General features: G+C 41.6%; 2 protein-coding genes, 1 long non-coding RNA gene and 1 pseudogene across 3 annotated transcripts; 1 reads left to right on the top strand and 3 right to left on the bottom strand.

Annotated features, from left to right (window-relative positions):
- Nucleotides 1–2,353: 2,353 nt before the first annotated feature.
- Nucleotides 2,354–14,931, bottom strand: NEK2 (NIMA related kinase 2). The gene is made up of 8 exons (XM_041762991.1): nucleotides 14,758–14,931; nucleotides 13,300–13,517; nucleotides 12,765–13,005; nucleotides 10,534–10,616; nucleotides 9,733–9,859; nucleotides 8,624–8,840; nucleotides 6,524–6,649; nucleotides 2,354–3,196 (listed from the first exon to the last, which is right to left on the bottom strand). Exons 1-8 carry the CDS (start codon nucleotides 14,851–14,853, stop codon nucleotides 2,970–2,972), a joined length of 1,335 nt encoding a protein of 444 aa, XP_041618925.1. The 5' UTR covers nucleotides 14,854–14,931; the 3' UTR covers nucleotides 2,354–2,969.
- A 15,576-nt stretch (nucleotides 14,932–30,507) lies between these two features.
- On the top strand, nucleotides 30,508–35,044 carry LOC121485375. The gene is made up of 3 exons (XR_005986266.1): nucleotides 30,508–30,669; nucleotides 33,831–34,014; nucleotides 34,995–35,044. It is a non-coding gene; the product is annotated as an uncharacterized LOC121485375 (long non-coding RNA).
- A 20,547-nt stretch (nucleotides 35,045–55,591) lies between these two features.
- On the bottom strand, nucleotides 55,592–142,584 carry LPGAT1 (lysophosphatidylglycerol acyltransferase 1). Its single transcript, XM_041757555.1, is given in 9 exon segments — nucleotides 55,592–61,797; nucleotides 64,140–64,246; nucleotides 94,992–95,118; nucleotides 99,217–99,490; nucleotides 102,635–102,730; nucleotides 107,201–107,319; nucleotides 141,252–141,516; nucleotides 142,276–142,301; nucleotides 142,304–142,584. Coding segments are annotated over 9 exon segments (1,197 nt in total). The 5' UTR covers nucleotides 142,335–142,584; the 3' UTR covers nucleotides 55,592–61,645.
- On the bottom strand, nucleotides 115,508–115,679 carry LOC121475545 (annotated as a pseudogene).
- Nucleotides 142,585–144,179: the final 1,595 nt, after the last annotated feature.

Here is a 144,179-nt window from a genome sequence, read left to right as displayed (position 1 = left end):
CCCCAGCCCCTACCTACTGTCAGCCTCCTCCTTACCTACCCCTGAAGGCTACCTCTCCTACAATAGCACCCCAGTTCCCTCTGCTCCCCGTTTCCACCTAACTCTGCTCCTTAAACACTAGCACACCCTGCATGGGCTCGTTTGCTCCCTGTTTTGCCCCGTTCCAATGGAATCTCCACTGGGGCAGGGACATCAGGATTTCTGCATGACCCTGTCCTCGGCACCTGACCCTGTGCCTGGCTCACAGTAGGTGCCCAAGTGTTTGTTGCTTGGATGAAGGAGGAACGAAAATGAAGGTGGAGTCTGAGGTGGGGAAAACTCATCACTGATTTAAAAATGAAAAGAAAAGATCTTAAAAGGGGACTTGGTACCTGGGTGGCTCAGCGGTCCAGTGTCCATTTTCAGCCTAGGGCATGATCCCGGGGTCCTGGGATCCAGTCCCGCATTGGGCTCTCCATGGGGAGCCTGCTTCTCCCTCTGACTTCTCACAATAAATATATAAAGTCTTTAAAAAAAAAAGAAAGAAAGAAAAATGTTTCCTAAGGTATGAAGGGAGTTTCCTAAAGAAAGGGCTGGTCTCCTGTGTAACCAGGGCAGACACCCAGGCCTCACACATAGGACTCTGCTCTCCAAGGGCTAGGCACCTGGCATTTAAAGCTCTGTGCCTGCAGCATTGGAATTCTTAATAATTGGATCTCTGAGTGTGTGTTTTGTAAGTCAAGTCTGATGGGAAAATGGCACAAAAACAGGGGCCTAGGCCACAGTTCATGCAAGGTCCTGCCTCCCACCACCAGGTCCTCCACCCCTCGGTGTACCTGGCTGTCTCCAGCTTTCCCTCCCTGCCCGGGCCCCAGGACCACTGCCACCCTCTGCTCCCAAAAGGGGCCTCCTGTGCCACCGGGGTGGGGGAGAGGTAGGATTGGGGGCCTGTGGCCTGAGACAGCTGCCCCCCAATGCCCTTCTCCCCTCCTGAGCCAGCAGCCCCATGGCATGGCCAGTGCACGACCAGCTGGAGGCCTTATCTTGACAGGAGCGATCCAGGAACCCTTATCCAGCACAAAGAAAATCCCAGCTTGGAGATAAAAGTACGGATCCTTAGGTGTGCTCTACCTTAGGTTGCGGCAGTGGGCCTGAGGGGCAGATGCCGGGCTGGACTGCTCCAGCCTGACAGTAGGTAGGTCTGGAGGCTGGAGGGACGAGGAAGTGGGCAGGCACCAGTCAGGGGTCCCCAGATGCCAGGCACAGGGATCTGTGTGCCTCTCTTATGCTCAGCTTCAGGCACCCTCCCGGATGAGCCACTAAATGCAGACTTAAGGTCTGTGATCCTACACAAGTGCTAAATGTGCTATTTGCATTTAAAACTGCCATGGCGGAAAAAATAATAATTAAAAAAAATAAAAATAATAAATAAAACTGCCATGGTACAATATAAAAGAGGAACACTAAAGTTCGTGCTAATAATTTGACATTTTTTTCCTTATTTAGAACATTAAATAGCAAACCACACAATAAGCAGAGATCTTGGAAGAAAGGACGAGGCTTTTCAAGTACTTTTAATGGTACTTGTTTTCTGCTTTTAAAACAAAGAGCCCTACATTTTTGTTTTCCACTAGGCCCTGCGAATTATATCCAACATTTATCAAAGTGGTCCTGTTAGGATTAATCTGTTGGGTATACCCTTCAAGGCCTGGAAATCAGTTTGTTTTGATAATATTTGTTTTTAATGGAACTACATTATAACTGTGTAATAAACCAGCAACAAAATAGCGAATAAAGGCATTTCTTCCCATTTGTTATTAACCCTTCACAATTCGGTCTTATTTCATTAAGCCGAAAAGATTAGCATTCCCAGGAAAACATCACACGCAACACGTGACGGACACGGCAACCCCTGCTAATTCATACCAGAAGTCAGACACGTAAAAAAAAGAATCCCTCAAAACTACAGTAAGTTTCCTTCAAGGGTGGGGTGGGGTATGTTCCATCAAGTTTTAGCCTAGATCAGATTTCTCAGGATGGCACTATTAAAAAAACAGGAGTGGCACTGTAAGACATTTCGGGGTGGACGCAGTCCTGTGCGTGGCGGGCTATTCAGCAGCGCCCCTGGCCCCTGCCCACTAGATGCAAGTAGCACCCTCCCCGCCGGCATTACAACTGCTGTCTCCAAAGATTCCAAAATGTCCCCTGGGATGCAAAGTGGCCCCTAGTTAAGGACCACTGGCTTAGACAGGTTGATGAGATAGAGAGTGAAATACCATCACAGCTCTCATGAGCACCAGACTGCTATTCTCTATGAACCACAGACACCGACACCCTCACCGAAGTGACCAACAAATGCAGGAGACGATAAACATAGGAAAACTAAAGAATATTTATTTAGTGAGAAACAGGGGGTAAATGACAGCCAGCTCAGACTCTTAAATAGAGTAAAAAGGGAAGAATACAGACATCACAGTGATGGATTTCACGCAAGGTGACAGATTTCCACTGCAGACCAGAGGGCTATTTCTAAGCAGGATGTCACAGTATTAGTGGCCAATTTGCATCCCATCAGGTTTTCTAAGCTCAAGAACATTTAAAACCTTAAATCTAGGCACAACAATTATAAGAACACCACTCAGTCGTTTCAACTAAGTGCTACATTTTTCCCCTAACATTATTTCCGCCGCCCCCCGCCCCCCAACATTTAGAAGGTAATGTTTCATGTTCCAGTAGTAATCACACGCAGGATTCAGAAAGCCCAACCAACCATGAAAATGTCATTCTTTCTATAAAGAAAGAAAAATTAAACGTGTGGACATTTGGTACAAGTGTTGCAGAAGAACAACCAAAGCAATCCCAAAATATCTCACTCGCTATACAAAAAGGCGTGGCTCACGGAACCAAGTATGGTGAAGCTACAGCAGTTGAAGATCAATCTTTAAAGGGTAGGTGATATACTGCACACGGCTCTGTGTCTCTCTGCTAGGCTAGCGCATGCCCAGAATCTGTCTGCTTTTCAGCTGGTAATTTTTTTCGATATCTGACAAGGCTTGAGCGCGGAGCTGAGCAGCGTGAAGCCTTTTCTTCAGGTCTTTGCACTTGGATTTGGAGGTGAGCAGACTCTCAGAATTCTTACTCCTCATGACGTTCTCTTTGCTTTCCCCACTGAAATGAACCTTCTTCTTAATTATCGAGGATGGAAGGTCAAAAAGTTCTTGAGAAAGAGAAAGAGAAAGAGTTTTAAGTTCAACTCCTCCATACTTACCCGACTCCTCAAAAACACGTAATCTTTCAGTTCACATTAGTCATCTGGGGGTACCTGCGTTATTTTCTTTGGGACAGGAGGCTAGGGGCATGATGCTGGCCAGGAGCAATCCATCTTTTAACCCACAGCACTGAAAAAAATCAGTCCTGGAATAGGCCAAGGGTCGTATTCTCTTAGCAATCAACTCTTCTTTAAAGGTTAAGTTCATTGGTGATTATGGGCCACAATGTAAAACTGCTGGAAATCTGGGTGACTTATCTCTGTTCTTGAAAACAATTGCTATTCTACCTAGAGTTACTTCCACAACAGTAAGGAAGCACAAGCTCTTTTTTACAGAGAGCACCTATAATCTCGGTTAAATATTCAAGAACACTTATTTCACTGCAGCTTAATGGACCGGAAACTTGTTTCAGAAAGAACCTAAGCAAATTCGGCATGGAAAAGGTAATTCAAGTTAATGGTGTAGTGAAAAAACGTTTTTTACGTGAAGAAAAATGTCCATGAAGTGGCTACACTATTAGCTACTGACAGAACCATCCGGGAGTTGGGGACGTGCAGTTTTGAATTCCAGAAACTTTTTATTTTTCCTTTGTGTTCATTTAAAGGAAATATGTTCCAATATTTACTGAGCTCATTGTACGTGCCACTGTGGACCAAACAAAGGTCCCATTCTACATTCTAGTAGGAGGAGCCAGACCAGAAACAAGTAAATGAGTACACATGCGGGAATATCTGAGGTATATTGGGGGGAAATAACACTGAGAAAGGGAGACTGGGTGGTGTTTGCAGGGCTGAAAGCTGCATTAAGGGGACTTTTGAGCAGAGACTTTATGCAAGTGAAAAAGTGAGAAGTCACATACATGGCTCTCTGGAGGAGATGCTCTAGGCCAAGGAAATGGAAAGGCCCTGGGGTAGGGGCAGGCTACACAGAGAAACTGCCTTCCAGTTGTCCTGGGACTTCCTATATCATACATTGGTCCTGTTCCTACTACAAAGCAAACTTGACTGCTTTTAGACCTTAACTCTACTCTTTTTGAAGATAACCACCTTTAACATCACAAATACCTCTGTATTTATACACGGACTATGTAAATTGTAAATCTTACAAATGGGGTGGTTTTATAAGAAAGAAGGGTTTAGAAAAAGAATTACTATTTTACTAAGTAGAAAATGAGTTTAACATTTCATTAAATAGATTAGGAGCATTTACAAAGATGCTGCTGCTTACTATGATGATTTTGATATATTATACTTTCCTCTGATCTGAATTGTATAGCCCGAGGGCGGGGAGAGGATATTTCCAACTGTCCTAGGTGCACAAGGGCACCCACTCACCCCTGCTATGTTGCTTATGATTGACATGCTCAGAGTAGGTGCCATAAAATATCTCCTGGCCCCGGGGGATACTTGATTCCTGGTGCTCATCTTAAGTGTTTGTCATGATTCCCATCGACACAGATCCCTATACCTATTTTTTTTTTAAAAGATTTTATTTATTCATGAGAGACACAGAGAGAGAGAGAGGCAGAGGCAGAGGCAGAGGGAGAAGCAGGCTCCATGCAAGGAGCCTGACATGGGTCTTGATCCTGGGTCTCCAGGATCATGCCCTGGGCTTGAAGGCAGAGCTAAACCGCTGAGCCACCCGGGCTGCCCCCTATACCTATTTATATATCCTATATTGAAACACATCATCCTGCTCCGGCTCTTTTCAGCCTTTGTTCAAAGACTCTCAGGGCAAGATGTAAATAAGCTCATTCCCTGGAGGAGCAGACCTAGCAGGACCTTTGATGATTCTGGACAACAGGTTTGATGAGTGAAACTCACCCAGATCAAAACTTCTCCTTGCTCTACCACAGTGATCATAATTTCAGCCTATTTTGTCTTTATGGGTGGCAGAAGAAGATACTGTCTCAATTTATTCCAGATGGAAATGACAGCAGCCTTCACAAATGCTGCCCTACACAGTAGACTGCCCAAGTTTCACTGGAAAATTCACTCAATTTTTTTTTTAAACTGTCACTATTTGCCAAAGACATGATACTCTTTTTTTTTAAGACTATTTATTTATTAGAGACACACACACAGAGAGAGAGGCAGACACAGGCAGAGGGAGAAGCAGGCTCCATGCAGGGAGCCCGATGTGGGACTCAATCCCGGAACTCTGGGATCATGCCCTGGGCAGAAGGCAGCGCTAAACTGCTGAGCCACCCGGGCTGCCCAGACACTCAATATTTAAAACCCACAGAAACACTGTAAAAAATAAGTTGTGTCACAAAGAAATTTAGAGAAAAGAGGTTTAACACATCACATTTTCTATAAGCTTAAAGAGTCGATTAGGTTGGATGTGGGCATTCGGTGAAATGGAGAAGGCCCGTTAGAGCTGGCTCACTGGTTTATGCACCCACCACGTCTTGGAGAGCAGAGCGAGGGCACAAGGCACACAAAGACAGGGCCCTGGGAAGGCTGACTGTCCACAAATGACACTCCGAGTAACGAGGATGCACAGAGTGTTCGTAGATATCAACCAACTGAAATTTGATAAATACATGTTTCAGTTTGAAGGGTCTTAGCAAAGATCCAAAAGTGATGCCTTATTCTACGGTCAGTTTATCATACCTCTTAAGTTGTACTTTCTATAAAGGAGGTGGCACTTACTACTCTTGCTCCTGTGGCAAGAATAAAATGCTGGGATTTCTGCTTGAAAATGGAGATAAATGTAAAGTTTTGATAATGAAGCCAGAGGAAAATCTTTAAAAAGGACCTCGGGTAGCCCGGGTGGCTCAGAGGTTTAGCGATGCCTTCAGTCCAGGGCTTGATCCTGAGGACCCGGGATCAAGTCCCACGTCAGGCTCCCTGCATGGAGCCTGCTTCTCCCTCTGCCCATGTCTCTGCCTCTCTCTCTCTCTCTCTCTCTCTCTCTCACTCTGTGTCTCTCATGAATAAATAAATTAAATCTTTAAATAAAAAAATTAAAAAATAAAAATTTAAAAAGGCCTAACTTGTAAAAACAAGTATCAAAAACTAAATAGGTAGTTCAATGAGGTAAATAAAATTGAAGACGAACTCATTAGGACTCATTGCCTTGGGTCTATGAACCCATTAAGTAAATCACTGCTATCAAAGAATAATTATTTCCATTGAAATGCATATATTTCATTAACTCCATCTTAAAATGCTAGACTTGGGAGACTTAGGGCTACCAGGGCCCCATGGCAGCAACAGGGATGCCACTTCATCTATGGCGGCAGCTTCTGTCTACGGAGCTGATTCTCATACCTGGATCACTTGCCAGACACAGGAACTTCTGCTCCTTCAGCAGGCTGTAATTCTTCAACAGATTTTCTGCCCTAGCCAGCTTGTCCTCTGCCAGTCTCTCACGAACACAAAGCTCCCGTTCCTTCTCTTTAAAAAAGGCAAGGAAAAAAAAATAAAAAGGCAAGGGATAAGAAAGATGTCAACGAGGGGCTACAGGTATAAGACCTTTCACATCTGGTAATCTTTCCACCTTTCCTAATCACGAAGACCAGCACGCCTCACTGGTACCGTGAAAGTTTTCTTACCATAAACCCTGGTCAACCTATTGTGTTAGGTTTTAATCCAGCACTTCAGTATGTGGCATGTTGTCTTAGGTTTTCTCATAAGGACTGGTTTAAGCACAAACACAAAGTTAGCGTCAACCTTTGGTCATGCTGTCTGAGTGGAACCCATTTGGGAAAATAAACAACTAAAGCCATCTCTGCTTTCCACTGAAAACGGGCAACAGTCCATTTTCCGGGCATGACCTGACCTCACAGAGCAAACGCTCTTTCTGGGTGAGTGACAGCACCCAAATGGAGGGGGAAAAAAACCACAGCTAGGTTAGGAGGTACTTCTTTAGATCAGTAACAAAGGTCATTTTTAAATTCATGGCTCAGAATTCAGAAAGTTCAGGTTTCAGTTGCTATATGAAACTACAGAACACTGGGGTAAGTTTTAATAAAAGGGTTGTTTGTTTTACAAATTCTTTTGACAGAAGCATCCAGAAAAGATTTCTGGGTAAGCATAGGTCATCCTTCTGCAGAAAGCCTATCTCACAGCACGCTATGCAACCACCATCAGGAAGTAATAAACAGTCATGTATGCACTGGATGCTTTCTAAGTTCATTTAAACAGAAACATGCCTATAGTCCACATTGTGCATGAAGCTGCAGAAGCAAAATCAGGTGAGCCACGGGGATGGCAGGAGATGGTTGTAACTCTCTTTCTTTCTCTTCTCTCTTCCCTTAATGTTTTTTTTTTTTTTTTTTAGATTTTATTTATTTGAGAGAGAGAGAGCAAGCGAGAGCAGCTGTGGGGAGAGGCAGAGGGAAAAGTAGACTTCCGGGGGAGCCCAATGCAGGACTTGATCCCAGGACCCTGGGATCATGACCTGAACCGAAGGCAGATGCTCAGCCACTGAGCCACCCAGGCCCCTAACGCTATCTTTTTGTAGTGGAAGAAACTGAGGCCCAGAGAGGGTCATCTCTTGACCAAGGTCACATAGCTTATAAGCACTAAAACTGAGATTAAAAAAGAAAAAAAAATAGTTCTCTGTGCTACATGAAGCTGCCTCTTCTTCACCTACCTGTACACAAGGCTCCCACAGGGACGGCACAGGCCACTTCCCCAGTGTGATGTCCAAGAACCTGGACCACCTAGTATTTCTTCACATCTGCTGAGGGGGCCTCAATCTGTCCTGTCATGGCTTCTCTTCCACTGGACCATCACTCTTTACTGTAGTGCTCCTGCTCTTGCTACCCTGCATCATGCAAAAACCTGGGTAGTGGCTCATGCTTTAGTAGGGTAGACAGACTTTCAACATCAAGAACTAATTAGTATCTAATCAGTTAATACTCATCAGAGTGTTGATGGGCCTAAAACACCTGGCACCCACATACTCTTCTGAGTTGCCTGAACATGTTGAGTTCTGCATGCTACAGTATTTTACACCTGCACTGTGCTGGATCAGCCATTTCAGAAAATGAAAGTGATGGTTTTTATTATGGAAGGCAGCCAATGCTAAAACCCTCTTTTACAATGGAAAAAAAAATTTAGGGTATAAACACATTAAGGAAGGGAAAGAAAAAGAGGCTCCGCAGTAAAGTATAATGGCTACTGCATTAGGGACATCACAGCTAGTAACAACAGTAAGAGCGACCAATCTCAGAAAAAGAGGCTCTATATGAAGGTGGCCAGCATGCTTCATATACTATTTTACAACCCATATTCTGGTTTCTCAAGCATTTATAGTATGTTCCAGCAGAACATACGAATATCAAATATTCCATTCCAATAGATTTCATGCACATCAAAAGAACCTCCATAGCTCTCCCGTGTTTTGCCCCCACTTGGACTTACGCTCCAGCCTTTCTTCACGAGCTTTGAGGGCTCGCTCTCTCTCCTGTAGCTGCAGTTCCTTTAGTTTCAGCTCTCCTAAGACAGGGCTGGAATCCTGCAACTTCTCTGGTTCTAATCGCCGCCCTCTCCTCTCGGGATTTCTTCTTTGCTCTTCTGCAACCAAGTTTGCTATCAAAGGATTGTCAAGAATTTCTTCCACAGAAGGTCGGTGGTAATCCTGGGGGAAAGAAATGCTCAGTGTTATAATCAGATTTCATAACACAATGCTCGTCCTAACAGAGCAGGTACACTAAAAAACGGCATATGTTTCCAAGACAAAAGAAAGGCCTCCTTTATGGATGGGTCTTAATTCAACACCTGGAAAGGTTAAGTTCACTAGTGGCTTTAACCCATGAGGTTCTGGGTCCACAGTAATGTAGATGTTCACTTAACCTCCGTTCCCCCTTAACCTTTCTAAAAAAGTTTAATCCCTGAGCTGGTGGTTGGAAGCACTGCTCAGGTCTGTTTTAGGGAAAGTACTCTAATACTACTTTACTACTACTTTAAGCAAAATCCTCTCTCATTGACCTTCAGTCCTGTCAGGTCACCATTATCCTTCTTTGTAATTCCACAGCATTTCAACCTGACCCTAGGACATCTCCATCCCCATCCCACAGCCATATTTTTTTCCACCTCATCTTTATTTATTTCCCCTGGATTTTTTTTTTTTTTTTTTTTAAGCCAGCCCTCCCTTGCCCCATCTCTGATCTCTCAACTGGAGCAAGAGGCAGGGTAATGAAGTCTTATTTGTGACTCCTTCCCTTACCACCTGCCATGCTGAGGTAAGCAAAGGGAACTGCGGATTTGGAGGTTTTCTGCAATCTTGCTTTGCTAATCAACCATCTGTTAGCATGGCAGAGAGAGAGAGGAGACCTAAAGAGAGCACAGAACGTAGGCTAGCAAGAACACACAATTTGCCAAATTTACATGTTTTCACTTGCATTAACAGAGTAGATTTACCTAAGGAAATACAGCTAGTGCTTCTTCAGTCTTATTGCTCCAAGAGAGAAAATATACTCCACGATGTAATTGAGAGATAGACACAGACAATATAATCTTACACTCTTTACCTTTAAATTTAACATCCTTGTAATAATATCATTCAATTCATCAGAGTAACGGTATGGAATTCGCCTGAATTTGCCTTCTCTAATCTTCCCTGCTAGTTCTTTCTGGTTGAAAGCTGTAAATGGAGGCCTGAGGGAGAAATGTTTTTAATGTAAAAATGAAAATATAGAATAGGAACCAAATCAAAAGCATAGTTTAAGCTCCAGTTTGTATTTATGTCTCTTCTGGGATTGTCTTCCACAGCTAAGTAGCCCAATCTTGGCATTAGACATTTAGAGTTATGTAATGTTTGTTAGGGGAGGCTAACCTGTGCATTGTAGTACATTTTGCAGCATTGCTGTCCTGTCTAATCATGAGACGCCAGTAGCTATCTCTAGCTGTGACATCCAAAAATGTCTCCAGACATTGTTAAATGTCCCTTAGAGGGTAATATTATTTCCCACTCCAGGGCTGAGAACTGCTGCTCTACAGAAAGGCTTAGAAGGAAAAGAATGGGAACACTTTCTTGTTCTCCAGACCCCAGACCTCTCCCCTAGACTTTCGTTTCATGTCTTCCATAGGCCTGACCTCTGTGCTCTCCCCCTGAGCTAAGTATCAGTCTAGCAAGGGATGAATCTAACCAGGTTAAAAGTGTGAACCAGCCTCAGGGGTTACATTATTAATTTGCAAATAATTTTTTAATCTGTATGAGTCTTTCAGATTTGAATATGCATGGATGCTCAAAAAGTTGAACCCAGTGAAAGGTGACAAGCCTCTATGACTGTATAAACTTCAGACCAGAAATCTGACTTCATCATACTTACATTAATGCACACAATTCATACAGCAAACAACCTAGTGACCAGATATCCGATTTTTCATTGTAGGACATCCGATTCATTTGTTCCTAAAGGAACAAGGTAAAGGGGGTAATCAGGGTAAAAATGTAGGAGGAATCAAAAGTTTATCTTGTTTTAAAACTTACAAAATAACCCAAGACAAAAGTGGAATCTCTTTAAGTTTGGTAATACTGACTCAGAGAGAAAAAAAAAAAGGGAAAACATTTTATGTTACATTTTATATCTGTAACAAAAATATCAAATACAAAAGGCTCATTCAGCTTATGTCAATCTTGTATCATAATAACAAAAGATGGCACTTTGTATTTTATCTTCAAATTTATAATGGAAAAAAGGTAATCATTCTAATATATTTTGTCCCATATAATTCATGCACCTTTTTTTCTTGCACAAATGTTATTGTGTTACAAAAGATCAGGTGCTGATAATTCAAACCTCTACCCACAAGGCATTCATAATCTAAAAATTCCATTTTAAAAGAACTTGAGGGGAAAAAAAAGAACCAGAGAAATTTCAGAATAACCAAAACATTTATCTAGCCTACATTTAAGTGGATATAGACATAAATGGCTATCCATTTTAATGAATTATCCATTTATATATCTTTCCCTTAGTCCACAGTATAAGTCACAGTATGAATTATTCTCATTTTCTAGTTTAATCATTTGCCTTTCTCCCACACGTACAGTAATAGTCTACCACAGTTCTTATTCTCAACAAAGGGCACTGAAGCAAGTACCAAAGCCTTCAGGAAGCTTCTTGGTGTTTTAATCTCCCAACAGGTGAGTTTGATACCACTTCCTGACAATCAATGCCTTAGGGAAGACCGAACTGATCTAATTACAAGAGCAGGAGGGAAAAGGAACAAAAGAATTACACAGGTTTCAAATTTTCCAAGAACCACTTCTGGATAATTTTCCTTTATGTTTAAGGCTTTCTATTTGGAATCTGATCCAGTGAGAAAATGGCTTGGTTCTGACAGTGTCTAAGCTTAGTCAAAAACAAAACTGTTAATTTACAAAGTTTTATACTATAGTCAGATTGGGGAAAATAACTAAAAAAGATTTGGAAAATCCTGGAAATGTTTGTGAATTGCTTAAAAAAAAAAGAATAAATCTCCATCTGTATCTGCTCAGATTTCATATACAACACATTGGTGATAGCATACTGCTTCAAGCTTATCAAGAGCCATCAGGTAATATCTAGAGAGTCATAAACAGTTCATATTCTTTGACCTAGCAATTTCATTCTGAGAGCTACAGGCCAAGAAATAACCAAAAAGGAAGACAGAACAATTCACACAAAGGTATGCAGAGCCTGGCTCCTTAGAAGGGTAAGAAATTTTGGAAACAAAATATCCAGGAACAGAGGGAAAGGATACATAATGTGAGTGGGCTGCAGCTCCCTGCAGGAAAAAGTAACAAAAAAAGAGCAAGTACAAGAAGCTAACACCATAAAAACATGTTATCTGGAGTGAATCTCCACCAAGAAGAATCATCTAGAGAGTGTGTTAAAAGGCAGAGTCCAAAATGAAAAGTGGAAGGGGGGTGGGGGTAAAAGCAGAGTACAAGAACTGGTCCAGAGATCCAGACTCACTGGATTTGGGTTTGGGGTCCAGGACTCTGCATTTTAAACAAACACTCCAAAGAAGTCCAAGCTGAAGTACAGGACCCATGGCACTTTGGGAGATGTTGCTCTTGAGGCCAGAGACCAAACCTATTTCATCTTTGTAATCCTGGCACTTGCCACAGGGCAGTCATTCAATAAAAGCTTCTCTTTAGGGATGCCTGGGTAGCTCAGTTGGGTAACTGTCCGACTCTTTTGCTTTTGGCTCAGGTCATGATCCCAGGGTCTGGGGATCCAGCCCCGAGTTGAGATCCACACTCAGCGGGGAGTCTGCTTGAGATTCTCTCCCTCACCCTCTGCTTCTCCCTCCACTCTTGCTCATGCTCTCTCTCTCAAATATATAAATAAATCTTAAAAAAAAAAAAAAAAAAGCTTCACTTTAATTGCTGATATAGAGGAATTAAATAGTCTGGTGGTTCATTTGAAAAAAATATAAATTTAAAATGAATGTTATAATTCTTGGCTATTGTGTATTACTAAGCAAACAAGTAAACAAAACCTCAATTTCCCTGCATTTGAACGCTTAGCATTAGGATGTTTAAAAAGTATTTAAATTCTGAAGTACTTACAGGAGACATGTAATAGGGTGTGCCAACAAATGTTTTTGCAAAACTTGTATCATGGTTTAATATCCTCGCTAGCCCAAAGTCCCCAAGCTTAACGTTTTGCTTGCCATCCAGGAAAACATTGGCTGGTTTCAGATCACGATGCAGCACAGTATGACCACCATCGCTTCGTCTGTGACATTCCTTTAGGGCCAGAGTCAGCTGAGTCATCACTCGAAGAACAAACTCTTCCTCTAAATATTGTCTGAAACCAAAGCAGTTATACAGCATATAACTTATGAACAAAGCCATTTAAAAAATGGGATAACGTGAAGTCTCTAGTTTTCAGAATGTACAAATAGGGAAATAAACTCTTATTTTCAAAATGAGATATGAGTGTTGATTCACCAGAGATTTTTCTAAAGTGCTGTCAACCCATCAAACAAATACAAGAAGTCTTTCCCATTACTAAGTACTTCATCCCCAATCCTAAAACAGGATGCTTAACAGAAAAGAAAACTTGGCCTGTTTTTAGCTTAAGTTAAAAAGACGGATTTACCTTTCCTTTGTTCCCTTTGTAATTAGACTAGCCAGGTCCCCTCCTTCACAATATTCCATTACAATGTACAGTGTTGTGTTGGTTCGGTCAATAATTCGATCATAGTAACGGACAATGTTTGGATGTTTCAGTTCACGGAGCAAATTCACTTCAGAAACAAGCATCTGTTTCTCGGCTTCTGTCATGGAGCCATAGTCAAGTTCTTTCCAAACTAATACCTGAAGTAAGAATTTCCAAGGTATGAATGAACTCATTATACTCAAAGAACGAACATTCTAAAATTAAAAAAAAAATTTTTTTAAGATTTATTTATTTATTTATTTTTAAGATTTTATTTATTTATTCATGGGAGACAGAGAGAGAGGCAGAAACACAGGCAGAGGGAGAAGCAGGCAGGGAGCCTGATGTGGGGCTGGATCTCAGGATCCTGGGATCACGCTCTGAGTCAAAGGCAGATGCTCAACCACTGAGCCATCCAGGCGCCCCTAAAATTTAAAAATTTTAAAAGTCACTTCTTTATTAAATAGATCACACATTTGTTATCATCTAGTTTACTTTAATAAACTTAAGAACCCCTGCATTTATTTCTGTAACTTTGCCCTCAATTTCAAGCAGTAAATGATGCAATGGGAGACAGGGGCATGAGGCACATATTCGGCCTCCCCCCAAACCGCTGCCTTCAGGTGCTTTGTGGTAGGTCGGGGAAAGGTACTTTGGTCAAAGCTGGAGCAGAGGTAATAGGGACACCTGGGTGGCTCAGTGGTTGAGCATCTGCCTTTCACTCGGGGTGTGATCCCGGAGTCTGGGATCGAGTCCCACATCAGGCTCCCCACAGAGAGCCTGCTTCTCCCTCTGCCTGTGTCTCTGCCTCTGTGTGTGTCTCTCATGAATAAATAAATAAAATTTTTTTTTTTTTTTTAAAAAGAGGTAATCAAAGCCCCTCATCATTCCAACCGGGCCCACTTTTCCAGGGTGAGAGTCCTTGGGAAGAAAGATCCCTCCAGCCCCAGACAGGCAGGCAGTTTCCTCTCCATTGTTTCTTCCCGTACTAAGATCTACCTGCACACCCTGGGAAAGAAGAATCCAATAATCCGAAGAACGGGTATTTTTAAACGAGCTCTGACTGCAAGACAAAAAGCTCCAGGTCCCGGTGGTCCCTGCCTCTTTCCTATGTCCGAGGGGGCCACTCTATTCTGGAAAGAGCTCGACACTCGAGCTACCTACCTGTCACTAATGGGAGGCCCTTAGCAAGTCAAAGCAGGAAAAAGGAGGGAAGGGAAAAAAAAAAAATACAGATAGGTAGATCTCAAAAGATGCAGGCTGGATCCCCAGCCCCGGAGCAAGCCCGGAGAGACGGGCCCCTCGCTCCCCCGCCAGCCACCCCAGGGGCCGAGGGCGCTCGCCGCCGGCGGGAGAAAGCGCTGCAGCGGCGGAGACGGGGAGGCGGCCCGCGCTCACCTTGCCGTCGCTCTTCCTCCGGATCTTCTGGCAGCGGCCATAGGAGCCGGTGCCAATGGTGTGCAGCACCTCGTAGTCCTCCGCCCGCGTCGGCATGGCCCGGCCGCCGCAGGCCTCCCGCAGGTCGCTCCGCCGGCTCCGAGACCGCTCCGGGCCACCGCGCAGCCGCTCGGGTCTCCAGCCCGGTTTAACCGACGCGGGCCCCGGCCCGGCAGCCTATTGGCCCGCGGGGAGGCCGCCTCGCCTCTCTGATTGGCTAAGAGAACACAACACCCCAGGCATCCTGGGAAAGGTGTGTTGCTAGGCAACCGCGTCGGCGTCGGCGTCCGCTTCCCCGCCTAGCGCCCCCGAAGGGAGAAAGGGGCGGAGCTAAGCCGCAGGGAGGCGGGGGCATTGGAAGCGGGTGTAGGCGGGTCTCCGCAGCTCGGGAACCTCCGCCCAGGCCTCCTGGGTGCTCGAAGTCCTGAGACCTCCCCTCGGGCTTCTTTGCACGCTGCCGCCGCCCCCCCACCCACCCAAAGGGCTGCCTGCTGCCCTCGGCACCCTGACCCCTCGCACTACCCACTCTCGTCTACACAGCGCCCTCCTCTTAGGTTCCTGAACCCCCGAGCCTGGGAGGCGTCGCACTGAAGTCGTGGCGGAAGCGGAGGGCGGAGAAGCGGGGCTGCGCCGTACACAACCTCGCCGACCGGTGCCCCAACCGGGGCACGCCCGGCGGGGACTGCGCAGAGCGCTGTACCTGTGCCGGCTCCCTTGTTCCTCAACGCCAGACGGTAATGCAGGAACTAGTATTCTTGCCCAGGACGAAGCCGAAGCACAGAAAAGTTAGATTATTTATTTAGGTCCAACGGCCAGGAAGAGAAGAATCAATTTGCAAACAGTGGATCCTCCTAGAAAGGATTTAAAGCTTACGCATGACTTTTGGGTGCAATCATCATAGAGTGTACATCATAGAGTGTAGAGAGAGAGAAAGAGAGAATATATATATGTATATATATATATGTATATAAAGATTTTATTTATTTATTCATGGTAGATACAGAGAGAGAGGCAGAGACACAGGCAGAGGGAGAAGCAGGCCCCATGCAGGGAGCCCGACGTGGGACTCGATCCCCGGTCTCCAGGATCACATCCTGGGCCGAAGTCGGCGCTAAACCACTGAGCCACCCGGGGATCCCGAGAGACTATATTTTTGAACACTAAACGTACAGTCCTGTTTAACATGCACAGGATGTGTGCAAAACCGCAGTGTAGAATATGCAAGTCCTTGATATTTTGGAATACCCAGGAGAATATGGTGGCTCTAAGGCAGAGATAGTCTTTTATCTTTTAGACTCCTACAATTTTTTTTTTTATTAGAAAAGACTACCACATAGGTTATCTGGGGTGCCAGACATAATTAATTGGCAGTGCTTCATAAGATATAGCCTCTTCGGGTGCCCAGCTCAGGTAGTCAGATGGAGCAGTCCCATTTTTACCTGGGAGAGGGGGCCAGCCCTGGAAGAGTCCATTACCAGGAGACTAATCATTTGGCAGTACATAAATAGGTCAATTTTCTTTAAATATCTGTTCAGCATAGAGTTGAGAGGAACTGGATTTTCTATTAATAAGAATTACAAACCTCTTTACGTTAAAAATAAGGAATTTCTTACATGCACTGAATATATAATTGGAATTGCCAGCCGGGAGAATTTTTAAAGTAACATGCAAGGACACGGTCTTACCTCAAGGGAATAGGGCCAATTTAGGTTTCAAAAGTTATGTAAGGAGCCACAAGTGTCTGAGTTAATTAGCATTGTATTTTTTTTTTTAATTTTAGACCTGTTAAAGATTGACACATATGGGGCTCTTTGGCTGGACGGCCCTAAATCCAATCCTGCATCTTCTCTCTGGCCACCCACTGGCTCTCATGCTTTGCCCCAATTCCCCAAACCTGGCACACTTTCTCATCTCTCACCACCACCACCACCACTACCACCATCACCTGTGTACCCCTTATTCCGTTTGCCTGGAATACTATCCACCCTACTCCCCAAACCACTCCTCACCCCCCATGTCTGTCCAGAGGACACAACTTGTCTTACAATATTCAGTGCCGACTTTCTATCCTATACCCTAGGAAGCTTCTTCTAGCATGCTAAAACAAGCAGGTTTTCCATCTACACAGGTGTTCACAGACCACCTTGTACATAAACCAACACTTGCCTTGTTATTTATCATTATTTGTTGACACGGGTCTGACAGTAGCTCAGCTCCAAGCTCCTGGCAGCCAAGATAAGTCCTGTGAAAGGAGGCATGAATACATTTTTGTTAAAGTATGAGAAAGTAGCTTATAATCGTGCAAGGGTCTGGAGTGAGCCCCAAAGTACTCTTGTTTCAAATGCCCCAACCCTATGGCAGAGAATATTGGGGAAAGGCCATCCTAGGAGTATGGAGAGTGGCTTCTAGATATATATGTTCACTCAACAAATATTTATTGAGCATTTACAGTGTGCCAGGGGTAATGATAGGCATTGGTATGCCAGGTGTTCATTAGAGAAGAGACAGCGGAGTCATGTTCACGAGGACAAAGAAAAAAGCGACATAGAAAAAAGCATGAGAAACCCTAACGCCCGGCCAGAGTTAGTCCATACCATTGAGTGAGAGTAAGGGGCAGGACAGCCCAGCAGAGCTCCCTAGACGCTAGAGCAGAGACACTGGAGGCCGAGAAGCATGTGGAAGCCAATCAGGAGCCCCTTACATGAAACACCTCATCCCCTGTCACTTCCTCTCTCTTTTCTCCATTTTCCACTAATTTTTTAAGATGCGATTGCACTCAGTTTCTTCCCTGAAAATTTCCTGGACTACCTGCAACCCACTGTGGTTGCCTAAATGAGGAATTAACTGTGTTTTTTACTCATTCAGAATATGCCATACACTGGTCTACATCACTAGCTTCTCATGTATATTGTCTTACCTGACCCATTACAACAAAAACTCATCCTTCAACAGATAGAAATCGAGACCCTGCCTGGTGCCAGAGATACCACAGGGAGTAGGACTCACTCGCAGCCCTGGGGGTGGAGGCGGCAGATGTACTCATGGGTCTTGTGTACAGAGAAATTCAGCCATTACACATTGTGGTAGGAATCAAGAAAACAGAACCGAGACAGAAACTGAGATAACATTTAAACAGAGAGCTCAGAGCCGAGCAGTTTCATGAGAGTGTGGCCAAGGCGAGAGCTTCTCTCTCACACCCAGGGCCTAATTCACTGTCTTCACAGTCTTCTTGCTCATGTGGTCAGTTTTAACTTAAATGTGGTGAAATCCCAAATAGAGATTATCTGCATTATGTGTGTGTGTGTGTGTGTGTTTGTGTGCATGTGTGTGTGTTCTGCACACAAGTGCTCTACAGGTGTTCTCAGAGACACCAACTAAGTTTGAAGGGAAACTAGTTGGAAGACTTAGTGGGTATCTCTAACTTAGCATCTTCAAAATCAAGCTCCTGATTTTTGCCCCAAATGTGTCCTACTCGCTGTCTTCTTTGTCTTAAGTACCTAATACATAGGATTTTGTTGTTGTTTATTTTGTTCACTGCAGTATCTCCAGTACTTAAAATGTGCCTGGAACCTATGTGGGTACTCCACTCGCATTTGTACATTGAATGAATGAATGAATGATTTAATTAATGAGTGAAGGAAGGAACAAATGAAGGGACAAACAAAAGAACAAAGCCATAAGTCAATACCCTCAGCGTCCCTTTTAATGTTCCTTTGAAGACCCACTAGAGGGCTGTAAATCACTACGTAAGAAATGAGGAGTCCAGCCAGCCAGTCCACCTGCAGGGGCCTGTCCTTACAGGAAACTCTGAGATTTGCATATTGAACATTTCAAATCGTAACCAAAATTGCTTTGTGTGTTTTCTTTCCACAATTCCCAGGAGCAATCTGAAGTCAGGGATTATGGAAATTCTTTGAAGTTCTTGATAAAGATGTCTAGAAAGAAAAAAAAAAAAAGACTCTTTTTTTTTTATAAAAATCAAAAGCCAAAATACAGAAAAAAACATGCATGACATAGTATGTGCTAAGTAAATAACCAAGTTCTAGAAAAAAAGAATGAGGTATGATGGAGGCTGGCCCTAATATCGACACACCATTGGATATGAACAGAAGGGCAAGGATGCGAGAACAGCTTTGGATAATGTCAGGCAGCTGCTGGAAGAATACGATGAGAAGCAAGTTATCTTTGAAAATAGTGTTTAATTCTGAGCTCTACCACATGTTAAAGGGGGATAGTGTACCCAAGGCTGATCTGTGCTCAGTATAAGGCTAAGCTCTCGGACAAAGAGAGCCAGGCATAAAATTTACATGGTTTTTCATGATACTTGTAAATTAAGGATATTCGTTATCTCTAAGAATATTGAGATTATAAATTGGTAAAGAAGACTGTTAAAACTAATCACAGATGCTGAGGACATAATGTTTTTTGTTTTTGTTTTTGTTTTTGTTTTTCCACAATGGATTTCTAAGGGACTTTAGAGCTTCTAGAGAACATTCCCAATTTTCCCTTCAGGGGGCAGCAGAGTGAAAGTGTAAAAGCAGTGGGTTTGAGGTCTAGAGAGCCCATTCTGTTGTGCAAGCTGTGGCGCCCAGGGAATCCGGTTCACCTTTCTGGGCCCTGTCAAATGGAGTGTTAAATCAGATGGCCTTGAATGACTCTTCCAGCTTTACGTGCTATGATTCTATCTCGATTTCCAGAAAAGTCTCTGGAACGGCTGTCAGAGCCAGAACACTGCTCTGTTTAGCTCTTGGTTTGACCCCAGATGATGGTTTTTTTTTTTTTTTTAATTTTATTTATTTATGATAGTCCCAGAGAGATAGAGAGAGAGGCAGAGGAAGAAGCAAGCTCCATGCACCAGGAGCCCGACGTGGGATTCGATCCCGGGTCTCCAGGATCGCGCCCTGGGCCAAAGGCAGGCGCCAAACCACTGCGCCACCCAGGGATCCCAGATGATGGTTTTTATTAAGCAGCTGTGTCTGCATTAGGATTCTCAACATCCCTTCTCTTCATCCTTTACTTTTACCAGCAGCATTGGTTGAACAACAGACACAGTGAGAGGTCCCCCCACCCCCCCAGAAAGGTGGAGGTGGGTATAAATCAGCCAGCCCTATGCATTGTGATGATCACTCTCCAAGAGCTGTCCCTAAATGTTCAGGGAACCCAGAAGGAGGAGCCAGGATCTGATAAGGATGGCAGGGAGTGCCAGGCGGGGCAAGTGTTCCTAGTAGGGTGGCACAGGAACTACATGTAAAGGACGAGTGGGAATTAGGAGGAAAGGGACTGTGGGTGAAAGCTCGGAGGCGAGGGAGGGCCTGCAGGTTGAAGCAAAGGGTGCATGTGGTTACCTGGTGGAACAGGTGGTCCGACGAGTGAGCGGGATGACCCCAGAGCTGAGGCAATCTTCTGAGGGTGATGGGGTCCCAGTGGGGACTTTGAGCAGACGCTCATTACCGGACAAAGGTCACTCTGGTAACGGTGTAGAGATCGAACATGGGGTCGGGCATACCCGTGGGAGGCTACGGTAGTCAAACCCAGGGGATGATGATACAGAAGGAACTGAGGCAGTGGCTGTGGGAACGGAGAAGATGCAGGGAGGGAAACAGAGGCACAGCCATCCAGCCTGTATGTATGGAATGGGGCAGGGAGGACGACTCCCAGCTTGGGTGACCAGGCGGATGGTGGTGTCCTCACTGCAGGATGGAATGCCAGAGGAGGAGCAGGTTGGGGCGGGGGACACTGAGCTCATGTCCAGTGCTAACCCCCTTCCCCAACCTCTGGGGGAGCCGGTGATGGGCAGCGGACACAAAGTTTCCACAGAGTGGTCTGGGCTGGGGACAGAGAGCTGAAGTAGGCGGCGATAGAAGCCAGGTGTGGGCATGAATATGCCCGAGAGTGGCAGGATGAGAAGGGAGATGGGGAGGGAGCCTGGAGGGCACCCTGGGCACCAGGAGGCAGAGAAGCCAGCAACGGACACCAAGGAAAGTGACCGAAGAGATAGGAAGCAAGAGGGAAGTCACCTGTGGCCCAGCTTCCAACGCGGGAGGTGGTCTTAACGATGCAGGTGTGGTGCGCAGGGCTGGGTATGCTCCAAAGAGCAAAGAAAGGGCAGGGGGCAGCCCGGGGAGCTCAGCGGTTAGCGCCGCCTTCCGCCCAGGGCGTGATCCTGGGGCCCCGGGATCGAGTCCCACGTCGGGCTCCCTGCGTGGAGCCTGCCTCTCCCTCTGCCTGTGTTTCTGCCTCTCTCTCTCTCTCTCTGTGTCTCTTATGAATAAATTTTTAAAAATCTTTTAAAAAAAAGAAAAAGTAAGGGCAGAATTGAAAACGCTGGGTTTGGTAATTCGGAGATCCTAAGTGACCCACCTAGGAGCTTTTTCTTTTCTTTTTCTTTTTTTTATTATTAGAGAGAGTGGGGGGGCAAGCAGAGAGAGAGAGAGAGATACAGAATCTTAAGCAGACTCCATGCCCAGCACAGAGCCTGACTCGGGGCTCGATTTCATGACCCTGGGATCATGAGCAGAGCTGAAATCAAGAGTCAGAGGTGCCTGGGTGGCTCGGTGGGTTAAGCGTCTGCCTTGGGCTCAGGTCATGCATGATCCTGGAGTCCTGGGATCGAGTCCCACATGGGGCTCCCAGCTTAGAACCTGCTTCTCCCTCTCCCTCTGCCTGCTTGTGCTCTCTCTCTCTCTCTCTCTCTGCCAAATAAACAAAGTCTTAAAAAAAAGAACAAAACAAAATCAAGAGTCAGATACTCAACCCAGGTGCCCCCCTAGGAGCGTTTTCCAGCAGAGTGGTGGTGAAGCCAGCAGGCCCAGATGGTGTGGGCAGATAGTGTGTGTGTGCGTGCATGTGTGTGCGTGTGTGTGCGTGTGTCCTGCGGGGCCCTGTCCTTCTGCCTCGCCCTGTCCCCAGAACCAATGGCACGAGCTCTCTCGTGGGCCCGCTCCTGAGTCACAGGCCCCGAGGCTGCTGCAGGGTCCCCCCCCCCCGCCCCGCCATGAGTTGGATGAGACCCGGCGGTTAGCCAGGCACCCGCCCTGTAGACAGGGGCCCACGATGCCCCCTCGAAGGGTTCCACGGAGGGTTGGATGAGATACAGGCTGCAGCGTCTGACCTGCGTGCTGTCACCACGTGGTAGCCGCCGTGGCCTAGAGCACAAGTCTCTTGCCACGGAGGGAAACACCTCGCTGGACGTGTGCTGACGCTGAGGCTCCTTGGCAGGCCTCCTTAACCTCCAGCCGCCCGGCCAGCGTGCACACAGCAGACCCTGCCCCTGCCGCCCGGCCCGTCACCTGGCCTCTGCTCGCCTGCCCCCAAGTGCCATGGTGCCATCCTGCCCTGGGCGTTCTCTACGTGCCGTCCCAGGGCATTCAAGACAAGGGGACGCAGGGCTGTTTTCAAGTTGGTTTTAAGTTCACTTCCCCATCGATGAGCTCCCAGGTGCCACCCACCCTTCTTTGGCTGTGCTACTTTCTCTTGTTTTCTTCTCTCCCCGGTGCCCTCACTCCCTGTCCAGCGTGGACAGGCTGCCAAGGGGAGAGGAGAGGCCCTGGTCCGTGGCCCTGCAGAGCTAATTCCCTCCCTCACAGGCCTTACATTCCAGAACTGGCCTCCCTCCGCTCTGAGACACGATGAAGAGACCTCACACTTCCTCTCTTATTTTTCAGGAAACATCTGGAAACTCCTCTGGGGAGATCTGCCACATGGCCTCCAGTGAACTTTAGACGCCCGTATATTCTTTCGGAGATCTTCGTTTGTTGGATGTTGTGAGAAATGACGTATACGTCTTTCTCCCAGATACATAAGTGGAACCCAAAGCACAATGCTCTTAGTTAAATCCCTGCTTTACGAGAACCCCACCCATGAAATCAGAATTTACCGCACCGGTAATTTAGGGAAGGGGCTTATTTGTGACACAAACCACTTGCTTCTGTTTTAAAGGCCGGTGTTCTAGAGTATTCTTGAGGCACGGTTTTAATTTGAACCGTATTCTTTGCACTTTCGTTTTCCTGGAACAATCTTGTGGTGCACAGAGAGACGATGTAACTGGAGGACGTTTTGGTGACTGTCCCCGTATTACTCTTCAGGCCTGTGCCAGGCTGTTATGTCATCACGTTGCTATCCTCACACTGTCCTCCACCCTGGACAACAGCGGAGGGCAGCCCTGGAGCATCCGGTGACCGAGGCCCCAGTTGTACCTGGCATGACTGATGTGGCCTGTGGGGAGCCAGGAATGACAAATTAGGCCGCTCACCCGTGCCACACCCTGGGCTACTCACTCCTCTTTACCCTTCACCACATACTCGTAATTGAAATGGTGGTTTATTCCCATTTTTTCAGGAAAGAATATTGAGGCCCAGAAAGGTTGAGCCTGAGACCTCAGACCACCATACCAGGTCTCCTTTGGAGAGGAGAAAGCAGAAATGTGTCCACTCACCCTACAGATTCTTGGAGGTCTGGCTCCCTGATGTCTGAGGAAGCCCCCCATGCCTCCCCAGACCACTCAGAAATGCCGTGACTGCTGCCAGGAGTCTAGAACAAGGGCCTACAGGGAGGACAAAGCCAGGGGCAGGGTGAGCCTGGTCCAGACACGGGAGTGCCGTCACACTGGGCGGCCGCACGTGGGCAGGCATTTGTGTGCAGGTGTGTTTGCGTCACGGAGGCCAGGGTGCAGCTGGGGACGAGGCAGTTTCCTACAAATGGAAAAGCTGTAGCCTCCTCACAGCCTCGCCACAGAAAAAGGGAAGTTCAAAACCTGAACAACTGGGCCGCAGCAAGCCCTGCCCCATGGGCGAGCCGGGGGGACTCCCTGCGAGGGGTGAGCGGGGCCACCCCGGACAGGAGGCTGGGGCTGCAACGAGACAATCTGGCATCGCCCCTTTGCTTAGGGGCCCCGGCTGGAGGCAGCCCCCCGGTTCTGCGATCCCCTCTCTGCTCCCCCCTGCAGCCATCCTCGACGTGAGAGGCCTGGCAGTGGGGCTGGGGGGCCTGGGAGCTGGGGCTGGACTACAGGCTGACAGGAGCTGGTAACCACGTGGAAAGCGTGACACCCAGAAGCAGGTCAGGGGACCCAGGACACCAGGGAGGGAGACCCAGCGACTCCCCACAGTGATGTGTTAAAGCAGAACCTGGACCAAATACATAAATACACAGTATCACTGACTGTGGCATGAAAGGATAAAATTACTGCATTCCAGAACAAATTCAAGAATATTTATCACAGGGGCGCCTGGGTGGCTCAGCAGTTGAGCCTTTGCCTTCAGCTCAGGGTGTGATCCTGGAGACCGGGATCGAGTCCCACGTCGGGCTCCCTGCATGGAGCCTGCTTCTCCCCCTGCCTGTGTCTCTGCCTCTCTCTCTCTCTCTCTCTCTCTCTCTCTCTCTCTGTGACTCTCATGAATAAATAAATACAATCTTTTAAAAAAGAAAAACAAAAACCAGTGTTTTCTTTTGAAGAATTTTCATTTTATAGAAATTGAATTCCCATATACCCTATACCCGGGTTCCCCTACTGCTGACAGCTTCCATTATTAACTAAAGTCCATACTTGACCCTGATTGCTATAGGTTCGTTTCTTTGTGTGTTTTTTTACCTTATCATCCTTTTTCTGTTCCAAGATCTTTTCTGGGGTGATGCCCATGCCTTAGCAGCAAGTGGCAAAATTTTACCCCTGTGGGGTGCCCGGGTGGCTGGGGGGTTGATTGGCTGCCTTCGGCCCAGGGTGTAATCCTGGGGTCCCGGGATCGAGTCCTGCATGGGGCTCCCTGCACGAACCCTGCTTCTCCCTCTGCCTGTGTCTCTGCCTCTGTGTGTGTGTGTGTCTCTCATGAATAAATAAATAAAATCTTAAAAAAAAAAAAAAAGGAATTTTACCTCTGTGCTAATGGTAAGCAAAGGGTTTGCTGTGCACGTCATCAGAGCAAGAAGGTTATGGAGAAGTGGGTTTTATAATCCCCGTCAGCAGCTCTGCAACCTCCTAAGCTTGGTTTTTGCTTGGTGGGGAAAAAAAAAAAAAGGCCCACAGGACTTAAAATGGTCAAGGGCATCAAAAACAGGTCCTGTCTAAGAAATTTCCAGTCTAGAAGACCCGAAGGAGCCATGACAACTAAGGCATGTGGCATCATCCTGGAAAAGATCTTGAACAGAAAAAGGACGATAAGGTAAACAAACACACAAAGAAACGAACCTATAGCAATCAGGGTCAAGTATGGACTTTAGTTAATAATGGAAGCTGTCAACAGTAGGAGAACCCGGGTATAGGGTATATGGGAATTCAATTTCTATAAAATGAAAATTCTTCAAAAGAAAACATTTGTTTTTGTTTTAGATTTTATTTATTTATTCATGACAGACAGAGAGAGAGAGAAAGAGAGAGAGAGAGAGGCAGAGACACAGGCAGGGGGAGAAGCAGGCTCCATGCAGGGAGCCCGACGTGGGACTCGATCCCAGGACTCCAGGATCACGCCCTGGGCTGAAGGCAAAGGCTCAACTGCTGAGCCACCCAGGCGCCCCTGTGATAAATATTCTTGAATTTGTTCTGGAATGCAGTAATTTTATCCTTTCATGCCACAGTCAGTGATACTGTGCTTGTAACACAGTGACCAGAACGTAGCTGGGTGCCAGCTGAGGCACCCCAACCCTGAAGCCCAAGTATTATGATGATCTCTGCTTTACACATGAGGAAACTGAGGCTCTGGAAGTTAATTGGCCAAGGTCAGACTGCTAGAAAATGCCAGAGCCAGTCTTTTTTTTTTTTTTTTTTGTATTCATTCATGAGAGACAGAGAGAGAGGCAGAGACACAGGCAGAGGGAGAAGCAGGCTCCCTGCAGGGAGCCGGATGTGGGACTCGATCCTGGACCCTGGGATCATGACCTGGGCCAAGGGCAGACGCTCAACCGCTGATCCACTCGGGTGCCCCTGCCAGAGCCAGTCTTGCCCTCAGTTCCGCCCAGCTCTGAAGTTCACATCCTAACCACTGCTAGAAAAGTCGAGCTGCAGGGATCTGAACACCTTTGGTAATTAAGAAGCCTCTCTGTAACCAGCCAAGAGGGTGCCATCTCCAAACCCATGTACTCTGAGTTCTAGGAATCAAAACTCATAGGCCCAAGTATGACTGAGTTCCCCAAAATTCTGTCTGCAGTCCTTGTAGCCAGAGCCTTCGTGGAGCAGCAGCCTCAAAAGCCTTCCCAGGCTCCGCTAAATATTGGCGGGGCCCAGGTCTCCAGGGTGCCTTCAGGCCCCTCAAGCCTCTGCTGATGCTGTGAGGGGAAGAGGATCGGTGACACTGACCCCCTTCCTGCCCAAGTCACAGGGCCCAAGTCACATGGCAGGGTGGAGACAGGCCTGAGCCCACCAGCAATGGCTACAGCCACTAGACCAGTGACAGTGTGACAGTGTCCAGAAGCCACCTGGGCAGGGAGACCAGGGCAACTTATGTGCAGGACCTCATCATCTGCCATTGGCATGAGGGTAAGAAAGTGGCCTCTAAGACTTAGATACGGGCTTTTTGTACAAATATACCAGCACACACTTGAACGTGATTTTTTTTTTTAATTTAAAGAGTTCTTTTTCTAAAAGATTTTATTTATTTATTTGAGAGAAAGGGAGAGAGAGAGAGAGAGAGAGAGAGAGAGAGAGAGAGAGATTGAGCAGGAGCAGGGGGGAGGGACAGAGGGAGAAGCAAACTCCTCACTGAGCAAGGAGCCCGACTTGGGGCTCGATCCCAGGATCCCAGGATCATGACCTGAGCCAAAGGCAGACACTGAACCCACTGAGTCATGCAGGTGCCCCTTGAATGGGATTTTTAATGGTCTAGCCTCTGACAACCGAGACCAAATGACATCTTGTGCAATCAAGGCCAATCCCAGCTGGCTCCTGCAGGAACGGGAGCCCTTCCCTGCACCCCGGCCTCGGGTCATTCTCATCCCCGTCCCTTCCCTCTCACCCCCGCTTCACCGTGACCGGGAGTCTAAGCTGCCTGCCCTCAGTGCTCTACTGTGTTTTATCTGTGCTGAAATCCACGTCTAACATCTTGCTGGTTACTTCGGAAGCATCCTGGAGTCTTTCCCAGGCAGCTAAGCTACTGCACCGGGACACAGGCCGTGGGGCGGGCAGCCGGGCCTGCCTGGAGCTGACCTGGGTTGTCCCGCTGGAAGCCTCACGTCCCAGGACACCCCTTGGTCCCAGGCAAACTGGGACGGTCATCGTGGCCGTGGAGCCTCCTCTTTGCAAGCACGCCAACCTGCTCATAGCCAGAGCGCTGCTGTCTCTAAGCGGTACAGACCCTTGCATGTGTGTGGCCCTCGGACAGTGACAACGGCCTGTCCGGGAGCTTGTTAGAAATGCAGACTCTCAGGCTGCACCCCAGATCTGCCCTTTAGCCCAGAGCTCAGGTGACTCCCGAACAGGATCAAGCCAGGAACAGCAGCTCGAGAACAATGACTTCCAGGCTCGCTTTGCTCAAGGTGGACAGCATCTGCTTCTGAGGCACCCTTCCCTGGGAGCCCCCAGTTAGAACGGAGTCCAAGCTTTGGGAAGGCCAGGAAGGTGCTCGACCGATTTGAAAGCATCCCAGCGGCAAGCAGGTGGTCAGTGACATCTCTCAGGGAAGGTTCTGGTCGGGCCAGGAGCCTGCAGGACAGCACGGCCAGCCTTTCCTCCCTGAGAACAGGGAAAGCAGAGTCGGAGGACTGGCCTCGCATCTGCTCTGACTTACACAGGGAAAAAGATGAACACGTCAGAATGTTAGCACCTTAACCAGGTATGATTAGCAGGAAGATATTTTCGACTCCTCATGTCTGACCTCAATATCCTACGGCTCTCCACTTGAGTGTGGATCAGAAGCCCTATGGGGCCTGTTTTCTTAAAAATGAAAATGCCAGGACCACACCTGGGACCTCCTGCAGCAGGGTCTCTGGGGAGGGAGGGCCCCCCAGGTGGTGCTGAGGGGCATCCCTGGACCAGAACCACTAGGAGGAGAGCCTAGTGCTCAGCCCTGCCCTCTCTCTGCATCCTGCCTGTCACCTGACGAGGATGCCCTTCCCTCTCTCTAGAAGGCACTGAAGGGTGACAGGGACACCTGGCCCCTCACCTACATGGGCCAGCACTCTTTTGGGGGTAGGGGGTGGAGATGGGAAAGAAAGAGTGGATGGTGAGAGACTAGACTCTAGAGAACCCAAACCCTTGGGGTGCTCAGATGTACAGTGTCCGAATATAGAAACCTTGACCCCATTTCTGAAAGAGTAACAGCAAACTCCTGCTTTCTGGGGACAGACGGTTCCTGACCATGTCTCAGGACCCGATTGACCCTTCAGCTGGGTTTTGAAGGTCATGTAGGAGTTAGCCAGGGAGCTGAGGCCAGCGTGTGGGAACATAGGCATAGGGAACAGAAGGGCAGCCCTGAGGTGTGCAAAATGCTACTGTAGCAAGAGGCTGACGCAAGCCTTAAAAGTTCCTGAATCTTGGGAGGTTGTGCTCCTTCCTGACGGTGACAGGGAGCCCCCGAAGGGTTCTCAGCAGAAGGATGGGGAGCATAATCAGATGTGCATTGACATGGATCACCTCGGGTTGGAGAAAGATTTTACGCTCAGAGGCAGGGCATCCAAAGTAGAGGTTACGGTGGGATCCAGGGCATTTGAAGGCCCCTAAACCAAGGCAATGGCCATGGAGAGGAGAGGACACCATCTGGTCCCATTTAGAAGATAGAACAACTGAGACACCGTGACTCGAGTGTGTGCAGTAAATGGGAGGGAGGAGTGGAGACAGACAACCAGGTTCCTGGGTGAATGACGGTGCCGCGTGGACGTTGGCAGGAAGGAGGCACGGCCTGTGCAGGCGGAGGTCGGGCCCTCGCACTGGAGACTCCTTTGCGCAGAGGACAGACGGTCTGGGGAGGAGAGACATAGAGATGTGGAGTCCGCAGCAGGCATCTGACCGTGTGGAAGCCCGGGAGGGTGGAGCAGAAGGGGTGTCCTGGGCAGAGTGAGGTGAGCAGGGGCTCACAGGCAGGTGGACACCAGCTATGGGTGGGTGGGAAGGGCCTGGCTATTTTCATGACTTTGGATTCTGCTGAATCCCGAACTGGTTACATTTTGCCTTCAATCACTAAGTTAGGAACTAGGAACGATGCCTGGGATCAAAAGCAGTTCTCCACTAGATGATTTGTCTTCCGGAATTATTGGTGGCTGCGTTCCTTAGGAGCTGGTGGTAAAAGCGTTAAAAAGGCATTTACTGAGCCTGCTTGAACGAAAAAGGAAATTACAATACAGAAGCAAGTGAGAGGTGTCCCCTGTTCCCCGCGCCCTGTGCCATGATGGGTCTTTGCAGGAAGCAAAGGGTCTGGAATGAGGGCATGAGGAAAGGCCCAGAAGGGGTGGCACCGCAGGTGCTCAGCTGGCCCCCCTGGGTCCTTTCTTCCTGGGCCACACGAGGAAGGGGGGCAGGGAGGGGGGCAGTGTTGCAATTTGCACCCAGGACAGGAAGCGCCAGAGGGGAAGTCTGCAAGACCGGCAAGAGCTATTTGTTTCTGTGGCCACTTCGGCTCTGGCCAGGGGTGCGGGGGGCGGGCTCAGGAGGAGCCTGTGGGAGGAGAGTGTGTCCAGCACGCAGCACCTGCAAGCTGGGACCGGTGCCCCGGGCCCCCTGGGGCCCCCAGCCCTCAGCCCTTATCTATCCACCCCGGGGAGCAGGTGCAGCTACAAAAGACTTCACGCCCACTGCTGGGGGCCAAGCCCTGTGGGTCTTCCCACGGTCTCACTTTCACTTTTAATCTATTTTCCGCAGAGACTTAAAGGAGACACCAACTCTGCTGACACCCAGATCTTGGACCTGTGGCCTCCAGCACTCTTGGGACGGTTTCTTGATTCAGCCACCCAGTTTGTGCTATTTGTTTTTTTCTTTTTTCTTTCTTTCTTTCTTTTTCTTTCTTTCTTTCTTTCTTTCTTTCTTTCTTTCTTTCTTTCTTTCTCCTTTCTTTCTTTCTTTCTTTCTTTCTTTCTTCTTTCTCTCTCTCTCTTTTTTTAAAGATTTCATTTATTTGTTCATGAGACACACAGAGACAGGCAGAGACACAGGCAGAGACATAGGCAGAGGGAGAAGCAGGCTCCACACAGGGAGCCCGATGTGGGACTCAATCCCAGGACCCCAGGATCATGGGCCGGGCAGATGCTCAACGGCTGAGCCACCCAGGCCCCCAGTTTGTGCTGTCTGTACCGGCAGCCCCAGTGGACTACTACACCTCTGTCCGGATTCCTGTCCGGCCAGGCCGCGCCAGGCTATGCCTTTCAGCCCTGTGCAAAGGTGACCTCTTTCGAGAAGGTGGAAGGGGAGGCCGAGGGTCCCAGAACAGCTTTTCTTCTGCTTTATCTGTTTGGCCAAGTGGACATTCCAGCTTCTCAGCAAGTCGCAGGCATTCCTACTCCCCAGCCTGTCCACGATCTCTCAGTTTGTCCGGTCACTTATTCATGGGCTTGTCCACTGTCCATCTGTTTACTTGGACATTCGGTTCATTTTTCTTGTCCACATTCCATGAGCCAGTCACTGGGCACGCAGCGGGGAATGAGGCCGACAAAAGGCCTGTCTTCAGGGCATTTTGCTGCAGTGGGAGGCCAGGACACTCGTCACACACAGCACTGAGGTCAGCATCAGTGATGTGCCAGATGCTGCAATGACGGCAATGAGGTGTCCGTCCATCACAGCATTGGGGACAGGCGCCCCAAGCAGTTCAGAAAAGCCAAGGGAGACGTGCACACGCACACACACAGAGCTCATGACCAGTACGTGCATTGCCTGCCCTGTCCCACTCCTCCTGGTGTCCCAGTGAGCCCTGACCCTGACCCAGCTCCATCTGCTTCCATGTGAGCACGAAGACGGCTCAGGTATGTATAAACAGCCTTGTCAGCTGTCAAGTGTTTTGCTAGTCATGAAAAGTAGTGCATCTTGGGTATAGATGGGGACCTCGGTTTGTGCCTGGTCCCTCTGCAAGCCCTGTTTTTGGGAGAGGACGGAGGGACTCTCTGGCCCAGGTGGCATGGGTGTGTGATACCCACAGGGACTGCATTTTCTAGATAAAGACCACAAGGTGACAATACCAGAGGGTTTTGAGAGCCTCAGGGGGTCTCTGCAGGAGGTTGGGTGTCACAAGTGGAGTGCAGGGTAGTGCAGGTCAAAGAGTGCCTCCTGGGATCACCAGTGCCACCTTCGACCTTCTGAGAGATGCAAATTCAGGCCCCACCCCAGACCTACTGAATCAGGAACTCTGGGTTGGGGCTTCCTGGGAACTGAGAAACACTCATCCTGGGGACAAGCATCACTCTGGGGACGAGCAGGGTGCAGTTTGAGAACTGGCCTTCTGCTTACTGAGGTGTTGTCCTCTTATATTTAATAAGGGTATCTTTAAAAAGCACCTGGGGCACCTGGATGACTCAGTGTTGAGTCATGATCCGGGGTCCTGGGATTGACTTCCACATCAGGTTCCCGGCAGGGAGCCTGCTTCTCCCTCTGCCTGTGTCTCTGCCTCTCTCTGTCTCTCATGAATAAATAAAAAAAAGCTTTTTTTGTTTTGTTTTTGTTGTTGTTGTTGTTTTTTGTTTTGTTTTGTTTTAAAAAAGCACCTAATCTCTACCACTGACATCTAAAGTTGTGAATAGGATATTAGATCATGTGTGTGAGTGTGGGATCCGGTACAAAGACCGTAAACACTAGCTAGTTATTCTTTATTATAATTATTATTCTCCTATCTGGTTATGGAGGGCAGGCCTTCCTACCCGAAGCTTTGGAGCATCAGTAGCTTGTTAGAAACCCTCAGTGTGACCCATGCCTTCTCTCGAACTGGCTGCCTGGCTGGCTCGGTCTCTCTGTCACCCAGCAGAACTGGTGAGGCTGCCTTGCCCAGGGCTCTATAGGCCCGAGGGTTTGTAAGCCAAGAGTTGTCAGGAATCTGGGCCCCGACTTGCTCCAGGAAGTGTGGCCTAAGATAAGGTTATACACGCACACCTGTCATTACCCCATCAGACAGTGCAAACCCAGGGCCTCGGCAGGATCCAAACAAGGAAGCCTGGTGGCATTTTGGGGAGGAGAGGCTTTGGAGGGCAAGAGCAAGGTGACAAGTAGGTATGTGTATGAAGTCGGGGGAGCCATAAGGATTTCCTAGGCGGCCAGGCACTCCAGGGCTCCAGAGACCAGGGAGGGCCGGAGAACGATCCTCGGTGCTCCTGCTGCCGCACTGACTTCGTGATTATGTCGCTCCTTGAGCACCTCAACTTGTGACCCAGAGAGTAGGAGGTTGTATATAGCTCGGTGCTTGAACCAGCTTTACCACTGCTGGGGACAGGCACCCCAAGCAGTTCAGAAAAGCCAAGGGAGACATGCAAAAGCACAGAGCTCATGCCCAGTACGTGCCTTTCCTGCCCTGTCCCCCTCCTCCAACAGGAAGTTTTAGCTGGGTGATGCTGGACGTGGGGGTGGGGGTGGGGGCATGACATGAAGACTCCCAGGCCGGCTTACATGGTACAGCCGGGCCAGGGACAGCTCAGCCTCCTCTTGCACAGGGGCCGAGGTGGGGCCCACATGTCTCATTGGAGGACTGAGGCTTTTCCCTAGTTCCTTCCCAACATTCCCTGGGAGGTAATCCAATTGTTGGGCCAATATGTCAGGGTCATGAGGAGGCTGGGATAGAGTGGCCTCCCTGGGGGCCAAGGGCTTTGGCCTGGTCTGCACCAGTGACACCTCCCTGTTCTGCTTTCAACAGGTTTCCCGTCTGTGGTGGGCTCTGATCCCCTTCCCAGCTGTGATCCACCCCAAGCCCTATACAGAGATAACCAGCAAGATTCCCCTCCGGGGTTCACAAAATGGGGTGGGAGCACTCACACCCCAGACAAAAGTTATGCCCAGCCATGGACAAATCAGAGAGAGAAAATAAAAGGTTATATATGTTGCTGTCAACCTTACATTCAGATATATATTTTCCTCTGATCGTCCTTGTTTTTATTTTATTATTTCTATGTCTCTTTTATTATCTGGATTCTTAAAAACTGATCAAAAATTGTTTATGAAAAAGGCACTTTGAGGGATGCCTGGGTGGCTCAGTGGTTGAGCATCTGCCTTTGGCTCCGGTCGTCATCCCAGGGTCCTGGGATCGAGTTCCACTTCGGGTTCCCCAAAGGGAGCTGGCTTCTCCCTCTGCCTATGTCTCTGCCTCTCTCTGTGTTTCTCTTAAATAAATAAATAAGATCTAAAAAAAAAAAAAAAAAAAAGACACTTGGAGTGGTAATCTACTTCTTATCTCAAAGGGGGATGGAATGTGGGGAAGAACCCCCTCCCCCCCAAGTCAGGGCACAGTCATGGCTAAGACACCTGGAGAGGGATGGAGGGGTCTGTGCTGAGTGGACCATTGTGTGCACCCAGGTCCTTGACCCTCTCCCTCCCCGTGCCTGTCCCCTCTTCTTCTGTTCCCTCCCCGAGAAAGAGGGTCAGATGCCACTTGGGGAGACATGTCTCTCTGCTCCTCTGCTCCTCTGCTCCTCAGAGGTAAGGGAGGAGGTAAGGGCAGCAGGTGGCCGTCCTCCCCTAAGCCTCACCCAGGCCCCTCACTCAGTGTGGCTTCTTGGCACCCCCACCTTCACACAACCTCTCTCCCCAGCCTGTCCCCCTCATGGGTCACTTGGGGCCCCCCAGGCCTTCAGTTGTGAGCCCGCTAACCCTCCCCGCACACTGGCCTTCTGTCTTTTGTCTTCTGACTCCATTGCCCCCCAGCCTCTAATGCTGTCTCCCCCTGAAAGCCCAGGACGACTGCCCATTGCTGCTCCAGCCACCCTCGCATCTGGTTGTCCTGGGAGGACTCGGGGCCTCAGGCTTGGTCTGGGTGATGTCTCTTCCGAGAGAGAGTGCATGTAGAGCACGGTGCAAGGGCCCGGACGCAGGAGCTCGCCCCCCTGGGTTGGGACTGCCATCTCCTCATGCCCTTGGGCACCTCTACCTGTCACCGTTGCTATTGTGTTCTTTGTGGTAAAATACACACTTGCCATTTTAACTATTTCAGGGTATGTGGGTCAGTGGCGTGCAATACATTCATACCGCGGGGCAAGCCACCACCACCCAACTCCAGAACTAAGCTTGCAAAACGGAAACTCTGGAAAATTCTGACACCGTAGAACATGGACGAATCTTGAAGACTGGAAGTCTTCCACAGAAGGACAAATACCGGATGATTCCACTTACATGAGGTACTTAGAGTTGTCCAGTTCGGAGACACAGAGAGTGGAATGCTGGTGGCCAGGGGCTGGGCAGAGGGGGAAGTGAAGCGGAGGTGTTTAAGGGGGACAGAGTTTCAGCTTTGCAAGATGAAAAGAGTTTTGGAGGTTGGTGCCGAACAATGTGAACAGCACACTAGCACACTTAAAAACAGCTAAGGAGGTAAATTTCATGTTATATGTGATTTGCCAAAATTTTAAATGTAAAAAACTAACTAAATACATAAACTGGGAACTCTGTACCCTCACCCCAGCTCTATTTGCCTCAGTTTACTCTTTCATAATTCAGGAGTAACCATACTACCCATCCCAGGGGGACGTTGTAAGGATCTGCTGGGGGATGTACACAAAGGGTTCCCATGGGTGCCTGGCCACCCCAGTGCCCTGCATCAGCTCCTACTCTCATTAGTGTTTCACGCTGAACAGGGAGGGAAGGGCTGGGTTAGCAGATCTACTTTTCAGAGAAAGAGGACAGGGGTGATGGGAAGAGGGTGGGGAAGTGTAAGGCAGGGGAATCTTTCCAGGACCTTGGGAATCTACCCCCCAAGACAGAGGAATTCCTTAAGGCTTGTTGACCTGAACACCCGGGTCCCAGCAGAACTGCTGAAGTTTGCCAACCATGTGGACTCTGATCATTTTGAATTTGGAATCATTTATCCACAGCAGGCTGGACTTTCTGAGTCGTTTACGTAGCAGAAGGCTGAGCTGAACTCTGTTTTGATATAAACCAGATTGGTCTAGTGCAGGGGAATTTCTGAATTTCTTAACAGAAGAAACTACCTCCAAGCCCTGCAGTGAGGTTTCTGGGAATGTGATTGCAAAAGGCCTTATCTTCTAGTTAGGTAGCAATTTTCTTAAAAAAAAAAAAAAAAAAAGCCTTATGAAACTATAAATGTAATTACATGTAATAAGCAACCTAACAGAAAAATCGCATCCCCCCCCCTTTTTTTAAGGTTTTTATTTACTTATTCACGAGAGACACACAGAGAGAGGCAGAGACACAGGCAGAGGGAGAAGCAGGCTCCTGCAAGGATCCCCATGTGGGACTCGATCCCAGGAATCCGGGATCAGGCCCTGATCCAAAGGCAGACGCTCAACCGCTGGGCCCCCCAGGCGTCCCGCAAAATCGCATCCTTGAAAATCTGAGTATGGTCCAGTTATGTTGGGGTGTCATCAGAGTGAAGCCCGGGTCCCTGGACGCTCTCCTCCTCATAGCACCCCCTCCAGGACTGCAGGACGGCAACTGAGCAGAGCCCTCTCCCCGCATCCTGTGGAAAGATCCAGCTGCAGGTGGGCAGCAAACACTAATGAAACAAGAAAAAAAAAGGAGATTACTCCAAGGGGTTTTTACAGCATCTGTTGTACCAAATGTTTTCTGACGTTTGTACTAATTCTCTCAGGATCTTGCTCTAAGGACTCTAATGACCTCATTCCCGGCTAACTTGGCCCTCCGGCCAGACTGCAAGCAAGTGCAGACAGACTCCCGATGCAGGGGCTGAGGGGTGGGGACAGGGCGGCCTCCTGTCCCCAGGGTGTGTTATGGGTGTGGGTGGGTTCCTGGGACCCCTGTCCTGGGAGTGGGGCCTGTGGGACCCCTCAGCCTCTCGCCCCTTCTTCCCTCCATCCTCCATGGGGAGGCAGTGGCTGCAAGCACTAATGCTGGGAATGCAGGAAATAACAGTTTTTCTTTTCTGCTCCACAGCTTCATCGAGGTTTAATTGACATACAATATACTGCACTTTGACGTGTGCACTTTGAGAACTTCTGACATGTGTACACACCCATGACACCATTACCAGGAGATACATGTCCAGCCCCCTCCCCTCTGCACCCCTGTGCCCATCCCAGGCAACCACTGATCTGCTTTTTGCTGTTATACATTCATTTCATTTACTAGAATTTTATGTAAATGGAAGGGAACATTATGCCCTCTTTTGGTCCAGATTCGTTCGCTCTCCATAATTATTTTGAGATTCATCCATTGTCACGTGTATCACCTGTTCCTTTCCTTTTAATTCTGTAATTTGTGTATCCACTCAAGTGTGGATGGGCATTTGTGTGCAAGCCTTTGCGTGGACAGATGCTTTCATTTCTTCTGGGGAAGCACCTAGGCGTGGAATAGCAGGCTCACATGATACGTGCGTGTTTATTTAAGAAATTACCTCACCATTTTCCAAAGTGCTTGAGCCATTTTACATTCCCACCAGCAGCACGTGAGAATTCCAGTTGCTCCGCATTCTTGCCAGCATTTGCTACTGAAGCCCTTTAATTTTGTACATTCTAATAGATGTTCAGTAGTAGCTTGTGGTTTTGATTTGCGTTTCCCCGACTAATGATTTTGAGCATCTTTTCATGTTCCTATTTGCCATCTGTATACCTTCTTTGGTGGCTTGTCGATTTGCATCTTTGTCTATTTTTAAGATTGAGTTGGTTTTTTTTTAAATTATTGAGTTTTGAGAGTTTTATTTTTTTATTTTTATTTTTTTTAAATTTTATTTATTTATGATAGGCACACAGTGAGAGAGAGAGAGAGGCAGAAACATAGGCAGAGGGAGAAGCAGGCTCCATGCACCGGGAGCCCGACGTGGGATTCAATCCCGGGTCTCCAGGATCGCGCCCTGGGCCAAAGGCAGGCGCCAAACCGCTGCGCCACCCAGGGATCCCTGAGTTTTGAGAGTTTTAAAACATATAACTAAATCCTTTATCAGATATACACGCCACAGTCTGTGACTTGTCTTTTCATTCTCTTAACAGGGTCTAAGGAAGAGCACAGGATTTCTTTCTAAGAAGTTTATTAATATTTAATTTTATAGAGTGTGCTAAGAAATCTTTGCTTGCAAGAAGGTCACAAAGGTTTTCTCTTATGAATTCTTCCAGATATTTTACAGATTTGGTTTTACATTTAGATTGATGATCCATTTTGAGTTAATTTTTATATATGCCGAAAGGCATGAGTCCAAGTTTATTTATCTGCATATTTATATCCAACTGTTGCAGCACCATTTGTTGAAAAGACTCTTTTTTTCTTCACTGAATTACCTTTGCACCTTTGTAGAAAATCAGTTATATATTTATGTCCTAGGATTGCCTAATAAAATACCACAATCTGGGGTACTTAAAACAATAGAAATGAATTATCTTACAGTTCCGGAGGTCCAGAGTCTGGAATCAAGGTGTTGGCAGGCAGCCCTCTCACCCACAACCCCAAGACGGTAGAGTGGAGAACTCTCTCTTATCTTTTCCAGCTTCTAGTGGCACCAGACATTCCTTGGTTGGTGGAAGCATAACCCCAATCTCTGCCCCTGTCTTTACTGGCCTCCTCCTCAGTATCTCTCAGGGTTTTCCCATTTATTTATTTATTTATTTATTTATTTATTTATTTATTTATTTTTGGGTTTTCTCTTCTTATAAGCATACCACCTGTCATTGGATTTAGGGCCTATCCTAAACCCAGAACATTCTCATCTTAAGATCTTTAACTTAATTACATCTGCACAGACCCTTTTTCCAAATAAGATCACATTCATAGGTTCTGGGTGGACATATGCTCTAGGCAGAGGGGGGAACAGAAGTCAGCCCACTACATGCACCTATGTGTGGGTCTATTTGGCTACTACAGCTTTATAATAAGTTATGAAATCAAATAGCGTTAGTCTTCCAACTTTGTTCTTTTCCAAAGTTGTTTTGGCTATTCGAGTTCCTTTGTAATTCCACATGAATTGTATTTATTTATTTATGTATTTATTTATTTATTTATTTATAAAATCTTTTTGAGAGAGAAAGAAAGAGGGAAGGGAGTAGGGCAGAAGGAGAAAGAGGATCTTCAAGCAGGCTCCACGCCCAGCATGGAGCCTGATGTGGGGCTCGATCCCAGGACCCTGAGACCGTGACCTGAGTGGAAATCAAGAATTAGACACTTTACCAACTGAGCCACTCAGGCACCCCTCCATATGAATTTTAGAATTAGCATGTCAATTTCTACCAAAATGACTATTGGGATTTTTTTTTAAAGATTGTGTTGTATCTATTTGGGGAGTATTAACATCTTAACAATATTGTGTCTTCCAAACTATAAATGAGGTATGTTTCTCCATTTACCTAGATCTTTAATTTCTTTCATCGGTGTTTTGTAGTTTTCAACATATATGGTTTCATATCTATTGTCATGTTTATACCTTTTAGAGATATTTTGAAACTATTGAAAAGGGTATTGCCATTTTAATATCAATTCTGATTGTTCATTGCTAGCATATAGAAATGCAATTGCCTTGCAGATACTTACCTGTATCTTGCAATCTCATTAAACTCACTTGTTAGTTTAATGCTTTTTTGTCGAGTCAACAACCTGATTTTCTTCATGTCACCTGAGAATAAAAGACAGTTTTATTTTTTTCTTTCCAATAGGGATTTCTTTTCCTTGCCTTATGCATCTGCTGGAATCTCCAACACAATGAAAATGTTGAGAGTGGATGTTCTGGTATGCACCCAGCCTCAGGGAAAAGACATTCAGTCTTTCACCATGAAGTACGATTATGGTGTTAGTTGTAGGTGGAGTGACCAATCGTCCTAGTTTTCCTGGGACCTAGGGGGTTTCCTGGGCTGCACCACTCTCACTGCTAAAACCAGGATATTCCCTGGCAAACTAGGACAGTTGTCACCTGAATTGGGGGTTCTGGGCCAGTTTCAATGACTATTTTTCTTCTCATTTTCTTTCTTTTTTTTTTTTCTTCTCATTTTCTTATGGATTATATTTTCCTGCTTCTTTGCATGCCTGGTAATTTTTTATTGGATGCCAGGCATTGTAAGTTTTACTTTGTTGGGTGCTAGATACTTTTTGTATTGTGATAAATATTCTTTTTTTAATCTTTATTTTTTAAGATTTTATTTATATATTCATGAAAAAAACACACAGAGGCAGAGACATAGGCAGAGGGAGAAGCAGGCTCCATGCAAGAAGCCTGATGTGGGACTTGATCCTGAGACTCCAGGATCATGCCCTGAGCCAAAGGCAAAGACTCAACCGTTGAGCCACCCAGGCATCCCTGTGATAAATATTCTTGAATTTGTTCTGGGATGCAGTAATTTTATCCCTTCACGCCTTTAAGACTTGTTAGGTGAGATGAAAGCAGTATTTAGTCTAGGGCTAATTACGTTCCACTACTGAAGATCTTTCTGAGTACTCTACCCACAAATTATGAACATTTCCAGTCTGACTGGTGGGAATAGGGAGTATTCCTGGCCGTGGGTGAGCTCTGGGCATTCTTTCCTTCATCTGTTTGGATGGTTCTTTCCCCATCTGTGAGTAGATTCCTTACCCACCTATGCAGGTCAGCGCTCTGCTGAAAACTTGGAGATTTCCAGAGCTCTCTCTCCATGCAACTCTCTCCTCCTGGTGCTCTCTTGCGTACTGTAGCTGCCTGGGTCTCCCCAGACTTGCAGCTCCTTCTCCTCACTCACAAAATCTGCTGGTCTCATTCTCCATTTCCCTTTCCATGGCTTAGAAATTCTCTCTAGGCAGTAAACTGAGGCAAGTGTAGGGCTTGCTTTGTTTGCTTCCTGCCTCTCGGGTGTCTGTGACCTTTGTTGCCCGACGTCCAGTATCTTGGAAGCCATCATTTCCTCATGCCACCATTGGGCTAGGAGCTCCCAGAAGGAAGAGGTTATGCTTGCTCCATCAGGCTGGGTGCTCCTCGAGAGCGGGCAAGACCTGGGCTTCCACCTTCCTCTTGATCCTTCCCTCAAGGCATGTTCTAACAGATACTTAAGTCCATGGCATTTTGCTGCATGATTATTCCCTCAAATACCTGTTTGCTTTCATGTGACACAGATTAAGCTGCAGCCCCTTGAGATTGCCCTTTCTTCTCTCAACGGTTCCCAAGACCACACCTCTTCTAGGAAGTCTTCCTGGGTGAAGTGAGATAGATGACGTGTCTCCTCACCACACCATCTACCCATAAGTTTATGAATCCTTTCCCCCAGTTTGCTGCTCTCCTGGTGACTCCTAGAACTTCTATCCCTGATCCTGGGTTTCTCCAGGAAGGTTTTAACCAACCTTACCAGTCCTGTGGGAATATACGGGGGGACAATCGTTTAAATAAATCTTGCTAGCCATATCCCACTCATGGAGATTCACAGAGTATATTAAGATTTTCAAGGCGCTGATAACTATTGTAGTACAGGAAACTGTTTGCTTTGTTTACACATATTTTCTAGATGTATTTGATTCCAGGAACTTTTCTTTGATCTCAGAATCTCTAGACTGTTTATTGTTTTAGGAACATACTTAAAGAAACACAAACCCAAATCATCACGAACAAATGAGATTCTCCTCTTCGGTGCCTGTCTCTTCCTAGAGAACAGATGAATGTTTGCCAAGCAAGTGATTCAAAGAAAGAATCCGAAATCACTCTCAACGACCCATTCTGACTTTATCCTCACAGACCAGGTTGGTTTTCCAGAGGACTCTCCCAAGCCTCACTCATAGCATGTTCTCTTGTGTTCTTTGAACCCCACTTTAGGCATTCTCTCCTATTTGGAACTGGATTGGGGTAACATGAGTAAGGCTGGGGGCACAGACTGATGAAAACACAGATAAGAAGGGCGGGACCACACCACTGCACAACTTTCGGGGGTACCACTGTTCACACTGAATTCTATGTGATGGCACCCCCCTGGAGTCCTGCAACACCCTCGTCCTACAGAAGGCAGACACTGTGGGCTTTCTCACTTTTAGATCTCCGAACGTATCATCGCTCTGCGTAGAATGCTATTCGGCACATTCTCTTGTCAAAATTCTGCTCCAATCCTAGCTAAGTGCCAGCTCAATGAAACCATCCTGGGCTCCTCGGGGGGCATTAGTGTCTCCTTTCTCTGTGCTCCCACGATCTTATCAGAGTCTGCCTTTGAACATGATTAGTCGTGTCCAGGCCTTCCTCCCTGACTAGAGGGTGCGTTTCCTAAAAACGAGACTATGTCTTACTCATTTCTGTATCCCTGGCTCTTAACACAGGACCTGGCCTGGCAGCTCACAGATTGATTAAGGGGCTGCGATTCAGTGGAAGCTCCCAAGATCAGACACCCTCAGCCCTTCTGGGAAAGTCCTGGGTGTAGCATACAAGGGTCCTCTGGGGACTCAGGGCAGGCTGGGAAGGGAGGACGGGAGTCTGAGACATTATGGTACATGTATCAGGTCTGGACAAAGCCAGGGAAGTGGTGAAACAGCTCGACGTCCAGCCAGCTGTGTTGATGTTGTCATGTTGCTGGACATTAAAACCTGGTAGATGAGTGCTCAGTGTCCTCAGTGGGGATCCTCCAGCACGCACAACTGGACACATTCACGTGTGCATGGGGACAACTTAAGGCAAACACGGGAATTATCACACGCGGTCACATCCACACGGAGATGTGCAGATGCACACTTGGACAGCTGGGCAGACTGGTGCGGAGGCACACCCGAACATGCACCTGTACACAGGCTCGGCGATCTCTGCGATGCCCAGAAACATAGTGAGTGTGATAGCACGGAGTCAAGGGTGGGGAAGTGAGAGCCCTCAGCAAACAGATGGGCTGTCTCTTGATAACCAAAACCAAAGAAAGCTTGGAAAGACCGAACACTGAACTCCTCCCCACCTTCCCTTCCTCTTTTCCGGGGAGGAGTCTGGGACTTAAGGCAACAAGCCAGCAAGATCCTTTCCCCCTGCCCTCTCGTAAGGAACCACAGTGTCTGAAATGCGGCAGCTGGAACCAGCCAGCATCCAACTAGTTTGGACCCTTCCTGGCACAGCTCTGCACCAGAGGGCAGGGAGGCCTGTGGGAAGGGGGCAACTTCAGCTAATCCCCTCCCCTGGGCCACCCCCCTGCAGTGGGCCAGCTTGTTCCAGCCTCCAGAACAATGCTTACACCTCGCCCGTGTCCTCTGACAGTTGCTGTCATTACAGCCACAGTGTGTGTGTGAGTGGGTGTGTGCATGTGCCCCTGTGTGTCCTCTGTGTGGCCAGGAGCTCCCAAGGGCTTCCCTCTTGAGCGAAGGCCATGCCTCCCTGGGCTCCTCCAGGGGGAACAAGCAGTGCTTCCTCCCGACCGCACACGCGCCTAGGGCCCCCGATGAGTATGGTTTCTGAGTCGGGCTGTTGCACGGTGTCCCCTCCAGATCCTGACTGCAGGGGGCTTTTAACATGGGGCCCTGGTGAGCCTCCACACTTCAAGTTTCAATCTCTGGCAGGCTCGGAGGCCAAGGGCCAGGGAAGTGATCAAGGGCACAATCCCAGCTGCGGCACCCCAAGGGCACAGGCCTCTCGGGTTTCTTGGCATATCTGACTCGCCCGGGGACTTGTCGAGGACCTGAGGTTTCCTCAATAATTTACATCCATGCTCCTCCCGTGACAGGATCACATGGCCCCGGACAAAGTCAGCAAACACTACCCCGGGGAACCTGATCTCCTGGGTCCAGTAACAACAACAAAGGGAACAAGACCAAGGATGACCTGGAGCTCTGGCCAGCACCTGGGGGGTCTGGACCCAGCTGGTGGCCAGTGACCTGATACGGCCACTCGCGCTCAACAATGGCCTTCTGCTGGCTGGGAAGTGGAGGGTCATTGGAAAAAAGGCAGCCAAATGGTCTGGGAGCCTCAGCAAAGAGATGGAGGCTCTGTTTTGCCCAATTGCACAAGCCTGTGGGGCTACCCACTGAGGTTACTGAGCATGGCTGCTCCACCCCCTTCTTCTTCTCTGTCCTTGGCCCAATGGAGTGGAGTGTCTGCTGGGCATTATTGCTTCTGGTCCTCCCACCTGCCCTCCAGGCCTTTCCCACCCCCCGTCCCCCTTCACTCTCCCCACCCCCATTCCATGCCTTGGTTTTACTGTATCCTCATCCCTCTCTTCACTGGCTCCATTCTCTCAACATATAAACACTCAGAACTTTGGAATCTTTACACCACCTCCTTGCCCCTCCAGTCACCACCATCCTTTCCTCCTTGGATAAGCCCCGGGAGACAGACTGAGGGCCTTCCTCACTGCCTGTGGCCCACAGCCCATTGGCCTCCACCTGTTCCACTAAAGCAGTACCCCCCTGACCCCCCCGCCCATGACCAATATACCCACAAACACTCTTGGGCACCTGAAGTTTCCACAGACCAGCTCTGAACTTGTTATCTGTTCATCAAAAGCTTTTAAAATACCTTCTCTGTGCCAGGAATTGAGGTATAACGTGAAAACAATTAGGGCCAAGGAGCTTATAATTTGACAGTAAGCAGAAATATGAACCAACCAAACGTATCTGATTTCTAAGGGATACAATTGATGTACGCCCAGAATGTTATGGGAACCCAAGGGAAGCGCATGGAACCAGGAGAGGAGGAGCAACTGGTCAGAGGAAACTTTCTGGGGGAATTGGGTTAGAGCTGATTTTTGAAGAATGTGTAGGAAGTGGATAGAAGAAATTAGGATTTGGGCTACAGGAGTCTTGCACATTTTTTTTTTTTTTTTAGAAGGGGAGGCACAAAAGGAGAGGGAGAGAGAATTTTTTAATTTTTTTCCTGTTTTTATTTTTTTTAAAGATATTATTCATTAAAGACATAGATAAAGAGGCAGAGACACAGGCAGAGGGAGAAGCAGGCTCCATGCAGGGAGCCAGACGTGGGACTCGATCCCTGGACTCCAGGATCATGCCCTGGGCCAAAGGCAGACACTCAACTGCTGAGCCACCCAGGCGTCCCTGAGAGAGAGAATCTTAAGCAGGCTCCACGCTCTGCGTGAGCCCAATGCACGGCTCAATCTCATGACCTGAGCCAAAATCGAGAATCTGATGCTTGACTGACTGAGCCACCCAGGCACCCCTGAGTCTTTCAATTTTAAAAGTGACAGGACAAACTTAAGCCAATTAGGGACCATTGGGGGATGCTGGCCTCAGAACTCACAAAGCATTCAGACTTCCGCTTTCCTCACATCTCTGTTGTGTCTTCCTCTGTGTGGAACTCATTCCCTCATCAGTTAAGCTTCCTTCATGTTTCAGGGACAAGACAGCCATGGCCACAGGAAGTCCTAGGCTCATAGCACCTCGGTTGGCCCCAGAAGAAAGAAGAATGCTTCCAGCACTTATATATATTTAAAAAAAATCCCAGAGGAGGGCTCTGATTGGCCCAGCTTGAGTCATGTGCCCATCCTGGGCCAATCATGGAAGGATGGGATACTCTCTGCTTGACTAGGCCTGGCTCTCCTCCCACCCCTGGGGCCAGGGGGCAGGATGCTGTGATGGGCAGCTCCATCCAGGATCACATGGAATGAGACAGGAGAGGTAACCCCAAGGCGAGGCTACGGAGAACGCAAGCAACAGATGTTCATAACAGAGTACTTTCTTGCCAGAGAGAATCACATGAAACTATACAACAGCCACGGAACGTGTCTCGGAATAACTAGGAGTTTTATATAGCTGTAGCTAAGGATGAACTTAGGGGAGTAATGAGAAATAAGCCTAGAGAAGAAGAAAGAATTTGGAGGGCCATATGTGCTCAACAACGGAGTTTGAAGATTATCCTAAAAGCTATGGAAAGTCTTTGGAAAATGTTATGTCAGATATTTACACGATCCAATCCTTACATTTGAGAAGAAAAACCTTTTTGCCCATGGTCCTATTCTTTTCCTTTCTTCCCTATTTCTGTCAATGACATCCTCATTCCACTAAGCTCCATGAGCTAGAAATCTGAGGGCAAGCTGGGGTCATCTCCCTCAGCCAAGTCCTTCCCGGGGCCTCTCCCCATTAGCTAATCCTTTCCTTTCTGTGACACTCCCTTAGTTCGGGCCTGAGTGTGTCCTTACCAGGACTGCTGTGGTGGGTCATTCTGATGTAGAGAAAGGAGGGGGGTCCTGTGCCCCAGCCCAGCTTGGGTTAGACCTGGTTCTCTCTGCTTCCATGGCACTCACCACTCTCATTGGGCTCATCCCACCGCATTGTAACTGTGTGCCTCTGGCTCTGACCTCATGCCGTGAACATGTGCTCTGTGGAGGCCTCTGGAGCATGAGCCCTGCTTTTCATCCCTTACCCCAGCTGCGTGGATAGGGCCCCATACACTGAGATACTGGGTAAATGTTTGTTAATTAATGAAAAGACAAAAGGATCAATGAACCCCACTTCCTGCCACTAAGATAGGCAAACAGAGATGTACCAATAGCTGAAAAAAGACAGAGCTCTAAGGCCTTGGTGAAGCCCTCTGAAAAAAAGGATGTTTGTCTCATCAACTTGCAATGGTCTTATGTGTTTTTTCTCTCCCCATAAGCCCCTTTCCACATTCCCTCTCTCTATCCAGCTCTCTACTTCGTCCAGCCCTGCATGATATGAAGCTGAAATCTGTACTCTGCGTGTGTGTTTGTGTGTACAAAATGCTTTTTGTTATCTGTTTTATTTTTTTTGTTGTTATAAATTTTTCTTAAGTAGGCTCCACGTCCAGTGTGGTGCCCTGGGTAGGACTTGAACTCACAACCCTGAGATCAAGATCTGAGCTGAGATCAAGAGTTCAACCAACTGAGCCACTCCGGCACCCCTGAGTTTTGCTCAACCAGCTGAGCCACCTAGGTGGGGTGCTCAACCAACCGATGCTCAACCAGCTGAGCCACCCAGGTGTACCACCTGTTTTACCTTTTTTAAGTAAATAGTTTCCATTCCTTGGGACTTGAGGATTAATATCACTTCTTGCAACACATCCCACATCTGATCACGTGAAGAGTCTGAGTTTCCTCCTAGGAGCTCTTTGTCGAGGATTGAATTGAAACAGAGGAAGGGTTCCTCTGTGCACGCCCCAGCGAAGGACCCATGGCCAGCTAACACCAGGGTCAGGGACGCTCACAGAGCAGCCCTTCCCAGCCCTCCCTGAGGCTCTTTGGCTCCTTTGTCGAGGACTCACCTTCTCTGGAGAGCTTCTCAGACACAGCCTGCCCTGCTCCTGACACCCCTCCCTCTGGCCCCAGCCTCACCGCCCCATCTCTTCACTGCTGGATCCACACGTACTTGCCTGCGCACGAAGTCAGTTAGCCTCACGCTTTGGAAAGACTGCCAGTCCTTGCTTCACACTTTCCCATCTTTTCTTCCTTCCATCTAGGAACTTCCCGGGGGTGGTCAAGGAACATGCCACCTCCTTCCTCTGTCCACCTCTCCATTCCTGCACTGTCTGGGCTCAGCCACCCAACCTCACGGCTCACCGATGGTTGATGATCAGATTCTCCTTTATACCCTTCGGGATGGTGAGAGTAGGCTGCTGTCTGACCCTTCATTCGAGCTGTCTGGAGCATGTTTAGCTTCAATTTTGCTCTCTCCCAGGTGGAGTGGAAAGTGTGCTGTGACAAGAGTCAGAAACTCTGCTTACGCTATCAGACCTACCGCCAGTTAGCTCTGTGACCTTGGGAGGGGGGTCATTTACACCCTCTGGCTGGTTTCCTCATTTATTAGAAAAGAGGGCAAGATCGCTCGTCCTCTGGTCTTTTGTGACGACCAAGTAAGTCAAGTGCCTATAAAGGGCTGCGCAAACTGAGTTCCCTTCAGTGGCACATATCAACCGCTGTTATCTTACCCCTGGTTCTCTTGTCAGTGGAACATTAGATTACAAGTGGCATCAACCATGAAGACATGCTTGTCTCACATGTCAAGAAGCCTGGAGGGAATTCCAAGATTCAGCAGCTTGACAATGTCCAGGCTCTGGCTTAGCTTCTGTACCAGGCTCTCGGCTTTCTTCTTACTGGATGCTGCAGCTGCTCCCAGGCTCAGCCTCTCACTCCAATCAATGGAAGATGTAGGCAATGAGGGTGAAGGGGGTGGGAGCTGGTTAGAAATGTGAACCAGCTATTATCCAGCTCAGCTACTGGCAGGTGGGATCGGACAGGCTTTGGCGAGGCCTTGTTGATCAGGAGAAGGGAAGAGGTTCCCTTGTCTCTTTCTTTGTTTTTACCAGTGATGGAGACCTTTCCCAGAAGCCCCCAGTGGACTTTCCCTCAGATTCCACTGGCCAGGTCTGGGCCACACGAATAAGCTGACCAGTGGTATTGATTCTAAACCAACCATGGTTTGTCCATGGGGTTGGGACACACAAGAGAAGTTGGGGTGTAGCCAGCATGGCAGATGGGGGAGCCCCTGCTGCAGCCCTCCACCCTGTCCTTCCGGCCTCATTCTGGGCTCTGCAAGCTGGGCCCCGCCTTGCTCTCTTTCTGGTTCCTGCCGTCCTCCCAAAGACATCTTGCCATTTTTGTCTTCCTTTCCCAGGACTCAAAGTCCACTCTCTTTCCTCCTGATCCACAGTACCTTCATGCAACAGCCCCAACGCCGTAATGGGGACAGTGACCCGTGCCTCTGGCTGATTAGAAGCTGAATCTTTCTCTTCCTGCACCAATTTTCTTGGATGACCTGGAAAACATTTCAAGATTTTTTTTTTTTTTTTTAACATTTCAGGATCTTGACTGTGCCTACAAGTTCACACTAGCCCTGATGGCTGGATGTGAGTTGTGGAATCAAGAAAGCCTTTTCTTCAATAATAATCCCCTATGTTTGCTCGGCCCCCGAGCATTTAGCTCACCCTTGCACAGAACCACATAATCTGTCTTGACCCTTGAGAGCCCAGGAGGCAGACAGGCGGGGCCGGCATCATAACCACCACATGTCTGATAAACCACACAAGGCTCCAGGAAATCAAGGAGCTTGCCCAAGGCCGTGGGGCTCCTAGCAGTTGGGTCTGGAGTGGGGATTCCTGGCTCAGGCCCTGACTGAGGGCCTCTTCCATTGCCCTGCAACCTTGAGGCAACTCACAACTGGTCTCTTTAGATTCCAGACAAGCAGGAGTTTGCCAGGCTCACGAGTTCCAAGCAACAAAGCCCCTGTGTGTGCCAGGAAGAGAGCGTAGGAATTGGCTCTAGTGGGATGCCAGGCGCAGGGCAGCAAACAATGGTTATTATATGTTACATTGACATCAAACTCCGTTGGTTCAAAATTTCTCTCACAGACATTTCATCTGGTGTCTCAGCCACCCTGTGAGGTGGCTGTGGCAAGGCAGGTTACTGCTGCCCATGGGGAAACCTTGCTGGCTAGAGAGAGGCTGAGCTGTGACCTTAGTCTGAGATTTTCTATTTCCCAGGCCTGGATTTTCCCTGCTCGCAGGTGAGCAACTGTCATAAACCTGCCCCTCTGCTAGCAGGTTCAGGGGTTCTGGGATGGTCAACTTGTCAACTAGTTTCTCAGAACAATGCAGAAGCCAGCTAGGGCCTAGAAAGTGTTTCGGGGAAATGTGACCAAGAGGAGAGGGCCTTGGAGAGGAAGGAGCTGGCAGGAGGCTCAGGGTGGGCCTGCTGAGCCAGCAACCCTGGCAGAGCCCAGGCCAGCCTCAGGCAGGCAGCTGGTGCAGCTCCCGAGAGCCAACGGGCAGAGGGGGATTCAGGAGCTGGGTGGCGGGGTCTCCAGGCATCTCCAGCCAGCAGGGAAGCTTGACTTGGGATCCTTTCCTGGGCTTTGAGGCTCCTTGTCTAGAAGGCCTCTGGGGTTTAGTCTCTTCCCTGAAGCCCTTCGTGGAGTGGCAGCCAATCTCTGGGATGCCATCCTGGGTGCATCAACATGCTGCCCTGATGGGGACAGAGCCTGTGTCCTCCTGCCTGGGCCTACTGGCCCACCTCCTGTGCTCTGGGGCTCCCATATTTCACTGAGAGCTGGTCCCTAGCGAAATCTAGTGGCCCCTGTACAGACATATGGTTGTCCCCTCCCTTGGCCCGCTGTCCTCAGCTGCCCTGGCGGTAGATGGCTCTGGTTCTCAGGGTACTTACACTCACCTTGGGCACATCCTGCCTCCAGCCCACTCCCTGAGTCTTTTTGCTTTTGGCCTCGGGGTTTCTCCAGTACCAGGGGAGCCTCGGGGTTTCTCCAGTGCAGGGACAGCCCAGAAGTTTGGGGAAGTTAATAGCCACAGGAGCAGCCCCTAATCAGTGGGGCACAGGAGGTGGTGGGTAGGAATACCCAGCTTCCTGCAGAACTGAGCTTCCACTGCCCACACGGCAGAGTCAATAGTGTCCCTAATATTCACTTTTTTTTTCCTCTATAAGCTCTCTGATCCTGGATTCATTCTAGGAATCATGTCCCAAATAACCTATCTGCACCCAAAGCCTTATCTTAGGCTTTGCTTTAGAGGGAACCCAGACTGGGGTGCCTGTGTGGCTCGGTCAGGTAAGCATGCAAGTCTTGATTTGGGTTCAGGTCATGATCTCAGGGTCATGAGACAAAGCTCTGCATTGGGTTCTGCTACCGGGTGTGGAGTTTGCTTGGGATTCTCTCTCTCCCTCTCCTCCAGCCCCCCACCCCCACCCCAGCCCTTGCTTGTGAGTTTGCGCTCTCTCCCAAAAACAGGAAAAAAAGAGGAGATTCAAACTAAGACACCTCTCCCCACTTGGAGGTACATGATCACTTCTGCCTACCTGGGCTGCTGTAGCTCCCAGTGACCTTGCCCCCTCCTAGATGGCTTTGAGCAATGAAGGAGAGGAGCCTGGGCATCCTGTACCAATTTTCCCTGCTACCGTTCCCTTCTCTGAGCCATTGTACAGAAGCCCCCTGGAAAAGGAGTAAATCACAGTAGCTAAGAGGACAGACCCCTCAGACACCCTGCATCTGAATCCAGACTCTGCCATCATTCATGGGGTGATTTGGGGCAAGTCACCTAAACTCTAGGTGTCATTTCACACACCTGTAAAATAGTGATACTACCTGGCAGGGTTGTAGTAAAGGTGGTGAAGTGCTCAGAGTATCTCCTAGCACACTGGAGGTGGTATGTGTGTTTGCTATCCTTATCTCCTCTTCCTAGGAGTCCCTTGTGCAGTGCCTTGGGAGGCAGAACAGAGCGGGGACACTGAGGCCCCCCAGAGGCCTGGCTCCTTCCCATTCCTCATTTCCTCCTTGGTGGTCCTGGTGGCAGGAATGACTCCATAAACGTGTGACCTGCACCTGTTTTAATGCTCTGCAGTCACCATCTTGAAAGTCTTCAAACTTTTGAACCAGGGGCTCTGCATTTTCATTTTGCCCTGGGTCCTGCAAACTGGGTAGCTGGTCCTGCCTGGTGGCTTACATCTGGGAGAGAGGCCGCTATGAGTGATGAGAGCCAAATGAACCCTGTCCTCTGGCCAAGCTGGACTCATGGTTTCTCCTCTGAGCGCAGCAGAAGATGCAGGCACAGTGGAGCTTTTATCAGAGTCCTTGTGACTGACAATGGCTCATGGCGGGGAAGGCTCTAGGGGCCAGCTGGTGGCTCTCCCACCCACCCCTGGCACAGGCTTACCCAGCTTCTTTGTGAATTCTGTCAGGGACAAGAAAGGATCCATTTCATTGTTGAATCTAACTGTAATCGCCCCTCATTCTTGGTGAGTGTTTGACGTTCTCTGAACCTTTTCATAAGGATTATCTCACTGGGTTGTCACCAACCTTCTGTGTGACAGGCATTTTCTAAGGAGTAGAAATTGAGGAAACGAGAACTTCCAGATTGGCAGCCCTCACTGCCTCCACTCAGCCTCCCCCTTCCTTCGCTCAGGGATTGAAATCTGATGTCATCCAGGAAGTCCCTCAGCCCATCATAGGAGAAGGAAGAGCACCTTAATTCTTTGTACTAAATTATTTTTCCCCTGGGCTGTAGGGAATTTAACACCTTTTTTTCATATGTGCTTCATTTAGAATCACCGTCACAAGAAGGGCATGAACTAAGCAGCCTTTGGATGGATCGAATCTGGTTTTAAATGTGTCCAACTTCTGTTTAAAGATGGATAAAGCAGAATCATAGAATCTCCCTCCTCTAGTGCCCAAAGGAAGAATGCAGAAATTAAAAAATGAAACAAAAACACAACCACCTCAAATGAATCAATCACACAAGAACATTCACTTTTAAAAGTGCCAAAGGATGCTTCTAGAACCATGGAACCATGCCAAATGGAAGCTTCTAGAACTTTGTTCTTTGTTCTATCCCTGACTGTGGAACTATGTCCATCGAGATAATCCTGAGCACTTCACCGATGCCTTCCCATCCGGAGTGCAGCCACCTGAGGGAATGGTAGGGCAAGGAACTGAGAGTAGAGGTCCCCAGGACCTGGGACCTGAGTGGGCAGGAAGGGCTATCCTTGGCTCGCCGTCTTCCTGGTGAGGTTTGAGGTTGACCAGAAGAGCGGGAGCCCACAGGAGGAGCAGCCCAGGTGGAGAAAGCCTCACTACGAGGACCTTCCGATTGCTACCTGGAGTGTGCTAAGTGCACACACCTTGCTACCAGATGTCTGTGACTGCGTGTGTGACGGGTGCTCCTTGAAGGACACACTGTTGCCTCTCACTTGCCCAGTAGACCTAGAGCTTTCCTACTTCCCCAGATTCTAAAAAGGAGATTTTCCATTCATTTCCTTCTTGTCTGTAGTATTCAGATTCTTGTACCTATGTTCGGTAGTTGCCACTACCACTCCTCTGCACCCCATCCCAACAATAAATATCATTTAGATGGAAAACCCATGGGGCGCTCTGCGTGGGCTGGTGTCTCTGTGTTAGAATCCACCCCTGTGGTGAGACAGGTCACCACCAGTGGGGCTGGTAAGGTAGCCCTCTCGCTAATCCTCTCCTTCCTCTTTCAATGAGGAATCCGTCTGAATCAGCAGTCCTCCTGACACACCAGGTTTTCCCACCATTTAAACAGAACTCCAATCTCTTCCAATTACTATTCCTGATCTTACATGGAATAGACTCTGAAGGCTGAGTAATTGGCTCTTCCATTTCTCTGCCCCCAAGGAGAAAATGCTTTATAAATTCCACATTCATTAACTCGTCCAGTCCCTTGCCTTTTGTAGCAAACCTTTAGGAGGAAACCAAAGCCGGGTTACCTTCGCTATAGGCCTGCCTAGGACTGCTGTGAATTCTGACCTGTGTGGGCAGGCACAGGTGCCTCTCCATGAGTCATTGTCCATGCCAGGCTTCTCAGTGGAAGATAGGTTTGGGGTATTTCCAGATCTCCTCCAGGAGATCTGTTCCACAATCTCACCTTTGCCCTTCATCCTCTGTCTCATGGAATTGCTACTTCCTGGTGTGGATAACCTGAAGAACTTCTCTGAATGTTGGTCGGACAACCTGATGGGTATCTTTCTCTTAGAGAAAGATCAGGCCTTGAAACATCCCCTTCCTATGACCTCCCACCCCCAACTCCCATGGCTCAGACCCATGCCTGCTGTCCAAGCTCCACTCAGAGGTTCCTCTGTAGTCTACCACAATACCTCAATAACCAGAAGCAGCATTTGATTCGAATCTGCCCACTTCCTACTGGTACCTAAATTCTTAAGAACGGGGTATGTGGCACTTACAAATGGAAGAGAAAATGTCAGTTCTCAAGGTATAAATTTCAGAGTCTTCTGCAACTAGAAAGGAAAACATTTTCAAAATTGCTGTGGCTTCCTGAATCCTTAGGATGCCTTTAGTGCAGGCTTTTATATTTCGGGATCATATGAATTATACATAGAGAACGATGGGCTGGTGGCTAGCTTCCAACTACTAGAAATTATATTTCCCTCCCTTTTTGATAATTAGTTCAAGGTCTTCACCACAAGTGACATCATGTCTCCGAAGCAAAAATAGGTCTCGATGAAGACTGTGTAATGTCTTCTGTCTAGCAGATCCTATTTCCTCTTTATGCCCTACTCTCCTTACCTTCCTAATTGACTCTCTGGACCTCAAAGCTTTTTGTTGCTGCTGTCGGGAGCCTTAAATAATTAGGAATAGTCTGACTAGGTGAGGTTCAGAGCTTCTGCTGACTACATTTCAGTTTACCTTAGAAATCCAAATGATGGGCACCTGGGTGGCTCAGTGGTTGGGCATCCACATTTGGCTCAGGTTATGATGGACATTTGAGGGACAAGGAATCCTGGGATGGAGTCCCACATCGGGCTCCCTGCAGGGAGTCTGTTCCTCTCTCTGTGTGTTTCTCATGAGTAAATAAAATCGTAAAAAAAAAAAAAAGGAAAAAAAAAAGAAAGGAAAAGAAAAAGAAAAAGAGACCCAAATGACCTAGGTATCTGGAAAATGGGATGGTAGGCATTATAGTCTGGGGGATAGTGATACAATCCAGTATGAACCAAATGGGCCATTTGGGCCTTTAGACACAGGTAGGGGTGGGGATGATTCACACACTGTTAAACCGGACTGGAGCGAGCTAAAGCAGCCTCCCTTACTGAACATTCAATACAATGTGCTTCACAGGAAAGATCTCACGTGATACTAAAAAGATCTTAACACGAGAGTGAGGTTTAGAGGATAAGACGCTTTATGAAAGGGGTTAGGATTCCAGCTCCCAGGCTGAGTTCCTGGGTGTTGCTGCCCTTGTGCGGGCTCTTCTTGGACAGGCCCTGGGCCCCAGCAGCTGCTGTGATGGAGGGAGGCCGTGGTGGGTCTGAGGTTACTACCTGCTGTCTCATTCCCCTGGAATGCAGAAATGAAAGGAGCTGTGATGAGACTGACATCTCGACCCGCTGCAGTCTGTAGTGAGGCATTCTCTTTATCTTCTACTGTACGGGGCAAAGATGAAAACAAAACACATTTCACTCCCGTATTCCAAAAGATGAAAAGCATAGATTTCAAACTTTCTTTAGTGGTTAATTGCATCTCTCCAACAGCCAAAGGGAAGAGTTATTAAAAAGGAAATAGTAATAATCTAGGGCCTGGAACTACTGTGTTGACTTCAAAATTGAGGAAAAGGAAATTCTAGAAGCTTTTAAGTCCATCACCCCCTTAAGAAGTATTCTCAATCCTTTAGATCTAATTCTTAATTCAGTCAAAACAGAAACCCAAACAGAGGCAATCTGTTGTTTTGGGGAAAACATTTGAATGGGAATCAAGAGACCTGGTTCTGGTCTGTGCAGTTCTGTTAAGTAGTCATTTGATGCCACCAGCAAGGGACCAAAATTGTACCAGAATGAAATCCGCTGTCTCAAAACAAGGTGATTTCTAAAGTTCCTGCTGGCGAAGGGCCAATGAGTTATGCATCAGTGCGGAAAATAATATAAAGATTACTCCCCAACAAAACCTCCATTCTTTTAAATATGGGTCCTTTTGATCAATGTGATTTATATGAATGAGTGATGGGACCAACAGACAGACCTAACCATCTTATTCAGAAATTTAAAATATTTCCAACTATTGAAATTACGGTCAAACTTATAAAAGTGCAAGAATTTAGACCCATCTAATGTTGTTTGTTGCAATAACCAAGGAACCATTTACCTTGATAGGTGCTCTTCAAACATGTGTCCCCATGAGCCCTGCCTCCTGGCAGTATTAACACCCTCTTGTAGACCTCCCCACATTGAATCCAGACTGGCCCTGTGACTCACTTTCTCCAAAGTGGCATTGTGCCAGGACTGGGTGGGTCTAAAGCCAAAAGAAGTCTTGGTTGGCTTTTTTTGTGCTTTTTGGAGCCAAGTTGCCATTACTCTCACTGTCCCACACTGAATATATGAGAATTCAATGCATCCAATACAGACTGGCCCAGATGCCTCGTTTCCAATGCCATCCTTTGTCCTAATTGAAATGCGTACATTTCAAGGAAAGATAAAGCCCTATTGTGGGCCCTAGATGCCGTGATGAAAAGAGGCTCCTTGTCACCAATATTTTGAATTGTCCCTTTGTTTAGCATCCTGGAGATGCCCAATGGCCCAGGGGCAAGCTTTTCTTCTGCCAAGAGGGCAGAGTGTCTGAAATGGCAGGTGGGATCCTCCACAGGTGAGCCCTCAAGATGGCAGTCTTAGAACAGAGTTCTCACAGAAGTGGATTTCCTCAAGATTAGTGTTGGAATACCTGCCAGGCTCCTCATGTATCAGGGGTGCGTGCACCTGCTTAGAGAGCAGCCTTTGTGCCCCCTTTGTCTTCTATCCCTCATGGGTTTCTCTTCCTAGTACTCTAAGCTCTTCTGATTTCTCCATTTCTAGGTCCCTACTTCCTTCCTTGTCCCTCAAATGTCCATCAGCTGATCCTGACACAGTCTTAGGTAATTGATGAAAAACTGAAGATAAGACCCTTGTCAGGAAGTTTTGCATCAAAAATGAAACACAGGAATGAAGATGCAGCAATTGATAATTTGGGGAGGCATCCCAGCCCCATGATTTCTCAAAGACACCGTGAAGACACAGTTGCTATCATTACAAGGATGGCCCAGTGTTCTCTTGCCCATGGTGAGTGAGCAGTAAGAACGTTACCACCATCTCTAGAGCAAATCTCACACCCAAAAAGGCAGAAAGCACTCCAAGGACAAGCAACAGAAACCTTCCAGGAGGAAAATTCAGAAATGAGCTTTGTGATACACTCATGTCTTCTGGCCAAAAAATAACATTGTTCCAATTTCTTCCTTTGTAAAATGGGTTTGACCAGACCTAATTAAGAGGATTTTTCTGATTATGAAAAGGGCCTGGCTCATTTCTAGTGGTTAGCCAACTCTCCTCCCTTCCATTTGTGTGTCATTTATAGGTGATCTGGATTATTGATACCTAACGTTTCTCATGCCTCTAGGAGTTAAGAACAAGGTTATACAAGTCCTGAGAGGTAAAAATTTATTGATTTATATATCAGCATGTTATGATATGGTCACACCTGGTCATACAGCTGACTTTTTCTTATAGCCAAAAGAGGATTTTTTTTCCTTTTAAAAATACATTTTTTTTTTCCAGCAGGAAGAAACATTTTAAAAACAAACATTTTCATATTAAGTGGAAATTTAAAACAATGGCTTTTTTTCCCCCAACTCATGAGAAATAGGGCTGGTCAGCAATAGATCTCTGAGTGCTTCAGTGTTTTCAGTCTTCTGCCCCTGGTTTGCTCTTCGTCTTCGACAGAAACAATTCTAGGGGGAAACAATGATAACCTCAACTCAAGTCAGCAACCTGAATCCACATAGAAGAGGTAGACTGAACCGTAACGTTTTAACTTATTTGGTAGATTGTGTAAGATATTTTAATACATTTAATTTTTTTTCACTGGGATCAAACATTCTACAAACAATGGCCTAAATAATTAATGTTTTACATGCTCACAACAAAATCTTAGAGAGGTCTACAGTCTACTTAGCTTTGAGACCTGAAAGCGTAGAATTGGCTTAGAAATAGGCAAGCTTCCCATGCACTTCGGGAGAAGTTTGCTTTCGTCAGATTCTTCAAATGAAAAGCAAGCTCCGATGTTAATGCCTTCCCAACCTTTTAAAGCCCCCGAAAGGGTCAGTGATAGGAATTTCCTGAGAGCAGTGAGTAGTTTAACTGTGAGAAATTTATTCAGTACTAACAGGTAAACAGAAAAGACGGGGCAGTGGTATGCTGGAGAGAGCTCCGGCTGGCTCCTGACCCTAGGGCCAACTGTTAAATTTTAGAATTTTGCCAGCAGTTGTTAAACAGCTGTTCTTAAAATTACATAAGCTTATCATTAGTGCCAAAGCTAAAAGTGGTTCCCTTTAATGAGTATAATTTGTACAAGGATAAGAAACAGTTTAGCCACAGATCACGTTATTAGATTGAGGGTCAATAAATAAATTGGAGAAACACGGGAATTAGTATGTTATTTCATCTTTCAAATAATAGATTGGCTACAAGAGTTCAGCAAAGTCAATTAAAGCACCCTGGGAGAATCAGTTGGTCACATGGCATTTATAATATATTTTATTATTATCTATTAGTTGTGTTATATATCCTTGCTATCAGGAAAATTTATAGCAAACTTATGTACTTTGGCACACATAATTTTTTTTTCTAGGATAGCAGACTGTTGGAACATTTACCAGTATACAACCAGTATACCAGTATCTCCACCATACCATGGGGGAGAATGGGGAAGGAGCAGAGGAAAGAGAAACCAAAGAAGGAAGCACAGTGTTTTTTCATTTGGTTTTTCTGTTTGCCCTCAGCATCCAACCGCCATGGTGTGCTCTGAGTACATGTCCACAGAAGCTCATGCCAAAATATCTCCAAAAACACACAAACACCCCATCCCCACCACTAAGAAGTAAAAGCACTTTACTTGAAAAAAATCAACTTTATTTTTTCTAGGTTAAAAAAAAATAGAACCAGCTATTCATTTTGTTGTTGTTGTTGTTGAGAAAACGCTTCTTTTGGTGTTCACATCTAATTTCTGAAAAGGTGATCTGGTTACTAAAATAATCCCATATGCATTCCTAAACCAGATCCACGTGTGACCAGCCCTTTACAAAAATTAATTACAGTTGACACAGCCTTTACATTCATTCTGAGCATACATTACAACATGCAGATAACAAAGAAAGAAAAACAGGTCGACAGCTGAAGTAAACATATGGCATCCAGAAAACTGAAACCCATCTGTATAAAATAAATACAACTTTGTAATAACTGTAAAGAAAATGAGAGCACTTAATGTAACAATGGCAGGTCCATGTGTACCTGTTTCATCACCCAGTCAAGAGAGAAGTTACTGTAAAATGCAGACCCCTCACATGTAGAACTTGGGCATCAGTCTTGTATGTTTGAGTTTTACACAATAAAAATAAAGCCATTCAAAATATGTGTGCGTACTTTGCAACTAGAATACACTTAACATTTTTTTGCTCTTTCAATTGTTTTAAAAAATATTAACTGTAAAAATCCTCAAATGGAGATTTTTGTGGAAAAACCCCTATTTTATCTTCCACATGGCTAGTCACCCTCCCCAGCAGTTCAGCACCCTCAGCTGATTCCCAGGGTCCAGTTCCTAATTGTTGAGGATCAATGCAAAATGATTGCAATAAAGCACCATCCAGAGACTGCTCCAGAGAACACTCGGCCCCTTCGTGATCTAGAAATGTTCAATGTCGGTGGTTTTGGTCCCAAACATATTAGTCTCCATCCCCTCATAGAATAGAACCAGTACACCTGCTGCCCAGCACTGCTTTCAACTCGAACTTTCACGTTAACAGTTGTAAGGTTCACAGCACTATGTGGCAAAAAATAAGACTAACCATTTTTATTCATCCCTGTGGACCAGAGCGGACCTGCTCGTGATGGTAACTCTGGAGTGAAGTCCTGTGTAATGAAGAAAATAACTAACTCTTCCTATTCGGCAGTGCAAATAAAATTTCCTTAAATATAAAAAGAATCCAATAAGACTGTCCATGATTAAAGACAACTATCTATGATTATAACCAGGTCCCGCTAGTTCAGAAGAGTCTTTAGGGAAGTGATTGTCAAAACGTCACTAAAGACAAATCCACAAGAAGTGAGTAACATGAACAAAGAATGAAGAGGCATTCTTAACAGTAATCCACATGATATTAACATGAAAGCGATGTTGTGAGGTTTGCATTAGGTGATTTCACATCTCATTTTCATTAAAGGCTTGAGTATAACTACTATACTGCCAACTTCTTGATTATTCAGGGATTTCTTTTCTAGCTCATGGATTATATTTAGGCTTTTGTGTTCCCTCTTTCTGAAGTCGTGTCTTCCCAAATCTTTTCACTACTCATTAATACAGTCATAAGTACATAAGAGGACCTAATAAACAGTTGAAATCATTGTTTTAAAATCAGCCAACATCGCTAGAAGAACAAAAACATTTGATGGGAAAAAAAACCCTTAAACTCATAATAAATACACATTAGATTTTTGGCTAAACTATGACTTATTACTGGATATATTACCCAATAATCCCTAGTTCCTTTACTGTGGAAAATTAATGGTTGATTGCAATATTAAATACGACAGATCTGAATTCAGAGCTATCTTTTAAAAAAAAGTCTACTTATACTCTCCATTAACTTGTTTGCCCACCCAAAATGTCATTTTCCATTCTGTAATTTTTCTTTACCTTCCACTGGTGTATAGGTTTCTCCATCCTATCTGTATATTTCAACACCAATAACAGTTTCTGAAGTTAAGGGTGAACTGCCAGTGTGGTCCCTTCTGTATTCACTGCACCTGCCCTTGGCCTCTGGTGGAGCTGGTGCTCCATCACCCTTCTCTGCTGTGGGAATCCAGGCAGATCAGCTGAGACCAACAACTGCTGAGATTCTCACGCTTCTGGTATAAAACTGGCACAGTTTTAAGAAATGTATATTCTCTAAATCTCCTTTCATCTCACTTTGCAAAGAAAGTACAAACTAGGAATTTTTACGCAGTCCCGTACGGTGGCACACAGCTGCTTCCCTGATCTGCCATAGAAGAACACTGCTTCTCTCTCTACACGCCCTAGGACAAGCAGCAGCACTCCAGTTATTGGTAAGGAGAGCACCATCGATGCTCTCAAATGTATTTGCAACAGAAAAGAAAGAACATGTTGATAAACAATTGGAGAAGGATAGGCAGATCAGTGACACATCTATTTACAACTCACAGGTCTATTTTCAAAAACTGACTCATATCTATTGGTATTTGTCACTCTACAGACTGTTGAAATGACTCTGCATTTGAAAAGTAAAGCGTCTTATAGAATAGTTGGTTTAATGTGTACAGTATATTAACATCATGTTCCTTTGGAGCACAGCGATGGCAAGTGGCCCTGAACCACATTTATGTATACATGTATGCATCTCTCTCTCTCTCTCTCTCTTTTGATAGGAGAACTGGCCACTCCTACCTGTGACTTGCTTTAGCAATCAGGAAATTCTCTATTTGGCTAGGACTGTGCATGCCATACTTGACAGTGAGCAACTTATCCCCCAGATGGCTGACTAATCTCTCAAATGAACAATTTCAATTCATCCTGTAATCCAGCAGTGTTTGCTGGACCTCAAACAGAAGCATCATTAAGCTTCTCTTTGGCTTCCTATCATCATCTCTGCCTCTTAATCAAGATCGGTTTCACCTACTCACTATCCCTGTAAAACACACAATAAAATGCTTTGACTTAAAAAAAAAATTGCATCTTATAACAACCCCTACCAAAGCATACACATTAACACTGTCCTCTGCATTTTACCAGTAGTAGCATAATATGCAATGAGGTATTTCATTAACACATTATCCTTTTTCATATATGCATGGAATTAACCTAAAGCTGAAGCTGCTGTGGGCTTTTATTTGGTGTTGCTTTACCGTTTCCACATAACTGGGAGAAAATTCACATCTTTTCAGTTTTGTTGTTGTTGTTGTTTTTGGTTTATTTAAAAATAGAAAACATTAGCCTTTACCATTATTAGTTTCTGGCCTACTTCTCAAAATTGCCATTTGTAAGATTAGTGACAACAAGGGGAATCTACAACACTCATCTCACAGAAAACTGCCACTGACTTAGTAGGATCTTTATAGTCTTACCATCCAAACCCAAACTCCACCTCTGTCTCAGCACGAGGAGCGCAGGTGAGGGACGGACGCGGCCCCAGCACTTTGAGAAGAGCCTGCTTCTACTGTGAGGTAAATCACGTGAACATAGTGGAAAAAAAATGGTCTCTAGTAATAGAAACTTGACTTTATCTTCTTCTTAAAAAGCACTTGGAAGAGACTGGGAAGGCTTTTGTGCTGGTCTGTCTCCCGGTTGCACCACCCTGGCATGGGCAGCAACTTGATGTGATGACGGAATACAGGTTTGGGGGTGCCAGGTGAGAACTGTTCACCATTTGAAGCCCATGTCTGGCACTCTCATTTTTCTAATAAAACCCCTATTTCACTTCAAACCGGTCACTTAAATGTTTTACAGTAATTTGTTTCAGTCACCCCCCAATACATTTGGCGCTAATAAGCCAATTCAGGGTGGGGGTGGCAGGAAGCCTCACGTCAGTGTGGCACTCAGTGCAGGGGGGCCGCTGCAGAGCATCAGCGCCCTGGTACCCATGCAGAGACAAGACAGCCTCTCAAGAATCCCACTCACTGATTATGCTTACGTTTGTTTTCAGGCTTATATTACTAATCCTTTGCTATATATGCATCTGACAAAAGTGCATTTTGTAAGATAATTATCAATCTATGATATGCCTCTACACAAAAAAGAAATCAAGTGACACTCCTCACATAAGGGAAAGCACTAGCGCATGTAAACACAATGTTGGGACCGAGCTAGCCTTTTTTAGGAACACATTCTAGTACCGGAATGTGTCCAGGGGACACTGTTTCCCACCCCCCAAGCATGCCTGACACTGGAGTGTCACTGCGAAGCCCAGGGGAACAGTTCTGGAGGGTGTGGACCAGCTAGCTCCTCTAGAGGCTCCTAGTGACACAGCAAGCACTGGTGAAAGGAGGGCGCTCGCTCTACACAGTTCTGCCCTAAAGAGACTACTAGCTAAGAGGGACAAATACAACTTTCTGAGTTTGAACTAGATTATCACGTGTATCTGGTGACAACAGAGTTTCTCTCAGATAGTCTTCTAGGATGATTTTTATGATTTCCTCTTCTCCGAATGTGATGTCTGCTTAGATGTATGGTAGAGTGTATCTTTTTTAAAATGTGAAAGTCCTTAAAACAGATTAGCAGGTCATTATATTACTGATCCTCATTTTAGTAGAGTTTTTAAAATATCCCAAAGGGGGATAAATAGCAATCCATCCATTGAATTTCCTTTGCTTTTTTTTTATATATATATTCTGATTTGCACATGTAAAATAATGCACACTTATGAAAGTCTGAACTCCTATGGTGACCTTGATAAGTCCAAGTCAATTCCTAAAATAGGCAATGGTAAAAATACTGGATGATGTTATACCACATATAGCCTGACAAAAATGCAAAAGACTGTATGAGAAATATCCACATATTGCTGAGGGTCATCTCCCTGGAAACAGCTTCCTTATGTCCCTTGGGAGGTGGAAAAGCCCCTAAAAGACAAGATAGAAATATTAATTCATCTTACTGTGGTGGTAAGGTCTCCTGGAATAAAAGTTGAATATTAGTTTAACTAGAATTTTTGTTGTTTGCTTTTTAAAGCATCTTCTGTGATTTCCCATTGTTCCTGAAGAGAGATCTCATTTGAAATACAATTTTCAAACCACCGAACCCTTTCTTGCCTCTGAACTTTTGCATTTATTCTTCTTGCCTGAGCTGGTTCTCCTCATCTCAGTGAATGGCAGGCTCATCTGCATTCTTCCAATATCAGAAAAAATACCATCCACCTTCCCATCTCAAGTCAGTCACATTCATCACCATGTTTATTTCACCTCTTGGCACTTGTCACTATCTGTAATGATCCAGATCTATCTTTTTTTCTACAGACTTGTTCACCGTCTCCTTCTGGAATATAAACTGCATGAGGGCAGGCACTCTCCCTGCCTTGTTGCCACTGTAACCCTAGAAATTTCCTCAGTGGCCAGGACATGGAATGTGTGAAATTGTTATTAAATAACTTCTGAAGTGAGATAGCTTACACTAATCACTCTCTTTACAAGTTAAATGTTTTTGCCAGCAAAAAAGTGGTGGTTAATCACTGATGCTCTTTTCAAAAGGCAATATTATCTATGAAATATATCTTAATAATTAAAAGGAGAAACACAAAGTGAACAAATGTCCTTAAATTCTTTTCTAGAAGGGAAAGCTAGACCACTTCAGAGCAATATTACCTAAGGTCATCTTGATAACACTTGAGCATTTCAAACAGTCTTTGTCCTTGCTGATAATCCCTTTGGGTAAGCTGATTCATGTGGGGATTTGCTTCTCACAAGCAATTTACAGAGAACACTTTCAAGTTTCAAGGTCTATTTTACAAATAGCTTTCTTAAAAAGAGACTTCCATTATTGTTGCTACAATTTTGGCTAAATATCATAAAGCAAGAGACGAAGACTGGAAAAGGAGAGATCCTATTGACTCTTAACCACCTCATGCCGTCTTACATATCTATCCTGTTTTATCTTTAAAGAAATTTTGAGCGTAAGACCAAGGACTGCACGTGGTGGGGAGGGGCATCTTGTTCAATGCGTCTTACTAAGAATTCTAGACACGTGCACAGTGTCCAACCCCTGCCATATGGGTATGCACTAGTCCACAGCCCCCGGGTTGGAACATTAGGATCAGGAGGGAATCCTGTTGTGGGTAATGTGAAACAATCCTAAACACAAAAACAAAAGCATTAAAGGTAACAAACAGTATCAGCCTTTGCTCACCATCAGGTCTTTGACAGTCTGATTTAACATGAATGTGAATTTTAAATAAAAAAAAAATCTAAGTGGGAAGAAAATAGCACTTTCTGTTCATCCAAAATCTCATAGCCTCATCAGGCCCAAAACAACTTTCTCTCCACCCCCCCCCCTTTTTTTTTCCTACTGTAGGTTCTTGAAAATAAGCCTACAACATAGTTATTTATGAAAGCACTTTGGTAATGCCTGGCATTATACTAACGCTAATTTCCTTCTTTCCTAAGTTCTTTTCTTCCTCCCTCTCTCCTCCCCCTTTCCAATGTCTGTTTCACTGCATTGCAGTTTTCATAGAAGGTAGAGAATATTAAGTATAGATAAGGGACCTTCGGGTAAATTGACTTTTTTCTCCCAAGGAGAAAAGTATAAGGTTATATCCATGAAAACTTAAAAAGTAAGCTTTATCCTTATATGTAAAGAAAAGAATTAAGTATGTAAAAATGCAGTTCAAAATGATCTCAAATGACTGCAAGATGATGGTATTATTTAAACAACCAAGTACAATGTCAAATCATAAATGTTATTTGCTAATTCATAAAATAGCCCGTGTAACTGCACATGTACGATTGTAGTCTACTACACTCTGTGTGCTGTTTTGAATCAGTTCTATTTGTACAACAGTTTACTCATCATTTGATCTTGCACACTGGCTGATGAAGTAAGAGCCTGTATAAATTTAACATTAACCTTGTCCTTATGAATATTCTAAGCTGAAACTCTTTAATACAGAAATACTTTGATTCCTTTAGGGCGGGCAGCCCCGGTGGTGCAGAGGTTTAGCACTGCCTGCAGCCAAGGATGTGATCCTGGAGACCCAGGACTGAGTCCCATGTCAGGCTCCCTGCATGGAGCCTGCTTCTCCCTCTGCCTGTGTCTCTGCCTCTTTTTCTGTGTGTTGCTCATGAACTAAAAAAAAAAAAAAAAAAAGATTCCTTTAGGGCATCTGAAAAATGTAAAAATGGTTATCTCCTCTAAAGTACATCTTTGAGACTATCACTAACTTCGGACACATATGTAATAGGATACTGTGTACCTGTTTCATAAAAATGTGATAAGAGTTCCTCTTTTTCAATAAAACGTTGATAGAGCCAATCAGCAAGGTCATCGGTCTCCAGGGGTACATCTTTAATTGGAAAGATCCTATGAAGAGTTAGAAAAAAAAACAAAAACTACTTACTTCAATTCAGAAATCAACATAATTCAGAAACACAATTTAGCTTTGGTGACTGAAAAGCTGAAGAAAGCTATAGAATCACCTCTGACTTTTGCAAGGGTTCATTTCTGCAGCTTCTCAGATCATCTTGGTTTTTTAAAAATTGCTGATTATACAGCAGAGTTCATTTATTCATCACTTATTCAAACATTTCCCAGCCTATTATATGTTAGGTCCCGTGCCCAATGATGAAAAACTATTAATAAATTGTCCTGTATCTACAAATAATACTGAGAAATAACTGTCTTCCCATGTTTGTGGGTTTAAGAAGAAACGGTGTTCAGAACAGATGAAGTTTTTAAAATTTAAATTCAATTTGCCATCATATAGTATAACACCCAGTGCTCATCCCATCAAGTGCCTTCCTTAGTGCCCGTCACCCAGTCACCCCATCCCCCCGCCCACCTCCCCTTCTGCAACTCCTGTTTGTTTCCCAGAGTTAGGAGTCTCTCTCATGGTTTTTCTTCCTCTCTAATTTTTCCCCACAGAACAGATGAAGTTTTAAAATGCAGGTACTAGGGCACTTGGGTGGCTCAGTCGGTTGAGCATCTGACTCGGTTCCAGCTCTGGTCAGGGTCTCCCAGTAGGAAGATGGAGCTGGGATGGACTCTGTGCTCAGCAGGGAGTCTGTTTCTCCTCTTTACTCTCCCCCCATCCCCACCTGCACATGTGTGTGTGCTCTCTCTCAATTAAATACATAAAACTTTAAAAAATAAGGTAAAATAAATTGTAGCCACTTTAGGACACATTCAGAGTAGTCGGATGCTAGACCAAATAAATGCATCTTAACAATGTTCTTTTGGAGGAAATGTCCATGAACCAGATAGAATCTGTCTAATTTGTATCAGAGATACAGGTTTCCTGAGCAGGGCCGCCTCTTTTTGGAGCTCGAATATGCAGATTCTGTGAACAAGTCCAACTCACCAGGAAACAGACTGGGATGATTGGTGATACATATCTGCTGGATGTGAGGGCAGGAAAAGGCAACTCGTGACCATACTATGTATTTGCTGATGCTGAAAAGAATTTTTTTGTTTTCTAGTTTTGTGGGGAGTTTTCTTAATTTCATTTTAATTGAAGGTATAAAGGGACACAGTTTTAAAAGCCTGCAAAAGATTCGAATGAAAAACAGTGGTCCCTGTCTCTCTGCCTGTTGTTTCTCTCTCCCCAGAGGAATCAATTTTTACCTCTTTTGATTAAGTATCTTGATATTTATTGACATGTTTCCTCTTCAGCTTTAGGGCCAACCTACTGACTTCCCAGTATGGAAGACAGAGAGTAAACTCCTTTGGCCTTTTCCCACCACACATTCACATCCTTCCCATCTTCCCAATGCAGTTCCATGGTAATTTTTAATGAGCGGAGTATTAGGCATGGACATAGATTCAAAGCTAAGCCACATAGTAAATCAAGGCTATGATTCCTTTCCTTCTCCCTGAAATGAGCAGTTGAATTGTTTTCTCTGTATACATAACTAATTTACCCATAAACTCTTGTCTGTCTAAAGTCAATTCCTTAAAACCCATCTGCAAATCTTTTTTTAAAGGGCAAGAAAGAAAATATTTGGACTTTGCAGGCCTTATGGTACCTGTCGCAACTATTCAACTTGGCTTTGTAGTGTGAAAGCAGCCTTAGACCTTGTATAAATACATGGGTAGAGTTATATTCAAATAACATTTTATTTAAAAAGCAGGCAGTAAGCGAGTCTGACCTGTGCTCTAGATCTTCTCTCAAGGCATCTGTGTGCATCGGACAGACATTCTTTTAATTTCGTTTTCCTGAATAAATTTCGCCCACACTGTGGACTTGTGGCCTTAGTTTTCATCATGCAAAGGCCTCTTATTTTGTCCTGGTGATTCTCTGCATTCCTAAAATGCATTTAGTGTTTCCTACCTCTCACGTCTTCCTTTTTCTGTATTTATTCTACATTCTGATGGAGCACAGCCTCCAGTGGTTTCTGGGGAAAGGGTACTCGAAGTCTGGCATTTCTGCCAATGTCTTTTTTCTGTCCTCACACCTGGTCGATAATTTGACTAGATACAGGATTCATTTCGGCCTGATTAGATCTCAATTCTGCAGTAAGAGAATCTCTAGAGCCCCTTTATGCTTTTCTCCAGAGCCACCAGTCATTTTATGATTGTACTTCTGAATTGTATCTCCGACATGGTATTAAATCTACATCCAGCAAGACTGTGGCAGACAGCATTACTTCTGGTTCTTTATTTTGTGGTGAATTCTTCCTTCTAGTCATTTTGTCCACTGCAGAATGGCTTGTCAGGAGCAATCACTTTTCTCTCTGTAGCATTCCAGCTGTTCTCTCTTTACATCTTGGGTTGAATTTGTAGGTGTTCAGGATGTTTTGAAAGTTATCTAGGTAAGTTTGTAGGACCAGATGAATTGAGGACCCCTACTCCTCCACCATCTTGCCTAGGTTTCCTAGATACAGGATTCAGGGTTGCCACTCATTTTCTTCCATCTCTGCCTTTGTGTCCTCCTTTCTAGGAGAGTTATTTAATTTCTAAACTTTTTTTTTAATTTCTAAACTTTCTTTAATGGAGTTTTTATTCCTTTTTTCATATTTGTAATCTAAGAGCTCTCTGAATGTCCTTTTTTTTATAGTATACTGTTGTTTTCTTGTTGCAATATCATATCTCTATGAGAATCTTATCTCTGTGAGAATTAGAGGATGAAAGCAGAGAAGAGGGTTAACAAACTCTCAGGATTTTTTGGCAGCTGGGCTTTCCTTGAATCATTACTCCTTGAATCATTACTCCAAGTCAGTTTCTTATGTTTGTTTTAGTCTCTTTCACAGTAGAGGCCCATCAGATGACAAGTTATCTGGTGAGTCTTTGTTGTTCACCCACATGTAATAGATGTGGGATTAAACAGCTGACTGAAGGCTCTCAGCCTGTGAGTGCAGTTTGTTGACTGGGAACTTCATGGAGGATTATCTGGTTGGGCCATTGAAGTTGGGTCTTTCCTCCTGAACTTGCCATTTCTCCAGATGAAGATCCTCTGATTTCCTGCCTAGAGAATGAAGGCCTCCCTTTTGGCTTTCTGGTAGCAGAGTGAGACATCAGGGCTGAGGTGGGGGAGGAGGAGTGTCTCAGCACTGGGTGCCCTGACATCACTTAGCCATTCTGTGTTTTCATTATGGGACCTCTGCCTCAGCTGTGATAGGTACCCTTGAGTCTAGAGAGCCTCTAGATACCCCTCCAGAAGAAGCCTCCAGTTCCTGCCACAGCAGGGAATGAATAATCCCCCAGCTGTGGGGTGGAAGGGAGGGGTTTTGGAGAGTGGAGTTCTTCAGCAGATTTCAACCAGAACCCCCAAAGGCAGCAATCCTTTTAACCTCATGTCCACGGGCTCTGATCCTGCCAATTTTTCAGTTCTGTGGCATAAGTCTGGTTGATTCCTGGCTTAGGGTTCTATTGGGTTATTGACTGTTCTGTTTTCTAATTTCCTGACTTTTGCTACTATTGCCTTTCCTACTGCTTTTCCTCATCCTCATGGGGTTAACACCTTAAAGAAACTCTTCAGTGTCATTCTACTAGAGTTTTGGAAGGGCATGAAAGTTGATATGAATCCGAGCTACCATTTTCTCTAAGAAGCTATCCTGTTATTTCTGAAAAGTCTAAGATGATTTTCTATCTTTGACCAGTGTCTACTGCTTGCCTTTCTACAAAGGGGCCTGTGTTATTATTTCAAGTTAAGTCAAGGAGCACAAAGCACTCCAAATTACCAGAATGCCCATGCTCAGACTTCTTCAAAGGCTTCTTAAAATGACTCATGTAACATGGTCATTTGCATACAAAAACAATCAGAAGGAACATTATTTACGAATTGCATTATAATCAGATCCTTTTGTTATTTAAACACTTAAATACCAGATTTGGTGTATTTTAGCATCCCAATTTAAGTATCTGTAGGTAGGAAAAGAAGAGAGGAAATGAAGGAAAAGTATGATATGAAAAAAAAATCTATTAAAAATCGACTTCAGGAAAACAGTTTTGTTTTTTAAAGATTTTATTTATTTATTCATGAGAGACACACAGAGAGAGGCAGAGACACAGGCAGAGGGAGAAGCAGGCTTCCTGTGGGGAGCTAGATGAGGACTCAATCCTGGCACTTTGGGATCATGCCTTGAGCTGAAGGCAGACGCTCAAACACTAAGCCACCCAGGAGCCCCAGGAAAGCACAGTTTTGATTACAAATTCTGCTTTCAAAAATTGGAAAAGGATGAAAGGTAAGCAAAATAGAGTTTTATTTACACAGAAAATAGCTTTCTTAATGCTAGTCACCTTTCTATTCCCCTAAATAAAGTACTACATTGCTCTAAAGCAGTAATAGAGAAGTGTTTTGGTTTATTAAATAATGGGGTAGGAGATCCTAAAGTCCAGAAACTTTAAGTTTCAGCTTGCTACCATAAAATCCCCTACCAGAATTAGGTTTTCTTTTGCTTTGAAAGAGCTAACAACAAAAAGAGGAATTAAAGGACATCACGACTTTTAAAGAGAAGAAATACTTGAAATGCTTACTTACACTACATAAAATCATCTCATCAGCTAGTATTTCTTAGCCCTTATAATGCCTATACTCCTAAGTAACCAAAAGATCTCTTTCAAACTAAAAATTTTACCTCTGCACTCTCTCATGTTCTCATACGCCTCACTAAAGTGAGTGGGACTTCACGGTTGAAATTCCCTTCCACAAGCAGTAGAATTTTGGTTTGGGGTAGTTTTGTTGTTGTTTTTTTAATATGTGGATCCACAGTCTTTGCTTTTTAGGCACAATTAAAATAATCCCAGAAGTTAGTGTGGCATAGTGATTAAGAGTACAGACTCTGGGACAGACTGCCTGGGGTTGAATTCTGGCTCTAGAGCACTTGCCAACTATGTGACCAGGGGAAAATGGTTTTATCCTCTGTACAACTTAAACTTAGTTCCCTCATCTGTAAAATGGGTTAATAATATTATTTACCTTATAAAGTCATTCTATATGTATACTACTGGGCAGAAGGTAGTGGCCTGACTTGGCATCAGTAGTGACGGTGGCAGTTGTTAAATGCCAGATCGCTCATGGCAAGTATCGTTGTGCTTTCAAGTTTTCTGGGTTCAGCAACAGCTGTAGTGACTAGACTGGACCTGAAGCTGTTGTAAGGGTGTGACAATCCATGACTATTTTCATACAGTATTCTATTCTATACAGATAGTGTGTGTATATTTCTATACCAGTGAGGCAACAATGAAGTCAGCCTCAAGACCAGTCATATAAATAGATAAATGTTGTTACCAAGTATTACAAAGGTGAATTCCTGACAGAGATTCTCAAGACTCTTATTATCAATATTGATATAATAAGAGGAGCAGGGACATGGAGATAAAATTTCAAATGAGGAGGCCCTGGGCTATTTAAACAAGTTTATCTTTCCATTCCTTCAAAGCGTAACTTTCTACTCTGAATTATAAAGAACCCTCAAATTAGAAATAATATTCCAAGAATTTTATTGTCTCTTCTTTTTTCTCTCCCCATTTTAACTAAGAATGATGCAGATCCCTACAGGGGAAAATTACATAGGATACACAAGCTCCTCAGGCTGTTTCCACAGACTATTTCACCTGTAGTGGACATGGAATCCTACAGAATTTAGCTATTAGGCAAACACATTTCTCAGTGTTCACCACACAACACTAGGCTCACATCTCTTCATCTGTTACATCTTTGTCCTTGGCTGCAAAAGGCCAAACTCCCTGTCTCAAGCCACCATCTCACTTAAAGTGGGTTTCAAAGGGAGATGAGTTATTTATTTATTTTTTTGAAGTAGCTTTTCCTAGCCTTTTCCCTTGTCTGAGAAGTCTCTTCAGGTACCTACTTGTATTAAATAGCCATTACATTAGTATTGTGAAGACGGCATGTCCATGTCTGCCAAGCAATCCTCTAACCTTAATCTACAGGTAGAAAGATAAATTAACACAAATAATGACGATTTTGTTTTTACCTTTTCTATATTTACAGTTCACTCCTTTTTTCTTGTCACATTCATTGCCTGATCCAGATAATACTGAATAGAAGTGGTAGTAACAAGCTCCTTTGTCTCTCATTTCTCATCTTTCAGGGAGAAACATTCAATAGTTCACCATTAAGTCTGATATCTACTGTAGATTTTTTTGGTAGATACCATCAATATGATTTTAAAAATCCCCTTCTATTCCTAGTTTGCTAAGTGTTTTCTTTGTTATCATGAGTGGGAGTTAACACTTTATTGATCTTTCCCCATCTATTACATGCTTATGTAATTTCTTTCTTTATTCTGTTAATGTGATGAATTCAATTGACTGATTTTGAATGTTAAACCAAACTTTCATACCTGGAATATATATTCTCAGCATATAATCTGATGTGTTTTTTATATATTGCTGGGTTAGTCTGGCATTGATAATCATGTAAGAGATTTGCCTGTAAATTTTCCTTTCTTACAATATCCTTGGTTCAGATTTGCTGGTCTCATAAAACAAGCTCAGAAGTATCTCCTCTTTTCTATGCTCTGGAAGACTTATACTTAATGTCTTTTACTGTCTTTTTAATGACTAGAGAAACTGTAGTAATGTCCCCCTTTACATTCCTGATATTGGCAATTTCGATTTCCATTAAAAAATTATCCTTTATAATTCCCTGCATTTTACTATCTTTGTATTTAATTTGCATTTTTCCCCTAAATTCTTGAGGTAGATATTTAGATCACTGATTTTCAGTTTCTTTTCTTACAGAAGCTTTTTAAGGGTACAAATTTTCCTCTAAATACAGATTATGTTATATCCCATAAATTTTTATAGATTATATTTTCCTTTTCATTCTGTTAAAATTTCCTAATTTCATTGTAATGTCTTAATATACACTAAACATGAAATTCCTCTTATTCCCTAATGATGGACAGTTTCTTATCTTTTGTTATTCTAAACATGTAGTGATGAATAACATTATGCAAATGTCCATTCTTATGTGTATATCTACAGGATAAAATCCCAAAAGTGATATTGCTAAATCAAGATTGAATGCATTAGTAATCCTGAAAAATGTTGCCAAATTGTCTTTATAAAGATTATACCAATTTACATTCCCACTAGCAATTTATGAGAATGTCTCTCATGGAAAGATTTATTTTTTAAGATTTATTTATTTTGAAAGAGAGAAAAAGGGAGAGTGAGCACATGTAGGGGGTAGAGTGAGAGGGAGAGAAAATCTCAAGCAGACCCCCTGCTGAGTGCAGAGCTCACGTGGGGCTGGCTCCATCTCAGACCCTGGGATCACGACCTGAGCCGAAATCTAGAGACAGACACCCAACCAACTGAGCCACACAGGCACCCTCATGGAAAGATTTTTAAACTGGAGAGTATCATAGTCAGAGAGGCTCTGCTTTAGAGGATAGCTAGCAGTATTTCACAATTGGGATATGCAAATTTGGGGACATATTCTTGGGGATCCATCCATGAGTTCTCTTTAAGTATACAGAGATCTTGTGTTTTCATTCAATATTTATTTTAATAGAAATATTCTGAGTTATACAGATAAACATCCTTTAAAAAATGTTTTTTAATTAATAAAAAAGTTTTAGGTGGTTCCACACCCAGCATGGAGCCCAATGTGGGGCTTGAACTCCTGACCCTGCTACCCTACCATTAAGACCTCAGCCGAGATCAAGAGTCAGATGCTTTACCGACTGAGCCACCCAGGTGCCCCCAGATAAACGTCCTTTAACTAAGTACCACCACATGACTTCAGTGCCTAAGTTTACAGTCACTTTGGCGCAATGCCATACTACTTTAAAAGGCCAGAAGAGGGATCCCTGGGTGGTGCAGCGGTTTGGCACCTGCCTTTGGCCCAGGGCGCGATCCTGGAGACCCAGGATCGAATCCCACATCGGGCTCCCGGTGCATGGAGCCTGCTTCTCCCTCTGCCTATGTCTCTGCCTCTCTCTCTCTCTCTGTGACTATCACAAATAAATAATAAAAAAAAAAAAAAATTAAAAAAAAAAAAAAGGCCAGAAGAGTGAACAGGGGCATACTCGAGGGCAAAATCTATTCTTTTACCCATTAAAATTTGAGATTTAGTTGTAACTCTCCCTGTGACTTATAATATCCTTTAAAATAAGTGGTGAGTTCTGCTTTTCATAAGCTCAGAGTAGTTCACAGGTTAACAGTTACAAATTCAGGACAAAACACAAAAAGGAATTAGTAGAATGCACTGGGGAGGGACTAGAGACAGGTCAACACCAGAGGAATGTCAACACTGGGAAGACAGGAATGGCACTGGGAGAGTCTTCCATTTTTTCCAGCTTTTTACCTGAGAATAATTTCTAATTAGCGCCACCCAGGGAGACCTAAAATTTACATGAGAATATGTAGTCTTACTGGTTGAAGAACAAGAGGACAGAATTAGGATGACCATAGCAGCTGGAAAGACAGGAATCCCAGAAAGAAACAGACTCAGAGGGGGAGTCATGACTTCAAACCACTGACTGAGCCCTGCACTGTGTGACAGGGCAGACTCCAGGCAGGAGAAGGCCTCATGATCCATAGCCAGCTCAAGAGAGGTGTGCCCAGAGCCACCCAGGAAACTTAACTCTTCAGGAAATATAATCGTTTCTTTCTTTTTGTTTCCTCCAAATTAGATATCCTTAAAGAGTTGAGGTTTTTAGGAAAGTCTGTTAAACTTCATCCTGATACTAGAAGAATTTTTTTTAAACTAAAAAATTAAAAAATTGGATTTTAGGGATGCCTGGGTGGCTCAGCAGTTGAGTGTCTGCCTTCAGCTCAGCGCATGATCCTGGAATCCCGGGATCGAGTTCTGAATCGGGCTTCCTGCATGGAGCTTGCTTCTCCCTCTGCCTGTGTCTCTGCCTCTCTCTGTATGTCTCTCATGAATAAATAAATAAAATCTTTAAAAAAAAATGGATTTTATTTTTAAGTGGATGGCATTACAAATTACTTTTTACTTTTAGATAATTTCATACTATCTTAACACAGTTTTGCAATATAGGTAGCACTCTTTAAACTACTCCCTTCTACTACATTGAATAGTAGCCAAATGGTTTGGGAAATTAATTGCATTACTTTTTGACTTATAAAAATATACTATCTCTATATACATAAAATCAGGCCTAATCAACCTAAGGATAACTTAGCAGGAGCCACAGGGCTAGAGAATATCTTAAAATAGTATTTAAAACATCTTTATAAGGAGAAAAGTGACTAAAAATATGGCTGAATTAAAAAGAGAAAGTTGGGTTTACCATCTGAACTCCTGAAAGAACATGGTAAGGTTGGTGAGGAATATATTGCTTTAAATGGTGGTGAGTGCGGGAATGGGGCTGTGTTTTAACAGAACGCCTTCCCTACCATCTGCCTAGAAGAGCCTGGACACTCTCTTGCCTTAGGAAATGGCCAGGGCGGCAGACCAAATGCTCCCTCAAGAGCAATCTACTTTTATTACTCTGTTTGATCACCATGGGATTAAAATATTAAAACAACTAATCCCATGATATGGCAAAGTATCAAATGCACTCAATACTAGTCCTCTTGGAATCAAATAAAAGGCATTCTTATGGGATATAAAGAAGTAAACAAATAAATAAAAGAAATAAATCTTCCCAATACCAGTAACTATCCAAATGAGAAACCAGCTTCTAATTTTCAAGAAACAAAAACTCTAATTATCAGTAATCCAGAATGTACTCTTGAATACAGAGTATTCTACAAAAATCCATTGAATCAGATTTAAGAGCACTAGATAAATTACACTTGCAAAAAAAAAAAAGATATAAATAATGCTTAGCAGCTGGCACCTCTATATATTTGAGTTAGAACATTTGAATTTTCATGTTACCAAGAATCCAAAATGGGAGCTAACAAACAACATGGCTAAACCCTCAAAGTAAGTTATGCCAACTACAAGTAAAGGACTTAATAAGCAAGCAGGAAAATTTTGAGATGGACAGTTCCTGCTTTCAAAATCCTAATGATGTAGCAGAGGGAAAAGAAGAGTAAACATATCCTCTAAAACTAGATATGGTAAATGTTGCGTAAGGAGTTTAAAGAACTTCTGTGTTAAGTTTAAAGGAAGGGGTGTGTGTGCCTACTTATAGCACAGGATACATGGAAATGGTATCACTTGTGTTGGCCTAAAAGAGGAAGTAGGATTTAAAAATCTTTTTAAATAAAGTAACACATTGCATCTAGTTTTCAAGAGTCAGAGTACTACAAGGTTCACAATGAAGAGTAATGACCCTGTATTTTCCCTCCTAGACACCTGTTTTCCAGATACAACTCCTTCCATTTTCTTTTGCTATTTACCTCCATATTACTTACAAGCAACCTACTACCACTATTTCTGGATTATCCGGTTTCATATATATTCATTGACTTGTTGCGATGGAAGATCAGGATTTGGGTCTCTTACCCCTTCTCCTTTCAGTTTCCTCCTCCTCTTCTCCTACAGTTAGTATTTCCCTTCTCAATGCCAACTCTGTCCTTTGGAGCTACGCTTACTAGTTGATGTTCTATTCATTTTCTCACGTGTCTATTCCCTCTATCGGGCTGTGCTGTCCTCATCATTGCATACCCAGTGTGTATATCAGTGCTTAATCCTTCATGGGAACTCAAGTTTGCTGAACGGAACTAAAATGAAAGTAATCTGCTGGCGTAAAACTTAGGAGGTGCCATCTGTAGACAGCCATCAGTACCATGGGAATAGTTAAGTGACACCACCAGGGTTAGTGTGATAAGAATAACTCAGAAATGCAGAAACTACTTGCCTCCAAAAACAGATTTATGGACAAGAACAGATACTGTCAAATTTAACATATCGGAATATCTCCCAGCATTCAAGTCCCAGAAGTCTTGCTCTGAGCCACCGTCTTGAGGTAAGCTGCTCAAGGCTTCATCCTCAACATAATGAAATGTAATATTTATAGCTTCCCCCAATCCACTAGCAAGGCTTAAGAAGGAAAAAAAGAAGCCCACTTAGTTATCTGAAAATAGATTTCAGCAACTCAGATATAAGCTTTTACCTACTTCAACCCAGGGACAAACCAAGGATCTGAGGCAGCAAACCCAGGGTCGTAGAGAATTCTGAGTTCCTTGAACGCTGATGGAGAAAGGGAGAAGGCAGGCAGCACCTTGGCCACCGCTTCCTTGCACAGCTGGGAAAGTTCAGCCTGGGGCCCCTATCCCTTGAGCCCAGCTCCTGCTCCTTGTGATCCTCAAAATTGTAGTAAATCCACATGTCACACGAGGGTATAAACAACGAGGGGGCATTGTTCAGACCTCAAACTTATTTATTACATCTTTATTAGTGTTCTATATTGAGACACAATAAGATATTTAACAAATAAATGCTTGCTGAAGTAAATGGTCAAGCAAAATACAACACTATGATATTTACTTAAGAGAATCACTATTACACTTTCCCTGAGTCTAACGACTTTTAGAAATTTTTTGTTAAGACTATTTTGGGGTGCAGTTTAAGGTTCCCAGCAAAACTGAGGGGAAGACACACAGAATTCTCCCTATATGCCTAATGACTTTTGAAAACTTTTTAAGATAATTTCACATTCAAAGAAAAGTTGTAAAAATAGTATAGAGAATTCACATTCACATATATGCTTCACCCAGATTCCCCAAATATCAATATTCTCCATATTTGCTTTATGTTACCATTTTTTCTCCCTATATGCATATATATATGTGTGTATATATGATTTTTCGACTTTTGAGAGGAAGTTACAGAGAGTGTTCCCTAAGTCCTTCCATGTGTATTTTCTAAATACAAAGACAGTCTCTAACGTAACCACAGTGGAAGGATCAAAATCAGGTAATTTCAAATTAACACTGATATAATACTATTATCTAATCTATAAACTATGGAAAAAGAAAAAAAGAAGGTATCATGCTTTAGGAAGAGGAATACAGTAGTAAAATAAACAATGACTGAAGATAGAACCAATATTAATAAAGGGAATATTTAATAAGCAAATATATTCCAGGTAAAAGGTAATGAGGTGTGAGCTAGGCTGTGGCATTTAGATTAAAAAACAACAACAACAACAACAAAGGGGTAGAAACAAACATTACAGAGGTTTCCGTCATAGGAACTGGTAGCTGAATTTGAGAGAGAGAATTAAACTAAAAGGTGAAAGAGTCAAAGGAACTCCAAAATGTTCATTCTGGGTGAGTGCAGAATGATGTTAACATAAACCCCAACTGGACAGCCAGGAGAGACAAGTTTGTGTGAAGAAAAATGAGTTCAGTTTTAGAAATACTAGGCTTGCAGAAGCAACAGGCGATCCCAGTGGAGGAAAGGAAGTAAAATGAGGATCTGGAACTTGGGAGAAGGCCGGGGAACTAGAGGTATGTCTCTTTGGGAGCTGTTTCTGTTTACTCTCCTACTATGAACTCACACCTCCACAGACAAAAGAGGCTAAAAACAGGCTCCTGGAGAAGTCTATATTTAAGCAATCTGTCATTGTGTGTGTGTGTGTGTGTGTGTGTGTGTGTGTGTGTGTGTATGAGATCCTGTATTAAATGAAAGGTTAGACAAAAAGACCTAGCTAGCCCTGCCACTTCTTAGATTCAATTCAACAACTGCAAGTAACTAAAAGATAGTGATAGTAGTCAGTGACAGTTATTCATTTCAAAATTAAAAGCTAAGAATTTTTTATTTGGGGGGACATATTTCCAACAACATTAAGTTAAAAAACAAAAAGGTTTTGAGTATCAATGGCAGTCATTGTGATTAAACTTGAAGAGACATGAAAGTGCAAAGGACATGGTAAAACCCACGGGGCCGGGAGGTGGGGAGAGAGTGCTTCATTTCCAAAGCTTGTCACAGTTCTCCATATCACATTATATCCAGATTCAGATACCGAAAACAACTTAGCAAATTAGGTTGTGGTCTTCATTCTCGACTATGTTAACATATGTTAACAAGTACAAAATTTCTTGCATGTTTAACTTTCTATAAATATTTGGAAGGAAATGATGTTACATCGGGGCGCCTGTGTGGCTCAGTCAGTTGGGCAGCTGACTCTCGATTTCGGCTAAGGTCATGATCTCAGGGTCCTGAGATCGAGGCCTGCGTCAGGCTCCGCACTCCCCTTGCTCCTCTTCCTGCTCTCTCGCGCGCGCGCGCGCTCTCTCTCTCTCTCTCTCTCTCTATATATATATATATATATATGTATATCTTTTTAAAACAAATAAAAAATGACATCTTAAAAGAAAAGAAATTAAGTCTGTCTTCTAAGTAAAAGATGAAGTTTATCTCACTTGAAATGATGGTTCACCTCTTTCAAATCTCAACTTCATTACAGAAACACAGAATTCAACCCACAAACTCAGTCAAACTTCAATTAAGACCAGTAATTCAATGCCTCCAGCATCCTGAATGGTGACAAACTAAAACGTTTTCTTTTCTTAAAGGAAAGGGGAGGAAAAAACTGCTGGTGCAAAAAAAGAGAAAGAACTTGTGGGTGGTGAGCATTAATAAAAACAGCCAAGCATAACTAAAAACCTGAAGATTAAACTTAATGTGTAGCTTTCCATTTTCCAACTAGAAGCTCCAAATAGTGACCTCTGACTAAAATGTCCAGCCTTTTCCAGGGAAAAGCTACGATATGGAGGCAAAGCAGCAGAAAACAAGAGATGATAAGAAAAGGAGACAGAAAGAAGAGAATTACCAGAAACAGCAAAAATAGGGGTGAAGTGAGCAATAATTCTAAACAGGGATAGAGAAAAGCTCTAGCATAAGAAAAACTAAAGATAGGACATTGTTTTCTTCTGCTAGGAAAAAAAGAAAGCCACTTTTAGCTCCAGAGGCAAGCTTAGTACCTCCCTCCCAGGTGGGTAATTTTGGGGCTGGGGTGGAGGGTGGTAAACCTCTAAGCATGCATCATTAGTGTCTAAATGTGTGTTCACTCAAGGGTGAACTACTGTAGAGTTATTCACAGTTCCTGGGAAAAGGTGACCTGAAATTTGGTCCCCATTAAGTTAAATAACTGATTTTCACTATATTAATTTTATTCTCCTTTATTACAACTTTTACACCAAAAAAGTATTATAGACATTTAAGCCCTTTAAAGTTCACTTTTAATTATGGATAAAGCACTAGAACATGAAAATCTAGACTAGAATTTCAATATGCTGGACACAAAGGGGTAAAATCTATGTAGTGTCTATTAAATGATACTTATTTTATTTATTTTTATTTTTTAAAGATTTTTATTTATTTGAGACAGAGCAAGAGCGAGAGAGAGATCACTGAGGGAAAGGGAAAAGTAAGCTCTCTGGCTGAGCAGAGAGCCAGACGTGGGGCTCGATTCCCAGGACCCTGGGATGGTGATCTGAGCTAAAGGCAGACACTTAATATACTGAGCCACCCAGGTGCCCCGAATGGTATTTTATTTTTTAAAGATTTTATTTATTCATGACAGACACAGAGAGAGAGAGAGAGAGAGAGGCAGAGACATAGATGGAGAAGCAGGCTCCATGCAGGGGGCCCAACGTGGGACTTGATCCCGGGTCTCCAGGATCACATCCTGGGCTGAAGGCGGCGCTAAACTGCTGGGCCACCGGGGCTGCCCCCGAATGTTATTTTAAATGTGAATTTATTACATTCTTAAAACTACCTGATGAAAATGCTTTTGTTGCAATTATGGATTATTAGACGAAAATTCTAAGTTCTGCAGGCAATTTCTTTTTTCCATTAGTTTTTTATTTTTATTTTTATTTTTTTTTTAATTTTTTTTTAATTTTTTATTTATTTATGATAGTCACAGAGAGAGAGAGAGGCAGAGACACAGGCAGAGGGAGAAGCAGGCTCCATGCACCGGGAGCCTGATGTGGGATTCGATCCCGGGTCTCCAGGATCGCGCCCTGGGCCAAAGGCAGGCGCTAAACCGCTGCGCCACCCAGGGATCCCTCCATTAGTTTTTTAAATCGAAAAATTAATACATTCACGTTGTAAAAAACAAACTCAAATAGTATAATGAGAAGTCCCTCCCCACCAGAGGCATTCACTGTTAACAGAGAATCACTGTGCTATATAGAACCAATGGTCCTAAACCACTTCATTTGTTGAATAGTCTTTGTTCCACTGATATGTAATACTTACTTAATCATACACAAGTCCCCAAGTCTGGATTTTCTAATCTTTCCATTGGTCTGGTCCTGCCCTCATACTACACTGTTTTACACAGTAAGCCTTGACATTTGGTAGGATGTTTCTTTCATTTTCAAACTGTCTTTGCTATATTCACAGTTATCTTTACTCTCTTGAATTTTAGAACAATTTCATCAAGTTTTGAGAAAAACCCTCCTAGATTGCAATTATGTAATTGCCATTATGTTAAATTTATAGATTAATTCGGGAGAACTGACATCTTTGTAATTTTGAGTCTTCCCCTCTATAAGCACGGTCTCTCCAACTATTCAGTTCTTTTATGTTCAATGAAGCTTTATATTTTTTCTTCATAAAAGTCTTACACACTTTTTGTTACATCTTACTGTGAGGTACTTTATAGTCTTCTTGCTTCTGAGAATAGTATTTTTCTTTAAAGATTGTATTTCCTATTTATTGCCAGGATAAGGGATACCACTGATTTTTCTGTAGTGATTTTATATCAAGCACTAGGTGTTACATGTACTAATGAATTATTGAACTCTATATCTGAAACTAATGATGTCAAGTAATATACTGAGTAACTCAATTTAAATAAAAAGACTGATGAACGCTATAAATAGATGGTCAATTCAGTTTCTTGGATTATCTATGTAGACTACTGGGATGGTTAACTTTATTTGTCAACTTGACTGGGCTATGGAATGCTCAGATAGCTGGGAAAAATAAAGGTATGTCTAGAAGAGACTAACATTTGAATCAGTAGACTAAGAAGACTGCCCCCACCAATGCAGGCGGGCACCATTCAATCCACTGAGGGCCTGAACAGAACAAAAAGTACGAGAAGGGTGAATCCACTCTCTCTGCTTGAGCTAAGATATCCATCTTCTCCTGACTTAGGGACATCAGTGTACCTGCTTCTTGGGCTTTTAGACTCAGATAAGGACTGGATAGATGTCATCCTCTCCTACCCTCCCATTTGCAAACGTTGGGACTCAGACTGAATTTACCACTGGCTTCCCTGGTTCTTCAGCTTGCAAACAACAGATTATGAGACTTCTCAGCCTCCATAATCATGAAAACCAATTCCTAAATTGAATCTTCTCTTATATATCTACTCTATATATCCTCTCGGTTCTATTTCTCTGAAGAAACCTTGACTAAAACAACTATTAGTCATCCCAGTGGATGATTTAGGGTTCATTTTTCAATAACGTTTAGAACATTTCCAAACCTTTACAGTTTGGACTACGGGGAAAAACGCTTTCTAATGGCTCACGAAATAAGACTATGAACCTCCTTATACGATCACAAGGAGGGTTTTCAGGCGAAACTGATCCTCATTATGTGTTATGTGCCAGAAGAGGCCTCAATTCTGAACTGAAAGTCCTGACATCATTGTTTGGGATTAAAGGGATGGAATGAGGAAGTATCATTTTTCCCTCAAAGCATAGGATATATTTGTTTGAAATTTATTTATTTTATTTATTTTTTTAAGTAGGCTCCTCACTCAGCATAGAGCCTGATGGGGGACTTGAAACTCAGGACCCTGAAATCAAGGCCTGAGCTGAGATCAAGAGGCAGATGCTTAACTGACTGGGCCACCCAGGTGCCCAGTTTTGAGATTTTTAACTAAAAACAGCATTCAAAAACTATTTCTGACAGACAACCAGATATGATATGCCTCCTGATGGAAGTAAACATCACCATTTATGACGTATTTCTAGTCAAGCAAATTCAAACTTCAATCTGATGAAGTTTTAGTATCTGCCTCCCAATTAATAGAAAATAGAGTAGCCAGAGGAATACACAGGATAAAATAAGCAAAATCAAAATCATAGCAAATTCTACAGGGCATATAATCTGGTATCCTAAAAAAAAAAATACTATAAGGAAAAGAACAAAGAGGGGGGAATCTGTAAATAAAAAGAAATATAAGAGATATATTAACCAATTGCAATCTAACTGAATCCAAACTTTTAAAAAAAATAATTTACGAGAGAATTCAGAAAATTTGCTAACTCCCTAGATATTTGATGGTCTTAATGAACTGTTATTGATGCTTTAAAAATATGGTAATATGGAATTTCTTTACAAAAGAATTATTGTATTTCAGAGAATATGTAATGAAATATTTACAAATGAAATGATATGCTGAGACTTGCTTCAGAATAATCCAGTAGGATCTCGGAAATAGCACAGGGAAAACAACATTTCACATAAAAGTAAGATAGGTACATGGGCTGAATTTATAGGTTTGGTATTTTTCATAATAAAAATTTTGGAGGAAAAACTACTTCTGCAATTATAGCCTCTAAAACTCATAAATACTTGTGACTTTTTAATTTTGTTGTTTTAGAAAGTAAGGGGAAAAAAACAGAAAGGAGAACCAAAATGATGTATTAATCACAAATATATGAGGTTTATGTATAAAATTACTAAAATATCAGATTGTTTTTAAGTTTTGGTAATTTTTCTCATAAATAAGTTTTTCCTTCATCTCTTGACAATAACTCTCCCTATTCAGATATCATTTTAATAACACTCTACAAGCTAATATCAGAAATAACAGGTTAAAAATATCTATTTTAAAGGAATCTAAAACATGGGGTGGAGGGAACTATAGGTAAGTACTAATATATTCAGCATGGTGTTATTAAAAGTCAAAACATGACAAGTCTATAGCTAATAAGGAAATGGTTCATTAAATGTATACACTAAGTAGGATTTTGGAAAGCCACTAAAAATGTAAAGACTGTAACAATATTTTAAAATACTTATAAAATTTGTAATCTTAATACCTAGTATAGGAAGTATGGGTATAATTTCATTAAAATGTTCATATGGGATAAAGTAGAATATAAATAACTTTTATGCATATTATAGCTACAGCTACATTAAAAATATACATAAGAACTAATGTTAAAAAGAAATGTACAGGAATTTTATGTCAGCAGGCTGGAAAGTTTACCCTCTATGAAATATTTACCCTCTACCCATAGTTTACCCTCTATGAAATATTTTCTAAAGTTGCATTCTTTTATTTTTTAAAATAAACTTAATATTTTACAAAGTATATAATAAACTTAATATTTTACAAAGTATATAATGGAGGACATCTAACAACATTAAAGAAATATAATCCTTTAATCCCTGCCAAATCCAAAATATTATCATTTCAACATGTCATCAAGAAAAATTACATTCCTTTTTCCTACTAGTTGTTGAAATCCACTGTGTATTTTACATTTACAAAACATCTCAAATCAGACTAGCCACATTTTAGATGCTCAATAGCCACATGTGACTAGTGGCTGTCTAGTGGCTAGTGCATGTCTAGACAGCGTAAACTTTAGCCTTCATACATTCATAAATACTGTATTCCTACTATATGTCAGCACTGCTCTGGGAATTGTGAATAAGACAAAGTATCTGCTCTCATGGAGGTTATGTTCTAGATGGGGAAGACAGACATCACTGAGTAAACCAGTAAGATTTCTAACAGTGATTGAATACCTAGATAAAGATGCTAGTAGCTTCCTCCCAATCTTACGTTTCATGGTAGTGTATTTTACTATCAGATTGCAGGATTATCACACTCATCTCATAAATATGAAACGCGAGGCCTAAATAATGATATAATATTTCAAATGTATCACATTTGCAAAAATTAAAGGTGATGACTTTGACAAACATATTGGAAGAGTGATCTCATATATTGCTAATGAGACTGTAATCTGATGTGACTACTTTGAGAACTATTTGACTAGCACTCCCATGCTGGACACATACATACCCTACTTTAACTCTAGCATATGCTTAGTGAAACAGGTATAAAAAATGTTCATTGGAACATTGTTTCTTATAATACCAAAAATATGAGAGAACAGGTATCCAACAAGAGGAGAAGGAATTGATAATGTGACAATCAGGTCATGGGAACAGAACAGTTAAATAGTGTGAATAGTTCAAATGAATGAATGTAAAAATGAAAAATCTAGAAAATAATGCAGAGTTGAAAAATATATGTTGTAAAATGATAAATCACCTATGATTACATACATTTTAAAAGACATACAGGACAACGTTATATATTATAAACATATCTATATAATAAAAATATTAGGACAGGAAGGCTACACACCAAGTTATGACACTAGTGGCTTCCATGGAAGAAAGGAAGGGATGGAATTAGGAGGGGAAATAAGGGCAACTTAACTAAAGAATCCTTTTCTGAATTAACTTTCTCTGAAATTGAAAATAAGTTCTTGCTCAAAGACCCTAGTTAGATGCCTTCTCCAAAGTCACCAAAATTCCAGTCAAATAAGACATGAAAGTAGCACCTCTGTATTTTGTAATCTATCTATCCTATTACACTCAAGGTTTTATCTTTTTTTTTTTTTTAAGATTTAAAAAATAAACATATAAGCTACTTCCACCCAAGAGGACCATTTTTCAAACTCACTGTCCTAATTTGGCGTGAAACAGACATTTATATTAAGGACACCAATTGCTTTTTTTTTTTTTTTAAGATTTTATTTATTCATGAGAGACAGAGCGACACAGGCAGAGGGAGAAGCAGGCTCCATGCAGGGAGCCTGACGTGGGACTCGATCCTGGGTCTTTAGGATCAGGCCGTGGGCTGAAGGCGGTGCTAACCCGCTGAGCCACCCGGCTGCCCTACTTTTGCTTTTATCCTTATAAACATTCTATTCTTGTAGTTAAAATCTAATCATGTTTAATTTTCCTATTAAGCCCTTAACAGCAGCACGCTGTGCTCATTACTTCTTTAATAGGAAGAAGCTGTCTTCCAGTGTGACAATAATAAAAGGGAAAGTGGGAGGAAAAGTTGTTCCCTCAAATGTTTCTTATAATTAAGGCTTATTAGTTCCTTTTTTAAAACAAGCACTATTTTTGAAAAAAGATCAATAATGTGGTTGTATGCATCCTAATAAAAAATATTCTCCTAGTTAAACAATACATAATATTGGGAAATAAAGAGTAAGAAAGGACATCTTTTCTCTTAAAATAATAAGTGGCTTGGGGTACCTGAGTGGCTCAGTTAGTTAAGCATCTGCCTTCCGCTCAGGTCATGATCTCGGGGTCCTGGGATTGAGCCCCACATCAGGCTCCCTGCTCAGTGGGAAGCCTGCTTCTCCCTTTCCCTCTGCCTGCTGCTTCCCCTGCTTGTGTTTTCTGTGTCAAATAAATAAATAAAAATTTAAAACTTTCTTTCTAAAAAAGAAAAAATGGCTTAAGATTAATTTGTGGGGAATGCTAATTTACTAACACTGGATTAATCAATAATCCACACACTTTACATATCTTACTAATAGTACTTTATTTTTAAGTTGCTTTGTGGTTTTCAAAAAAAATTTTTTTTTATCAGTGAATCATTTGATGCTCAAATAATGCATTCACTGAAGCTGGGGCAACCTCTAGCCAGGAAGGTCCTCAGATGGGCTGCCTGAGGAGTTACATATGCATTGAGTTTAATTAGCAAAATGGGCTGGGTACCGAATTACCACTTACTGCAAGTTTTCCAAAGAATAAGCTATAAACATTTGCCTTAAAAGTTTGACTTTTGACAGATAACAACATTATCTATTTGTAAGGTATGATCTAGTAATATAACCATGTCACAAATGTTTGCTCTCTCATTTTGTGGTATTTTAGAAAAGTATTCTATAGCAATATAGTAACATATATATTTAGGGCTTGTCTCTTTCAGAAATCCCAAAAATCAACATATAAACCCAAGAAGTAAGAAGTGAATGGACAATGCAGAGAACGGCTATTGGGGGGAAAAATGCTTACTTCAGAACATTTGAAATAAGCTATTGCATTCTTATGCTTTTTACTAAGCATCAATACAGAAACTTAAAATCTAGAAGAATACTCTGCTGCACATTCTGGTAATCCACAGTCTTATTTAAATAAAGACCAAAATTTTTAAAGCATTTTAGTTTTTCTAACACATTATAACTGGGATCACTCTATAGGGGAAAGTGCCTTTAAAAAAAAAGTTTTATTGATTTAAGTCATCTCTACACCCAGTGTGGGGCTTGAACTCATGACCTTGAGATCAAGAGTCACATGCCCCCAGAAATGCCATTTTTGCTCAGAAATCTCCATACATCTGTCACAGTATTCTGATGAGGTACGGAACAGGTAGTAGGATTTACCTGGCAGCCTTGACAATGATTTCCAAGAAAAGAAATGTATTATAAAAATTAAAAATGGCCCAACTGCAGATTAATGTTAAATAATGTTAAATGATGACAACTGTATTGTTTAAGTACATTCTGATGGTCAAGAATGTTACAGTGTTCTAAGAGCACTCAGCCACCCAGAGGCACAGATGCATCACACAGGAAAGGACAGTTACTGCCCTCCATGAAATTTACCTAAAATATGATCAAAGTACTTTATACATAGAGACTTAAATTTTTCCTTAACCTATTTATATTTTCAACTTGGAATTTCCCTTAGAATTGCATCATTTAATTATTATCATCTCCAAATTTGCTTTGATTTGATCTCAAATGGTCTTTTAAGTGGTACTAGTGTTCTAGGATTTATATATATATATTAGGTATTTTCATAAGCTTCTACTAGCTGTTTTTTATGTCTTTTAAAATGGAGAATTTAAAATACATGCGGTATTCTAAGTGGGATCTGATAAATACTGAGCAGAAGGCATAATCAATTTTTGACTTTCACATGTATACTTCTCTAGATTATACTTAAAAAACAAACAAACAAACAAACAAGCAACAGTACCAACTTGCCCACCTACACCATAATCACCAAGTAATCATTTCAAACTAAATTCTCTAAGAATGAGGGGGTGCTTTAAAAAAAAAAGCCAGTGGGGCTCAAAAGAAAAATACTTTCTACATAGTATGAAACAAAATTGGCTTGTACTATATGGCTAAATAGAAAGGTCCTGGATAAATTATTCTTAATTGCAGGAAAAAAACATACATTCATTAATTATTTTTAAAAATCTGCCTATGGATGAAGATAAGCAAGGCAACATTAAGCAAAAGCACTTTTTCCCTTCTCTCTGAGCACCTATTCCCTGCTCTAACCAGTCAAAGCTGTTTAGTTTTTCTTGTCAGCATCCCCACATTGAAAGAGAAAGAGATTTAACCTCAGTTATTTATATTATTCACATTTGTGTATATATGATTTTCAATGTTGCATTTTAAATCTCTTATTCTGGGATCCCTGGGTGGCGCAGCGGTTTGGCGCCTGCCTTTGGCCCAGGGCGCGATCCTGGAGACCCGGGATCGAATCCCATGTCGGGCTCCTGGTGCATGGAGCCTACTTCTCCCTCTGCCTGTGTCTCTGCCCCTCTCTCTCAGATCTCTCTGTGACTATCATAAATAAAAATTTAAAAAATTAAAAAAAATAAATCTCTTATTCTAATTGAAAACATATCACCCTTGTTTAAAATTTTAAAAATATAACCAAACAACTGGAGAGTTTGAACAAAAACCAATCTCTCTGAGAACAGGAAAAAAAATGGGTAAGGAATACCATGTTTGTTTAAATTTATTTTAATTTCAATGGTGTTATTCCTACCAGTAAAAATCCAAGATAAGCAATAAATTTTATTTTGGAATTGAGAAAACTAGAGGTGGAGGGAAGGCCCTCAAAACCCCAACCAAACCAAAATACAACCCTTTTTTCCCCTATTTCCCAGGGTATCCAGATGGACTAAAACAATATGGGAGGCAACCTAGTCAACCTGTAGGTGATAAGAGATTCATCCCTGGGAGCTGTCACGGACACGGCCCACATCCCTTTCTCACGAGCTTCTTGCAAACCCTCAAAGGGATCCTGATGCCAAAACATCTCTTTCTCTCTGGCCTCTTTAATCTCCCCTCCTTTTTCGATCTGAACAAAAGTCCTTCCCTTTTCCTAACATTGGTTAGACAATAAACTCTTTTTATTAAATTTCTGTAAACAGTTTATCTACCTGTTCTAAGACTCCTAGGATGTGTATGTTTGTGTGTGTGAATATGCATGTATAAACAAATAACTGGGCAAAATGTGTACTATAATATTTTAGGATATGATTCTATATCATGATTTAATCTCTGCTAATCTAATATTTTAGAATTTTCCTTATTATTTCTATGTCTGATAATAAAGTTTTTATAATCAAATAGATCTCTGAGAAGTTTCAATTTTAGCAATAGAAGTATTTTCCCATATCAAGGTAACCATTCTGCATTTTATCTACTATTTGGTTTTTATCTCTAAATTAGGAATCCTTAATCTTTTTAAAATCCTTAATCTATTTTGAGACTAGATCGAAAGCTGTGAAACTACTCTGCAGAAAACTGCAGACATACAAAACACTTTGCACAGACACTAAGTTAAAAAATTCTCAGAAGTTAGATAATAGCTATACTTGTGGTGAGCATAATGTATGGAGAAACTGAATCACTATGTTGTACACCTGAAGCTAACGTAACACTATGTCCACTATGCTCAAATAAAAAAAAATTGTTTTAAATTAAAGTAATATCTGATTTTGAAGGCAAAAAAAAAATTATCAGGTCCATCCAAGTTAAGAACCTCTGCTTCAAGTGAATTTAAGTACATTAAACTTTTATTAAAATAATTTTGTGAAAAATGGGTATTTCTTCAATTCCTTAGATCTCTTATGATTCCATTCATTTTTTTAATCTATAAACTAAAATTTTCTTTTTATTGGGTTAAAAAAAGAAAGCAGGGTCAACTATAATAGGGTGCTTATATAATTAATGTTTTCTTCCTTGCCTCAGTTCAGGGTACGATGTGTTAGGAAGATCTACATATATCCAATGCACGTACAATCTACATGTGTCCAAAACATATACATAAGAGTCATGTAATTTGGGTTTGGACACCAGAATTGAGTTTCATTTATAGACTACAATTTAATAATTTACTGAAGGCTAGATAAGTTTCATATATATGAAAATAAAACTTCCTGGAGAAATTCAAGGTCTAACACACTGCATTATATACAGTGCTCAGGATGACATACGTGGAATGGAGTCAGGAAGGTCACCAAGAATTGCTTTCTGATCTTACACATGAACTTCACAATTTGGCAATTTAAGTCACACAGCAAAATCAACTGTAATTTTATGGTCATCTCTTACATACCAAAAACTCAAATTGCAACATTTAAGTTTTAAAATTTTAGTTTCAAATTATTCCAACTTTGTACTTCTATTTGTAAAACTATGATGGCTTATGCATATGAAAACATGTACCTATTTACTTTTAATGAGTATGTAATTTGAGTAGCTTTCCTCTTGTAATGAATGAGGGCTTTTGTGGCAATTGTGATCTTCTGGGGTACCAACTACTCACTTTGTTACTTGGTTGCCATGGGTGAGATCTTTGACCAGAAAATAGAGTAAAGATAAATGGCTTATAAAGTAGTCAAATCTATGCAGGCCTCATCAGCATCATGCTTTAATACAAACAGCTTTCAAAAAAGCAATCTATATTAAAAAAATCTCAAAAAAAAAAAAAAAATCTCAAGAAGCTGGTGCAGATTATTCAATAAATGTTTTTGCTGTTTATGCAAATGACATGTTAAAATGTTAAATATTAAAACATTAAAAATTGTAAAGTATAAGTTTTAGCTAAATTTCCAATTTAATCATTTAAAAAAGTCTTATGTGATGTAGTGATTTAAAAACAAATCCCCATTTCTATTAATATAAATCTACTTAGCCCAAATGAGTACACATTTATGCTTGATGTTTGCCTCTAATTACTTTTGCTCAGAGTTTCAGGCAATCAAGTAATCATAGTGCCACCAGAATGCATTTTTAGACACTTTTATCACCCAGTGAAAATAAATACTTCAAATGATATTTTCATATTAAAAAGTCAGCATTAAGAATGATATTGAGCCAACTATTTTCACTAATAATTAAAAATGTAATACTAAAACACTGCCTTGAGATAGTACTTTTATGTTGGATATATGCTGAGTACTAACACAAAATTCTTACCTGTAATGTACATGTGTGACTGTTGGTTTCCTGTACCCAAGGATCCAGGTTTGAATATCTATGGGTTCAGCTTTGGGATAAGCTATAGTTGTATCTATTATCCACTGGAGGCCTTTTGATTTGCTCTCTGAGGACAAAGCAAAGAACAACTTAAAATTGGATCAATTTTTATATTATTTAAAATAATATAGTATAAAGCATGTTGATGTATCTTTTGCTTTATGAAAATATGATGAACTTTGGTGTTACTGTTTCACATGATACACTTAAGATGATACCAAGCATTTCCTATATGAAATGGCTGAATCTCAAACAAATGAACAAATAACAGAGCACTATTAATTACTGGACATGCACATTCAAGCATTCAATAAGGATGCACTATCAAGGTCTAATTTTATATTTTATCACTCATAAAAACTGACTTATGAAAAAGTCAGAAGCTAAAGTATCAAACCACAAAAGTAAAAAAACAGACCTCAAAATAAAACAAATCCATTCACCAAATACAATCTAAACACCAAGATTTGTGATACTTGGAAGATATTAATAAATACTTGGAATAGGCCCCAAATTAAGCATTTTATTGACACATGATTGTAGCTGCTGTTCTTATTTAACACAAATTTTAAAAACTCCCATTTTAGCAAGAGTTCTATGCAAATAAAGCAGTAAAACTGTCCACTCTTTGGTAGGTACAACAGGTAACATTGTAGTGAGAGGGGGTGGGAATGTTCTGTCTGCTTTGGTTGTTTGGTACACTGCTTTTATTCCCAGCATGGAGTACAAAGCTGAGCAAGAGGTGAGAGGGGAATCCTCCCAGAGAATGCAGATAGCCGGACTTGGGTGATAGTCTGTCCTTTATTTGGTATTTAAGAGAGCTCTAAAAAAATAAAACTTACTCTCAAACATAAGTCAAATGTGTACTAAGAATCAATGATATTTTATTTTTGTATATCAAATCACTAAAAGGTGACTTTAAGCTTTAAAAAAATTTAAACAATATTCTGAAGGGGACAAAATACCACAAAAATAGGTTAAGAAAATAGTTATGTTTAAATATCTTATTGTTAAAGGAACAGAGTTTAAGTAAAGAAACACATTTTAACAAGCTATCAGTGATGTACATGCTAAAATGTTTAGTAGTAAAGTATACTGATGCCTGCAACTTACTTTGAGTGCATTAAAAAATAAACAAGATGGTCTAATTTTATGGATAGAAGGATGGAAAAAGACATAATAAGGCAAATAATACAGTAAAATGTTAATTACAGAATCTAGTTGGCCAGCTAATGGATATTAACTGTAAAATTCTTTCAACTTTTTATGTATGCTTTTCATTTTTATAATAAAATGGTTGGAAAAAATTACCAGAGTTCTGTTTAATATCTATTAAATCATACAATAAACAAAAAAAATACCCTTTTAAGGTTAATTAGACACAATTTTGACATGTATATGGAATACATACATATATATTTTTCTTTTTCTTTTTTTTAAGTAGGCTCTATACCCAGTTTGGAGCCCAATGTGGGGCCCAAACTCATGACCATAAGATTAAGACCTGAGCCGAGATCAAGAGTCAGATGCCCAACCAACTGAGCCATCTAGATGCCCCAGTATTTGGATCATATATTATTATTATTATTTTTGGATCATATATTAAAACAGACATGAAGACATGTTCTCTATTTATATGGAGCAAAACACAAAAAGTAAATATTAACATTAGAGAAAATAAAACACAAAATATCAAAACACAGAAGAAAATGGTAAAATAAAAGTAAAACTAGTTTTGGAGTATATAACTTTCTAGAATTTCTTATAATTTTCCTATTCCTATTTTAGCTAGAATAAAATTTTAACCAAGGTAAGATAAATAATAAGCTATTTGGTTTTCATTATAAAAAGAAATTGTTTCTCTCCAAGAGAAAAAACATTTTCTTCATGATTGTGGGATCAGTATGACAATAGCCCCTACCCTTGTGATCTAGAACACCACAGGGTATTATTGACTGGGCAAAACTATTTAAAAAACAGCAGTCTTTATTAGTGCAACTAATCCTATTTGGAAGACCTTTGCCTTCAAGCTTTGGCTTGGCTGACATTGCCACCCTGTCTGTCTGAAGCTATTCTGAACTTTCCTTTTCTATTAAAAGACTCTTTCAATTTGTCTTTTTAATAGACGATGAAAGATTAAGAGAGTTGACTGCCAAGCAACTGCTTAAAAAAAAAAAAAAAAAAACGAAAACTCAGCGCAGTCTTATAGGCATTATCTCCATGTCTGGTCCTAACCATCATTAAAAACATAAATTTCTGAGGGCAAATCATTTCCATTTTTATTTTTTCTAAAGAGCATTTTCTTGTTTTTTTAAAAGATTTATTTATTTGAGAGAAAGAGAGAGAGAGAGGGAGAAGGAGCACAAGCACAGGGAGGGGCAGAGGGAAAAGCAGACTCCCCAGGGAGCAGGGAGCCCACTGGAAGGCTAGATCCCAGGCCCTAGGGACCATGACTCCAGCCAAAGGCAGATGTTTCACCAACTGAGCTACCCAGGCACCCCTAAATTTTTCTTAAATTGCAAAATATTACTAGGAAACAGGCCTAGTGTATTTCTTTTAGTTTTTTTAATTTATCATTTATCACTAGGTTTCATAGTGTCTTGGATAAACTTGTTTATTAAAACAGTGTTGGGCATCCCGGGTGGCTCAGCAGTAAGGTGCTGCCTTCGGCCCGGGGCGTGATCCTGGAGACCTGGGATCCAGTCCCGCATCGGGCTCCCTGCATGGAGCCAGCTTCTCCCTCTGCCTGTGTCTCTGCCTCTCTCTCTCTCTCTCTCTGTGTCTATCATAAATAAAAATTTAAAAAATTAAAAAAAATAAATCTCTTATTCTAATTGAAAACATATCACCCTTGTTTAAAATTTTAAAAATATAACCAAACAACTGGAGAGTTTGAACAAAAACCAATCTCTCTGAGAACAGGAAAAAAAATGGGTAAGGAATACCATGTTTGTTTAAATTTATTTTAATTTCAATGGTGTTATTCCTACCAGTAAAAATCCAAGATAAGCAATAAATTTTATTTTGGAATTGAGAAAACTAGAGGTGGAGGGAAGGCCCTCAAAACCCCAACCAAACCAAAATACAACCCTTTTTTCCCCTATTTCCCAGGGTATCCAGATGGACTAAAACAATATGGGAGGCAACCTAGTCAACCTGTAGGTGATAAGAGATTCATCCCTGGGAGCTGTCACGGACACGGCCCACATCCCTTTCTCACGAGCTTCTTGCAAACCCTCAAAGGGATCCTGATGCCAAAACATCTCTTTCTCTCTGGCCTCTTTAATCTCCCCTCCTTTTTCGATCTGAACAAAAGTCCTTCCCTTTTCCTAACATTGGTTAGACAATAAACTCTTTTTATTAAATTTCTGTAAACAGTTTATCTACCTGTTCTAAGACTCCTAGGATGTGTATGTTTGTGTGTGTGAATATGCATGTATAAACAAATAACTGGGCAAAATGTGTACTATAATATTTTAGGATATGATTCTATATCATGATTTAATCTCTGCTAATCTAATATTTTAGAATTTTCCTTATTATTTCTATGTCTGATAATAAAGTTTTTATAATCAAATAGATCTCTGAGAAGTTTCAATTTTAGCAATAGAAGTATTTTCCCATATCAAGGTAACCATTCTGCATTTTATCTACTATTTGGTTTTTATCTCTAAATTAGGAATCCTTAATCTTTTTAAAATCCTTAATCTATTTTGAGACTAGATCGAAAGCTGTGAAACTACTCTGCAGAAAACTGCAGACATACAAAACACTTTGCACAGACACTAAGTTAAAAAATTCTCAGAAGTTAGATAATAGCTATACTTGTGGTGAGCATAATGTATGGAGAAACTGAATCACTATGTTGTACACCTGAAGCTAACGTAACACTATGTCCACTATGCTCAAATAAAAAAAAATTGTTTTAAATTAAAGTAATATCTGATTTTGAAGGCAAAAAAAAAATTATCAGGTCCATCCAAGTTAAGAACCTCTGCTTCAAGTGAATTTAAGTACATTAAACTTTTATTAAAATAATTTTGTGAAAAATGGGTATTTCTTCAATTCCTTAGATCTCTTATGATTCCATTCATTTTTTTAATCTATAAACTAAAATTTTCTTTTTATTGGGTTAAAAAAAGAAAGCAGGGTCAACTATAATAGGGTGCTTATATAATTAATGTTTTCTTCCTTGCCTCAGAGTTCAGGGTACGATGTGTTAGGAAGATCTACATATATCCAATGCACGTACAATCTACATGTGTCCAAAACATATACATAAGAGTCATGTAATTTGGGTTTGGACACCAGAATTGAGTTTCATTTATAGACTACAATTTAATAATTTACTGAAGGCTAGATAAGTTTCATATATATGAAAATAAAACTTCCTGGAGAAATTCAAGGTCTAACACACTGCATTATATACAGTGCTCAGGATGACATACGTGGAATGGAGTCAGGAAGGTCACCAAGAATTGCTTTCTGATCTTACACATGAACTTCACAATTTGGCAATTTAAGTCACACAGCAAAATCAACTGTAATTTTATGGTCATCTCTTACATACCAAAAACTCAAATTGCAACATTTAAGTTTTAAAATTTTAGTTTCAAATTATTCCAACTTTGTACTTCTATTTGTAAAACTATGATGGCTTATGCATATGAAAACATGTACCTATTTACTTTTAATGAGTATGTAATTTGAGTAGCTTTCCTCTTGTAATGAATGAGGGCTTTTGTGGCAATTGTGATCTTCTGGGGTACCAACTACTCACTTTGTTACTTGGTTGCCATGGGTGAGATCTTTGACCAGAAAATAGAGTAAAGATAAATGGCTTATAAAGTAGTCAAATCTATGCAGGCCTCATCAGCATCATGCTTTAATACAAACAGCTTTCAAAAAAGCAATCTATATTAAAAAAATCTCAAGAAGCTGGTGCAGATTATTCAATAAATGTTTTTGCTGTTTATGCAAATGACATGTTAAAATGTTAAATATTAAAACATTAAAAATTGTAAAGTATAAGTTTTAGCTAAATTTCCAATTTAATCATTTAAAAAAGTCTTATGTGATGTAGTGATTTAAAAACAAATCCCCATTTCTATTAATATAAATCTACTTAGCCCAAATGAGTACACATTTATGCTTGATGTTTGCCTCTAATTACTTTTGCTCAGAGTTTCAGGCAATCAAGTAATCATAGTGCCACCAGAATGCATTTTTAGACACTTTTATCACCCAGTGAAAATAAATACTTCAAATGATATTTTCATATTAAAAAGTCAGCATTAAGAATGATATTGAGCCAACTATTTTCACTAATAATTAAAAATGTAATACTAAAACACTGCCTTGAGATAGTACTTTTATGTTGGATATATGCTGAGTACTAACACAAAATTCTTACCTGTAATGTACATGTGTGACTGTTGGTTTCCTGTACCCAAGGATCCAGGTTTGAATATCTATGGGTTCAGCTTTGGGATAAGCTATAGTTGTATCTATTATCCACTGGAGGCCTTTTGATTTGCTCTCTGAGGACAAAGCAAAGAACAACTTAAAATTGGATCAATTTTTATATTATTTAAAATAATATAGTATAAAGCATGTTGATGTATCTTTTGCTTTATGAAAATATGATGAACTTTGGTGTTACTGTTTCACATGATACACTTAAGATGATACCAAGCATTTCCTATATGAAATGGCTGAATCTCAAACAAATGAACAAATAACAGAGCACTATTAATTACTGGACATGCACATTCAAGCATTCAATAAGGATGCACTATCAAGGTCTAATTTTATATTTTATCACTCATAAAAACTGACTTATGAAAAAGTCAGAAGCTAAAGTATCAAACCACAAAAGTAAAAAAACAGACCTCAAAATAAAACAAATCCATTCACCAAATACAATCTAAACACCAAGATTTGTGATACTTGGAAGATATTAATAAATACTTGGAATAGGCCCCAAATTAAGCATTTTATTGACACATGATTGTCAGCTGCTGTTCTTATTTAACACAAATTTTAAAAACTCCCATTTTAGCAAGAGTTCTATGCAAATAAAGCAGTAAAACTGTCCACTCTTTGGTAGGTACAACAGGTAACATTGTAGTGAGAGGGGGTGGGAATGTTCTGTCTGCTTTGGTTGTTTGGTACACTGCTTTTATTCCCAGCATGGAGTACAAAGCTGAGCAAGAGGTGAGAGGGGAATCCTCCCAGAGAATGCAGATAGCCGGACTTGGGTGATAGTCTGTCCTTTATTTGGTATTTAAGAGAGCTCTAAAAAAATAAAACTTACTCTCAAACATAAGTCAAATGTGTACTAAGAATCAATGATATTTTATTTTTGTATATCAAATCACTAAAAGGTGACTTTAAGCTTTAAAAAAATTTAAACAATATTCTGAAGGGGACAAAATACCACAAAAATAGGTTAAGAAAATAGTTATGTTTAAATATCTTATTGTTAAAGGAACAGAGTTTAAGTAAAGAAACACATTTTAACAAGCTATCAGTGATGTACATGCTAAAATGTTTAGTAGTAAAGTATACTGATGCCTGCAACTTACTTTGAGTGCATTAAAAAATAAACAAGATGGTCTAATTTTATGGATAGAAGGATGGAAAAAGACATAATAAGGCAAATAATACAGTAAAATGTTAATTACAGAATCTAGTTGGCCAGCTAATGGATATTAACTGTAAAATTCTTTCAACTTTTTATGTATGCTTTTCATTTTTATAATAAAATGGTTGGAAAAAATTACCAGAGTTCTGTTTAATATCTATTAAATCATACAATAAACAAAAAAAATACCCTTTTAAGGTTAATTAGACACAATTTTGACATGTATATGGAATACATACATATATATTTTTCTTTTTCTTTTTTTTTAAGTAGGCTCTATACCCAGTTTGGAGCCCAATGTGGGGCCCAAACTCATGACCATAAGATTAAGACCTGAGCCGAGATCAAGAGTCAGATGCCCAACCAACTGAGCCATCTAGATGCCCCAGTATTTGGATCATATATTATTATTATTATTTTTGGATCATATATTAAAACAGACATGAAGACATGTTCTCTATTTATATGGAGCAAAACACAAAAAGTAAATATTAACATTAGAGAAAATAAAACACAAAATATCAAAACACAGAAGAAAATGGTAAAATAAAAGTAAAACTAGTTTTGGAGTATATAACTTTCTAGAATTTCTTATAATTTTCCTATTCCTATTTTAGCTAGAATAAAATTTTAACCAAGGTAAGATAAATAATAAGCTATTTGGTTTTCATTATAAAAAGAAATTGTTTCTCTCCAAGAGAAAAAACATTTTCTTCATGATTGTGGGATCAGTATGACAATAGCCCCTACCCTTGTGATCTAGAACACCACAGGGTATTATTGACTGGGCAAAACTATTTAAAAAACAGCAGTCTTTATTAGTGCAACTAATCCTATTTGGAAGACCTTTGCCTTCAAGCTTTGGCTTGGCTGACATTGCCACCCTGTCTGTCTGAAGCTATTCTGAACTTTCCTTTTCTATTAAAAGACTCTTTCAATTTGTCTTTTTAATAGACGATGAAAGATTAAGAGAGTTGACTGCCAAGCAACTGCTTAAAAAAAAAAAAAAAAAAACGAAAACTCAGCGCAGTCTTATAGGCATTATCTCCATGTCTGGTCCTAACCATCATTAAAAACATAAATTTCTGAGGGCAAATCATTTCCATTTTTATTTTTTCTAAAGAGCATTTTCTTGTTTTTTTAAAAGATTTATTTATTTGAGAGAAAGAGAGAGAGAGAGGGAGAAGGAGCACAAGCACAGGGAGGGGCAGAGGGAAAAGCAGACTCCCCAGGGAGCAGGGAGCCCACTGGAAGGCTAGATCCCAGGCCCTAGGGACCATGACTCCAGCCAAAGGCAGATGTTTCACCAACTGAGCTACCCAGGCACCCCTAAATTTTTCTTAAATTGCAAAATATTACTAGGAAACAGGCCTAGTGTATTTCTTTTAGTTTTTTTAATTTATCATTTATCACTAGGTTTCATAGTGTCTTGGATAAACTTGTTTATTAAAACAGTGTTGGGCATCCCGGGTGGCTCAGCAGTAAGGTGCTGCCTTCGGCCCGGGGCGTGATCCTGGAGACCTGGGATCCAGTCCCGCATCGGGCTCCCTGCATGGAGCCAGCTTCTCCCTCTGCCTGTGTCTCTGCCTCTCTCTCTCTCTCTCTCTGTGTCTCTCATGAATAAATAAATAAAATCTTTAAAAATTTAAATTAAATAAAATAAAAAAATAAAAGTCTTCACACTGTTGGCACAAATTCTTCTGCAAACCTTCACAGTTCATCAGGCTATCTTCAAAACAGTTGTATCTTTGGGTAACTTTTGCTGGCCATAAAAGTTATACATACTCATTATTAAAAAAAAAATCAGTAAACTATTCAGAAATGAAGGGAGATCACCCATAATGTTACAAGTCAGAGAGGCAATCACTGCTAACATTTGGAATCTTTCCTTTCACTCATTTTTCATTGCTTATTGTTGACATATTTGAGATCACAATGGTTTCACAAGAGTTGTATGTTCCTCCCACTTCATTAACATGATAGAGGACAGGCTCCTTCCAAAGCCAGAAAAACTCTGTATAAAAATCATCTGTGGGATCCCTGGGTGGCGCAGCGGTTTGGCGCCTGCCTTTGGCCCAGGGCGCGATCCTGGAGACCCGGGATCGAGTCCCACATCGGGCTCCCTGTGCATGGAGCCTGCTTCTCCCTCCGCCTGTGTCTCTGCCTCTCTCTCTCTCTCTCTGTGACTATCATAAATAAAAATTAAAAAAAAAAAATTAAAAATCATCTGTAATGGCTGTGTTATACTGCATTGGATGGATATTTGATAATTTCTTGTCTGTTCTCTCTTCTATTTCCAATTTTTTGCTATTAAAATTAATGCTGTGATAAATAGAAAGAAAGAAAGAAAGAAAGAAAGAAAGAAAGAAAGAAAGCTGTACTAACCTTCTTTGCCAGTATGCTAGATTATTTCCTTTTGGTAAGTATTATTTGTAGTGGAATAATGGAGTCATTTATCAACACTTTAAGGATCTTAATAAACAACATCAAACTACACTAAGTTCATATTCTGTATCAAAAACAAACCAAAAAAACTTTCTAAATTTGATAAATGAAAAAATATACATTATTACAATTTCTGTTTGATATCTCTAATTCGTTTTTCAAATTAGTGATTTCTATTCCTGTACCTTTAACCTAGCAATTCCACTTCTAGGAATCTATACTAAAGACTATATTTCCACAAATATATAATAAGATATTTATAAGGAATGTTTACTGCAGCAGTGGGAATAGCCGGGAGTATGGGAGTTGGGGTAAGGGAACGATATCTTTGACTTTATGCATTTTATGTCATTTGAATAAATTATTGTAAGCATGAACTATCTTCTGTAAATAAAAACAATAAAAAATTAAATTTGCATCTTCTCCCTGAGTATTATTTCTATTTGACAAAAATTATAAATATAAAAGAGAACAAAAATGTTATCTTCTGGGACTTCAGATAATCCCTGAACTCCAACAAAAGAAAAAGTGCTAAAAACCATCATACCTAATTCTTTAGCATCTCCTCCTGCTGGACTTCCATTTTCCTGTCGTGCTACAAGTGAACTCAAGATAATGTTTGTTGCCCCAATCCTTGGCAGAGTGACATGTGTAAGAAATGGCAAGTTATTTTTCTTGGCATATGCTTGACTTGTTTCTCGTCTCTTCCTGAGGAAGCCCCCTTCTGGAAACAAAACAATCCATTTTCGATCTCTGCTCCTGTAATTATTTTCTAGGTGCTTTTTAAGAAGCAGCAGCTGCTGGTCACGATGAGATTTTCCCTAAGGAGGCAGACACACACATAGTAAGTATAGGTACATTTGAAATTAAAACTCCATCAAATTAAACAGTAATAACAGCTTCTAAAGTAAATCCCAATCATAGATTAGAAGAGCGATTTTCCCCCACTTACTTCCCCATTTGACCACGGTGGTAAAAAGAAGTGATTAGCACTTACATTGCATTAGCACTCTAGAGGCAAAAAAAGTACTCTAAATGCCCCTGAAGAGTTCACTCATTCATTAGCTTAGTGACTATTTACTGAGTGCCTACTACGTGGCAGGTGTCATCCTACACACTGGAGATAGAGAAGTAAGTAAGTAAGACCCTCATGGAGCTTACTTGAGTGGAAAAGATAGAAAACTAAAATGTATAAATTCAGCTGGTGATGTGTTAGGAAGAAACAGAGTAAGAGGATAGAGAAGGTCAAAAAGGTCAGGGAAAACAGCTCCAAGGAGGTGAAATTGGAGCAAATGGGCTGGTAATGTGAGGGAACCAGTCAAGTGGAGAGGAGAGGCAGAGGACGCCAGGTGCCAAGAACAAGGACAAAGGCCTTGAGGTGGGAACAAGTGCTGCATGTTCAAAGAGCAGTGCCAAGGCCCACGTAGCTGATGTGTAGCTGATGTGTGATGAGTGAGGAAGATAGTGTGGTAGGAGAGGAACTGCAGAGAGAGGTGAGGACAGAGAAGGGCCTTGAGTTTGGTAAATAGTTTAGGATGAGAAGTCAATGGGTGACTTTGAACAAGGGAGGGTTATGATCTTATTTACATTAAAAAAAAAAAAAAAAAAAAACTGCTGGCTCCAGGGACAGAAAGACTCCAAGAGATAAGCCTGAAGACTATTGTAGTAGTACAGGCAAGGGGGTGTGATGAGATTTGACTACGGTGTATTAATGAGAAGTGGATACGTTCAGGAAAAAGTTTAAAAGAGCAAACAGGGCATTCTAATGGACTGGACCTTAGCATGAGGGAAAGAGAAGAAAGAGGATGGCTTATGAGACTTCAAAGAGGAATCCAGAAAAATTTGTAGGAAAGCCCAAAACCCATAGACAAATATTACAAGAGTTCTTCCTTTCAGTTTGGTTAATTCACTAATAATTTTCCAGCCAACACTATTAAAGAAGGCCCCAAAATAACGTGTATGCTTACAGACTTTAAATTATTCCAAAGGCAAAACAGGTAAGACATTTTCTTATTTTACTGAATTGAATGATCATGATTCAACTTTATTAAGTTCCCAAGACTGCACGTAAAATATTCTTAATATTCTTGGAAACATCTATTAGTAAAATCCAAGAGACTTTCCTTACCAATAATACTTTTTCTTTCTCCCCTCCCTCCACGCTACAGACTTTTATTACTATCTATTGGTGGGGTGGGGGTGCGAGGGGAGAAAATGTTGCTCTTTAGAAATGAACTTGCAATATCTCTGATAAATTTGAAATATAATCCTTAAGTATGTAAAACTTTACATTGTAATATAAAGGAAAATGCTTTGGAGTACATTATTTTCTTTTTTTTTTTTTTAATTTTTATTTATTTATGATAGTCACAGAGAGAGAGAGAGAGGCAGAGACACAGGCAGAGGGAGAAGCAGGCTCCATGCACCGGGAGCCTGACGTGGGATTCGATCCCGGGTCTCCAGGATCGCGCCCTGGGCCAAAGGCAGGCGCCAAACCGCTGCGCCACTCAGGGATCCCTGGAGTACATTATTTTCACTTTTATATCCTCAAAGTACACTGACCATTTAGTATAATCTAATGAAGCCTGGGATTATCAACAGGGTCTACAGTATAACCGTGATAATTTCCTCACTCTCATGATGGAAAGGGCTCTGTATTCACCTAGACTGCTAAGCTTCAATGGTTGCTTCTGCTTCTTTCCCTCGTGGTACTCTAAAGATTAGGCTAGTTTCCCTTGTTAAGTTGTTCTAATCACTGCTTATTCTGTCTCAAGCTTTTGGCCAATCCCCACTGCTGCTTCCTCCTGAGGTTCCAGTGAAATGCTTTCATTCATCTTTCTGCTCAGAAGAACCAAAAGTGTTTCCAGAAGTAACTAGATCATTGCATAGCATGTGAAAAACCAAATGTTCTGTATATAAAAGTGTCTAGAGTAAAGCATTTGTGATTTGTGACACCTATAGTCCCCTTAGAAGTTTACACACTTCCAGCCTATTTCTGAATTTGTGGTTCTCTGATGAGGTTTAATCAGATTCATCAGTTATTCATTAAGTACTTATTATGTGCAAGGCTAAAGCTGCTAAATATATGAATACCAGATAAGTGTGGCATTACTATACATAAAAACTCTTATATATTTCAATTTTTGAGAAAACAAAGCATGTGATACTAGTAATATACAAGGGAAATAAATACCATAATGTAGTGCTGACATGATAAGAGGGTATGATTTTTTCTTCTACACTAACTAAACTTATACCTGATGCTTGGGACTCATTTTCAATTTATCTTCCTCTATCAAACTCACTGTTACTCTTTAGATTTGTGCCTAATATCATCATCTTCTCTAAAGTTTTTCTGAATTCATAAAAACTGATGAATTCACTTTTCCTACTATGAATTTCCAAAATATTTTTTATCTACCTACTGGTTTTAGATACTTTCTTTATCATATAATAGTGACTTGTCAATAAAAATAATAGTGAAAATACAGATGATGATAGTGACAATCCTGATAAAAATGATGACAAAGGGAGCAGGCACTGTTCTGAGTGTATTACTTCATTTAACTCCCACAACCACCCTATGAGGGCAATACCTACTATTCTCATCTGAAAAATGAGGAAACTTGAGAACTTAAATAACTTGCCTGATTCACAAAGCTAAGAAGCAGAAGAGCTGAGACTGTGGCAGGGGCTTGATAAATCTTTACTAAACATTGCACTGTTTAGATGTGAGGAGAAAGGTAGAGATTAGAATATTTGGAATGTCACCATTTTATGGCTTGAGCATATTCAAAATCAGATCAAAATAAATGTTTCAGAGAACAAAGATTCAGAAGAAGAGCTCCCTGACATACTAGAGCCCACTCTATCTAATGTAATTGGTTTGGGTATGCCTATGTTTGCAATAAAGAATCATTCTGATCAGGCTATCATTGTGAAAAAGGGAATGCTCCATTACTCACCTGTCTTATAAAGAAGTCTCCATGAATTAGAGAAACAATTCCAAAGTTTGTGTACTTAAAAATATGATCCATCAACCACATCATTTGTGCAACAACCTAAAAGAAATAATTACATGTTAAATAGAAGAAACCTGCCACAGTGCAGCCAGGTCTCTAAGTTTTAAATATAATCATCCAAGCATACTCTTAATTAACCTAATATCTTAAATCTAGTGTTCATTTCTACAATTAAAGAACAAAGTCTCCATGAAAAATAATAGTCCTGATTCCAAGTCTTAAGATCCCAGGTCTCATGTATATACACATATTACTACCTAACAAATAAAGCTGAATTAACTTCTTAAGTTTGGACTTAATGATTCCAAATTTGTTCTACCATAAACAAAGTCTCTGATAATTCTTATTTAACTTGTAAAATTATTTTGAAATAAAATGAAGTTATCAAAATGAGGGTTATAAGTTTAATTAATAAGCACTAAAGCTTTATAAAATACGACTTTATCTAAATGGCTAAAATTTTAAGTTATAAATTATGAATGTATAAATGTAAAATTATAAAATTTTATACAAGTACTAAAATGTCCAAAATAAAAGAACATTCAAAATTCACATCATATAATGATTTATACATTCTACGGTTAAAAAGAGTATTTGTTAGTTTATGCAAGGCTATACTCTTTATCGGCACAAAAATATTTATAGCATCTCAGTTCTTAAACATAGAAATAATATCCTTTGCTGATAAGAGTCAATACTCATATTAAGAGCAAATGACTTTATTTCAAACAAATTTCAAAATTAAATAGAAGTGTAAACAGGGGTCTAATTAATAAACTAGTTAACTGTTCCTCTCTGCTGAAGAAATGGCATTCCTTGTTATAATCTTTAAATAAATTCATTAAAAGCAACAGCCTCAATCAAGAATGCAATAGAGCTCTACTTTGGTTTCTAAGGGAATAATATATGTAAAGCTTCAACTCAAAGCACCAAATTATACGAATTTATATATTAGGAAAAAAATTAGCATTGACACTCCCACACTGCTTTTACAGAAACATTATAAAACCTGACAAATAATATAATATTCAAGCTTCTGCCTTAATTTTTCACCATCACTAAATAGTTCAATTACAAAACTCCTATCCCATCAGTTTTCCTATGTTAAATCACTTTAAAAAAAAAATAAAGATTCATGGCCAGTAAAGAACTGATTCCCCAAGTCAATTAATACAGAATAAAGTGATTGCCAACATCTCATTTTTCAGTCTTGTTTTGCTTTGTAATGACTTTGTTTAAATAGATTGAGATTTGAACTAAATAGAATTTGCTGAAAAGTGCCCCAAAGAACAAACCAAAAACAAGTGGTTTCAATCTATAAAATACTTGAGTTTTATACACAATATGAAGTTTAGTGGCAATTTATTGATTTCTGGGTTTAAAATACCAACGCTAAAGCAACAAGCTTTTATATTTAACCTTACATTTACAGTGGATTTATTTCTTCAATTAGAACGGTCATCTAAAACAAATCAATTCAATAAAATAGCCAAGCTATCTTCTGAGATTTGTATGGATAATTCTGTCCTTATTTTAAAGGAAATGTTACAAGTCAATAAATGTTTATTACATGTCTAATAAAGTTCTTTTGATAGAAATAAAAATTCTTGCGGTGCCCGGGTGGATTAGTTGGTTAAAAGTCTGCCTTCGGCTCAAGTCATGATTCTGGGGTCCTGCATTGGACTCCCTTCTCAGTGGGGAGTCTGCTTCTCCCGCTCACTCTACCTTCCCCCCATTCATGCTCTTTCTCTCTCTTCTCTCTCTCTTGCTCTCGCTCTTGCTCAGTCTCTCTCTCAAATAAATAAATAAATAAATAAAACCTTTAAAAAAAGAGAAAGAAAGAAAAATTCTTAGTTTTGTCATCGTTTACCATAAAAGGGCATGGCTCAATTCACAGATACCATTTAAAAGGCACCAGCACATTTAGAAAATACAATTAATTCTTCGTTTTATAGTCCTCGAATGAAGGTCAGTAAATACCAGTTGCCTGAAGCAACTCTTCAAATGTCAATGTTTCATAGGCCTGTCACTCAGAACAGAATTAGTCCACATCAATTATTCTTTATCTGGAAGCATGGGTGTTCTAAATATAGAAAACATCTAGAGAGGCTTACATGAAGGACTTCATCCTTTATATCCTTCTGAAATTATAGTAAACTGAATGGTTGTCCTGTTTAGAAATTTGTAGGGATAATTTTGGTTGTCACAATGACTAGGGAGTGCTACCAGCATTTAGTGGGTAGCAGTCAGGTATGGAAAACATACAGCAACGCCCAAGACAGTTCAGAACAACAGTGCTGTCCTACCAAAATGCCAACAGAAATCCGGATGAGTGACATTAACAGGTAGTACAAGAAGTCTCCTACTAAATTTTAAAAGCTTTGTTACAATAACATTGCTTTTAAACACATTTTTTAATTGGCCCACAATTCAGCATTAGCCTTCTTTTTTTGTTTTTGTTTTGTTTTTGTTTTTTTAAAGATTTTATTTATTCATTCATGATAGACATAGAGAAAGAGAGGCAGAGACACAGATAGAGGGAGAAGCAGGCTCCATGCCAGGAGCCCGATGCAGGACTCGATCCCAGGACTCCAGGATCGCGCCCTGGACCAAAGGCAGGCGCCAAACCACTGAGCCACCCAAGGATCCCCATAGCCTTCTTTTTTTTAATGTACCCACGGAGTATGCCATAAGCCAAGTAAACATTTGTATTGGTAAGTGTAAATTAATATTGCCCTATGCTTATCTAGGCAGGAGGGAGAGATTATGATGCTTCCAGCTTTTTATTTCTCAATTACTCCTTTATGAAGGAAGATAAAAAATTCCTCAAGATTTCAAGTTATTTGCTAATATCAGATCATAATAAAAATGTTTGGTATAACTAATCTGAAAATAAAAACAAAATTACTCTGGACAGAAAAATGAACCTAAGTCAAACTACAAAAGCAAACAAGTGAGACAAATTTTCCTTTGTCTGCATAATTGGTGAATTTCAGATTACCTACTATTCTAGTTAATATAGTTATTATCCATGACAAACTGGGGTGAGAATAATAAAGTTAGGTGTATTTATACTGACCATTATAATCATTCTTTGAAATTAAAAAACCAATTAAGGACACTTGTAAGGCCTCAGAATAATTACCATGTCATTAAGAATAAAAATGTTAATTGGGGATTCTCTTTGATGAAAAGCCAAATACACTAGTCATTACAAAATTTTAACATCACAATAAATATTATTATAAGTGCAAATCTATTTATACAGTGATATTCTCTTAACAGTTCAAGATTCTGAATATAAGAAGGGTTTGAATTTATTCCACATTCCAGCAAGATTATGCCTCTGCTTTCCAGATAAACATAAAAAACAGATTCTATAATAACCAAACATATTTTCCTTTACTCTCACCTCATTTTCTGACTCTCCTACCCATCCTGAGCTACTGCATCAAAATCTCTGGGACCTAAACACACTACGCTAGTCTTGCCTTGGTGCTCTGGCCAATACTGTTTCACTAAGGAAGAAGGCACTTGCTTCATCACTCTAACTATGCCAAGTTTATGTCCTCTCCCCTCTACAAAGTTTTCTATACCTGTTGTAGATGGGGGGCCCACCCTCCACTAAATAACTTTCACTTTGCAATTCAGTATTGGTCATTATACTTTCCCTCCACTTGCGCTGAACTCTTAGATCCTTTAGGACAGCGTTTTACAGGATGGTGTTCTATTACAGTCACTGACCATGAATATGAAGCACTTAATAAACTCTATTCATTTGTTTCTTTACTATTAGGATAAATATTAGCTCCCTTAATTTATACACTCTCTATTTATTTAGTTTTCTATGAACCCAACCTCTTTAACTTCTAAGGTGACAATTCTTTTAATGCTAAAGACTGAATTTATTTTACACCTGCTCAGTTGATAGATGGATTTTAGTTATCAATATAAGCCATATAAAAACGATGGTTCATACATAACCTAGCAACACTTAATAAAATGAGCCTAATATCTTTTCTTTCAATCCAAAATATTTACCTTTATTTCTTGGGGTACACATCCCCAAGATCACCTAATTCACTGACCAACTTAAGCCTCTTTCATCTTAAACAATACTGCTTTTTGTGTCTGTATTGTTCAAGCCAGTGACTCACCACTTCACCTCAAGACAGCCCTCAATCTGAGTATCTTAACTGTTTTTACCTCAGCTATCTTTTAAAAAATAGCTTTATGGAGATATCATTCACATTACTTTCCAGTTACTTTTTTGAAAGTCTCCACATCCCTGTCCTAGATTTAGAATTATATTTAGAATTATAGATGAGAATTGTAATTATAGTTAGAATTACCTAGAATTGTATACATTTTTCTTTTTAAAATTTTCTCAATTTTCAGGAAAAGTATAGATATTAAAGTTAATGTTCTAAACCATAGTAAGACACTTGAATTGATTCTTTGTTAACCTCTCCCTTCTGCTGTCTATCTCTGCCTTCAGGATTGGCTTACCAGTCCTTTGTCTTGGAGGCACATCATCAGAGTGCACACATCTCCTGTTGCCTGATGATTCACCAACATTACTGCTTCATCTTTTGAAACTGCTTTAATATCGTCCCCCCATTCCATCACTGTAAGAATAAAAAAGCCATGACTTTAAAGATTTTATATTACCAGTAACCTTATGTTAGAAAAACTGCTGTACATCAATGATGATACATCACCTAGCTAAAACTTCTCAAAGTTTCAACTAAGTTTACTTCCTCTAAACATCAAGATATAAAATTTTATAAAGCCCCCAAAATACCCATTAAAATGTAAAATGGTCATCCTTTGATCTAGAAGTTCTATTTCTTAGAATTTATCCTGTACAAACATCTGTACAAATAGGCAAAGATATATGCATAAGGGATGTTTATTGGAACTTAAATGTTCACCAATAAGGGAGTGAAAAGAAAGTAATAATATAAGGGAAGAGTATATAAATCCACTGAAAGTATAGAGGGTATCTCTCTATACATTAACACTTGACTTGTTATTAAGGAAACAAAGCAAATCACAAAACAGTACAGATAGCATGATTCCACCTTTTTAGAGAAGGAATAAAATTTATGTTATTTGATACAGTGAAAAATATCTTGGGGAATGAAATCCAAACTATTGATATTGATCATGATTAGGACAAGGTTTCCAGAGCCCTTCAAATTCTACTTTATAATAAAATGTGAAACATTACAAATATATGCAGGTATTTTCATTTTAAAATAAGAAAACTAGTAAATATGTTATATTTATTAAAAATCTCTAGACAAAAAGTCATTGGACCTAAACCTATATGTACACTCTAAGGAAAACAGTGGTGTCCCCTTATGGTTATGTTTCATTTTACAGTAAATCTACTTCACAGAAAAAAATATAATCCAGCCTCAGTTCTGAACATCAAGATTCTACAAGACAAAGTTTCTAAGGTTCCTCAAATGTTTGACATAAATTATGAGAGGCTGATTATGCATTAGAATTCTCTCATCTCACACATGCTAAAGGAAAAGAAATCAAGCCACCTGTGTGTAATAATTCTGGATGAAATAGGCATGGGGAGATGTGGAGCACACCTGCTTTGCCTCTTCCAGCTCCACTCCTTCTCCAGACACCATTCACTGTCACCCCAACATTAGTGGAACTCCTCATAGGAGTTCATGTGAGAAAAGGGATCTAATTTTTTCTTTCTTTTAAAACTCACTTAAGCAAGGCATTTATTTATTGATTTTAAAGACCTTAAAATTTTGTACTAAGGAAATTTCAGCTGAGCTAAACATACAGTATTAAGTTATGTGACCTCCTTGCAAAGTGAGATATTCCAAACACTCTATCAGATATTATTACCAACACTTAAATAGCTTATACTGTATAGGAAAATTTTTAATTTTTTTTTAACTGAATGCAGCATAAAACTACATTAAAAGGATGTCAAGGGATGCCTGGGTGGCTCAGTGGTTGGGCAGCTGCCTTCAGCTCAGGTCGTTATCCAAGGATCCGGGACCAAGTCCCACATCGGGATCCTGCGAAGAGCCTGGTTCTCCCTCTGCCTATGTCTCTCTCTCTCTCTCTCTCATGAATAAATAAATAAATCTTTTTTTTTTAAAGGATGTCAAATAATCCTTAAGAAATAGAGGCAGAATACTGGGAGACAGCCCAGCTCCTTGAAAAATGCAGCAGTACTAACTTTCCTTCCAGTGGCCTTTCCTTCCCCAAGTTCTCATCCAGCTCAGCTGACAAGCTAACTACCGAAACATATTTAAACAGCTGCTGTATCAAACATTGCTGTGGGGAGTATGAATTGGTACAACAGTTTGGGAAGTCAATTTGGCAATATATATCAAAACTGAGAAATGCAGAAAGCTTTTTACTCAGAAATTATACTTCTAGGAATTCAACTTACAGATATATTTATTTATGTGCAGAATGACATATGAAAAACTAGTTACTACAGCTCTGTAAGAACAAAGAGGAAGGGGTGCCTTGGTGATGCAGTTGGTTAAGCAGCTGACTCTTGGTTTTGGCTTGGGTTGTGATCTCATGGTCTTGAGATCGAGCCCCACATAGGGCTCCATGCTCAGCTCGGAGTCTGCTTGAGATTCTCCCTTTCACTATGGCCCTCCTCCCTCTCATGCGCTCTCTCTCTTTCTCTCAAATAAATAAATCTTAGAAAAAAATAAAGAGGAAAGAGAGACTAGCAAGGGAGACTAGCTCAAATTCATAGAAACTGAAAAAAATAATGGTTGCCAGGAAGGAGAAATGTGAAGGTGTTGTTCAATTCGTAGAGAGCTTCAGTCTTGCAAGATGAAAAAGTTCTATAGATTGATTACACAATAATGTGAATATACTTAACAATGCTTAACTGTACACTTAAAAATAGTTAAGATGGGGGTGCCTGGATGGCTCAGTTGAGCAATTTTGGTTTCAGCTGAGGTCATGATCTCATGGGTTGTGGGATCAAGGCCTGCCCACATCATGGGGCTCCACACTTGTGTGGAGTTGGCTCAAGATTCTCTCTCCCCCACTTCCTTTGCTCCTCCCCCTGCTTGTGAGCTCTCTCTAAAATAAATATTTTTAAAATCTCTTTTAAAAATTATTTATTTATTTATTTATTTATTTATTTATTTATTTATTTATTTATTTATAGATACACAGAGAGAGAGAGAGAGAGGCAAAGACACAGGCATAGGGAGAAGCAGGCTCCACACAGGGAGCCCAATGCGGGACTCAATCCCCGGTCTCCAGGATCACACCCCAGGCTTCAGGCGGTACTAAACTGCTGCGCCACCGGGGCTGCCCTAAAAAATCTTTTAAAAAATGGTTAAGATGATAAGTTTTGCTATGTATATTTCATCACAATTAAAAATTTTAAAGGGAAACTAATTAAATTATATGTAAAGGAATATTATATAATCATAGCATTTATATACTATTATGAAATGATATACTGTAAGTAATAACAGCAAAATGCAGAACAGTGTATCAGGAAAGCCATTAGTTGGGTTTTAAAAAGGATGGTGGGAGGAGTGTCTGGGTAGCTCAGTTGGTTAAGCATCCGACTCTCGATTTTGGCTCAGATCAAGATTTCAGGGTTATGAGATTGAGCCCCATGTTGGGCTTGTGCTGGGCATATAGCCTGCTTAAGATGCTCTCCTTCCCTCTCCTTCTGACCCTCCCCCCATCCTGCTTACATGCATATACAACACACTCAAAAAATAAAATATAAAGGAGGGAGAGGAATATATTTGCTAAATAAAAATTCCCCCATCATGCCTCTGCTGACAACCCTTCAACAGAGATAGACAGACACACACACACACACACACACACACACACACACACACACCTTAATTCATTCCTCATTCAATAAATCAGCATCAGGCACTATTAGGTGTTGTGCATATAAAATAAAAAGAACAAATGTATTATTCTAATAGCAGTTAAGATGCTCAAGAAAAGTCTATCTTGGTTCTATAAATATTGAGCTATTAAGAGGTAACATGGAAAGTCTTCTGGCTCCACATCTATATAAACATAAGTTTCATAACCAAATACTCCCTCAATGTAATTTCTGCCACATTAATGGAAAATGCTAGATACCTAAGTCTATGCGATGGGAAAACATGTAAGTGAATATAATTGCAAATAAAAAGTTTTTTTACATAAATGTATCCTACCTGTTTGCTTTATATAAAGTATAATTCTAGCGTGTTGGCTTAAATCTCATATATTGAATTTAGAATCCTCTGAAATGGGTTCTAATGGGTGTTCCCCCCCCCCCACCAAATTTTCATCCATCTAAAATCTGTAAATGGGGCCTTATTTGAAAACAGGGTCTCTGCAGAAAAAATCAGTTTAAGATGAGATCATACTGGATTAGGGTGGGCCCTAAATCTAAGTCCAATATGACTGGTGTCCCTTTACAAGAGGGAAAAGTGGAAAGAGAGATACATAGAGAGAAACCTACGTGACAACAGAGGTAGACTTGGGTGACAGATCTACAAGTCAAGGACTGAGGACAATTACCAGAAACAGCAAGAGGCAAGGAAGGATACTCCCCTAGAGCTTTCAAAGAGAGCATGTCTATGCTGACATCTTGATTTTGGACTTCAAACCTTCAGAGCAGTGAGAATAAATTTCTATTATTTGAAGCCACCAGTTTGTGGTCCTCTGTTATATTATAGTAGCCCCTGAAGCTAATATACCTCACCCACCTCAACTTTTCCCATCCTTTTTCTCTCTTTCCCATTCTATTCCATACTCTCAAATTATAGTTTTTTTCTGATAAAATATGGTAAAAGAATGGCACTGTTCTTTAACATCTAGAACATTTTAATAGACATCTAATGTTACATATCATAAATGGTTCTCAATGTTCATTTCTATAATCCTTTCAAGATTAAATCTAACATACTTTATCTCTCAGCCATAACTTAGCCAAAATTTATTTTCAAACTAAATGTCAATTTACTAAGACTCACATGGTATACTAAATCAAACAAGTGAAGGCAGCTCAATCAAATTCTTATTAAAAAATTATCCTGATGTAGCAATAAAGTCATGTTGAATTTTGTAAAATCTAAATTTTTTTCCAATAAATTCAGTTTCCAATATTTATGGTATTCTTTTATCATACTTTTACCATACCACTACATACTTCAAAGACCACCGTTAGAAAGTCATTCGGCAAACAAATCAAGATAAAAATGCTTGTAGAGGGTAGCCCTGGTGGCTCAGCGGTTTAGCGCCGCCTACAGCCCAGGGCCTGATCCTGGAGACCCAGGATCGAGTCCCATGTCAGGCTCCCTGCATGGAGCCTGCTTCTCCCTCTGCCTGTGTCTCTGCCTCTCTCTCTCCTCTCTGTGTATTCTCATGAATAAATAAATAAAATCTTTAAAGAAAAATGCTTGTAGAGAAAAAGCATTTATTTTATGTATGAAGTAGCTATCTTCCTCAGCTCATACCTTGCTATCCCAGGACCTAGAAGTATAATAATGGAGTCAATATTTTAACTAAGGAATAGGATTATTTGCATGTTAAAGAACAGAATCTATGGATACCTGCCAGTTCTTACACTGTACTGGATTGGAAGAACAAAAATATTTTAACATACTGTTCTATGAAACAAATTCTCAAAAAAGAACTAGGTCAGGTCCACTATTTCCAAAGGGAATGAAGGCCAACTGAATAAAATCTGGAAGTTTTCTTCCAGATTTCTTCTCTACTCATAACTGAATTTTAAAACTTTTTGTTAAAAACCAAAGACAAAGATTATCACCTACCCCCCCAACACACATACTTTTTTCCTCCTTTTTCTAATATATCATCAATAAACCTCCCTCAAAAGTTACAGACTAGTATTGATCGAGATAGTTCACATCTCAAAAAGAAATTAAAAACAGTATTAATGCACCACAAATTCCTTAAAAACAGTGATGCTTAAGGCCATTATACTGACTCACAAAACAGAATTAATATGGGAAAGAAAGGTTGCTTAACATGACCATAATAGCTCACCTAAGTTCAAAAAAAAAATATGCCTGAAAGTTCATGCCACAAACTGTTTTACTATTCAGTGCTTCATATTTCTTATTTACAAAATATTGATAGTATTAAGGCTACTCAAATATAAAATGAAAATCAATGCTATATAATTGACAGAAATCCTGGGTAACTGGATTACGTGATGGTAGAAGTCACTTTTGGAATCACTATTAAGTACAAGAGTCATATTTCTACTGTGTCTTGCCAGGTCAGGTATTCACTATTTAGTGAAGAATAAAGAACGACCCACTACCACCAAAAGAGAAAAAAAAATCCATGAAAGAATTTTACATACCTCAAGAACTGTGGCTGTTAATAGCCCACACTGGAGGCAGACTGGGTTCATCTAAAGTTAGGGGAGAGCAGAGCAAATGGGGCAAGAGAGAAGAAGAGACTGAGGCTATTAATTAAGAGTGGCTGTGAGAAAGCAGGCAATGATTAGCGGAGAGGAGGCTGGCTGGTGAGGAAGAGCCAAGCAAGGGGGAGATTAAAAGAAACCGCAGTGGCTGCTACTCTGACAGAGATACTCAGTGCCATCCCCTTTGTCCACCCTTACTCATCCTATTCAAATTCTCAGATGTAGGGTCCAGACATTAGGAAAAGCTCCTGATTCCACTTCTAGGTATTTATCTGAAGAAAAGAAAAACACAAACTGGAAAAGATAATGTGCACCTCATGTTCACTGCAGCATTATTTACATTAGCCAAGATAGGGAAATAACTTATGTTCATCAATGAATGAATGGATAAACACACACACACACACACACACACACACACACACACACACAAACACATACACACACACCATGGAGGAATATTATTCAGCCATAAAAGGAGTGAAGTCTTGCCATTTGCAATAATATGGATAGACCTTGAGGGTTTTATGCTAAGTAAAATAAGTCAGAGAAAGACACTGTATGACCTTTTTAAATATGTGGAATCTTTTTTTAAAAAAAGATTTTATTTATTCATTTGACAGAAAGAGAGCATAAGCAGGCAGAGGGAAAGGGAGTAGCAGGCTCTCCGAGGAGCAGGGAGCCTGATGTGGGGGGCTCAATCTTAGGACTCTGGGATCATGACCTGAGCCAAAAGCAGATGCTCAACTGACTGAGCCACCCAGGTGCCCCGTTATATGTGGAATCTTAAAAGCAAGCCAACAAACAAATGCCAAGCGTAAAGACACAGAAAACAAGCTAGTGGTTGCCAGAGGGTTGTGGGAGTGGGGATGGGCAATGGATGAACTGTTTTGGGTTTTTTGTTTGTTTGTTTGTTTTTTAGTTTAAATAAATTGTTAAATTTTTTAAAAAGTGCATTGTTACGTGTTATTACCAGATACCCCCCAAAAGCCTTTAATGTGAAAGACAGAAAACAGAAAAATAAAAGACCTGGAGGAAACAGAAACAATACATGAAAAAGAAAACTTCAAAAGAGACCAGCATTAATACACTGAAATAAGAGGAGATGATGATGATGGCAATATAACCATGAGATAAGAAGAAGATGCTTTCAAAAAAAAAAAAAAGGAACATTTAGAGAAGAAAAAGGAGCTGTTGGAAATCACCATGTTAGCAAAATTAAAATCTTAATAGAAAGACTGGGAGGTGAAGTTAGGGAAATCTGGAAAGTAGATTAAGAGTTGAAAAACAGGAGAGAAAAGATTTGAACATGAGAAGGCCATTCCACAAAGTCTAATATTCAAATAACAGAAGTTCCAGAAAAAAGAACAGAGGAAAAGAAACCAAAGAAATTTTTAATTAAAGAACATCTGAGGATGTGAATTTCCAGATTAACAGGGAACATCCAGTAACCAGTACAGTGGATGAAAAGACCCACATCAAGGCATACATACAAAGTTTCAGAACAATGCAGGCAAAGAGAAGATCTACAAATGTTCAGAAAGAAAAAAACAGGAAACAAAGGTAAGGACAACAGACTTTGGACAACAGCTATAAAAAGTTAAAAGCAAGTGACAGTTTCAGAAACCTGAAGAACTATTTCCAACCTGGAATTCTCCACCCAAACTATCCATCAGGTGTGCAACATCTTAAAAAAACAAACCTCTTATTCTCAGGAAGCTGGATATGTGCTTGCCAAATAAGGGGATAAACCAAGAAAGAGAAAACTATGATATTAAGAAGCTGGGAATGCAAATCCAAGGACAGGCAAAAGGAATTCCCAGGATGATAGGAAAAGGATGTCAGGTCCCAGGGTGTTAGTTAGCTGCATGTTAGAGTTGCTAGATAACCAGTCCAAACTGGGGTTAAGTTGGGTTTCCTAGAGAGATTGTTCAAAAAGATGAAATTGACAGAATAGCATATGAATGACTTGAGAACTCTAAAACTAACAAGAAGCTTGGGGTTGAATTAGTGATCATTTCAGAGAGAAGTAAGCAAAAGAAAAACAAAACAAAAAACAAAAATAAAAATTACTAACTCTAGGGAAAACACTGTAGGAAAGTGAAAGTAAATACAACTTTATTATATGGCTCAGCTATGTATAGATTATATATTCATAATTAAAGAACACTGCTGAATATTGATATAATACAAATTATAATAAAATTCAAATACAAACTAGAAAAAATACTTTTTAAGGTATTACTTAAAAACAGTATAAAGATTAACTTTTTCTAAAAATGTATAGTTTCCAAACATTTAAATAATATAATATATATGTTATATAATATATAAAATAATATAAGTAATAATTAAACAATTTAAACAATACCAAACAACACACAGGAAACAATCACCCAAAATTCCACTATCCAGAGGTAAGAAGATGCTATTAAAACTGTGTAGCATATCTTCCAGTGATTTTTCTATGTATATAAAGATAAATTTTCAATTAGCAATAATCATGCCTCGGATAAATCTCATTGGCTATGATAACTGCCACTGTGCAAAGCTTATATAAAGATAACTTTTCAAGCCAAAAAGGAATGATACTTAACATACTGCCTTATACCATTTGAAATTTAATATATCATATAAAATTGCTGTCATGAAATATGCTTCCACATTATTTTTAATGGCTATATAATCATTTATTACATGTAAGTCCTGTAGCTTAGGTAATTCCCTAATGCTGATTACTAGCTATTTATTATAGAAAGTGCTAGACAAATAAATACACAAAGCAAAGAACTATGGGATTTCTGATCTAAAAACTATGGTGACATTCTTAAAACAAAGAGTAAAAATGTTTCTATTTACAAATGTTATCAAAACAAGTAAGTTAAACACACAAAAATGAATTTTAGGAAGTAACAGAACTGCTGTATATCTTCATTGTGGTGGTGTTTATATAACTGCATATGTGTCAAAAACTCAGAGGCTATAAACTACAAAGGGTAAATTTTACTGTATGCAAATTATACAACAATAAACTTGACTGAAAAACACATAACAAATTTAGAAGACATGACTTTTTAACATATTCTTTGAGTCAGTCAGTGAATAAACTCATAGAAATCTAAAATCTTTTTTGGATGTAAATAAGTTCTAAATGGATTACAGAGGACCAAAGAATCAAAAGAGCAGAAGTCAATGAAATCAATAAAAAACAGAAAAGTAAAGAAAATAAATGAAAACAAAAGAACTCTTTCAGAAAGTCCATACAATTTATAAACCTCTAGCAAAGCTAACCAACACCCCACCCCAAATTATCAATGTCAGGAATGAAAGAGAGGACATCACTACATGCCACAAAGATTATTTAAAAATTAAAGGTATATTATGAGCAACTTTACAAACATAAATATGACAATTTGAGTGAAATGGACCAATTCCTTGAAAACCACAAACTAACAAACTCATCAAAGATTAAATAACCTGCATAGTATCTCTATTAAAAAAATTTGATTATAGCCCCAAATTTCCAAATAATAATTCTTCTGGCCCAAGTGGTACCAATTGGCATATTCTACTAAACATTTAGAAAAAGAACAACAATTCTAAACCATCTCTTCCAGGAAACAGAAGATAACACCTTCAAGTTTATTATATGAGACCAGCATTACTCTGATACCAAAATCAGAAACATACAAAAGAAAACTACATTAAAATTACCATTAATATCCATTAAATTCTTCGACAAATATTACCAAGTAGAATCCAACAGTATACATCACAACCAAGTAAGATGTATCACAGGAATGCAAGGTTGGTTCAATATCAGAAATCAATGTAATCCACCATATTAACAATCTAAATAAGAAAAACCTTCTGATCATATTGATATGGTTTAAACAGTTGTGTCTCCCTAAAATCCATATATTGAAATCCTAACCCCCAAGGTGATGTAAATAGTCAGTGGGATCTTTGGGAGGTAATTGTCAAAAGGGTGTGGCCCTCATAAATGGGATTAGTGTCATTATAAAAGAGATCCCCAGAGTTCTCCAGCTCATTTCACCATGTGAGGGCATAGTGAGAAGGCCAAGAACCATGGAGATAGCCCTCACCATAAGGTGAACATGCTGGCACCTTGATCTTGGCCTTCTCACTCTCCAGAACTATAAGCAATACATTTCTGTTATTTACAACCCAACCTGTGATATTTTGCTACAGCAGCCTAAATGGACTAAGACATATGAATTGATGGACAAACAGCATATAACAAATTTCAATATACTTTCATAATAAAAAATCTTAGTAAACTAAGAATAGAAAGGAATTTTCTCCGGATGCCTGATGGCTCAGTGGTTGAGTGTCTATCTTCAGCTCAGGGCATGATCTTGGAGTCCTGGTATTGAGTTCTCCATCAAGCTCCCCACAGGGAGTCTGTTTCTCCCTCTGCCTATGTCTCTACCCCTCTCTGTGTCTCTCATAAACAAATAAATAAAATCTTAAAAAAAAAAAAAAGGAAAGGAATTTCCTCAGTGTAATGAAGTGTTTCTACACAAAACCCATAGCTCAGATAATATTTAGTAGTAGTTATACATTAATAATTCCCCCATAAGATTCAGAACAGAGCAAGGACATCAAATCTCTTCTCTCTTATTTCACAGTATAGTCAGTTCAATAATACAAGGGGGAAAAAGTCATGTACATTGGAAAGGGAGATAAAACTGTTCATATTCCAATGGCATGACTGTCTAGGTAGAATATCTCAACTAATCTACAAAAAGCTCTCATTATTGAAGGGGCACATGCACTCCAATGTTTGTAGCAGCATTACTAACAACAGCCAAATGGAAAGAGACTAACTGTCCATTGACTGATGAATGGATAAAGAAGAAAAGATGTGGTGTGTACACACACACACACACACACACACACACACAGGAATATTATCCAGCCATCAAATAGAGTGAAATCTTGCTATATGCACTGTGGAAATAAGTGAAATAAGTCAGTCAGAGAAAGATAAATATATGATTTCACTCATATATGGAATTTATGAAACAAAACAGATGAACATATGGGAAAGAAAAAAAAAAAGAAAGAGGAAAGCAAGCCACAGAGATGCTTAACTATTGAGAACAGACTGAGAGTCGATGGAGGGACGTGGGTGGGGGATGGGCTAAATGAGTGATGGGTATTAAGGAGGGCACTTGCTAATGATGAGCACTGGGTATTCTATGTAAGTGATGAATCACTAAATTCTACTCCTGAAACCAATATTATACTAATGTTAAATAACTAGAATTTTAATAAAAACTTGAAACAAAAATACTCTTATTATTGAGTTTAATAAAGTTGCAGTATTTGAAGTCAACACACAAAATATCAATCTTTTTGTAACATAAATGAGTAAGAAGAAATAAAAAAATTTAAATCCTATTCATGATAGTTCAAAAAATATACTTAGCTATAAATGTAAAACACATAGAAGGCCAAGGAAGGCCAAAATAAAATGAAATGTCTGTGGATTGAACAATTCAACACAATAAAGAGCCAATTCTCCCACAAATGAATCTACAAATATAATGTAATCTCAATCAAAATCCCAGTAAGAATTTTTTCAGATACAGACAACAGGAATCCAAAATTTATAAAGAAAGGCCAACAAACTCGAACACCCAAAATAGCTTTGAAAAAAAGAATATAATTGGAGGACTCACACTACTCAATTTCAAAACTCACTATAAAGCTACAGTAATTGAGATGGTCTGGTACTGATAAAAGAGAGACACACAGATCAACAGAACAGAAAAGAGAGGCTAGGAATAGACCACATGAATATGGCTAAGTGATTTTTGACAAAGGTGCAAAATCAACCCCATGGAGGAAAAAAATAGTCTTTTCAACAAACAAAATTACAGAAATATGAAACCTCAACCAATACCTTATACAACAACAAATTCAAAATGGATCAGAGAACTGAATGTAAAACTTAGAACTACAAAATTTCCAGAAGAAAACTTAGGAGAACATCCATGACCTGGTGCTAGGCAAAGTGTTCTTAGACATGACATGAAAAGCATAATCCATAAAAGAAAAAATCAGTAAACTGGACTTCATCAAAATTTAAACTTTTTGCTCAGCAAAAGATACTGTTAAAGGGATGAAAAGACTGTGAGAAAATATACACAATCACATAGCCAACAAAGGATTTGTACCTTTGTATCCAGGAAAAAAACTGGAATTGTAGCTACGGAAACGCAGAATGGTATAGCCATTCTGGAAACCATTCAGCAGCTTCCCATAAAGTTAAAAATCTTCTTTTGTTGTTGGTTTTGACAAACATTTAAAAATGTAAAAGTCATTCTTAGCTCATAGGGCCATATGAAAACAGGCAACAGAAAAATTTGACCCATGGGGCATAGTTTGTTTATTCCTACCCAAGACAAAGGGGAACTTATGTAACATAGAAACCTGTACTCGAATATTTACACCAGCTTTATTCATAATTGCCCAAACCTGGAAACAACCCACATGTCCTTTAATAGCTGAATGGATATAACTGTGGTACATCCATTCAATGGAATACCACTCAGCAACAAAAAAGAACATTCTAATGATACATGCAACAACTTGGGTGACTTTCAACAAGCATGCTCAGAGAAGGAGGTCCATCTCAAAAGCTTCCGTTAATATGACATTCTCAGAAAGACAAAATTATAGTGAAAGAGAACAGATCAGGGGTTGCCAGGGGGTTAGACGCAAGGGGAGAATGTGATTACCAAGGATAATGATTACTGCAGCATGGCAGAAATACAAATGATTCCTGCTCTTGTGTTCTCCTTTCTTTATATTGTTCTGATTCTCCAAATTTTCAGCATTTAACTTATTACTTTTGTAATTCAGGGAGTTCTCCCCCCACCACCTGCCTTCAGAACAAAGTAATAATGAAAGATTTTTACTACTGGACTGCATTTTTCTTTGTTTCTTAAATGCTCATTTTCTCACATTCACAACAACCTCTCCCCCAAAGTAGTCTGGTCCAAATTTATTTTATGAAAGCACTGAGAGCTGAAGTAGCTAAGACTTACATCTTAAGTTTCTTCTGCTAGTATGTTCCAATAAAAGTATTTTACTCTCTGCAAAACCCTTAATTTGCTTAGTTTTGTTTTCTCAACCTTTTAAATAGCTTCTTTCACTTACCTATAGAACACTATACTAAATTCAGAGATCAGAATTTAAATCAAAGGTACTTTGATTCCATTGGGACAGCTTAAGCAATGGAATTCTGCAGTATATCTGCCTCGGGTTCCTGAAATGAATAACTGGAAGAAGGGTAATTCTAACTTCTAAAGATTATACCAAATTGCCAGGAAATTGCCAGGAATTGTGTAATGTAGGTACTTCTTTGCTTTGCTACTAGAGCTTTAAATAGCTTCAGAATCTGACCATTAAAAATGGTAGGGGTTTTGATTTTAGTGAAGTTTAGAATTAGAAAGGAACATAGAGATATCTGAACCCAAATCCCTCCCTTCACAGATAATTTAAATCAAATACAAGAAACAGAACTCTTAGGCTGCTTCTTAGAAACAGAAATCAGTTGCAAAGAAAAACATACAGATGGTAAGTATAATTAATTTACATCACCTCCTGCTCACTATCCCCCAAAGCACTTATTGCTATGTTCATTCATTCAACTAGTTTTATTCTCTTCATAGAGAAACAGGGTTCTATCACTGGGGGTCATAGAAGTAGACTGAGATTCCATCACAAAGAAATTAACTCATGAAATTCAACTATAGGAGCTTAGCAGAAAGAAAAGAAAGCGAGAGAGAGAAAGTGAAAGGTGGGGAAAACAAGAAATGAAAAAGACTGAAACAGAGAACATTTTAAATCATTTGGCAATTCCGCTTGCCTTCCCAGCCCACAGATACATGCCCCGGAGTAAGCTTGAGACCAGAATCATGAATCTGCTGTTCCTTGTCATTTTCACCTTTCATGTGCTTACTGTCATGCCAGTATCTCACTCACCAGCATCTCAATGAGCCCTATTTTAGTTTTTAAAACATACATTTTCTTCCATATAAAACCTAAGCAAACTTTCCAATCTGATGTAACATGATCCCTGCCTTCAAGAAGTTTGCTCACTTACTGAGAATAAAAGACACACTGGGGAACAATGCATTATCTATGAAAATATGTCCCACAGGTAGTAGGAGAAGAAGAAATCATTATGCACTGACACATGAAGGGAAGAGATATCAAAGACACGGGGATCAGGGCCTGAGTCAACACCTTCTGGAACAGATAGCTGGTACTGGGAAGAATGAAAAATAAAGCTGTATCTGTAAAAACAAGGTCAGATGACAGAGATACTTTTAAGATCTGCCTTCAGCTCGGGTCATGATCCTAGAGTCCTAGGATTGAGCCCCTGCATCAGGCTCCCTACTCAGAGGGAAGTCTGCTTCTCTCTCCCCCTCTGCCTGCAGCTCCCCGTGCTCATGCTCCATCCCTCTCTTTCTCCTTCTCTCTCATGCTGTCAAATAAATAGATAAATATTTTTTAAAAAAAGAATTTAGGCCAGGAAATATAAAATTCCTTTTGTCACCAGGCAGATGACAAAAGTGAGGGAAGTGGCATCCTCTCTGACAGGAGGAAGCAGTGGGACTGTGTGAAAATAGTGCCCGCCCGCCACCCCCTTGCCCCCAAGGAGGGCAGCTACTGTCCAGCTCCAGTCTCTTGCTGATACATGGGAAAGTGGACCCAGATTACCATATCCCCCAGCTTTGTAAGTGTAACTGGAAATGTGAAGGTTTTTATAAAAGTTAAAGAAAGAGTACATTAACACTGGAGGAAGGTTCGCAAAAAAAGCAGGAAGGAATAGAATCCAAACAAAAGACCTGGCTCTCAATACAAAGGACATTCTGCACTGTAACTGGAAGAATAAAGGAAAGGAACACCAACAAGATAAGGCTGAGCAGCAGGCTTGGGCCCGTTTACTAAGGCACCAGAATTTTGAAAATATGATCTTATAAACCACAGAAAGCCGCAGGGAAAAGGAACTGGAAATATGAGGGATGGAGTGAAGGAATGAAAGAGTGTGGGGATGGAGAGGAGTAACTGTTAAATGAAGGGTTTTTGTTTTGTTTTGTTTTGTTTTTTAGATGAGAATGTCTGGGACACTTGGCTGGTTCGGTGGTTGAACATCTGCATTTGGCTCAGGTTGTGATCTTGGGGTCCTGGGATCGAGTCCCACATCAGGCTCCCTGTAGGGAGCCTGCTTCTCCCTCTCTCTGTCTCTGCCTCTTTCTGTGAGTCTCTCATGAATAAAATTTTAAAATCTGTCCTGGAAGACAAGGGCAAAGATAGAGGGAGACAGTAATTAGTGAGATGAAGTAAGAGAGATGGGATATTGGCTTTGGATAAAAGACTATCTCTAGATGAATGGGGGCATGAAGAAATTGGGAGAGGGGTAGAGAAAAGGGGAGGAATCCCCAGAGCACAGTCCCAGACCATCCCCCAAACCCTTAGAAAAGAGGCAACGAGTTAAAAATTGACCCAGGAAAGAGAAATGCTCAGAAAGCTATCGGGAATCCCTGGGTGGCTTGGCAGTTTGGCACCTGCCTTTGGCCTGAGGCAAGGTCTTGGAGTCCCGGAATCGAGTCCCATGTTGGGCTCCCTGCATGGAGCCTGCTTCTCCCTCTGCCTGTGTCTCTGCCTCTTTCTGTCTCATGAATAAGTAAAAAAATTTTTTTAAAAAGTTATCACATATGTAGATATCCTAAGTGGAGCCGAGCTGGACAAAACTAGGGATTCCCCTGAAAATGCAAGTGAAGAAAGCAGATACAGGCACTCACACCAGCCAAGTGCCTAAGAGTTCTTTAGAAAATAAAAATAAGGGATCCCTGGGTGGCGCAGCGGTTTGGCGCCTGCCTTTGGCCCAGGGCGCGATCCTGGAGACCCGGGATCGAATCCCACGTGGGGCTCCCAGTGCATGGAGCCTGCTTCTCCCTCTGCCTGTGTCTCTGCCTCTCTCTCTCTCTCTCTCTGTGACTATCATAAATTAAAAAAAAAAAAAATTAAAAAAAAAAAAAGAAAAGAAAAATAAATTCAGAGTTGGAGCTAATACAGCCTCTGGTTTGAGGCTTGACCATATCCCAAACTTTGAAACCTAGGATAGCCAAAGAAGGAAGTACTAAAAGTATAATCCAATGAGAGATTAACTAATAGTACAACACATTAGTAAAATTGGCTGATTTTGAAGAGCTTTCGTTCATATTTTCTCAGTTGTGACAGCAGCCCCATAAGGCACACGAGCCAGGGGTCAGTCTTATTTAAAGCTAAGGAGCTGAGAAGATACTGAGTAAGGTAATGCCATAAGTAAGCACTCTAAATCCTACTGAAATCCAGGTCTGCAGGCCCCTGAAACCGAAGCATAGATACCCCCTGTCTACTGAGATGACTAAGCATTCAACTAAAGGGAACTAAAAGGGGGGGGGTGCTATATTTTCATGGTATAATGAAAACAGTATGGGTATAAGACCTTCCTTCAAAGGCCAGCTCTGTCCCTTGCTAGCTCTCGCACCTACATACTGGACAAGTTACTTAAGTGTCCACAAATCTTCACTTTCTCATGTACGGAACATGGCTGATAGGACTTCCCTCTGAGGGCTGGTTTCAGTATTTAACACGAAGCCATCTGAAAGCACTTGCTAGAAGGCCTGGCACATCAGGTACTCTAGGGAAGCTTCTCTTCTCACTGGAGGCATTACCAGTTACATGTGGTTTTGCACAGAGGCTTAGTCTCCTTGCTATAGAATTCAGTAAAAAGGCTTGGGAAAAGCTTTTCTTTTCTTTTAACATTTCAATCTCCTCAGCAGATAAAGCATTCCTAAAGGAAGCAGAGAAACTAACTCAAAAAGCAAACTCTAGGGATTTCTGAGTGGCTCAGTGGGTTTAGCGCCTGCCTTCACCCCGGGGCGTGATCCTGGAGTCCCGGGATCGAGTCCCATGTCAGGTTCCCTGCATGGAGCCTGCTTCTCCCTCTGCCTGTGTCTCAGCCTCTCTTGCTCTCTCTCTCTCTCTCTCTCTGTGTCTCTCGTAAACAAATAAATAAAATCTTTTTTTAAAAAAGCAAACTCTAAATTGAAGAATCTAAGGTCCCAAGAAGAAGACATCACTTCAAGATCAGTAGTAATAGGATGATGAATGCAAGAACATGACATAGAGGAGAAAACAGGGACTAATAAGTAGAATACACTGTCGGCATAAAATGCTTCTCACTGAGCAAGTTCAAACCTGGAGTCCACGGACTCTGTATATGGACTTCAAAGCATTGTGAACCCCTTGAAATTGTTTGTAAAGCTGTGGGCATGCGCAAAGGTGCTGTGGTAAGCACCCCACCCCACAAGATATCCATGTCAAATTCCTGGAACCTGTGATTGTTACTCTGTTAGGGTAAAAGATGTGATTAAATTAAGGATCTTGAAAGGAGCTTACTCTGGATTATCCAGATGGCCCTAATTCAATGACACATGTCCTTATAACAGAAACACAGAGAATACACATAAAGGGGCTGCAATGTGACCCAGAGGCAGAGGCCGGAGTGATGCAGCCACAAGCTCAGGAATGCCCATAGCTACCAGAAGCTGGAAGAGACAAGGAACACCGCATAGTGCCTCTGCATGGAATGTGGCCCTGCTGACACCTTGATTTGAACTTCTGGCCTCCGGAAATGTGAACAAATAAACTTCTGTTGTTTTACATGCTTTTGAAGTAATTTGCTATGGTAGTCATAGGAAATTAATACAGGGGCACTTTTTTGGGGGTAGGGGCTCAAAACTTTCATCACATTCTAAAAGCAGTTCTTAAAAACCCCAAAAGGTAAAAGAATTACTACTGTAAGGAATAGAGCAAAACTATCTATAAACAAATGAACTAGAAAATTTTTAAAAACCTGTAGAACAAGTCACCACTTGGATAAGGTCCCACAGTTCATAAATGTTGAAATAAGAAAATAATAAACTGTCCTCTGGCATCTAAACCAATATCCATTTTATCAGCTCTTGGGAGTTTAACCCTACAAATGCACCAAAAGGCAGTGATTCCCAAACAACCAAATGACTTATTAAAAATACAGGTTCCCAGGTTCCATCCCAATGTACTGAATCAGAATCTCCAGGATAAAGGAAAGCATACAGACTACATAAAGCTCCGGACAAATTTGGGAAGTGCTACTATAAGGCAGGGTCAGTAAATTTTTCTGTAAAAGGGTCAGACAGTAAAAATTTTAGGCTCTATAGGCCTGAGTATATTACATAGGCATTTACATGACAAATTTGTTTTCCAACATATCTCTTGAGTTTTTAATGAACAAAATTCAAAATATAAAGCTGAATACAACTTTCTGTAACACAGGTCTACTAAGGAGAATAATGGAATTCTTTTTTTTTTTTTTTTTTAATTTTTTTATTTATTTATGATAGGCACACAGGATGAGAGAGAGGCAGAGACACAGGCAGAGGGAGAAGCAGGCTCCATGCACCGGGAGCCCGATGTGGGATTCGATCCCAGGTCTCCAGGATCGTGCCCTGGGCCAAAGGCAGGCGCTAAACCCCTGCGCCACCCAGGGATCCCCGAGAATAATGGAATTCTTTCTTGGGAGGAGTAACATTTCATTTAATGGGGATTCAAAGTGTTTCCTATCATCAGTTACAGATGGTCATCTGTAAAAACTCGGAACTGGAGAAGATTGACAAAAAGACAGGCAATGGGCTGGATGTGGCCTAGGTGCTGTGGCTTGGCCAACCACTACAGAAAGGTAAAAGGAAGAACTACAACCCCTGCCCTTAAAGTGGAATTCTGAAAGCTTTATGTCATGAGGCAGGATGGCCTAACTGTTCTAAGCATGAACAGTCTTCTTTAATGTCAAAAAATACAGCAGATACCTATACAGTAGTTCTTTTATCACTGAGTGAAAACACCCATAACTAAAAGCAACAAAACAACAAAACATTTATAATGCTTTTAAGGGATTTATTAGTTAAAACAACAGCTACGTATATTCAAAAAATATCAACACCTGCTTACAAGATGTATTATTTATTCATCCACAGATGGTACTTAGATATGTGTATGGATTCTTACCCTGAGAGAACTCTGAAGCAGCCTGAAGGTTAGGAACCATGATTACAGAGGAGATGCCAAAGAGGCTCAGAAAGTAACAGTGGAAGCTAGAGCAGCGGGTAGAGTCGTGGGACTATAGTGGCATGCAGGAGTGCAGGGCATCAAGGGGTGTAGGAGCACCTGGCTCTGGGGGTCCCAAACAGATCAGACTCGGCTACTCACCAATGACAAAACACAAAGGCAGAGAAATGAGTAGCGTAGCGCTGGAACAAGAAAGACATTTATTTCAGTGAGGCCAACACTGAGGAGACAGCTGACCAGTGTCTCAAAGACTGTCTCCAAAATGCTGAAAATGCTTCTAGGTTTCTATAAGGAAAATATGGGGCAAAGGTGGGTGGGTCACATGCAGGTAGGTAGTGAAGGTTAAACTGATCATCTTCTTGGGGTCAGTCATTGATGGGGTCTTGATGGCTCAGGGTTGTCCTTTTTGATGAGGGAGTGGTTCTGGTCCCTATCAGGGGATACTTTGCCCTCAGGGTCTTCGACCTGTGCCAAGAGAAGCTGGAAAGGAGAACCCAACTAAAAAATTTGAGGTCAAAATGGAGGCGGCCCAAATCCTCTATTAGGATGCAATGGGTATAGATGAGTAGGTAGAAATTTTCAAGGAAACTGAAGAACAGATTTGAGAATGTTTTTTTAAAAAAATGCACACAGGCGGATCCCTGGGTGGCGCAGCGGTTTGGCGCCTGCCTTCGGCCCAGGGCGCGATCCTGGAGACCCGGGATCGAATCCCACATCAGGCTCCCGGTGCACGGAGCCTGCTTCTCCCTCCGCCTGTGTCTCTGCCTCTCTCTCTCTCTCTATGACTATCATAAATAAATAAAAATTTAAAAAAATATAAAAAAAAAATGCACACACAAACGAAACCACAGGCCCAAAATGGTTGTCACTTAGACCAAGTTCCCAAACTGGTACTTAATATGTAATCTAATTATAGTTCCAACCTCCCCCAGAAATGTAATCTTAACCTGGGCAGCCAGGAATTTGTCGATCCACACCAATCAGTCGCCACTTGGGCCCCGTCCATCCCCCAGAGAAAGATGAGGTCATCTGCATAAGACACTTTGACTTAAAAAAAAAAAAAAAAAAAGGACATCTTGCATTTCCCCAGTAAGTGGCTTTGCCTGGAACAAACAACTGTTCTTTTGCTAATAACTTTCTTGCTCCTTCCACCGTCCTATAAAATCCTTCAATTTTTGTACAGATCCTGGGAGCACCTCTCTACTTGCTAGGTGGGGTGCTGTCCAATTCACAAACTGTTTAATAAGGCCAATTAGATCTTCAAATTTAGTTGATTTAATTTTGTTATGTAACAGGGGACGTAAAGAATATCAGCGAGAGAAGGCACAGGGGCTGAGGGAGAGTCTCAGTAAGAGTTCAGAGCGGAATCGAATTGTGGAGGCGCTGCATCGCTGCCTGCCTCTGCCACCAGAGCCAACACTTAAGTGCTTTCCACGAATTGTATCGAACCCTGATGAGTGTTGCCTCATTCAATCTCCTCTAAGAATAGTTTCCTAAATATTTGACTCGCAGAAGTAAATGACCATGGATGGTTTCGTCATGCACTACTCTAAGTGGTTCAAAATCTAGACTCTTCTATCTCAAAATTAAAAAAAAAAAATTGAAAAGCTTTCTCTTGACCCAATTTCTCTCTTGCAACTATCACCCTCTATTCTTTCAGAGCCAAACTTCTGGGAAGTCTCACGTTCATGTTTCCACTTGACCTCCTCCCATTCATCATTCACCTCCAATGCACTCCAATCCAGTTTCTACTTCTACCACTTCGAAGAAGCTGCTCTTGCCAAATGCAGTAAAAGAATAAATCAGCTTTCATCTTACAAAACATAAACTGTCAGAAGCAGTCATCTAGCCCCTCCCTTGAAACACTGTTGACCTGCCACCGCACTCCGAGGGCAGACGTTCCTTCTACTCCTCCAGCTATTCTCCGAAGCTCTACCATCCCAGAGTCGTGTTGCCTCAGTCTGATCCTGGGCACTTACAGTCTCCACAGGTGATCTCCTCCAGCCCCTGGCCTTAAATACCTACCGTGGCTAATGTCCCCGTTTATCTTTCTAGCTCAGGTTTCTCCTCTCAGTTCTGGACGCATATCCATGTTTACCACAGAGCTCCACTTAGATGCTTCTCACTCACCCTGTGCTAAAGTTTTCTCTTTCTTCTCAACATTGCCTCTTCTCTGAGCTTCCTTATCCACCCAGCAGCTCACACCAGAAACCTCATGGTCATCCCAGCCATCTGCCTTTCTGCTGCATCCTCTATGTCCTATTACTCAGAAAGTCCTGTCTTCCTCCCATAAAACTCTTTGATTAGTTCACTCCTTTCTACCTCCACTGCCATCACCTAGACCAGGCAACTGTCATCTCACCTGGATAAAGAGACAATCTTCCTGAGGGCATCCCTTGCACACCCTCCCTCTCCTCTAATCTGTATCTGTAAGGCAGGCAGAGTCTCGAATTACAGATGGGAATCTGATTCCATCATTTCTTTCCTTAAAATCCCCCAACAGTCTCCTCTTAGGATAAATTTCAAAATCCTTAACAGGCTCTACAAGACCTCAATTGATGTGGCTTCCTCAGCTGCCCTCCAACCCCCACTCCTGATCCTCTCCTCCTCATTCTCCATGCAGCAGCTAACCCAATCCCTTCTTCATTCCTCAAACACAACCAAAGCTTTCCATCCCCTGGACATGCCAGCCCTCCTCCAGCCAACCCCTGCTTACTCTTCAGGTCTCAGTCTCTTTCCTCCCAGAAGCCACTTGTCCCCAGATTCAGGCCTCTGTTACTTATTCTCACAGCCCCTACACTTGTTCTTTGCAGCCCTTTTCACAGTTGTGATCACATGGCTGTCATGTGACTCCTGTTGCCTCCCTCACGAAATGTCAACTGCAGAAGAACAGGAGCTGTGCTGTTTTATTTGCTATGGTTCCCCCACCACGAGCCCAGTGCCTGGCAGAGAAGGCACTCAAGTATTTGGAATCAGAATGGGTGACTGAATTAGTTAGAAAACAGTTAAACATAAATCGCTTTGAAGATTTCATAATTTATAAGCATAAATGTTAGTTAATATTTTAGTTGGACTACAGCTTAAATTGCTAATGATAAATTATTTTTATTTATTGATTAAAGAATTGTATTGAGCTATTTATTTATTGATTAAAGCAGAATTGTATTGAGCTATATACTATTAGCTAAGCTTGAGTATCCCCAAATGTATTTCTCAAACTATCCCATGTTAGCTTTTACTCATTTAGACAGACTTTTCCCCAGAGGTTTGTTTTCCTAGATGTTAATATATTAATAATAATTATTAATAATGATATTATTATGTTCTTTATGGAATATGAAACATCATCCTATTCACTTTATACTTAGCCTTCACAAAAGATAAACACAACCTCCATCTTTACAGAGTAGCTAACTCAAAGTTATATAAACTCACACTAACTCAAAAGGCAATGCTTTGTTCTAATATATCACGCTAACTCTAATATTACACTTACTTAGCAATATATATTATTTGTTAAAAGTGCATCTGTATATAAGTAGCTGAAGCTTAAAATGGCTTTAAATGATTATTTCAGTTTTGAAATAACTGCTGGGTGGGAGGAGATGGGTAAAATAGGTGAAAGGAATTAAAGTATATAGTTTTTAAAAGATTTTTTATCTATTCATGACAGACACAGAGAGAGAGACAAAGAGAGAGAGGCAGAGACACAGGCAGAGGGAGAAGCAGGCTCCATGTAGGGAGCCTGACGCGGAACTCGATCCCAGGTCTCCAGGGTCACACCCGGGGCCAAAGGCAGCACTAAACCACTGGGCCACCAGGGCTGCCCTTAGAGTATATTTATGATGGAGGTACTAAGTCATATATAGAATTTGCTGAATCATTATATTATATACCTGAAACTAATATAACACAGTATGTTAATTATACTTCAATAACAAATTAAAATAAATGACTGCCCAACTTGGTCTCTCATATACAAAAAGCAATTTGTATTAAAAAACAGCCCACAATTCTTATTCAAATGACTCCCTTGTTCTTTATCCATATAATCTATACTTTGTTCTACAAAATAAATTTGGCTTCCAGTTAATTTTCTTCTCTGCAAGGAACTCAATTAACTTTAAAAAATAGAACCATTACATTAAGTGAAAATGTGCATACTAATCTCCATTTTTCAGAAAACTTTTCACAAGTGCACTTTGGACACATAGTTAAGAGCAAACTCAACTATTCCCAAAACCATCTATCAAAAATAAAAACTATGTAAAAAGCCTTTTGGTTGGAATTAATCTAGATCACATTCTCTAGCACAATATCTTACAAATTAATTAACTTTGCTAACTAGCAGTAGGTAGTCAATAAACATTTTATTGATCTATCATACAAGATACTTCTACAACTAATGTCCTGTTTTCTTGAGAGAGTAGATTAGAAATAGTTATTTCTTATAACCATATTTCTAAGACAACTACTAGTGAAACACATAACTATGAAGCATCTCCTCAGTAAAGAGGTAAGGGGGGGGGTCACTTAACCCAAATACGAATTTAATTCATATTGATTCCAATCCTCTCAGGTGATTCTCGACAAGGATGCCAAAAATCATTCAATGTGGAAAGAAGAGTCTTTTCAACAAAGAATGCTAGGACAACTGGATTTCCACATGCACCATATAGAAAAATTAACTCAAAATGGATCAAAGACCTAAACATAAAAGCTAAACTCAAAAGAAAATATAGGTAACAATATTCATGCCATTGAGTTGGGCAGTAGGTTCTAAGATCTGACAGCAAAAGTGTAATCAACCAATGAAAAAATATAGGTGTAATATACAGAATGTAGAAAGAAACTCATAACTCAACAATAAGAAAACAACTTAATTTTAAAACAGGCAAAGGATTTGAATAGACATTCCTCCAAATATATACAAATGGCTAATGAACAAATAAAAAATGCTCAATATCTCTCATTCATTAGTCATTAGAGAAATGCAAATCTAAACTATAATGAGCTACCGCTTCATATCCACTAGGATGGCCAAATTAAAAGAATAACAAAAGGCTGGAAAATAGTAAGTCTTAGTGAAAATGCAAAGATACTGGAACTCTTCTACATTGCTGGTGGGAATGTACAATGGGACAGCTGCTATGGAAAACAATTTGGCAGTTCCTCAAAAAGTTAAACATAGAATTATCATATGACCCAGCAATTTGACTCTTAGGTCCTAGAGAATTGAAAACATATGTTCACACAAAAACTTGCACATGAATGTTCATAGCATTATTCACAATAGCTAAAATGTGGAAACAGCCCAAATGTTCATCAACTGATGAATGTATAAACAAAATGTGGTCTATCCATGCAATGGAGTATTATAAAGGAATGAAGTACTGACACATGTCACAATATGGGTGAACCTTGAAAACATTATGCTAAGTGAAAGACCACATATTATACGATTCCATTTATATGAAACATCCAGAATAGGCAAATCCATAGACACGGAACATAAATTAATGGTTGCCAGAGGTTGAAGGGAGGAGGAAAATGGGGAGTGACTGTTAATGGGCTTGGGTTTCTCTTGAGGGTGATGAAATATTCTGGAATTAGTCAGTGGTGATGGCTGTACAATCTTGTGACCATACTAAAAACCACTGAATTGTACATTTTAATATAGTGAATTTTATGGTATGTGAATTATACCTCAATTTAAATATATATTATAGATTCTTAACACTAAATCTATACTGATCATAGTTTAGTCTTCTGATGATTCAGAAACATCTCGATGTTTTTAAATTTACAGATTTTTTCTCTTAAAGTGCCAAATAATGCAAGCTTCAAATTAATAGCATATGCAAAATGGGATCCCTGGGTGGCGCAGCGGTTTGGCGCCTGCCTTTGGCCCAGGGCGCGATCCTGGAGACCCGGGATCGAATCCCACATCAGGCTCCCGGTGCATGGAGCCTGCTTCTTCCTCCGCCTGTGTCTCTGCCTTTCTCTCTCTCTCTGTGACTATCATAAATAAATAAAAAAATTAAAAAAAAATTTAAATAGCATATGCAAAATGTATCTTATGTATATGATTCAAAATGTTTCTTAAGGTTTAATGAGTAGAAAAAACGTTTGAGGGGCGCCTGGATGGCTCAGTCGGTTAAGGCTCTATCTTCAGCTCAGGTCATGATCCCAAGGTCCTGGGATCAAGCTCCACGTCAGGCTCCCTGCTCATCGGGGAGTCTACTTCACCCTCTCTGTCTGCCTGTCCTCCCCTACTCATGCTCTCAATCTCTCAAATAAATAAATAAAATCTTCAAAACAAAAAGTATGGGAAAGGTGTAACACCACCAAACTGCATCAGACCTATTAAACGATAAGAAAAAGTATAACCTCACAACTAAAATTTATACATGCTTTTCATAATATTAGTTTTATACTATAGATAAATCAACTGGGCTTGCTTTGTTTTTCATATTTCAAAATATGAAAAGCAAAGAGAAGTAATTAATTTTAATAATCCATGTTTTATAGGGCACTTAGGTGGCTCAGTCAATTGAATGGCCAACTCTTGGTTTCAGTTCAGGTCATGATCTCATGGGTCATGAGAATGAGCCCTGTGTTAGGCTTCATGCTCAGCAGGGAGTCTGCTTGAAAAGTCTCTCCCTCTGCCCCTTTCCCCACTCAGTCTCTCTAAAGTAAATAAATATTTTAAAAAACAATCTAGATTTTATAGGATTATAATCAGAAGAAATGAACTAATCTACTAATTAATGAGTGTACAACAGTAGGAAACACTTCACTAGGTTAGTAATATAGTACATGAAATCTGAAAAACCTTGTGACCACATTCTTACTAATGGCACTTAATTTTTCAGTTCCCATTACATGCCTTTGCTACATGAAATCCATAGCTGAGGTCTCTAATAAACTTTCGGTCTTTAGTAGTAGAACTCATGAGCTTATAGGCACTGGTAAGGCATATAAATGCAAAACTATCATATGCCTAACAGAAACAGACTAGTAATTATTATTTGAGCTTTTAAAAATAAACATCACCTATACCTCTGGGGTCTAAGCAGGTATTATAATTTTTTTTTTTTTAATGATAGTCACATAGAGAGAGAGAGAGAGAGAGAGAGAGAGGCAGAGACACAGGCAGAGGGAGAAGCAGGCTCCATGCACCGGGAGCCCAACATGGGATTAGATCCCGGGTCTCCAGGATTGCGCCCTGGGCCAAAGGCAGGTGCCAAACCGCTGCGCCACCCAGGGATCCCCTAAGCAGGTATTACAAATGAGCAAAGCAGGCCCAGAGTAAGACAGGGAAGCAGTGGGATATCTTGGGTGAACTAGAGACCACAGGCTCCATCTGAAGGAGGTGGCCATCACTTAGCTCCAGAAAAACTGCTGCCAGACAGGAATAAGGGCCTGGCACAGCCAAAATTCTAATATCTCATGGAAGTCTTGGCTTTATTTTTTATGTTTTGTGAAATCTCCCTAATTTTGAAATGTTGGCAACTAATCAAAAAAAAAAAGTTGAAATAGTGCAAAGGCCAAAGAAAGCACATCAGCTGCTAAATATGGCCACTAGTGTGCAAACTCTGAAAAGAAACTCTTGAAATTAGTTTATAACAAACTATAAATATACTATACATATTTAATATATAATATACTTTATATATAATTAATATGTATTATATATTACATATGCTTAATATATTTAGTATATGTAATATACTATAAATGTATTTATCGAAGTTTAGGCGGCATTGGTTATCCCTAATGCTTTCAAGATGATCCACAGACCAGACCAGTAATAAGATTACACTTCATTCACATTCCTTACTGAAGTACTAAAAGTAATTCACTTCCTTCACTCATCTTGGTGACTCTTTTCTTAGTGTAGCCAAGTGGAAACCGAGTGGATGTCTTAACTTTACTGATAAGTCATCCAAGAATCAAAACCGTTTGGGAACCACTAGGAGGAAAAAAAAAAATTGGGGAGGCTATTTCTTGCTTTTGAACAGACCTTAAAGAAAATTAATTAGCAGGGTGCCTGGGTGGCTCAGTCGGTTAAGCGCCTACCTTTGACTCAGGTCATGGTCCTGGAATTGAGCTCTGTGTCAGGTTCCCTGCTCAGTGAGGAGTCTGCTTCTCCCTCTCCCTCTGGCTTGTGCATGCTCTCTTGCTCACTCATTCACTCTCTCTCAAATAAATAAAATCTTAAAAAACAAAAAGAAAATTAATTACGGGAGCACCTGGCTGGCTCAGTCAGAGGGCCTGCAACTCTTTATCTCAGGGTTGTGAGTTTGAGCCACATACTAGGTGTAGAGATTACCAAAAAAAAAAAGAAAGAAAGAAAGAAAAAAGAAAATGAATTAGGTGGTAAAACTGGTCTCCAGTTTATAATAATCAACTAGTAGTATAATAGGATGGTGATAGAGCTATCTGAATTATAAATAAATAGTTGAATAAAAATCTTATATTATACTTTCTGATATGAACATGGTAAAGTTATAGGCATGAGTCTTCCTGAAAAACACACATAGCAACAAGGAGAAAGAGGGAAAAAAATCATTACAAAATTCCTCCCCCCCTTTTTTTTAGCAAACCTGGAAGAATAACAAAAATTTTTACAAAAACTCCAAAATGCAAGAGATCAGGACTAAGATCAAATAAGGCTGATATCATAAAGCATCTATGATGGGAGTGGAGAGCAGAGACAGAATGTGGCACGTGATGAGGACTGCCCAGTAGTGGTAGGTCTCCAAAAACAACAGTATAAATGCACTTCTTTAAGAAAAGGGATTTACACTGGCATGTGTCCCTCCAGTCACAGCTGCAAAGGAAGGAGTGGGAAGTCCAAAAGTGGTGGCAAAAAGCCACTTAGACTCAGTCTGGTCTGGAGAAGCAGAGGAGCTGTTGCAGGCAACACAGAGAAGCACACTCAGGTGTCCTATGTAAAAAAAGACATTCTCTGAGGCAGACATCTGGATTCTACCCTGGTCCTCCTACCCACACCTCCTACAAATAGCTGACTGAGAAAAATCCAATTCATCAAAGTACAAGGAATAAAAAGGTAGCTGGTACAGTATTCACTTAGAGATATCACAAGAAAAATGGTATAAATGAGCAGCATAATGTACCAGCTGTCAAAGAATGCTCACTAGAAAAATATCACAATAGATAAGGTAAAAATTATAACGAAATACTATTGCATGGATTTAAGAAAATCAGTAAAGTCACTACCACTATGAAGACAACCACAAAGCATAAATATAAAAACTCAAGGAAGAAATATCTAAACAAGAGGAATAGTGACAGCATGAACTGGTATTACTCAAGAAAGAAACAGAAGAATCACAGAACCATCACAGAAATCACGAAGAAACTGAAATGAGAACAAAGAGAAGAGACACTGCAGAAGACACAGTAAGAGACATTAAAGACAGAAACTAACACATGAAAAAGTGTTTAAAATGATTAACGAGAAACCAACAGATTAAAAAAAAAATACACAAAAGGAGATCCAAGAAACATAAAATTAGGGTTGCCAAAGAAGAAAACCAAAACAAGCAAACAAAATAAATATTTAACGATATAATTAAAGAAAACTTCCCTGAAATTAAAATAGATTTAAAGCTACATAATAAAAGGCATACATGTGCCAGGCTATCTTATGTCAGCATATCCTAGTAAAATTACTAAATATTAGAGAGAAAGAATCCTTTGAGCATATAAGCAAAAAAGACCCAATCATTAATAATGGGGGAAAAAAACCCAAGCTGGCTTCAGACATCTCCACAGCAACATTTAATGTCAGAAGACATTTGTATATGCCTATATTACTCAAGGAAAAGGTGAGCCAAGGATTTTATTACCTGCTAAGCTATCCTTCAAATGTAAAGCAACAAGATAGGAAGTTCTAAAACTTTTTGTAAGAATAATATTGTTTGTAAGAATAATATTGCCACATCATTCCCATGATTCCTTATTGAGAAACTACTAGAGAATGACCTTCAGCCAACCAAAGAATGACTGGGAAAAAACTGTAAAAGTGCCTGGGTGAGCATTATATATATTTTTAACTGAAGAATTAGGACTAACACAGAAGGAGATAAGGTGATAAATAGAACATAAATATTACAGGCCTTGACAACATATAAATGCAAATAAAAAATTGAGAGTGAGCCGGAAATATAATAAGCTTACTGACTACTTTGATATAATAGCTGGGAGTCAATGGATTGTCTTAAAGCTCACAAATCAAGTACTAGAAGTACAAGCATATATAATATTACAAATGCAAACACTATCGTGAATAAATATTATTGAGTATTGACTGAGATTGGGTAATGGAGAAGGAAAAGGGGAAGAGAGAAGAGAAGATTTAAATACAATTTTAGCTTTGTTCCTTGAAGAAAACTAACAGTTACTATCAACAGAGAACTAAGAACATCATATAAAGCAACTAACACGACTAAAACACAAACCTATCTAAATATCACAATAACGAAAGGAAGGTATGACTATTACACCAGCCTGGTTAAGACTGTTGTAAGCCTTTAGTGCCTGAAATACTGAGGATCCTGCTTCACTTATATGTCAATGAATGTTAGTTAATATTACCATCACAAAGATACAGATTTTAAACCGACATATTAAGTCTCTTAAATCCATTATAATTACAGATTATCCAGTTAGACCCACAGAGAAAATATTTCCCTAATGGAAAAAAAAAAAAAAAGGCATTTAAAGCTGCTCAGGCCCTAAATTCCCTGTTCCCTCTCTGCTACCACCTACCACTGATGTGAGAGGCTCCCACCTCTTTCATTCCATGGTACATCTCCATTAGAGCATTATACCAGGACGTTTTCATTGTCAGTGTGCTATCTTCCGCACCAAGGCTTCTGTGAACTCCTTAAAGTCAGCCACTATGTTTTGTGCATCTCAGTCCCTCCAGGATACCTGTTCCCACACATAACAGAAGCTCAATAAAGGTGTGTTAAACTAACAAATATGAGATTGTAGGAAATATATCTAATGTGTATGTGTGTAAAAAAAACTTGATCCAGTTCAGGGTTTGTGTTTCGTGGACTGCAATGCCCTGACTATCAGATGTTTCAGGAAGGTAAGCAGCCAACGCACCTCAGCTGGGACCAAGAAAGAAAAAAGGAACCATTCAAGAATATTTAAGGGGCACTCTGTGAGCTTCAGGTAACAAACTAGGCTCTGGAGTTATAAAGACCATATCTCTATCTGTAAAGAGCTTTTTAATTATTTTGTGTAAGAGACTTTAATTGCATGTTTTTGGATGGGGAACAATGAATTTATTAAGATACGCGAATGAAAATTAAAATAAACTATTTTAAAACACATTTTATTAAAAAAAAACCCTCTCTGAATTTGTCAGTCTTCACTTAAATTGAGGGGAGGGAAGTGTAATAATTTATTCCAGATCTGAAGAAAACAGCAGAAATGGATCATTTGGTTTGCTCTTGAAATATCAGGGCAAAGGCGGTATACAAATTTTTCCTCAACATAAGATGTTTATACAGCACTTTCCATGAAAGGAAACGTGGTAGCAACAATCATCACTACCTAGTAGCAAGTTGGGGATGAAAATCCCAATGTCCCCAGAGCTCTTTCAAGAAATGTGTTCCCCTGGAAAGTCACAAACAGGCAGAAAGACCAGAAAAGCCCTTTCACTGTGTTCTGTGTCACAGGCAGTACTCCAGCTCTGAAAACACAAACTAAGTAAAGAATGTTCATTCAAGTTCTTGGTAGTCGCTGACTAGCCTCACCATTCGCCATCCAAGAAACGAGTCTGAGTTTTAAGGACTCATTTTTGTGACAACTATCTCAAATTAAAAGATAGTTTTATAAAACTTTAATAAATCTTCCTGTCTTCACACACACACAAAAAAAAAAGTTTAAAATTATGTTCAGAAACCTATCCTGGGCAGCCCTGGTGGCTCAGAGGTTTAGCGCTGCCTTCAGCCCGGGGTGTGATCATGAAGACCCGGGATCCAGTCCCACGTCAGGCTCCCTGCATGGGGCTTGCTTCTCTTTCTGCCTGTGTCTCTGCCTCTCTCTCTCTCTCCTCTCTCTGTCTGTCATGAATAAATAAATGAATCTTTAAAAAAAAAAAAAAAGAAAGAAAGAGATCCTTTTTATAAAGGTAAAATGTATTTTCCTAAGAAAAAGGAGAAAGGCATACTATTTATCAGATCTGTCCAAGAGAACTTTCTGTGGTAAGATGCAAGCGTTCTGTGTGCTTTCCACTACAGTAGCCCCTAGCCACCTAGTACCGAGCACTGGAAAGGTGATTGGTGTGACTGAGAAAGTGTATTTAAATTTTATTTCACTTTAATCAGTTTAAATTTAAATAGCCCCATTCGGCTAAGGACCTACCATGTGGGTTTGTGTCGGTTAGATAGTCAACATGAGCAGCAGAGCTGGCTGACTGACTTGTCTTAGACTAAATGTCACAATTTGAAAAAATGACATTTAATACCAGTATTCAATTTTCAGCTTCCCAATTAACATTTAATTAATTAATATTTAAGTTTTCCTCAGAAGTGCGTTTCAACAAAGTTTGGCAATTTTTATTCCAAAGCATGAACATCCCAAATCTGCTGAGCAGAATTCCTTTGGCAACGTTCAACCTTCCATCTGTGAAACTTTAGCACAAGGGAAGGAAAAATCTGAAATCCACCTTCCTCTTGATACAAAGGGAAGAAATGGAATATGTAATCCAGACAAAGGCTAAAATAATCTAGACTCTTTGGTGGGTACAACTGCTCATCAGTCCCTGCTTGTGGTGCTTCTTTAACCCAGCTGTGGCTTTCCCCAAAAGTCATTCCTACACTTGTTTGACCTCTTGACTGCGTTCCCTTATGATCAGACCATGACCAGACCCTCTCAAAGTATTTCACTTATAGGAAAACCATTTGAAACATAAACATGAAAACAGTCTCTACTTAAATGGTCAGAATGCAGTAGCCTGAAGAGAACAGATGCTTCAGAAAGGCTAAAATACGTGGATCACGCCAAGACCACTTTCCAAGCAGGTGGCAAAAGAAACTCTGCAGTTCCATAGTCAACAAGAGAAAGACAACGCAAGAAAATATACTCAGAAATGCGCTGCGGCCATGCCGTGGCCAAAGGATAACTTTCACTTCAAGCAGCACCACTGCACTCAGTGTGATCTCAAGGTCAATACCAAATGTTTTTCAGCTGCCCATCATGCTAGCACGAATAAGCAAAGAAACCACACACAAACGTTTCACTAATTTCATCGTGTTTAAGTAAGAATGAACTTCTCGAACTTTATCTAAAAATACCGTGAGTTCATTAAAAACCAGCAAAGAAGCATATCACATGCAGAGCAAAGTCACTAGTACCACATACCATATTTGGTGATGCTTAAACTATACAGGGCAAAGCAATTCTAAGACAGCAGCATAACTCAGGTAAGAATTCAGCATCAGAGATGAGAACTTCATTTTTTTTTTCTCTCTACCACTACTACTACCACCACAAGGTCCTAAAAAAGGACTAGAAGTTCACCTATTGTATCCAAAGAGCATCAGGATCTCAATGAGACCCAGACAAGGATGCAAAACATACACTATTCTGGGAGCTCTAGGTCTTGCAGAATAATAAATAGCTTTGCAAGAAGGAAAAAAATGCTTCATCTGGGGCAACCAAGAGCACTCTGACCTAGCAAGAGTCTGTCAGACTCCATAAAAGCTATGTGTTGTCAGTCCTTTTCTCTTGTGTGTATGGATAAAATCTGCAGATGCAGCCTGGGCAGGAAAGAAGGAGACAGAGAATTTAAAATGGGGAACTGCCATGCTGTTTGACCCTGAGAGTACCCTCGTGCCCTCCTCACTCTTCCAAGCTATGAACTCCAGACTCCACTGACTGCAGCATCTGCGGCATGATCTCTTAAGGAAGCTATCAATTATACAATTCTGTGATAAAAGCCTCAATGTCTAAGACAAGTGCTAGAAACCTCAATGCTTTTTTTTTTTTCATCATCCTAATTCTTAGGGGAAAGAAAAGCCAAATAAATGTAATAAGCAACACAGAATTTTCAAGAATTTTCACAGCAGAGGCCCAAGTTCTCAAAGAACATAAGGCTTATGAACAGAAAATAAAAAATAAACACTACTTCTTATTTAGTTCTTTAAAAGTCCACTTCAGAATATCATTATTCCTGCTCCCCAAAATGCAATTTAATGGTAGAAGTATAAATCTACTTAGAGACACTCAGAAAATAAATCAGGTTTAAGACAGATAAAACTTAACTCTTATATTTATTAGTCTAACACAGATTTATGAGATTAAAATATAGATTCTGGTAAACAAAAGAAACATACGTAACAGAAAAAGAAAGCCATGTTTTGCTTGGCTCAAAACATTAACACAGTCCAATACTACATTAAATGAAGAAACTTACGGAACTAAACTACCTTAGCACAAATAAGGCTCAGTTCTTCTTCTAAATTCCTAACGCATTTATGAGCTAGATACGTTATTTCATTTTATAAGCCCTCAAAGTCTTGTGTGTAACCCACTCCTATTCCTCTCTGGGTGAGTTTTGGCAGACGGGTTCTGATAAATGCCAAGCACATTCAAAACATAATGATTTAAGAAATTCATCATATATCACTATGAAATTATACATCTCAAACGATCATCCTTCCTAAATCGGGATTTGGGGGGGGGGTGTGGGGGGGGGGCAAAAACACCAAAACTCAATAGAATTGTTTTCTATCTAATTTTCGTTTTGTGTTAAGAGCCAAAGCACCTAAGCATCTTCAACCCCTAAAGTGTGACATACGTTTAATCATGGCTCCTGACTTAAGCATAACAATTCCAAATGGTTTCACGCGCGTTAAACACAAGGGCTCACACTCTTCTTACCTGTGTATCCAGCATACCATCCCCAAGAAGCCACCATTCCTAAAAGCCATTTATACATGATTCCTTCAATATACCAGAACCGCTTACTGTCCAGCAGTCGCAGGGGCTGGAGTACGATCACATAGCAGACGTAGGATGAAATAGCCACCAGGTTGTTGGCGACCATGAAGGCAAACCTCACCAGGGCTTTCACCACGATCCAGCCCAGCCACGGCGCTTCTTCCAAAGTCACAGCCATGCTCACACGGGCGGCCGTCCCGTCTTTCTGAGGCGAGAGGAAAATTCACTTAAAAAGGGATCCACACCTCCGAACAGTCCCCAACACCGAAAACGCCTCCAGCGTACACCCCCCCCCCACCCCCCCCCACACAGACACACACACCACGCAAGGAAGCCCGAGGGGCTCCGCTTCGCTGGTGTAGCCTGTACCTCGGGGAGCGCGACCCGGGGAGACTCCCGAGGGGGCCGGCGGCGAGGGGGGAGGAGCCGCGCAAGGTCAAGGGAGCCGCTCGCCGCGGCACCGGGGATGTCATAATCTTCAGCCGCTGATACTCCTACTCCCGCTCCCCGACGAGCCGCGCCTCTCCGCAGTCCTGCTGCGCCGACCCCGGGGGAGGCGAGCCGGCCCGCTGGCTTCGGACGCCCCAGCCGCCGCGGGAACCGGGCCCCGCGCCGCCTCCCCCTGCCTCAGGCCGCCGTGCCCCACGCGGGTCCCTCGCTGAGCGGCCGGAGTTACGCTAACAGGGCTCGACGCGGGGGGGTGTTCACCGCCGCCGCCACCCCCTTTTTTTTTAAAAAAAAAAAAAAAGGAGAGGGGCCTAGACAAGAGGGCCAAGAGGGCCGAAAGGTAAGAGGAAGAAAGTGGGGGCTAACGGCGAAAGAGGAAGGACGGCGGGGCCGGGGGAGGGGAGGGGAGGGGAGGGCGCCGGGGCCGCAAGGAGCCGCAATGGGGTCCCCGGGCAGCGGGGGCGGGCGAGCGCTCGGGGAGGGGGCGCGGCGGGGGCGGCGGGGGCGCCCGGCTCACCTCAGCGGGCGCGGACGGCGGGCGGCGGCGGGTGTCCCCGGCCGAGGGGTCGCGGGCATGGACGCGGCGGCGGCGGCGGCGGCGGCCGAGGCGCGCGGGCGCCCTACTCCCCTCGCGGCTGCCTGCGGACAGAGGGACGGTGGGGACTCAGAGGCCGGACCTGTCACCGGGGCGGGTCCGGGGAGGCGGGCGGATGCCCCGCGCCCCCGCCTCCTCCTCGGGGCCTACCGCGCCCTCGTCCCTCATGCCGCCGCCGCCGCCGCCGCGGGCCGCACGACGACGACGACGACGACGACAGCCGGTCCCCGCCCCCTCCGCGCCGCTCCGGGCCCCGCGCCGCCGCAGCCCCGCGCCCGCCGAGCCGCGGTTACCTCAGGCTGGCCGGGCCCCGGCCCGGGCTGCGGGAGCCGGAGGCGCCGGAAGAATGCATGGCCGGCGGCGGGGCCGGCGGAAGGAGGCGGCGGCGGGGCCCGGCCCGCGCCCGCTCCCGCTGCGGCTGCGGCTGCGGCTGCGGCGCCCACCCTCGCTCCCCGGGCCGGGCGGCGTTCGCCGGGCTGGCGCGGCGCGGCGGCGGGAGGACGCGGCGGGAGCAGACGCGGCGGCGGGGCCGCCCCCAGAGCGCCCTCTAATGAAGGCTCCGCGGCCGCCGCCGCCGCCGCCGCCGCCGCCGCCGCCGCCGCCGCCGCGGCCCCGACCCCGCGCGTCCGCGGGGCGGGCCCTTGGGGCAGCCGGGCCCTAGGCCGGCGGGACCTCGCCGAGCCCGGGGCCCGGGGAGCCGGCGGCCCGGCCGGGCCTGGGGAAGGGCAGTGGGCCCCGCTCCAGGCGGGGGGCGCCGCGGGCCGGGCGGGAGCCCCTGTCAGCCCCCCCCCCCCCCCCCCGCCCCGCCGGCTCGCATTGTTAGGGCGCCCCCGCCTGCGGCCGACCGCTTGGGCCCCCGGCTGGGAAGCGGTCTCGGGGAGGGCCTGAGGTGCTCTTTCCCTTCCCAACGAGGCCCGGTTGCTCGCGGCTTCTCCACCTCCCCAGGGCATTCGGGTCGAGAGTTTAAGATCAATTCATTTTAAGTGCCAGAATTCTGGTTTCTGGAGAGCACCCAGCACATTAGGGACAACTCCCAATTCCCCATCCGTGTCCCCACCCCCATTCCCCCTAAAGGAAAAAAACAAAACACCCAAAAAAAAAAAAAAAAAAAAAACGAATCCAATGGGAATGGGGTGGTCTACACAGAGACACTGAAATGTAGTTCATCAAGGAAGGAAAACCCTTAGGCAGGGCCTGCTCTTGGGTGCTCAAAGCCTGGTGGCCCCAGGTACCCCTCCCTGGGCAGCCCCGGGCACTCCCGGAGCAGGGGGTTCATGGGGGTTGCATTCTGTTTCAGATGCTGGGCCGCAGGAAGGAGCAGGGACCAGTAACCCAGTGACCTGGCCACCTGAACATTCTCAAGCGGCCTACCTAAATTTCACTTCTTAAAAAAAAAAAAAAAAAACAACCTTAAAATCTTATATCCCTTAATTAAATTTTTAAATAGGGTCAGGAGCAGTTTTTACATGTTCCTAGTGAACTAACAACGTCTCAATCAGAATGCCACCTATCCTGCCTATTTTGAAGATACTTGTTACCGTGTTTGCTGTGGACTCTCAACTATTTCTCTTTCTCTCTCTTTATTTCTCTCCATGGTCCACAGGTGGAAGAAAGAGAATTCACCTTTATGCCATAAGAAAGAAGACTTTCTATTCCCATTCCCTCTGGCGATGTTTCGGCCCCGGCTCTGGCTGAAACAATTGATTAGATTCCTTTCCATTTGTCTTTATTTATAGATGTTATTTATCTCCTTTGCTAATATATTTTAACTGTGTAGGGCGTATAAAGGCGCAGGCCCACTTACAACTTTCCATTCCCGTAACTAG

The sequence above is a fragment of the Vulpes lagopus genome, chromosome 1 (assembly GCF_018345385.1).
Source record: "Vulpes lagopus strain Blue_001 chromosome 1, ASM1834538v1, whole genome shotgun sequence".
Classification (NCBI taxonomy): domain Eukaryota; kingdom Metazoa; phylum Chordata; class Mammalia; order Carnivora; family Canidae; genus Vulpes; species Vulpes lagopus.
This window is presented reverse-complemented; position numbering and strand designations above follow the sequence as displayed.

Excerpts from the sequence above, each read along its gene's own strand:
- NEK2 (XM_041762991.1), bottom strand. The coding sequence starts at position 14,853 with ATGCCGACGCGGGCGGAGGACTACGAGGTGCTGCACACCATTGGCACC. Across the intron at positions 9,860-10,533 it reads TATGAATTGTGTGCATTAAT|GCCTCCATTTACAGCTTTCA; the intron begins GTAAGTATGATG and ends TTTCTCCCTCAG. Across the intron at positions 3,197-6,523 it reads GTGTCTGGCAAGTGATCCAG|AACTTTTTGACCTTCCATCC; the intron begins GTATGAGAATCA and ends CTCTTTCTCAAG.